This window comes from Saccopteryx bilineata, chromosome 2 (genome assembly GCF_036850765.1).
Source record: "Saccopteryx bilineata isolate mSacBil1 chromosome 2, mSacBil1_pri_phased_curated, whole genome shotgun sequence".
Lineage (NCBI taxonomy): Eukaryota > Metazoa > Chordata > Mammalia > Chiroptera > Emballonuridae > Saccopteryx > Saccopteryx bilineata.
The window spans coordinates 300818581-300962759 of record NC_089491.1 but is presented as its reverse complement, the minus strand read 5'-3'; the positions used below and the strand labels follow the sequence as shown (position 1 = coordinate 300962759).

General features: G+C 38.7%; 2 protein-coding genes across 2 annotated transcripts in view; both read left to right on the top strand.

Moving 5' to 3' along the window:
• Nucleotides 1-26402, top strand: part of LOC136326085 (uncharacterized) — a 1428423-nt gene extending 1402021 nt beyond the window's left edge. The window contains exons 10-16 of the mRNA XM_066261474.1: nt 14383-14565; nt 17349-17396; nt 18212-18259; nt 19073-19108; nt 23418-23456; nt 25370-25401; nt 26261-26402. Of these exons, the coding sequence (XP_066117571.1) occupies nt 14383-14565; nt 17349-17396; nt 18212-18259; nt 19073-19108; nt 23418-23456; nt 25370-25401; nt 26261-26278 (404 nt within the window). The 3' untranslated portion in view covers nt 26279-26402. The remainder of the gene's footprint in view (nt 1-14382; nt 14566-17348; nt 17397-18211; nt 18260-19072; nt 19109-23417; nt 23457-25369; nt 25402-26260) is intronic.
• Nucleotides 26403-66520: 40118 nt separating this feature from the next.
• On the top strand, nt 66521-125223 carry LOC136322540 (membrane cofactor protein-like). Its single transcript, XM_066254493.1, has 12 exons — nt 66521-66881; nt 77078-77266; nt 77899-78001; nt 87165-87250; nt 88833-89027; nt 103024-103206; nt 106410-106457; nt 107256-107303; nt 111746-111778; nt 113611-113646; nt 123894-123993; nt 124830-125223. Exons 2-12 carry the CDS (start codon nt 77110-77112, stop codon nt 125221-125223), a joined length of 1383 nt encoding a protein of 460 aa, XP_066110590.1. The 5' UTR covers nt 66521-66881; nt 77078-77109.
• The last annotated feature ends 18956 nt before the right edge of the window (nt 125224-144179 follow it).

Below are 144179 nucleotides of genomic sequence, written 5' to 3'. Positions count from 1 at the left end.
TAAATATGTATTTGCCTTGTATGTACCTGATCCATTCTGGTTTTGGCAATACCCTGGTGAGTAGTAACAAACCATTCCTATTTTGAGATCCTTATTTCACTATTTGTCTGCTTGCACCCACTCACACATGAACATAGACAGTGACTGTGTTTTGCTCACTCTTAGATCCCCAGTGCCAGCACACAGTAAGTAATCAATAAGGATTTGCTGAAATCTATTGGAACTAGAGACAGTAATCAAACCATAGTACTAATATGTTATAGGCTAAGACAGGTGCCTGGGGAGAAGGAGCATGATTCTCTGACAGTATTTCACAAATGACTGGTATAAGGGAATAATTTTGTGCTCATCATATAGGTTAAACTGCAACTTTGGGAATTTTGAACTTGCTGTCGCTCAGTCTGGGTACATTCTTCTCCTGCATCTTGTATAATTGGGCCTTTCTTCCAAACTAAGTTATGATGTTACCCCCTTCGGGACCGTTTCTGAGCAAACTATTTCAGGAAGACCTACACAATCCAGCTCATACTTCCCGGAACTTGCAGTCACTCTTCAATAACTATCACTTCTATTTTATCTCTATTAGAATGAAGACATTTTCTCTGTCTTCTCACATTTCTCTTTGCAAATGAACAATTTTGTACTTTGGTGTCAGTACTTATTTAAAACTATTAAGTGCCTTCCCCAAAAAAATAATAATAAATATATTAGTCAGTAAAAATTCTAATCAAACAGGAAAACTAAAGCTACCCTGAGAAAAATGAAAAGAAAAACAAACTTTACAAAATTTATGGGAGATACCAAAAGGAACTATAAGGCAATACTTTATAGGTATACAGGCCTTTATTAATAAGCAGAAATAATACCATATAAACAATATAATTTACATCCAAAGAACTAGAAAAAAGAGGAACAAACAAAACCCAAAGTAAGTAGAAGGAAGGAAATAAAGAAATAGAAAATATATTTTTTTTATAAAAAGGAAAGATCAGGGAAGCTAAGAGGTGGTTCTTTGAAAGAATAAATAACATTAACAGACTTCGATCACGAAACATAAAGTAAAAAGAGAGAAGACACAAAGAAAAAAATCATAAATGAAAAAAAAGATATTGCTACCGACAACACATAAATAGAAAGGATCATTAAAGAATATATGAACAGGCCCTGGCCAGTTGGCTCAGCTGTAGAGCATCAGCCCAGCATGTAGAAGTCTGGGTTTGATTCCTGGTCAGGACACACAGGAGAAGCAACCATCTGCTTCTCCATGCCTCCCCATTCTCGCTCATACTCTCTCTCTCTCTCTCTTCTTCCTGCAACAATGGCTCAAATAAACCAGTTGGCCCCCAGGGCTGAGGATGGCTCCTTGGCCTCACCTTAGGTACTAGAATAGCTGGGTGGGTAGCAATGAAGTAGGGTCCCAGGTGGGCAGAACATCAGCCCCAGAATAGGTTGCTGGGTAGATACCAGTTGGGGTGCATGTGGGAGTCTTTCTCTCCACCTCCCTGCCTCTCACTTGTTAAGAAAAATAAAGAAAGAAAGAGAGAAAGAAAAAGAAAGAGAGAAAGATAAAAAAAGAAAGAACAAAAAAAAAGAAAGGTGAGAGAGAATGAAAGAGAAAGAAAGAAAGAGGAAGGAAGGAAGGAAGGAAGGAAGGAAGGAAGGAAGGAAGGAAGGAAGGAAGGAAGGAAGGAGGGAAGGAAGGAGGGATGGAAGGAAGGAAGGAAGGAAGGAAGGAAGGAAGGAAGGAAGGAAGGAGGGAGGGAAGGAGGGACGGAAGGAAGGAAGGAAGGAAAGAAGGAAGGAAGGAAGGAAGGAAGGAAGGAAGGAAGGAAGGAAGGAAGGAAGGAGACTACAGGAACAACGATATCTCAAAAACTGGATAATCTACAAAAATGGATAAATTTCTAGAAGCATAGAAGCTTCCAAGTCTAAACTAGGAAAAAACAGAGAATCTGAACATACCAGTAACTAGCAACTAAACGCAAGCAATTTTTTTTTAATTAATAACAATATGAAGCCCAGGGCCAATAGCCTCACAGGTGAATTCTACCAAATATTTAAAGAATTAGTACCTACGTTTCTGAAACTATTTCTGAATATTAAAGAGGAAGGAATATTCCCAAACTTATTTTATGAGGCTAGCATTAGTCCAATACCAAAATAAAACAAAGACACTACCATAAAAAGAATTACAAGCCCTGGCAGGTTGGCTCAGCAGTAGAGCATCGGCCTGGTGTGCGGGGGACCCGGGTTCGATTCCTGGCCAGGGCACATAGGAGAAGCTCCCATTTGTTTCTCCACCCCCCCCCCATTCCTCTCTGTCTCTCTCTTCCCCTCCTGCAGCCAAGGCTCCATTGGAGCAAAGATGGCCCGGGCGCTAGGGATGGCTCCTTGGCCTCTGCCCCAGGCGCTAGAGTGGCTCTGGTCACGGCAGAGCGACGCCTCAGAGGAGCAGAGCATTGCCCCTGGTGGGCAGAGCGTCGCCCCTAGTGGGCGTGCCGGGTGGATCCCGGTCGGGCGCATGCGGGAGTCTGTCTGACTGTCTCTCCCCGTTTCCAGCTTCAGAAAAATACTAATTAATTAATTAATTAATTAGAATTACAGAACAATATCCCTGATGAAAATAGATATTATAATTCTCCACAAAATTCAACATCTGTTAAAGGGATTACAGGGTGGGACAAAAGTAGCTCACAGTTCATATAGAAAATAAAATAATACAATAATAATTAATAATACAAGAATAAACTCTAGTTTTGTGTACTTATAACTATGTACTTACTTGCCCCACCCTATATATATCATGATAAAATGGGATTTATACCAGGGATGCAGGGGTGGTTGAACATCCACAACAATCAATGTGATTCATTACATCATTAAAACCAATGATAAATATCATAATTATCTCAATAGATGCAGAAAAAGCAGTTTGCAGAATTTAACATCTATTTATGACAAAAACACTCAACGAAGTGGTGTAGAAGGAACTTACCTTAACTTTTTCAAGCCATATGTAACAAGCACACAACTAATATGTTCAAAAGTTTTCAGGAATAAGAAAAGGATGCCTACTCTCACCACTTTTATTCAAAATAGTATTAAAATTCTGAGCTACAGCAATCTAAAAAGAAAAAGAAATAAAAAGCATCCATATTGTAAAGAAAGAAGTAAAACTGTAGGCATTTTGTAATGACATGATACTATACATAGAAAATCCTAAAGAATCCACCAAAAAATTCATGGAATTAATAAAGGAATTCAGTAAAGTAGCAGGATACAAAATTAATGTACTAAAGGTACTGAAGCTGGTCAAGTTCCTAAACATGAATAAGAAAAAATAAGGAGGAGAAATAAATAAAACAATCTCATTTACAATTGCAAGGAAAAAATTTAAAAAACAGAATAAATTTTATCAAAGGGAATAAAGATATGTACTTAAAAACTATAGATATTGAATAAGACACACATAAATGGAAGGATATACTATGCTCATGTATTGGAAAGATTAATATTATGAAAATGACCATGGTACACAAAGTAATCTATAGCTCCAATACAATCCTTTTTAAAATATCAATGGCCTTTCTCTTTTCTAGATCTATATCCATTTTAGGATTACTACTTGTTATAGAACAAAATAATAATCCTAAAATTGATATAGAACCACAAAAGGCACCAAATAGCCAAAGCAACCTTGAGAAAGAAGAATAAAGATGGAGGTATCACACTCCCTGGTTTAAAACTGTACTACAAAGCAGTAATGATCATAACAGTATGGTACAGGTACAAAAACAAACTCAGAAATCAATGGAACAGAATAGAAAGCCCAGAATAAACCCTTGCTTATATTGTCAACTAAGCTACAAAAAAGAAGAAGAATATACAATGGAGAAATTAAAATCTCTTCAATAGTGTTGGGGAAAATGGACCACTCTCTTACACCACATACAAAAATAAACTTAAAATGGATTAAGGACATAAATGTAAGCCTGAAACCATAGATACCCTAGAAAAAACATAAGTAGTAAACTGTTTGACATATCTCTTAGCAATGATGTTTTGGATATGTCTCTTCAGACAAGAAGAACAAAAGTAAAAATAAGCAAATGGGACTTTATCAATCAAAAATGTACTACATGGCAAAGGATATCATCAAAAAATGAAAAGACAACTTACAGTATAGAAGAATACACTTCCATGTATATATATCAGATAAGAGATTGATAACCAAAAATATTGAAGAACTCATACAAATCAATAACAAAATTAATAGACAACCAATCAGAAAACAGGCAAAAGATATGAAAGGCATTTCTCCAAGAAGGCACACTTATGGCCAACAGACATACGAAAAGATGCTCAACATCACTAATCATCAGGAAAATGCAAATCAAAACAGCAGTGAGATACCACATCACACCAGTCAGGATGACTATATTTAAAAAGTCGGAAAATGATATACGGAGAAAATGGAGCCCTTGTGCACTGTTGGTGGCACTGCAGATTGGTGCAGTCACTATGGAGAGCTGTATGGATATTCCTTAATAAAATAAAAACAGATCTACAGTACAACCCAGCAACTCCAATTCTGGGTAATCTAACAGGTGTATGCACATATTTGTTCCTTGCAGCATTACTTACAATAAGATATGAAAACAAAGTAGGTGTTCATCAGTAGAAAAATAAATAAAAAATTGTGATATATATACAGAAAGTGGAATATTGTACTGTAATAAGAAAGACAATAAATCTTGTCATTTGCAGCAACATGGATGGACTTAGAGGGTGTTCTGCTAAATTAAGAAAGATAGAGAAAGACAAATATGATATGATTTCACTTATTGTAGAATCGGAAAAAGGAAAACAATCTGACCTGTGGTGGCACAGTGGGTAAGCATCGACTGCAATGCTGAGGTCACCAACTTGCCTGGTCCTAGGACATATGAGAAGCAACTACAGGTTGATGCTTGCCCTTCTTTCCCATCCCTTTTTCTCTGTCTCTCTTTCCTCTACCCAACTCAATCAAAAAAAACGAAAAATAAATAAATAAAAACTCATAGAAACAGTGAATAAAGAAGTGGTTGCCAGAAAGAGGCAGATGAAAAAGTGTAGAGAAATATAGTCAATAATATTGTGATAAGTTTTTACAGTGACAGATGATTCCTGGAATTAGTGGGATGATCTCATTGTAAGGAATAAAACTGTCTAATTACTATATTGTATACCTGAAAATAATATAATCAATGGAATATTATGATATATACTATTATACTTAAATTTAAAAACATAAATTTGGAAAACCTAAATAGAGTAATCACTAGAAAAGAAATTGAAGCAGTAATTAAAATCTGCGCCTTAAACAAAAGTACAGGCCCAGGTGGCTTTACTGGTCAATTCTGCCAAGCATTCAAAAGAATATAATACCAATTCATGTCAAGCTCTTTCAAAAAATAGAAGAGGAGGCAATACTTACAAACTCATTTTATGAGGCCAACTTTATCCTAATAACAAAACCAGGCAAGGACAACACACAAAAAAATTTATAGGCCAATATCTCTGATGAACATCAATGGAAAAATCCTAAACAAAATACTAGCAAATCTAATACAGCTATTCATGAAAAGGATCATATATAACATGATCAAGTGGGATTCATTCCAGGATGGACAGATGATTCTACATTCATAAATTAATCAATGTGATGTACCACATTAACAAAATAAAAGATAAAAACCATATGATCATTACCAGATGAAGAAAACGTATTTGACAAGATAAAACATCTATTTATAACAAAAACACAACAAAGAAACAAAGTATCTTAACATGATAAAAATATTATATGACAACTGTTCAGCTAATGTTACACTCACTGGTGAAATACTGAAAGCTTTCACTCTCAGATCAAGACAAGACAAGGCAGCCCACTCTCACCACTGTTATTCAACATAGTACTAAAGTCCTCACCAGAAAAATTAGACAAGCAACTGAACTAAATGGCATCTAAATTGGGATTGAAGGAGTTAAGCTGTCATTATTTCCATATATCAAAATTCTGTATATAGAAAACCTTAAAGACTCCTTCAAAAGACTATTAGGAGTTTGACCACGCAGTGGTGCAGTTGATAGAACATCATCAGCCTAGGACACAGAGGACCCAGGTTAGAAACCCGGAGATCACTGGCTTGAGTGTGGGCTCACCAGCTTGAGCACAGGGTCGCTGGCTGGATCATGGAATCACAGACATGAACCAATGGCCGCTGGCTTGAGCCCAAAGGTTTCTGTCTTGAAGCCCAAGGTCACTGGTTTGAGCCCAAGGTGGCTGGTTTGAGCAAGGGTTTGCAGGCTCAGCTGGAGACCCCCACTCAAGGCACATATGAGAAAGCAATCAATGAACAACTAAGGTGTTGCAACAAAAAAGTGATGTTTCTCATCTCTCCCCTTCCTGTCTGTCTGTCCCTATCCATTCCTCTGTCTCTGTCTCTATAGCTAAGAAAAACAACAACAGATGATTAGATAAAGAACGGTGGAGCATGTATGCTATGGAATTCTACGCGGTCATAAAAAAATTAAATATTACTATGTTCAAAGAAGTGAATAGACATTGAGAGGATTGTTTTAATTAAGTCAGCTCAAAAAGGACAAAAACTATATGATTTCACTCATATATTGGATATTAAAAAAAGCAACAAATGAACAAACAAAACAAAAAGTAAAAACATCACAGTTACTGACAACAGAATGGTGGTTACCATAATGGAAGTGTTGTGAGGGAAGGATGACAAGGTTTAAGGGAGGTGGGGGAAGGAGACTAAATTTCACCGTAGAGTGCACCGATGTCCTATTACAATGGTGTACACCTGAAATTTATATAATGTTATTAACCAATGTTATTCCAATTAATTTAATTTTAAGAGTAACATGATTTTTGCTATTTCATAGAAGTGTATATATATGCTACCATATATATACTTATAAATATATAAATATATATATAAAAGCTTAACATCAATCTGATATAAAAGCAATCTGGAGAGTAAGAAAAGAGTTTCTCAGGGGTCAAAATAGATCCATCTCCTTTCCCCTTAGGACCTTACCCTTCTAGGTGAAGCCTCTGCATTCTTCTAGCCCTTTAGGACTTCACTTTATGTGCATGCACCACATTATTTTATCGAATTAGTTAGATTTTCAAGCCCACAGATAATTTAAAGAAAGAGAATTGCTGAAGTAGATGCCGTGGACCAGCGTGGCTCCAAATACCGGTGCGAAATTAAGGAAACACACTTGTCAAAACAAAAACGGTGGGACTAGGAGAACTCTTCAAACTGCCTGGCAGTCTCCCAGTGCATCATAGGCCCAGATCGCTTTATTATATAGACATATTCAAATCAAGGACCTTGATACAAAGTTGCACATCCAAGGCTAAGACAGGAACTCTCCCAAGGAAAAAACAGGATACATTAGTGAAATCTATCAACATCTGAAACAAACAAAAAGTCAGAGGAAGGGCATGTATATTGCTTCCAGCAGCCCAAGAAAGCAAGCGGAGTGGGTGCAAATACTCAGCATTAAAGCCAAATATGGAGATGGAGGGGGGCAAACTTAGCCTTTTGCTAAGCCTCGAATCTATAATGGCTTTTTGCCATTTAGGGTCAACAACAAGTAGAAAAGACACTATTCTGGATAGAAAAAAAACACCCCACAAAATCCAGAAATAAAAAATTCTGGTAGCATAGAAATGTAGCAGTACAGCCGAAATAGCTACCTCAGGAAAATTTTGAGGCCAAGCATTATTCACTAATTCATGAAGAAAGAATTTATTATATTTAAAATACTGTCAAAGTTACAAAATTTATACTTATTTAGAATCTATTCACTTATAAAATGCTCTGTTCACTGATATGAAACATGGCATGAATCTTGTGTTTTGAAATAGTCTAGTTTATATTTATTTTGCTCTATGAAATCCACAATGCTTATTTAATAGTTACACTTACCATAGCATATCTTGAGCACCCAGTGGGTGGAGAGTGTACTCAGAAAAGAAGACACAGGTTCCCTGACCTCCAGGTCTTGCCTTCCAAACAAAGACTGAGACTGAAGTAACAAGGCAACATCAGCGTCGTCATCAGTTTGCATTTCAGACTGTGGGAGAGTAATCTGACCAAGGACTATATACTGTAGAAGTCTTCCTAGGGGAGAGGTAAGAGTGAAATAATTTTCACTCTTCTTCTTAGGGGAGAGGTAAGAGTGAAATGAATTTTAAAAAAATAAAGAAGGAAGCATACCTTTAAATATATTTTAAAGCCAAAAATATTGCAGCTGCATCTTCAATTTACGGTTTAACAAATATTTAAATTATTCCCCAAGAAATGAAAGCTGATAGAATGGATGAAAAACAAGCATGGCTCATTGTCCGGTAAAAGCATGGAACAATCAATTGAAATCTTCCCAAGGACCTTTGCATATATTCTGTACTACCTGCCCGCTGCCAGTCCACAATCCATGGCTGTTGAAAAGAGAAAATATTTTATTTTTATGTTCTTATTCTGTTCTGCCCAGATGCCTGTGATGATCCACCGAGATTCCAGTCTATGATGCTCAAAGGTCTTCCTCAAGCCATTTATCAACCTGGGGACAGAGTAGAATATGAGTGTCACCTAGGATACAAGCCGATCATCCCTACTCGCTCCACTACTGCTGATTGTCAGGCTGATAACACGTGGACACCCCTCCATGAGGCCTGTACAAGTAAGCACACAAAACTTCTTACTGTTATTGCTCTAGAGATTTTCTCACATTTAGGATGCATATTCCACTAATGCAATGGTATTTTCATTTATTTACCTCTCATTTGTAAATACTAAACAAACTTTTACCAACTTGTGAATACTTTGGCCAACCAATAAAATAAAAAAAACCAGCCGTATGTGCTTGTTTCCCTATTAAATTTTTTTCTACTTAATTGTTTATGTGTCACACAGAATCAAAATTAATTCTAGTTGTAGTTTCCCACTCTTCACCACACATGTTTTTGGCATTCCTGTTTATACATTTTTAATTACTATGTATATGCATGAATTAAAATTTTTGGCTTGAAAACATCAAAAACACACACTTGGCTTTAAAAAGTTTCATCTTACAATACAAGAAGTATGACAGTTCTGGCAAGAGGAAATGGTGGATTACAGATAAAAGACTAACCGTCTCACCAATAAGATTGATAAATTTTGGACAAAACATACAGTCTTATCTTGTTTAATTGTGCCTTCCTTTATTGCACTTCATACACATTGTATTTATTTGCCAATAGAGGCAATACCGTAACCAGCAAAACTGTTGTGACTTGCTTTACTTTCAAACTCACTTATTGCTATAGTCTGAAACAAACTTGAAATATGTCAGAGGTATGCCTATAGTTAAAAAACAATGTTTAAAGTATTTGAGGATGACCAAAAGCAGGGAGACACTGGAGGTTTCTTGATTCTTGAAAGAAAGAAACCACTGTAACATAGCAAAATATTTCCTCTTTTCAAGTGCATGGAACTAGTAACATTCTGGGTAGTAAAATTTTTAATTTTTTTTAATTTTAATAAAATTGAAATTATTTATAGTACAGTGTCATTTATTTATTTATTTTTATTCAGGGAGAGGAGGAAAGGCAGAGAAATAGACTCCCATATATACCTTGACTAAGATCCACCCAGCAACCCCCCTAGGGCCCATTTGGGACATTGCTCTATTGCTCAGAAACTGAGTTTTTCTTAGCTCTTGAGGTGGAGGTCATGGAGCCATACTCAGTGCCTGGGGCCACCTCACTCCAATCGAGTCTTGACAACAGAAGGAAAAGAGAAAAAGAGGGAGAAAAGCAAGAGTGGGAGGGGTGAAGAAGCAGATGGTTACTTCTTCTGTGTACCCTGACCGGGAATCAAACCCAGGATATCCACACGCCAGGCTCACGCTCTACCACTGAGGCAACCGGCCAGGTCCAGCACAGTATCTTTAAGTTAAAATAAATATAAATTCATTGATCATAAATTGCAAAACTCAATATAATAAAGATGTCAATTCTTTGTAACTGATCTATAAATTGAGTATAATCCCAACTAAAATTCCAGCAGATGTTTTATAGAAATTGAAAAAGTGATTCTAAAATTTATATGAAAAGATAATAGAATTAGAATAGTCTAAATCATTTTGAAAATATAATTAAGGGACTCATTCTACTGTCAAAACTTATTATAAAACATACCAAAATGCGTATAATAAAGACTGTGTGTTATTGGTAAAAAGATTATCATAGAAAACAATGGAACAGAATAAAGAGTCTATAATATACCCTTTCAAATATGTCTATTTGATTTTATTACAGATGTACAAACAGGTTAGTGGGAAAATAGCAAAAGGACAAGCACAACTGAACATACATATACCATAAAAGAGGACCACAAGTATGTTAGCACCGTGTGCGAACATTTACTAAAAAGAGATCTTAGACTTTCCTAAATACAAAATTATAATAGTTTAACTTGAAAACAGAATGTATTTATGACTTGGCATAGATTTCTTAAATTCAAAAGCATGATTTCTATATAAAAAATCAATAAATTTGAAATCTTAAAAACTCAAAGCTTTTGTTTTCAAAAGACTATGTTATAAGAATTTTTTAAATGAACCAAAGACTGGAAGATCATATTTCCAATATACTTATCTGATAATGGACTTTATATAAAAAAATTCTCAAAACACAAAAAGAGGCTCTGGCCCGTTGGCTCAGTGGTAGAGCGTTAGCCTGGAGTGCAGGAGTCCCGGGTTCGCTTCCCAGCCAGGGCACACAGAGGAGGCGCCCATCTGCTTCTCTACCCCTCCCCCTCGCCTTCCTCTCTGTCTCTCTCTTCCCCTCCCGCAGCCAAAGCTCCATTGGAGCAAGGTTAGCCCGGGCGCTGGGGATAGCTCTGTGGCCTCTGCCTCAGGAGCTAGAATGGTTCTGGGTGCTACAGAGCAATGCACCAGATGGGCAGAGCATCGCCTCCTGGTGGGCATGCCGTGTGGATCCTAGTTGGGCACATGCGGGAGTCTGTCTGACTGCCTCCCCGTTTTCAGTTACAGAAAAATCAAAAAACAAAAAAACACACACAGGAAAAGAAAAAAGGCACAATTTTTAAAATGATTAAAAGTTTTTAATAGGCCAATTACATCAAAGTAGATATATGGATAGCAAAAAGTACATGAAAAGTAGCTCAATATAATTAATAAATACAGAAATATAATTTAAAATTATAATGAGATACTATTGAACAACCACTAGAATGGCTGGAAATAAAAACAAGAAAAAAAAACTAACAATACCATATACTTTCAAGAAAAGGGAGTAATTGGAACTCTGACACATTACCGTAAAGAATGCAAAGTGGGCCTGACCAGGCAGTGGTGCCGTAGATAAGAGTGTCAGCCTGGGATGCTAAGGACCCAGGTTCAAAACCTCAAGGTCACCGGTTTGCACACAGCTCATCTGGATGATCTTCAGTTTGAACATGGGATCATAGATATGACCCCATGGTCACTGACTAAGCCCAAAGGTCGCTGGCTTGAACCCAAGTTCACTGGTTTGAGTAAGGGGTCACTGTCTCAGCAAGGGCCCCCTGGGTAAAGTACATATGAGAAAGTAATCTATGAACACCTAAGATGCCAAAACAAGTTGATCCTTCTTATTTCTCTCCCTTCCTGTCAGGATGAAGGAGGGAAGGATGAAGGGATGGAGAAATGGAGGGAGGGAGGGATGGAGAGACAGAGGGAGGGAGGGAAGGAAGGAAGGGAGGGAGGGAGGGAGGGAGGGAGGAAGGGAAGGAAGGAAGGAAGGAAGGAAGGAAGGAAGGAAGGAAGGAAGGAAGGAAGGAAGGAAGGAAGGCCATTTCAGAACACCTTTTGGCAATTTTTTATAAAGTTAATCATACACTTTCCAAACAACTCAGCAATCCAAGTAAATTAAAACATGTGCCCATAGAAACCTATATAAAAATATTTATAGCAGCCTTTTATAATCACCCCACATTAGAAACAATAGACATATTTTCCTGGTGGTGAATGGCTGAACAAGATCTATCAATGGAATAACATTCATCAACAAGAAGAAATCAGCTTCTAATTTAAACAACAACACAAATGAATATCCAATGTATTGTGCTAAGTGAAATAAGCCACACTCAGAGGCTGTGTTCCCATTCTGACACTCTAAAAAAAACATTATAGAGCTACAAAACAGATCAATGGTTGGCTATTTAGGGAAGGTGGCTGGAGGTGATTTTGTGAGGGGGTTGATTACAAAGTGTTGTGAAGAAATGTTGAAGAGTAATGGAACTTTTCTATGTCTATTATGCTGGGAATTATATGACTAGTGTTTGAAATTTTTAAATTCCTTACAACTTGTCCATTTAAAAGGGTATAATTTACTGAATGTGAATTATATCCAGTAAACCTAATTTAAATCAGTACTGTGATTAACAGCAGTTTAGCACAGCATAGAAAAAGATCAGTGAACCTTAATTCTATTCTTGAATAGAATTTCAATATGTTTGAAAGAAAAAAAAATTAAGATAGAGGGAAAGACAGCCTGGGGAAGAGTAGCAAGCAGGTCAAATATGCCTGTTAATGGAGTTTCATAAAGAGAGTAGAAAAAACAGTATAGAACTATTTGAATAAATAATGTCCAAAAATTACCCACATTTTATCCAAACAACAACCTGTAGTCCAAAAAATTCAGTGGCCCTAGCAGGAAAAGTAAATGTTTAAAATTTACTATGAAATCCTCACTATCTAAACACATTAGGTTAAATTTCTGAAAACAAAAGATAAAAAGAAAAACAGCCAGTGAGACATCAGAAGCATATAACTTTCCCCACTTCTTTAAAGAATGACAGCTGACTTGTTTTAGGGAACTGTGGAGACAGTAAAACAATAATATCTGATAATGTGATGAAAAAATAGATAATAAATGTCTGTCAAGGAAAAAATCTTTTAAAGCTGAAGATGAAATTTAAAAAAATAAAAATAAAAAGAAACCATTTTGCTTGACTAGTGATGGCACAGTGGATAGAGCATCTAACCAGGATGTTGAGGTCCCCGGTTCAAACCCTCACCATCTAGACTAGAGCATGATCTTGCCAACCTGAGGGTGAAATCATCAACATGATCCCAAGGACAATAGCTTGAGTCCAAAGGTCACTGGCTTGGCTTGAGCCCCTGGTCAATTATGAAAAGAAATCAATAAACAACTACAGTGAAGCAATTATGGGTTGATGCTTCTTATCTCTCTCCACCCATGCTCTCTCCCTCCATGTCTGTCTGTCTGTCTGTCTCACTCTCTCTCTCAAAAACAAAAACAAAATAAGCATTCTGAAATAAAAGCTAACAGCATTGTCACTGCCCTACCTGAACTACAAGAATTGCTTAAAGTTCTTCAGGCTGAAGGGAAATGATGCCTGATGGAAATTCAGATCCCCACGCAGGGAGGAAGGGCACTCTCCTGGCTTAAAACACTGTGCATTGTGGGCCCTTGTCTGTTGCTCAGATTTAATCTAAATCCCAGCCAGTGTTTTGCTGTGTTTTGTTTAGTCTGTGATTTTCCCCAAATTCTGGCACCCATTGTGGATCCTGAAATCAATCTGGAGGGTCATGCCCAGCATTTTACTTCCTAAGATGTAGAGCAGAACAGGAGATACCAGAGTATATGGGTGCGAAGGCTAAATATTAAGTTTTAACTTTATCCCAGGTTATGAGATTACAATTTACAATGTGATTTTTGATCTCTGAGTTCCAGTACAAAATGTTTGGAAACGACAGCCCTACTTCCACTGGCCTTTCTTTTTCTTGAACATCCCAGTCCTGCATGCTGTTGAGACCTGATGAATTAATTCTCTTTGCATATCTTTGCATGGCTAGCTTCTCTCCAACTTTTACACTTGAGCTCAAGTATTACCTTATTAGAAGACTCTTTCCTGCCTTCAGAAAGGTCAGGGTACTAAATCAGTGTCAACATGGATTTTTATTTAGAAACAAATCCTAGAAGTAAACAGCATCAAAAGTTATATTTGAGCTAACCTGAAAATTGTCCGTGGTAGTCAGACCTTTCTCAAAACTTGTCAGTAATGGAAAAATATAGAAAACCAATAATCTATAACGACAGTCCTTTCTATGGGAGAAAAGATTATATCTCTTTATCTGGAATTAAAATACACAAATAAAATCTTTTCATAAAAGGTTAACATCCCGCCTTCGGGTCCTCGTCTCTGTGTTTCAGGGGAAATTACTATTTTGTACTTGATTTCTTTCCTCTGTGTTAAAGCAGCTTTGCATTAATTCTGGAATTTCTCTGCTTTTCAGTGGTCAAATGTCCGTATCCAGTAGTCAAGAATGGAAATACTGGGTCAGTAACTCGAACAAAATATTCCTACAAAATGAGGGTTACATTTCAATGCCTGAGGGGATTTCTCCTTGAAGGCAGCAGAACTGTTGTGTGTGGAGCTAACAGTACTTGGGAGCCTGGGCTGCCAAAGTGTACTAAAGGTACAAAGAATCTTTTTTTCTTTTTCCTTTAGATCTTATTTCTTTGACAGTCAATATCAATGACATGGGATTTCCATAAAGTAGCAGTGTTTGTAATTATCTCTCTCATATTAATTTTCATGACAAATGTATGACATAATTTATTTTATAGAGTCTTAGCACATTATGTACATCACAATGGTGTCTAAATTGCTGTTGTTTGGTGTTTCTCATGTGTAACAATGGATCATAATCATTTATCAGAGTAAATTGAAGCACTGGAATTTATACCTAAAAGTCAAAAATCTAAAGGCAAGATTTATATAAATTTTCAAAAGTAATAATTGCCAAGTAGTTCATCCTGTTTTCATCACTTTTTTTGCATGTCAACACCTCCCAGTGCAAAACCTACAATTTTCAGTGTCTCAGGTTTAGTAACTGTCTGCTCATATTTTTTAAAATTTATAAATGGCTCCTGATTTTTTATATTCTTTAAATATCTGATGATTTGCACCCATTCGTCACATTTAGTAACAAAGGTAAAAGAACATATAGCCATTCTAGTCGTTACACTTTGTGGTTCTAAAACTTTTCGGTGGTCTGCAGACATTAGAACAAACTTGGACAAGTAATATAAACATCTAAGGTGTTTACTTACTTATAAAATGATGTAAGTCCTTCATCATTGCTTAATAGTAAAGTTAAAATGAAGTGTATTTCGAGCACTTAGCACAGCACCTGACCTATAGGAAGCTAGGAAGCTCATATCTAATTTATAGCTCACTGCAGTTAATATTAGTGAAAAGGACTGGCCATGCCTAATGATTATTAACACATATGTTTTCTACGTCACCAACATTGCTATTTTATTATTTTTAAAATGATCTGTTGACACCTTTACAAGTTATCTTTGTGATCCAGGATGATGTTTTATTTCCTGGACCGCAATCGGTTTTATTCTTTCTATGTAGTACCTTTTAAACTGGGAAATCTGTGCTGTCCTAGAACAAGACCCCACCTCTCCCTTCCACATGTAATTTGCCTTTTTCTCTTTACTAAACTTTCTTTTTGGCAATAGAAAGTAAATTTCACATCAACAGAAAGACAGGAAAAGTCCTTATTTATTGAAATGAAATGGAGGACTTCATGGATGGACTACTCATCAGCTGCTCTGCTTTGGAGGTGATTTTGACATGGTGGATGGAATTATTTTTCTGTATTCCAATCTCTGGCTTCTCTTTGATTTCAGCAGGAACAAGGGGCAAGAGCTATACAGCAGTCACCACTTATCTGCAGTTTACCTTTCTGTAGTTTCAATTGTCTGCAAGTCTGGTGTGGAAATATTTAATGCAAATAACAGGAAAGAGTAATTCATAAGTATAAGTTACTTGCCATTCTGAGTGGCATGATGACTTCTCACACTGTCCCACTATTTCCCACCTAAGACGAGAATCATCCCTTGGCTCAGTGTATTCACCTCACTTCGCATCATGTGGGCACCGTATCATCTCACATCATCACTAGGAGGAGGGAGCGTGCAATGCAATATGATATTCTGAGAAGAATATCACATATTTTTATTATAGGAGATTATTATAATTATTCCATTTTATTAGTAGTTGTTTATCGCTTATCTTCCCAAATTTATGAATTAAACTTTATTATAAATGTGTATATACAATAAAACATCATATATAATATGATTCAGTATTATCCAGTTTCCCGGGCAGGGATGAGTATCTTGTTCCATGTGGACAAGAGGGGACTGTATTGGGAAGAGCTTAGCCTGAGCAGTCCTCACACAAGATCTTAGTTTGGCTCTCCTTATTATAGTAACATCATTTCTTTGGACTTAGTTTCCTGTTAAACATAAGGGTATTGATCTCAAATTTAAATGACTAGCTCTTGTTTGTTTGTATATTTTCTGTTGTCCTAATATTTTAAAGGAATAAGGGGAGTTACCATCTAATTAACATGGTAATTACAACACCTTTATATAATTCCTCTATACCTGGAAACCGGTAGCTTCCTTGAGTACTTTAGTTGCATGTTATAAGGTTTTAGAGGGAAACTAATGCTTTTTTGGTGGATTGATACATTAAGACTCTTGTGACATTTAAATTCATTGACTCACCTGTGTTTACTCACATGGTCCTAGTGAGCATATGCACTGTGGAATACTGGGTTTATTAATATGCTCTTTCAAAAGAGGTAACAGTAAGTATTTCATAAAGGATGTATAAAAGAACAGATATATCTAGTGTTTCAAAGAAGAGAGGATTGTGAGGATATGTATATAAGGAGCATAAACTACAGGGTTCTTTTCTTAAAATCAAAAATAAAAATTCCTCATTAGACTGTCAATCATATTTTATCATCATTTAGGAAAGACTATGAAAAAAGGATCCATAGTAACATAGAATGATGACAAGATAGATATCATTTTTTTAATATGAAAAACTGTGAAGTATTAAACAGAAAATAAAATAATAAAAAGTATGTAGTGTGATAGAAATTAGACAGTTAGTTTCTTAGAGATACATATGTTTATTTTGAATACATTAATTTTAAGATTTTTATTACTTAATTTCTGGATTTCCATTCTAGAATAAAAACATTCTTATGTAAAATTCATATGTACTTGTATAGATATATATTTAGCTAACTTCCCAGAAGAGAAATTGTAAAGATAAGAAAATAAATGTGTTTTCCATTTAGAAAAATAATCTTTTTTTAAAAAGATAAATCAAATTAAATCTCTAATTTTGTATTGTTATTAAATGTAATCAATTCCATGTTTTCAGGAGTTACGCCTACTGTTCCAGACACAACTCCAGTTTCAAGCAAACCAGGTCCAGTAACTCTTTATTCTATTCATATTGTTAATAATGTCATAAGGTGATGGGTAAAAATGAATGTTTTGTGGGGAAACAGATGGCTTTTGGTGGACAGATACATTAAGATTGCATGTGAAGTTTACATTCATCGACCCACCCGTGTTTACTCACATGGTCCTCATGAGCATATGCACTGTGGGATACCGGGTTTGTTGATCTGCTCTTTTAAATGAGTTAACCATAACTGTATCATAAAGGATTTATAAAACACTGATACTTCTAGTGTTTCAACGAAGAGAGAATTGTGAGGAAATGTTTATAAAAACAATAAACTACAGGGATCTTTTCTTAATTATCAAAAATTAAAATTCCTCACGTGGCTGTCAAATATCTTTTATCGGTTAGAGAAAACTAAACAAAACAAATCCGTACTACCATTTAATGATGATAAGGTAGATATAATTGTTCTAGTGTGGAAAACAGTGAAATACTAAGCAGAAAAACAAAGGATTAAAAATATGTATTGTAGTATGATATAAATTGGACAGTTAGTTTCTTAGAGATACATATGTTTATTTTGAATACATTAATTTTAAGATTTTTATTACTTAATTTCTGAATTTCCATTCTAGAATCCAAAGCATTCTTAGGTAAAATTCATATGTACTTGTACAGATATATATTTAGCTAACTTCCAAGAAGGGAAATTGTAAAGATAAGAAAATAAATGTGTTTTCCATTTAGAGAAATAATCTTTTTTAAAAAAGATAAATCAAATTAAATCTCTAATTTTGTATTGTTATTAAATGTAATAAATTCCATGTTTCCAGGAGTTACGCCTGCTGTTCCAAAAACAACTCCAGTTTCAAGCAAACCAGGTCCAGTAACTCTTTATTCTATTCATATTGTTAATAATGTCATAAGGTATTGGGTAAAAATGAATGTTTTGTGGGGAAACAGGTGGCTTTTGGTGGACAGATACATTAAGATTGCATGTGAAGTTTACATTCATTGACCCACCCGTGTTTACTCACATGGTCCTCATGAGCATATGCACTGTGGGATACCGTGTTTGTTGACATGCTCTTTTAAATGAGTTAACCATAACTGTATCTTAAAGGATTTATAAAACACTGATACTTCCTTCTAGTGTTTCAAAGAAGAGAGAATTGTGAGGAAATGTTTATAAAAACGATAAACTACAAGGATCTTTTCTTAATTATCAAATATTAAAATTCCTCACGTGACTGTAAAATATCTTTTATCGGTTAGAGAAAATTAAACAAAACGAATCCGTAGTACCATTTAATGATGATAAGGTAGATATAATTGTTCTAGTGTGGAAAACAGTGAAATACTAAGCAGAAAACAAAAGGATAAAAACTATGTAGCATGATACAAATTGGACAGTTAATTTCTTAGAAATACATATGTTCATTTTGAAATCATTATTTTTATGATTTTTATTACTTAATTTCTGGATTTCCTTTCTAGAATACAAAACAGTCTTATGCAAATTCCATATGTACTTGTATAGATATATATTTAGCTAACTTATCAGAAAAGAAATTGTAAAGATAAGAAAATAAATGTGTTTTCCATTTAGAGAAATAATCTTTTTTTAAAAGATAAATCAAATTAAATCTCTAATTTTGTATTGTTGGTAAATGGAATCAATTTCATGTTTCCAGGTGTCAAGCCTACTGTTCCAAAAACAACTAAACCAGGTCCAGTAACTCTTTATCCTATTCATATTGTTAATAACTTCATAAGGTGATGAAAATAATTTTATGTGTAAAGTAGCACTTATTTAAGTATAAATGAAGTTAAACTTGTTTTGGCCCACTTTTATTTATTCTTGTTCTTCACTCATTTTTTAATTACGTTTCTAAAATGTTTTTTCATTGATTTGACAGAATTCATTAAGATTTCAAAACTTTTTAACATGAAGTGAACATTGTAACTAGTTTTCATTGCCTTATTTTTTAGTGAGTATATTTTTAAGAGTTTATATGTTTGGATATAGTTTATATAATTTTTAATTATGCAAATAGTGCACAAATATAAATTCATAAAAATTAAAATATTACAAAAATTTACAGAACTAAATATTGTCTTCTCTTTCTCTAATTCATTATCTGAGTTAATCTCTTAATAGTAGCTCTGGCTGGTAGGCTCAGTGGATAGAGTGTTGGCCTGGCATATGGATGTCCAAGGTTCAATTCCCTGTTAGGGTACACAAGAGAAGAAACTATGCCCTTCTCTTCTCCTCCCTCTCCCTCTCTTCACCTCTCCCTCTTCCTCTTCTTTTTTTTTTCTTCCTCTTCTTATCCTGCAACCAGTGGCTCACTTGGTTCAAGCATGGACCCTCAGTGCTGAGGATAGCTGGTTAGTTCCAGCATTGGCCTTAGGTGCTGAAAATAGCTCAGTAATGGATCATCAGCCCCAGGCAAGAATTGATGAGTGGATCCCAGTAGGAGTGTATATGAGAGTTCGTCACACAATTTCCCCTCCTCGCACTTAAAAAATATCACTTAATAGTTTAGGTGTCTTTTTATCTGCTTCTGTACATTAATATTCCTCTATGCATATACATACACATATTTCAGTGTTCTTTTTTGTTGTTGTTGGTAACCAAAAATTGAATCATGCTGTTCATATTTTTCTAAACTTACATATTTTACATTTAATATCTTATATTGGGATTATATTTACATTTATTCCCACATTTTTTTTTTGGATTCCTCCAAAGTTGGAAACGAGGAGGCAGCCGGACAGACTCCCGCAAGCACCCAACCGGAATCAACCAGGCATGCCCACCAGGGGGGCGAAGCTCTGCCCATCTAGGGCGTCGCTCTGTTGAAACCAGAGCCACTCTAACACCCAACACAGAGGCCACAGAGCCATCCTCAGCACCTGAGCCATCTCTATTCCAATAGAGCGTTGGTTGCAGGAGGGCAAGAGCAAGACAGAGATGAAGGACAGGGGGAGGGCTGGAGAAGTAGACGGGCACCTCCCCTGTGTGCCCTGGCTGGAAGCGAACCCAGGACTCCCGCACACCAGGCCGACAATCCACCACTGAGCCAACCGGCCAGGGCCTATTACCACATTTTTAATGATGGCTTCAATATATACCATATTTATTTAACATTTTCTATCCGTAATATTTATATGTGCTGAAATTTTTCATTAATAGGTAGTTGGATGTATCAGTTTCTCTTTCTAGTGGCTACGTGTATTCAGTCTTTTTTGTAAAAACTGGAGTTCATCCCCATGCTGAAATCATATAAAAATTTCAACCACATGTTTTTATTGCATTCTTTGCACTTAAATCATTGTTACATCTGACGTTGGTATGTACACTTTCTATCTTCTCTCCAAATGTTTGAAGTGCCAGTTTTTATCATACATTAAATTCATACGTGTTCTTCTCGTCTCTCTTCCCTTGAACTCTGCCTACACTACATCTTTTATGCTTTCTTGTACTGCTATGATATGTTTTAATATCTGTCAGAGCACTGCTTTTTCAGAAATGTTCAAGCCACTTTCTATGCTAATTATTACAGATCTACTTTTATTTTATTTTTACCACTTAACCAATTTCATGGGTACATGTCAGGGGCATTAGGTACATTCCCACTGTTGTGCAGCCATCACTTCTGTACATCCAAAACTAAAATTGAAACATTATACACATTAAACAACAATTTTCCAGCCGCCCGGGCCCCTGCCCAACCTGACAATTGCTATTTAATTTTCTGGGAATTGACTACCTTAAGAACTTCACAGAACTGCAATCACTTCTGGCTTATTTCACTTAGTGTAAGGCTTTCAAGGTTCATCTACCCTGTAGCATGTATCAGAACTCTATTCCTTTTTATGATTGAGTAATATTCCATTGTTTGTATATACCACATTTTTTTATCCATTCACTGATGATAGACACGTGGATTGTTTAAACTTTTGGCTATTCTGAATATGCTTCTCTGAATATTGGCATTTTAGGACCTGTTTGAGGCCTGTTTTCAATTTGGGGTACACACCCAGGAGTAGAGCTGCAGGGTTATGTGGGTATTCTCTGTTTACTTTTTGAGGAACAGCCACATGGTCTCCATAGCAACTGCATCATTTGACATTTCCATCAGTGATGCAGGAAGTTCCAATTTCCCCACCTCTTTACCAATACATGTTATTTCCTGTTTTTGATACTAGTCATTCTAATGTATCTCGCTGTGATTTTTATTTGCATTGTGGTTTTTATTGATTAGTGGTCATATTTCCTGTGCTTCTTGGTGTTTTGTATATCTCCTTTGGGAAAATATCTATTCATGTCCTTTGCATATTTTTATTTGGGGTTTTTTCCATTATTAAGTTTTAGGAGTTCATTATGCATTTTGGATATTAATTCCTTCTCAGATGTATTCTTTGCCGGTGTTTTCTTTTATTCTATGGATTGCCTTTTCACTCTATTGATTATTGTTTATAAATTTGGTGAAGTCCAATTTATCTATGTTTTTCTCTGTCACTTGGGCATTTGGTGTCACACCCAAGAAATCATTGTCAGACTTATCATCATGAAGCTTGTCCATTATGTGTTTTTCTAAGAGTGTTATACTTTTAGCTCTTATTTAGTTCTTTGACCCATTTTGAATTCATTTCTGTATATGATGTAAGAATAAGGATCAAACTTCATGAATTGTATGTACATATCCAGTTTTCTAAGAACCATTTGTTGAAAGATTGGCCTTTCCTAATGTAATGTTCTTTGCACCCTTTCATTCAATCATTTGACCATATATGTGAAGCTTTATTGGTGGGCTCTGTATTCTATTCCATTGGTGTGTCCGTATTTATGCCTATACCACTGTGTTTTGATTATTGTAGCTTTTGAGTACATTTAAAATCAGGTAATGTGAGTTTTTTCAACTCTGCTCTTCCATTTTAAGATTGTCTTGTATATTTCTGATCCCTGAGATCTCATCTGAAGTACATATAGATTTTCCTATTTTTTGCAAAATGTATATTCAAGATGTTGATGTGGGTTGTGTATAATCTGTAGATTGCTTTGTGTAGTTTAACATCTTTACTATATAAAGTCTTCAAATGTATGAACAAAGGATGTCTTTATATTTATTTATATTATCTTCTGTTTCTTTCAGCAATGTTTTATAGTTTCCAGTGTAGAAGTCTTTCAGCAACATAGTTAAGTTTTCTTCCTAAGTAGTTTACTCTTTTTGAATCCTATTGTAACTAAACTGTGTTTTTTCTTTTACACTTTTATTTGATTTCCTCATTGTTACTGTATAGAAATGCATCTGATTTTTACTTGTCAATTCTGTGGACTGTAACTTTAATAAAATGTATTTATTAGTTGCAACAGGTGAATGATGTGAGTGCCTGCATATGAGTATAATCTTTACAGTTTTATACTTCAAAAAATCATGTCATGTAGAACAGAGATAATTTATTTCTTCTTTCCTAATTTGGATGCTTTTTTTTCTTGCCTGATTCTCTAATTGTAACTTTCACTATTATATTGAATAGAAGTGGCAAACATGGTTATCCTGTCTTGTCCTGATCTTAAGGGGAAAACTTTCAGTCTTTCACTTTTAAGCATGATGTTAGCTATGGATTTTTCATAAATGGGCCTGATTATGTTGAAATTTCACTGTATTACAGAGTAACCTCTACATAATTTATTAAGCCTAACTGTATCTTTTAATAGTAAGTAGAATTTCTTTTACACCATAGACTATTATTAACGATACACTAATGTTAAATTTGCATGCTGTACCACAGAATATTGTCACAGGAAATCTTACTGGAGAAGAAGACTTATGACATTAAATATAAATTTATAATATTTTATGATAATACTTTAAATGAGAAACATTAACATAATTTATGTAAAGAAAATAAAATTATGTGAGATTCTGTACAAAGGCAAAGATCAAAACTTATTAATTTAGAATTCTATAAGCTTTACTATTTTTTACTTCTTTTTAACATTATTTGTATTTTTTTTCTTCTTTTTAGCACATTACAAATCAGCAGCTGAACGATTTGAGTATTTAGGTAAAGATATAGAAATTATTTTGGTTTTTATACCCCTCCCTGATAAGACCTTAGACTTCTAAGTGGAAATATCATATTTCAATTATCCGTACTTAGATAAACAACCTGTCACAAATGTGATAATGGCATGTATGCTTATTTTATGAGTAGAGATAACGTGACAAATATAAGCAGAAGTAGGACTGCACACATGTAGATAATACAGTTTTTAAGGGTGCCTCAAATGAGAATTCCTAATAGGATGAAGTGGCTTTCTCAATTGCTGTGTTTATATGGAGGTTATAATACATAAAACTGCTTTGCAGGTGACAGTGTTCTTTTGTGTTGGCAACTTGTAAATCAAGTTTTTCTATTCATACATTATATACACATAAATTGGATTAGTTTTTGTCTTAAAAAGGCTGGTGGAGCACACTTTATGTAGGCTCACAAGGCTCACACAATATATACTAAAGGAAATGATAGAGTATAGTTGTGATAGTTGAATGAAATACAAGGATGTTTGATGAATAAATGAAGAAAAATATGTACTACTTTTATTTACATTAGACTACTTTAGTAAGGTTAACCTTTTTATAAAATGCACCGTAGGCCTCTTATATTTTCTCTCTGAACACTGTGGTTAAACTGTCATTGTGCCTGTAAATCTGAAGTCATGTTGAGACAATAAACATCTAATAATTTTTGTGTAAAAGAAAAAAGTCAGAAGGAATCATAACATTGTATGTTTTGACTTGTAGAAATATAATAAAAATTATGGCAGCTTAGAAGCAGAGATAATACTAACTGACATTTCTAAGAATTAAGATTACGTGGTATTATTTATTGCTCTCTGGATAGTCAGAAATGCATGTTTAAGTTTCTATGTGTAATTTATCCATGTATCCTGGTGTTTCATTTGCATTCTTAGAATGTTCTTGGTATTGGAAATTAAGACCGTGTCTTAATTTGGGGGTGGGATGCATGAAGAATGATTGATGATGAGATAACATATTGTTTCTGACATTGCAAAATGTGTCTATGTAACCAATTAACAGAACTTCATTTACAACTTAGTCCACAGACTCACTTTAAGGGAACAATATAAATGAAATTGCTAACAAATCATAAAAATGAAAGACTGAATACTAAATGAACTACAATAAGATAACACATTTTTTTTTCTTTTTTTCTTTTTCTTTTTTTTTTGTATATTTCTGAAGCTGGAAACGGGGAGAGACGGTCAGACAGCCCCCCTGATGCGCCCGACCGGGATCCACCCGGCATGCCCACCAGGGGCGACGTTCTGCCCACCAGGGTGTGATGCTCTGCCCCTGAAGGGCGTCGCTCTGCAGCGACCAGAGCCACTCTAGCGCCTGGGGCAGAGGCCAAGGAGCCATCCTCAGCGCCCGGGCCATCTTTGCTCCAATGGAGCCTTGGCTGCGGGAGGGGAAGAGAGAGACAGAGAGGAAGGAAGGGGGGGGTGGAGAAGCAAAAGGGCGCTTCTCCTATGTGCCCTGGACGGGAATCGAACCCGGGTCCCCCTCACGCCAGGCCGATGCTCTACCGCTGAGCCAACTGGCCAGGGCCAGATAACACATTCTTAAAATGATTTTCCTCTAATATAATGAATTCTAATTTTTACAATAATTTTTTATTTTTAAAATAATTTTAAATTTTATACTCTGATGTGATGACTGAGCACAAAATCTTGACAAGTGAGGCTCCTATTAAGAATTTCACAAGTTAGACTCTAAGCCTGGAATCAGATGAGAAGGGTCCTGGGATCAAAATGAGCTGGAATCACTAGCAGTCACACAAAACTAGATTGATAAACTTATCCTTTGCTGTAGTTTATAGATGAAAATTAAAGTGAATCTTCTCTCTGTAGATACACATGTGCTCAATTACTGAAACTGATTTTTTTTCCTCAGGTGTCCGGCTCACAACTTTGACTGTTCTTATGGTACGTAGTGTCCCCAACATGGATGATACTTAAATCAAAGTATTAATGTGAAGAAGTACATTTTTAATGAGTTGATTAGTTTCTATATTTTTTATAGCTTGAAATTAAGTAAACTAGTCTAGAAATATCAGACCTTTGTATGATATTCAACCTTGTGTTGGTGATTATGTATTTATTTGTATTCTATATGTCCACTTAGTAACAAATCCTAAATAACATTTTTTTTTCAAGGTGATTGGTGATATGAGTTTGCATCCCAAATATGTTTTGAGTAATATTCTAAGTTAAGCAAGAACTCTTCTCTGGCTTATTGAAGATTCTTTTTTTTTTTTTTTTTTTTTACACAGACAGAGAGAGATTCAGACAGTGGGATAGATTAAGGACAAACAGACAGGAATGGAGAGACATGAGAAGCATCACTATCAGGTTTCTGTTGTGACACCTTAGCTGTTCATTGATTGCTGTCTCGAATGTGCCTTGACCATACATCAGCAGACTGAGTAACCCCTTGCTCGAGCAGCGACCTGGGGTCCAAGCTAGTGAGCTTTTGTGCTCAAGCTAGATGAGCCCACACTCAAGCTGGCGACCTTGGGGTCTCAAACCTGTGTTCCCCGCATCCCAGCCCGGTGCTCTATCCACTGCGCCACCGCCTGATCAGGCCTGAAGGTTCTTTAAGTGATTCCAGGGAATGGCACTTAGACAGTGAAATATCCAGATGGAATATAAATGTATATGTGTTTAAATAAAATAGCATTCCTGGACACTGAAATGTAATCAATATTAGTTTCTTCTGCTAGATTTTGAAACTAGGTAATTATATTTTAGAGTAGTATGTCATTTGTTTTCTGCTTTCTTGTAGTTCCTGGCATTGCAGTAGTTGGAACCTGTGTGTACAAATGTCTTCATGTCATGAAGAATGTATTAATTAAACATGTTTCTTGAACATATTGGTGGTTTTCCTTCTTGACATACTTTCATGCAGATTTTGTTAGCATTCTATATCGTGTTGTTAAAAACTGTGCCTGTGTGAGTGTGCTGTCAGAATTGCATTTCCTTACTAAAAATATTTTCACCTACTTTTACTATCAATATAACAAGAGCAATCTGTGCAGAGTTGCTTTAGCTACTACGACTGTAAGAAAACTTTCTGTGGGGTCTGAGGTTAAGCTTTTCAGTATATTATAGATCATTCTGGGGCCTTTCTCACCCCAGGTATATCCTATTTTTACAGCGCATTGGTGTCCGGGACTAAATTTTAAATTGTTCACTGTGGAGACTTTGACAACTCTATTCACTGTCATTTTTAGGAAAAAGCCATGTTTGGATAACTCAATAGCTGCAAGATACTATATAGGTGTCTTGCTCAAATACCCAATTTCATTTTTTTTTTATTTAGAGTTGTTATTTATACATGTCATACTGGAGAATTAAGAGCAGCACTATTTGACTTGCTTCTTATGTTCTATTAATTTACTGTGTAAAACTTAAAGTTGCTGCAATGGGCCAATTACCAAGGCACTTCATTAAATTCATCTGCTTTGTTAATCTATAAAAAAGGAAAAGGGAGGAATTTAGGGTAGAAAAATGTACAAAGATATATCTCCTAAGGAGAATAAGATTTGTAAACATCACACTTAAATTTTAATAAAATAATTTACAATGTAATAAAAGATTTAAAATAAATCTGGAGCATAGACCAAAATTAAAATATTGGATTGCCAGCAATTTCTTTTTGCTTGTCCTTTTGGAGATAGCTTCAAAATAAAATTAATATTTTTAAGAGGTTTTATATTTTGGGGTTTATAATATATTATTCTTTTATATTAATTTTTGGGTATCGGCTATGTAATAAAGGTACACTCTTCCCTCATAAAAGCTCAAAATTTTTTAACTGATGACATCAGATCATTTACAATAACATGGATGGACCTTGATAACATTATACGGTGTGAAATAAGTAAATCAGAAAAACCTAAGAACTATATGGATCCATGCATAGATGGGACATAAAAATGAGACTCAGAGACATGGACAAGAATGTGATGGTAACGAAGGGGGGTGTTGGGGGGATTGGGAGAGAAAAGAGAGAGGGGGGGATGGGAGGGGCACAAAGAAAACCAGATAGAAGGTGATGGAAGACAATTTGACTTCGGGTGAGGGGTATGCAGCAAAATCAAATGTCAAAATAATCAGGAGAGGCCCTGGCCAGTTGGCTCAGCGGTAGAGCGTCGGCCTGGCGTGCGGGAGACCCGGGTTCGGTTCCTGGCCAGGGCACATAGGAGAAGCGCCCATTTGCTTCTCCACCACCCCCCCCCCTTCCTTCCTCTGTCTCTGTCCTTCCCTCCCGCAGCCAAGGCTCCATTGGAGCAAAGATGGCCGGGCGCTGGGAATGGCTCCTCGGCCTCTACCCTAGGTACTAGAGTGGCTCTGGTTGCGGCAGAGCGACGCCCCAGAGGGGCAGAACATCGCGCCCTGGTGGGCAGAGCGTCGCCCCTGGAGGGCGTGCCGGGTGGATCCAGGTCGGGCGCATGCGGGAGTCTGTCTCACTGTCTCTCCCCTTTCCAGCTTCAGAAAAAAAAAAAAAAAATCAGGAGGTATTTTCCCTCAACATATGTATCTGATTTATCAATGTCACTGTATTAAATTTAATAATAATAAAATCAAACTTTTTGTATATTATCTTTTAAATATTCACAATTCCTTCACTTGAATTTTAAATCTTATATTTTAGAATACACAATATACATATAACTCTATTTGTAGTACAATATATTTTTAAAATAACATGTACACAGCTGTCTGAATAGGAAATTATATTGGTGGATTATTTTTACAATTCCTAAAGGTTCAGGAAAAAGTAACTTCTAAAGAAAGAAAAACAAAATAACTTTGTGTTTCTCACTTTCTTTGCTTAAAACATCAGTGTGTATACAGATGAGCCCAGGCTCACCAACTTGAGCATAGGGTCACTGACTTGAGCGTGGGATCATAGGCATGATCACATGATCTCTTGCTTGTGCCCAAAGGTCATTGGCTGGAAGCACAAGGTGCAACCTTGAGCCCAAGATTCAGGCTTCAACAAGAGATCACCAGCTTGGCTGGAGCCCCCTGGTCAAGGCACATATGAGAAAGCAGTCAATGAACAATGAAAGCACTGCAACTAATAGTTGATGCTTCTAATCTCCCTTCCCCTTCCTCTGCTTCTCTGTTTCTTTATCTCTCTCACACACACACACAAAAACACACATGCAAAAACAATTAGTGCATCAAAATATATGTTTTTAATACACGTTTAAATCACTCTAGCTATGCTGAAACTCTTGCTATCAATTTAATGAATGCTGAAGTTAATGGAAAGTAACTGTGATTAGAAATTCAGTTTTTGGCCTGGCCAGAGAGATTGGTTGTTTAGGGTATCATCCCGAAGCACAGAAGTTGCTGGTTCAATCCCCAGTCAGGGCACATCCAGGGACAATATTCCTGTTTCTCTCTCACTCTCTAAATTCCTCTCTCTAAAATCAATAAAATAAAACATTAAAAAAAAGAAATTCAATTTTATATCATCATTTTCTTGAAATACAATCATTGTTTTATAAAATAAATGTTTCTTTAAATTTGTATTAATGCTTACTTATCTCCTTTGTTGATTGCATTTCTATATAAAAATATATCTGAAGAAAAAGATTGTACTACTACAGGAAATAAAATAAATGGACTTCAAAACACAGGAAAATATAAGAGTGTTGGAGATTTCAGGGATAGGCGTAATTATTACGTCAGGCCCACAGTAGTCCTCAGGCAGTTGCTCTAGTACAAGTGCAGTCCTTGCCAGTGGTGGTTCACAGTGCTGCCCCCAAGTGATGGGATTCAAGTAATTTAACAAGCAGCTCTCTGCCCTAATACCAAGCATCATCGACTGTGCGATTTATCCTGAACCATCTTTTCACTGTAGAAGGGAATTAAAATGTGTATTCCATTAAAGGTATAATGAGTGTCATGAAATGAATTAATAAGTATTACAAGCATAGTTCTATCAGATTTTCCACCTGTGAACAGAATGAACATTACTAGGGCTGCTTAGAATATACTGTTGTGCAGATGAAAGTTAAAAAAGAGTAAGGAGTGTGAATTTCTGATTTCCACATTAGGCAGCTGAGGTCCACATCTAAGAACCCTGATTACAAGTGCTATTTTAACCGGTTAACTGAACTCAACAAATTTTAGGTATCAGTTCTGCCAAACCCGTGAGAAGTGGCCGAATACCAAAACTGCTGACCCTCACCCCCATAAAAAGAACTATTCAAATATCCAAATGTAACACATAGTTCTGACACTGGGTGGGCATCCCAGAAGTATTTGCTATGACAAGCACAATGGCCATCACTATTAGTTTTAGTCTGTCTGTTACAGCCAGTTAACAGAGCAATTTTGACTTCCTAAACTAAAAATATTATTGAAAAATTGTTTTACAGTAAATAGGGTAAAAATGCTTTTTAAAAATATCTTTCTCCTGGCCTGTTGGCTCAGTGGTAGAGCGTCGGCCTGGTGTGAGTGAGTCTCCGGTTCAATTCCCGGCCAAGGCACACAGGAGAAGCACCCATCTGCTTCTCCACCCCTCTCCCTCTCTTTCCTCTCTGTCTCTCTCTTCCCCTCCCGCAGCCAAGGCTCCATTGGAGCAAAGATAGCCCGGGCACTGAGGATGGATCTGTGGCCTCTGCCTCAGGCGCTAGAATAGCTCTGGATGCAACAGAGCAATGCCCCAGAGCGGCAGAGCATAGCCCTTTGGTGGGCATGCGGGGTGGATCCTGGTCAGGCGCATGCAGGAGTCTGTCTGACTGCCTCCCCATTTCCAGCTTCAGAAAAATGCAAATAAAAAAATTCTTTTTTCGGGGAGCTGAAGATGGCAATGGAGTAGGCGGACACACAGACACCCAGCTCTCACGACCAAACTGGAATACAAATCAATTTAGGAAAAGTCAGCGTGAAAAAACAACTCTGGACTACAAAAACAGCTCTCAAAAACCAAGGAGCAAAGAAGAAGGCACAGCAAACCTGGTAGGGACTTCCTGAATCTCCCTTGCTTACAAGAACAGAGGAGAGGGGGTGAGGCTGAGAGCCCAGAGGGGATCTCACTTCAGGGAAAAGAGCAGAAAATACTGGTGACAGCATCTTGCCTTGCAACCAGGGAGCAAGGTGTGTTGAAAATACCAGCTTATCTCCCAAGTGGGAAGGAGAGACAGAGGGACAGACTGTGAGGGGCTAAGGAATGCAGGAGATGACCTAAAAAACTGACTAATTCATGCTGGAGGCGGCCATAGCTGGGGGAGGAATGATCCTTCCACAAAACAGTACTGAATTGCTTCTAGATCATAGATCTCTAGACATCTCTCTGACTCCAATCAGCACAACAAGACACAGGTGAAGCCTGACCTGTGGTGGTGCAGTGGATAAAGCGTCAACCTGGAATGCTGAGGTCACCGGTTCAAAACCCTGGGCTTGCCTGGTCAAGGCACATATGGGAGTTGATGCTTCCTGCTCCTCCCTCCTTCTTCTCTTTATCTCTCTCTCTCTCTTGCTCTCTCTGTCTCTCTCTTCTCTATAAAAAGTAATAAAAAGGTTAAAAAAAACACAGCTGGAAACAAGAAGTGGGGAGGAGGGGCAGTAACTCAGTTCTCCATGGAGATCTGCGGTACACCTCTCTCTACTGAAGCTGAGAAAACGCCGTGCCCCCACAGAGATTAGTTGGTGGAAGAGGCCTTCAGAGTCTCAGGTTACAACCACCGCATTCCTGGATACAGTTGCAAGGAAGCCCCCTACTGAGATCAGTAAACAAGACTATCGCCTGTTAAGAAACAAACAAATCAAGACTTCAAAGCTGCCCATATCCAAAAGTGGATTACAAATAATAGCTGATACCAACCCAAGAAGAACTAGAAATAACACAATTGAAAACTGGAGGCAGACAACACCAAGCCTAGACTCAAACAATTCTACATAAAAACACCCAAACACAGATAATGAGAAGACAAAGAAATGCAATCCAAATGAAACCACAAGAGAAACCTTCAGGAGATGAACTGAGTGATATGGAAATAATCAAAGTTCCAGATGCAGAGTTCAAAATAATGATTGTAAAGATGCTTAGGGATCTTAGAACAACAATGGATGGTCATTATGTACACCTAAATAAAGAAATAGCAAGTATAAAAAATTGATATTGAAATATTAAAAAAGAATCAGTTGGAGATGACAAATACAATATCAGAAATAAAGACCACAATGGAAGGAATTAAAACAGGATGGATAGAGCTGAGGATCGAATCAGCGAGTTGGAGGACAACTTGAATGAAGGCAAGAAAGCAGAGAAGAAAAAAGAAAAGAGACTCAAAAAATCTGAGGAAACTCTTAGAGAGCCCTGTGACAACATGAAGAGAAATAACATCTGCATCATAGGAGTTCCTGAAGAAGAAGAAAAAGAACAAGGGGTAGAGACTTCGTTCAATCATATCATAGCTGAAAACTTCCCTAAATTAATGCAGGAGAAACTCTCACAAGTTCAAGAAGCACAGAGGACTCCATTAGAGAGAAACCCAAAGAAACGTACACCAAAACACATCGTAACTAAAATACCAAATCTAAGTGATAAAGAGAAAATATTAAAAGCTGCAAGAGAAAAAAAAAGCTATCATCTACAAAGGAGCCTCCATAAGGATGACATTCAACTTCTCAACAGAAACACTTGAGCCTGAGGTAATGGCAAGAAATATTCAAAGTAATGCAGCACAATAACCTACAACCAAGACTACTTTATCCAGCAAGGCTATCATTTAAAATCGAAGAAGAAATAAAAAGCTTCCCACAGAAAAAAAACTCAAAAAATTCATTACAACCAAACCAATGCTGCAGGAAATGTAAGGGGCCTATGTAAAGAGATCAAAGTGGGAAAAGAATATAGCAAAAAAGGAATACAGCTTTAAAGAATAAAATGGCAATAAACAACTACATATCAATAATAACCATAAATGTAAATGGATTAAAATGATCCAATCAAAACATATAGGGTACCTGCATGGATAAGAAAAAAGGACCTGTACATATGCTCTCTACAACAGACAAACCTAAGAATAAAAGATACACATAGATTAAAGATAAAAGGGTGGGGAAAAAAACATTTCATGCAAAAGGAAATGAAAAAAAAGCTGGGGTAGCAATACTTATATCAGACAAATTGGACTTTAAAACAAAGGATATAGTAAGAGATAAAGAAGGCCATACATAATGATAAAGGGAGTAATCCAACAGGAAGATATAACTATTATAAATATCTATGCACCTAATATAGGAGCACCTACATATATATAGCAGACTTTGATGGATATAAAGGGCGAGATCAATAGCAATATTATAATAGTAGGGGATTTCAATACCCCACTAACATCACTAGATAGATCCTCAAAAAAGAAAATTAACAAAGAAACAGCAGACTTATTGGACACACTAGATCAACTCGATTTAATTAATATCTTCAGAACCTTTCACACTAAGCAGCAGAATATGCATTCTTTTCAAGTGCTCATGGTATATTCTCTAGGATACACCACATGTTAGGGCACAAAAGTGGTCTCAACAAATTTAAGAAGATTGAAATCATATCAAGCACTTTCTCCGATCACAATGGCATGAAACTAGAAATGAAACCCAACAGAAAAGCTCAAAAAATCTCAAACACAAGGAAATTAAATAGCAGGTTGTTAAATAACGAATGGATTAAGAATGAGATGAACAAGAAATAAAAAAATTCCTAGAAATGAATGACAATGAGCATAGAACAACTCAAAATTTATGGGACACAGCAAAAGCAGTACTGAGAGGGAAGTTCATAGCACTACAGGCACACTTTAAGAAACTAGAAAAAGCTCAAATAAACAACTTAACCCTGCATCTAAAAGAACTAGGAAAAGAACAGCAAGTAAAGCCCAAATGTAGTAGAAGGAAGGAAATAATAAAGTTCAGAGCAGAAATAAATAACATAGTGACTAGAGAAACAATACAGAGGATCAATGAAACTAGGAGCTGGTTCTTTGAAAAGGTAAACAAGATCGATGAACCTTTAACTAGACTCACCAAGAAAAAGAGAGAGAGGACTCAAATAAATAAAATTAGAAATGAGAGTGGTGAAATAACAACTGACACAACAGAAATACAAAATATTGTAAGATAGTACTATGAAGAACTGTATGCCAAAAAACTAGACAACCTAGATAAAATGGACAAATTCCTTGAAACATACAATTTTCCAAAAATCAATCTGGAAGAATCAGAAAACCTGAACAGACCGATTATACCAAATGAGATTGAAACAGTTATCAAAAAACACCCAACAAAGAAAAGGCCAGGGCCTGATGACTTCACAAGTGAATTCTACCAAATATTCAAAGAAGAACTAACTCCGATCCTTCTCAAATTATTTTTAAAAATTCAGAGGAAGGAAGACTTCCAAGCTCATTTTATGAGGCGAGCATAATTCTGATTCCAAAACCAGGCAAAGACAACACAAAGAAAGAAAATTACAGACCAATATCTCTGATGAATATAGATGCTAAAATCCTCAACAAAATATTAGCAAACCAGACCCAACAATATATGGAAAAAATCATATACCATGATCAAGTGGAATTTATTCTGGGGAGGCAAGTCTGGTGCAATATTCGTAAATCAATCAATGTGATTCATCACATAAAAAAAAGAAGAGAAACCACATGATAATTTCAGTAGATGCAGAAAAACATTTGATAAAATCCAGCACCCATTCATGATCAAAACTCTCAGCAAAGTGGAAATACAGGGAACATACCTCAACATGATAAAAGCCATCTATGAGAAAGCCACAGCCAACATCATAGTTAATAGGCAAAAATTAAAAGCAATACCTTTAAGATCAGGAACAAGGCATGGGTGCCCCCTTTCACCACACTTATTTAACATAGTCCTGGAAGTCCTAACCACAGCAATCAGACAAGAAGAAGAAATAAAAGGCATTCAAGTTGAAAAAGAAGAAGTAAAACTATCATTATTTGCAGATGATATGATATTGTATATTGAAAACCCTAAAGTCTCAGTCAAAAAAACTACTGGACCTGATAAATGAATTCAGCAAAGTGGCAGGATATAAAATCAATACTCAGAAAACAGAGGCATTTTTATACGCCAACAATGAACAGTCAGAAAGAGAAATTGAAGAAACAATCCCCTTCACTATTTTTTTTAAATAATTTTATTTTTGTAATGAGGGGAGATCAATAAATCAGGATACATATATTCAAAGATAACAAGTCCAGGTTATCTTGTCTTTCAATTATGTTGCATACCCATCACCCAAAGTCAGATTGTCCTCTGTCACCTTCTATCTAGTTTTCTTTGTGCCCCTCCCCCTACCCCTTCCCTCTCCCTTTTCTCCCTCCCCCCGTAACCACCACACTCTTATCAATGAATAAAGTACCTAGGAGTAAACTTAACCAAGGAGACTAAAGACTTGTACTTGCAAAATTACAAAGCATTGATAAAAGAAATCAAGGAAGATACAAACAAGTGGAAGCATATACCGTGCTCATGGTTAGGAAGATTAAACATCATTAAAATGTCTATATTACCAAAAGCAATCTATAAATTCAATGCAATACCAATTAAAATACCAATGACATACTTCAAAGATATAGATCACATATTCCAAAAATTTATATGGAACCAAAAAAGAACACAAATAGCCTCAGCAATCTTAAAAAAGACGAATAAAGTGGGAGGTATCACACTTCCTGATATCAATTATACTACAAGGCCATTGTACTCAAAACAGCCTGGTACTGGTATAAGAACAGCATATAGATCAAGGGAACATAACTGAGAACCCAGAAATAAACCCACAGTTCTATGGACAAATGATATTTGAAAAAGAGGTAAGGAAATACAATGGAGTAAAGACAGCCTCTTTTAACAAATGGTTTTGGGGAAATTGGACAGCTACCTGCAAAAAAATGAAACTAGACCACCAACTTACACCAGTCACAAAAGTAAACTCAAAATGGATAAAAGACTTAACTGTAAGTCGTGAAACGATAAGCATCTTAGAAGAAAACATAGGCAGTAAGCTCTCCAACATCTCTCAGAGCAATATATTTGCTGATTTATCTCCACGGGGAAGTGAAATAAAAGACAGGATAAACAAATGGGACTATATCAAACTAAAAAGCTTTTGCACTGCTAAAGACAATAAGAACAGAATAAAAAGACAAACTACACAATGGGAGAACATATTTGACAATACATCTGATAAGGGGTTAATAACCATTATTTATAAAGAACTTGTAAATCTCAACACCAGGAAGACAAACAATCCAATCAAAAAATGGGAAAAAGAAATGAATAGACACTTCTCAAAAGAGGACATACAGATAGTCAATAGACATATGAAAAAATGCTCAACATCACTAATCTTTAGAGAAATGCAAATTAAATCCACAATGAGATATCACCTCACACCAGCCAGAATGGCGCTCATCAACAAAACAACACAGAATAAGTGCTGGCGAGGATGTGGAGAAAAGGGAACCCTCCTGCACTGCTGGTGGGAATGCAGACTGGTGCAGCCACTGTGGAAAACAGTACAGAGATTCCTCAAATGATTGAAAATCGAACTGCCTTTTGACCCAGCTATCCCACTTTTAGGAATATACCCCAAGAACACCATAGAACGGCTCCAAAAGAGAAATGCACCCCCATGTTTGTGGCAGCATTGCTCACAATAGCGAAGATCTGGAAACAGCGCAAGTATCAGCCAGAGGATGAGTGGATTAAAAAGCTTTGCTACATATATACTATTGAATACTACTCAGCCATAAGAAATGATGACATCAGATCATTTACAATAACATGGATGGACCTTGATAACATTATATGGAGTGAAATAAGTAACTCAGAAAAAAATAAGAACTATATGAATCCATACAAAAATGGGACATAAAAATGAGACTCAGAGACATGAACAAGAATGTGATGGCAACGAGGTTGGGGCGGGTGGTGGGTGGGGATGGGGTGAAAAAGGAGAGAGGGGTGGGGGATGGGAGGGGCACAAAGAAAACCAGATAGAAGGTGACAGAAGACAATTTGACTTTGGGTGAGGGGTATACAGCATAATCAAATGTCAAAATAATCAGGACATGTTTTCTCTCAACATATGTACCCTGATTTATCAATGTCACTGCATTAAATTTAATTTTAAAAAATGGAAAAATAATGTTAAAAAAAAACACCTAAGGGGGAAAATACATTATAGGTACAAGTTATTTTAATCAAGAAAATTATAATTAATAAAGACCATAGTATCTGCTGTGCTTCAGACATAGATAACAATAAATGTTACTAATTCAGAGATCCTGGAAAAAATATTTTTCAATTTTTTGGCAACTTATTTTATTTATTCATTTTAGACAGGACAGAGAGAGAGAGAGAAAGGGGGGAGGAGCAGGAATCATTAACTCCAATATGTGCCTTGACCAGACAAGTGCAGGGTTTCGAACCGGTGAGATCAGCATTCCAGGTTGACGTGTTCTCCACTGAGCCACCACAGGTCAGGTCAATTTTTTGGCAATTTAAAGATGCCATACAATTAATGTATGGCATTTGTTTACTTATTCTAATGTCAACAAACAAAAACGTCTAAAAAATCAATGAAAATTTAGATCAGTTGCATACTTCTACAATGTGTCTGTAAAGTCGTGGTGTACTTTTGACCGCTCACAGGAAAGCAACAAAAGACAAAAGAAATGTGAAATCTGCACCAAATATAAGGAAAATACTCTCAGTTTTTGTAGGATGATATGGCAGCATGTGCGCATGAGCAGATGATGACATAACACCATGTATACAGCAGAGCAGCCCACGGCCATGCCAGTCAAGATGTGGACAGTACAGAGGAAACTTCAGTGTGTTCTGTAGCTCGCTAAACTCGAATTTGTGACCAAAGTGCAACATTAATATCGGCGCATTCATAACGAAGCGCCACCACATAGGAATAACATTACTCAGTGGGATAAGTAGTTGAAGGAAATGAGCAGATTGGTGGAGAAACCCTGTCCTGGTAGGCCATCAGTCAGTGACGAGGCTGTAGAGGCTATACGGGATAGCTACCTGAGGAGCCCTAAAAAATCTGTGCGTGAGCCCACATCAAACTGCATTGAATAGGTATGAAACTAGAATAGTTTTCCTTTTATTTGGTGCAGATTTCACATTTCTATTGTCTTTTGTTGCTTTCCTGTGACGGGTCAAAAGTGCACCATGGTTATACAGACACACTGTATAAAATATTAGAAGGGTCTAACACTCAAAAACAGCAAATGCTAGCTTGGTACACCGTGAACAGTGTGACCTTCAACATTTCTTAGGGACACAGGACACACTCTAATTTCTGGCGTTGGCGGTTTTCTCTCCCTCCTTGAATAAAAAGCTATCTCATTTACACATGGCACCTAACAGTAGGCAGCATTGTAAGGAGTAGTCTAAGATAACGTCAAGTTTTATCTGAATTAATCTGTGTGTGCATCTCCCCTCACTTGCTAAAGGCAGAGTAATCATTAAGCCATGTATTTCAGAAAAGGAAACTTAACTTAGTGTGGGAGTTGTTGGTGTTAGAAAAGGAAACGACAACACCTAGCTCAGGTAGCACTCTCCGCTCAGTTGGAATAGGTCCTTCCTTTATCCGAGGCCACACATCAGGCAAAATTTTCTTCAAATGCCAGTAGGCAAAGAGCAGGGACTGCCACTCGTAATGCAATTGCATTTTTACAAGTTTTGTTTTACAAGTGTATAAAATTTAGTACCACGGCCCTGGCCGGTTGGCTCAGCGGTAGAGCGTTGGCCTGGCGTGCGGGGGACCCGGGTTCGATTACAGGCCAGAGCACATAGGAGAAGCGCCCATTTGCTTCTCCACTTCCCCCCCCCCACTCCTTCCTCTCTGTCTCTCTCTTCCCCTCCCGCAGCGAAGGCTCCATTGCAGCAAAGATGGCCCGGGCGCTGGGGATGGCTCCTTGGCCTCTGCCCAAGGCGCTAGAGTGGCTCTGGTCATGGCAGAGCGACGCCCTGGAGGGGCAGAGCATCGTCCCCTAGTGGGCAGAGCGTCGCCCCTGGTGGGCGTGCAGGGTGGATCCTGGTCGGGCGCATGCGGGAGTCTAACTGTCTCTCCCAGTTTCCAGCTTCAGAAAAATACAAAGAAAAAAAAATTTAGTAGCACAATTGGGGCCAAAGCAACTTGTCTTTGAGAAGGAAATTAAGCGGGAATCAGAGTGGACCAAAGTAAATACTGTTTTACGCTATAAAGACCTTTTAATAGACCTTAAGTGCTCCTTTCCTTTCTAATCTCTGGTAAAAAAAAATTTAGAAAGATGAATTTGAGAAGAAATAATCAAGAATTAAATACAGCAGATAAGTTTACAGCCCCATACTGCTCACAAAAATTAGGGATATTTTATTGCTTCATATTTATTTTGAAATATCTCCTAATTTTGTGAGCAGTATATTTTTACTGACTAATTTTCAAGAATGTAGTGATGCTTAGCAGCGGGGATGACTGTACTATTTATTTTTTAAAGACTAATTGAAGTATTTTTCAACCAAAGACTATTATTCTTATCAATATAAATTGACTTTTACAAAAGGTTCTAATTCAAATTTGTATTTCTCACTTCAATATATATATGTGTGATATTGATACATATGTGTAAATATAACTTATATTCTGTTGTCAAATAGCTTGTCAACTCCTGAAATCTATAAGGAAAATAGTTTTGTGTAGGGAATATTTTTTAAATGACACAAAAACAAGCATTTTTGAATTAAAGGTTTTTTTTTTTTTGCTTAAAATAATTATTTTACAATGGGGATTATTGACTGCTTTGATGATAAGATACACAAACATCTCAACTAGTACACAATTCTTAACATATGTACCAAAAACGTAGTCATGTAGTTAATGACTTCTTTCTAAACCGTTATTCTAGTGACTTTCCAGTTTAAAATTTGGAGGCTAATTGTTTCTAATAGAGTATCAAGATCTTCAAATATTGATACCTTTTATATCAAAGTTCTACTCAGATATTAATATCATATATACTACATGAGCAAATTCAACCTTTCACAGCACATTCACAAAGTTACTAGGAAAACTGTACTACCACACCAAAGATGTTACAGAGTGCACAAAATTCTGATAGGCGGAGCCAAGGTCACGGAGTGGTTTTCTTTAGGAAACAATTCTACCAAAAACATAGGAATAGAAGTAATATTAAATGTTCAAGACATATTAAATGCATGACTAGCTCCAAATTGCCAGTTAGTATGCTGCGTTTTATGGGATACTAAAACTGTTCCCATCTATGGAATACTAAGCTGATACCCAAGACAATAAAAGCTTCCTGTATTCATATCCCGCTATTTTCTGGTTGTACCAAAAGATAAACAAACAGCAAGTGATATACCTCTTTAAAGAAAGTATTTATATTTTAAAAATGGGATGAAGTGAAATTACCCTCCTTCTTAGAAATGCTTCTAGAGATAATAAAAAATCTTACATTTACAAAATAGTTGATAATAATATTCCTGGAGAAGGATCCAAGATGGCAGCAGAGTAGATGGATGTCACACTCGCCTCCTCCAGGACCAAACTAGAGTCACAACTAAATTTAAGAACAACCATCCTGAAAACCCAGTTCAGGACTTAAAGAAGAAGGGTCTTATAACCAAGGATTCACAGTAGAAGCCACATTAAAACAAGTAGAAAGGGCAGAGACGTGAAAAGGGCTGGCCCTGCTCGCATGAGCAGCAGCTAAGGTTCTGGGGGGCTATTGCAGCTGCAAGAGAGTAACACTGAGAAGTGTGGGGCTGAAAACCCAAGCTGGAATCCCCCGCCTAGAGCATCAGGACTGTGAAGAGGTGCCCACATAGCATTTGACTGAAGAGCTGTGAGGTTTCTGTCTGCCAGAAAGAGACAGGAATTCACAGAGACATGGGATCCCTCATAATGGGCAAATGTATAGAGTCTTGGTAACAGCCACTTATCCTGGGCTTCTGTGAAAAGAAGGATGAGTTGACTAGAGAGGTATGAGAAGAATCTGAAGTCTGCGGCTCTGGTGAGAGACACAGTGGGGGACAGCCACCATGACTTTGATGAATTATTGTCCAATACTGAAGCTATCATCTTTCACGGGTGGAGCACTCTCATCTGTGTGGCATCAACTTGAGGGAAAATAACAGCCACACACCTTCAGGAATCCCTCTTGCCCACCCTAAAAAGATTAGGCCCTACTGTGGAATTGGTGGCCTTGACCAGGAAATAGAGTTCTGGACAGATTATGGGACTGACTATGACTCATTTGTTTTTCTTTGAGGTAGGAGCTATTCGCTGACTCTCCCGAGAATCTTACTCGTGCTTCCCTTTAACAGGAGATGCAGTAGAACTGCCCTGCTGGCTGGCAGAACAACTCTCCAGAGGCTCCTTCAGTGGATGAGACTAACAAGGAGCTGGCAGATCTCAGGGTGCCTTCAGTCTTTTGCTGACCGGCCCCAAGTCAAGTTGACCTTGATGTACAGCTTGGTCCTTACACACACACCTAAGTCCAGCAGAGGCAGCCACAAACTGTGGATTGCTCATAGCTCCATGCAGGTTGCTGAGAGCCAGTCACAGGCAGCATCTTACACTGGTCGGCACAGGTTGCTCCTAAGAAGCCCAGAACCAATGCACCTAATGGCCAATTTCAGACATCAGAGTAGAATCCAATTAGCTGTACAGGCAACATATTCAAAGGAGAGCTCGCCAGGCACCATACACAGCTGAAGTGGATTCTGCTGCCCATAGTCAGCACCTGCACAGCAACTTGCATGCTTTGGTTAAGGTAGAGCCTCACAGACAGACAGCCTGAGGGTCAGTCCCATGCACAGTGGGCCAAATAGTAATCAAGACTGAATTACAATTGGAAATGAATAAAAATTTGGGGTAGCAATATTTATATCTGACAACATAGACTTTAAAATAAAGGCTATCAGCCTGACCTGTGGTGGCGCAGTGGATAAAGCGTCGACCTGGAAATGCTGAGGTCACCGGTTCGAAACCCTGGGCTTGCCTGGTCAAGGCACATATGGGAGTTGATGCTTCCTGCTCCTCCCCCTTCTCTCTCTCTGTTTCTCTCTCTCTCCCTCTCTCTCTCCTTTCTAAAATGAATAAATAAAAATAAATATTTAAAAAAAAATAAAGGCTATCATAAGAGGTAAAGCAAAACACAACATAATGATAAAGAGAGAAATCCAAGAGGATATAACCCTGTGAACATTTATGCACCCAATGTAGGAACACCTAAATATGTAAAGCAAAATTTTTTTTTTACAGGAACAGAGAGAGAGTCAGAGAGAGGGATAGATAGGGACAGAGAGACAGGAACAGAGAGAGATGAGAAGCATCAATCATCAGTTTTTTGTTGCGACACCTTAGTTGTTCATTGATTGCTTTCCCATATGTGCCTTGACTGCGGGTCTTCAGTAGACTGAGTAACCCCTTGCTCGAGCCAGCGACCTTGGGTCCAAGCTGGTGAGCTTTTTGCTCAAACCAGATGAGTCTGCGCTCAAGCTGCTGACCTCGAGGTCTTGAACCTGGGTCTTCTGCATCCCAGTCTGACACTCTATCCACTGTGCCACCACCTGGTCAGGCTGTAAAACATATCTTGATAGACATAAAGGCAGATATTGATAGCACTATAGGCATAGTGGGGGATTTAACACCACTTTGACATCAATGAATATAATTTCCAGACAAAAAATCAAAAATGAAAGTGCTGCTTTAAATGGCATATTATATCTACTGAATTTAATTAATAGCATCAGAGCATTTCAACCCAAACAGCATAATAAAGATTATTTTTTATTCTTTTTATTTATTTATTTCTATTTTTCTGAAGTGAGAAGTAGCGTGGCAGAGACACACACTCCCTCATGCACCCAACCAGGATCTACGTAGCAAGTCCTAGGGGACAATGCTCTGCCTATCTGTGGATAAATAACATGTTATCAACTAGTGAGATCAAGAAAGAAATCAAAAGATACTTTGAAACAAATAAAATTAAGAACTCAATAACCCTAAATTTATGGGACAGCTGTGAAAGCAGCCCTAAGAAGGAAATTTATAGCAATACAGGCCTAACTCAAGAAAAGAGAAAAATCTCAAATGAACCATCTAACCTTACACTTAAAGGAACTTGAAAAAGAACGAGAAGCTAAGTGAGTAGAAGGATGGAAATAATAAAGATCAGAGCAGAAATAAATAAAATAGAGACTATATATATAGTTATAATATATATATAGTTATAAATAGAGATATAAATGTATATACAAAAGATCAAAGAAACCAAGAACTAGTTCTTTAAAAAGATAAACAAGATTGACTAACCTTTAGCCAGATTCATCAAGGAATAAAAAGAGGACCCCAAAAAATAAAAATCAGAGATGAAAGAGAAAACATAACGACAGACAACAAAGAATTACACACCATTGTAAGAAAATATTATTAACAATAATATGCCAACAAACTGGACAATCTGGATAAAATAAATAAATTTCTAGAAACATACAATCTTCCAAAACTGAATCAGGAAGAATCAGAGAATCTAAATAGACAGAATACAGCCAGTGAAATTGAAGCAGAAATCAAAATCTCCCAACAAACAAAATTCCTGGACTGGGTGACTTCACAGGTGAATGCCATCCAACATTCAAAGAATTAACACCTGTCCTTCTCAAAGGATTCTCAAATTTTAACAAGAGGGAAGACCCCCAACTTTATATTATGAGGCCATCATTATCCTAATTCCAAAACCAGATAATGACACTAAAAAAAATTATAAGTTTGTATCCTGATGTACCTAGATGCTAAAACAATCAGCAAAATATTAGCAAACTAGATCCTGCATACATTAAGAAGGCCATAAAACACAATTACGTGGGATTTTTTTCATGGGATGTTCAGTTGGTACAACATCTACAAATCAATAAACACAAAACACCACATAAACAAAATGAAAAATAAAAATCACATCATCATATCAATAAAGGCAGAAATAGCATTTGATAAAATCCCCCACATATTTATGAAAATAACTCTCAGTACTGTGGGAATAGAGGGGAAAACCTCAATCTAATAAAGGCCATTATGACACCCCATAGCCAACATCATATTCAAGGGGCAAAAACTACAAGTGTTTCCCTTAAGATCAGGAACAAGACAGGAATGTATGCTACCACCACTCTTATTCTGTGTACTACTGGAAGTCCTAGCCATAAAAATAAGACAAGAAGAAGATATAAAAGGCATCCAAATTGAAATGAAAGAAGTGAAACAGTTACTTTTTGGAGATGACGTGATATAATATAAAAAGAAGATTACACACACATATACGCACACACACACACACACAACACAAGAATAGATAAATGAATTAAGCAAAGTATCAGAATACAAAATAAATATCCAGAAATCAGTTGCATTTTATTATTATTATTATTATTATTATTTGTATTTTTCTGAAGTTAGAAGCCAAGAGGAAAACAGATTCCTGCATACGCCCCACGGGAATCCACCCAGCATGCCCAACAGGGGGCGATGCTCTCCCCATCTGGGGCATTGCTTGCTGCAGCCTGAGCCATACTAACACCTGAGGCAGAAGCCATTGAACCATCCTCAGTGCTCGAGCCAACTTTGCTCCAATGGAGCCTTGATTGCAGGAGGGGAAGAGAGAGACAGAGAGGAAGGAGAGGGGGAGTGGTGGAGAAGCAGATGGGAGCTTCTCCTGTGTGTGCTGGGTGGGAATTGAACCTGGGTTTCCACATGCCGGACCGACGCTCTACTTCTAAGCCAACCAGCCAGAGCCAGTTGCATTTTTATATACCAATAATGACCTATTAGGAAGGGAAACCAAGAAAACAATACCATTCACAATTGCTTCAAAATTAATAAAATACCTAGGAATAAATATAACCAAGTATATAAAAGTCTCGTACCCAGAAAACTATAGGATGTTGAAGAAAGAAATTAAAGAAGATACAAACAAGTGAAACATATATCATGTTCATGCATTAAAAGAATTAACATTATTTAAATGTCCATATTACCCAGAGTTTTCCCACATAATTGATCCACAATGTGTCCTGGGCAGAGTGACTTTTTTAAGCTTTCCAAGTGCTTCTAATACACAGGTAAGGTTGAGAACCTCTTCATTAGAGGCTCTTCACTCCCACAGTCCGTTTCGACATGGAAACTTAAAAAGATAAAAGCAAAAGGATTATATTTACTTAAGAAATGTGAGGTTTCAGTAAATCAGCCTATTAAAGATATCCAAAATTGCCTAAGACTTCAGTCAAGGGCTTGTTGCCTGGCTAACAAATAAGATGATCTGTGGTTCAAAAGCACAGAAGCAATTTTTCTAATACCAACACTGGAGGAAAATTAGTTTGACTATAAGTAATAATTTTAAGAAATTTTATTTGGGTTTAACTTGGGTTACTTTTTATACTTGTATATTGCTATAATATATACAGGGAGAACATTCAAGATAACTAAGGATACGTTTTCGGCGAGAATGCTGAAGAGTCCTGGAACAGGAGGAATTGGAGTTTGCATTGTTAAAGCAAAGTCTAAGTTTAAGGAACATAGACAACTCTCATTATAGAATATATAATGTAGTAATCCATGCCTGACAGCGAATAGTGTAACTCAGAATAAACTATTTTACATATTTTAAGACTTTGCAAATTTCTATTCAAGAACAGGGCCCTGGTGGGTTGGCTCAGCGGTAGAGCGTCGGCCTGGCGTGCGGGAGACCCGGGTTCGATTCCCGGCCACGGCACACAGGAGAAGCGCCCATTTGCTTCTCCACCCCCATCCCCTCCTTCCTCTCTGTCTCCCTCTTCCCCTCCCGCAGCCAAGGCTCCTTTGGAGCAAAGATGGCCTGAGCACTGGGGATGGCTCCTTGGCCTCTGCCACAGGCGCTAGAGTGGCTCTGGTCGCGGCAGAGCAACCCCCTGGAGGGGCAGAGCATCGCCCCCTGGTGGGCAGAGCGTCGCCCCTGGTGGGCGAACCAGGTGGATCCTGGCCGGGCGCATGCGGGAGTCTGCCTGACTGTCTCTCCACGTTTCCAGCTTCAGAAAAATACAAAAAACAAACAACAGGAGTGACGTCACGGAAATGGCGCCTTGAGAAGCGCGTCCGACAGCTCTCCCCTAAATCACAACAAATTTATCAACTAGAAACAGAAAAATTTATCCTCGGAGCATTCCGGAGTTCCACACAAACTGAAAGCAAAAGGACTGTTATCACTTGAATCTGAGAGACGAGGGTGTGGAGGAAGCTACCGCAGCGACGTTCATTCAAGCCGCCAGGGAGTGCGCCTGCGGTGAGTCAGCCCATATACTTGGGAACCGCAAGCCGCTGCGAGCGGCCGCGAACCCCCGCGAACCGCCACCGCGAGCTGCCGCGAGCCCCCGCGAACCGCCACCGCAAGCGGCTGCCACGAGCCGCCGCGCGCGCGCCCGGTCCGCTTGAGCACTGCTGACGTTCCCAGCAGCCCGCACACTGCGAGTGGGGGTCGCCGGCCACCGGTGCCCTGAGCGCCCCATTCGCGCGCATGCCTTGGGCATTCCACGCGCCCAGGGCGCCCTACTGGCCCGCACACCCAGGGGGCTCCATTATCCTGCACCTGGGGTAGTCCAGCCGCCAGCGGCGGGCGATCGGGAGATGATTGGGAGATTCTCTCCGTGGGCGGGGCACCTCACCCAGCCATTCAAGCTAACAATCAAGCGTTGGGGGAGGGGGGTGCGCGCAGGCAGCCTAAAATACCATCGGAAACACAGCTGCGACCCAATCACTGAAATTAGCTTAACCCATAAAATCTGCGCACCCTCGGTTCTAATTGATAAGATCTCTCTCAGTTCAGCGATCCAAGACAAGAGGCGTGATATTTTTTAGTGCCTCTTGCTAAAGGGGCGGGGGCAACTTCTGATTGATAGAGCCTCCATATTCAGGGATAAACGCTAACAAGAAGGACTTGGCAGATAATAAGGTCTATACTACACTAGTCGTAAGCAGAGACTAGTGCCTCTTCTTCCCTGAAAAAACAGGCTACAAAGTGTGGAAAGCCTGGGTTGAGAGGTCTAACTAAATGATAGGCACTGAACAGTCACCTTGACAACAATTGACTCCCACCCCCGCCTGATTACACTGGAGGCCCTGACTCTCAGAGCCTTTCCCAAAGCCTTGCACTGAGTGGGGATAGAGTGGGGATTTCCCAGCTCTTTGAGCCTCTTACTCCCCAGGCAGAAGCAGTTGCAGCCTTATAGCTGGATCACCAGGCTGCTAACTCAGAAAGGGGGGACTAGGAGAGAGAATCCAGGAAAGCAAACTCTCTCATCGTTGGACCCTGCAAACGCCAACAAGCCTTTACTTCCAGCAAGACTAAAGCCAATTATATGACATTGCCATAGAATCCCATCAACTGCAAATCCCTAACTAAGAGTGACACAGGGGCAGAGCCTGGGGTACAGAGTCACCGACTAGGAAGAGGGAGAGAAAAGAAAAAGGAAGAAGTTAACCTCTCAAAATCAAGAAAAACCCACAGACTTTACAACTTGATCCACTAATTTTTTGTTGTTGTTGTTGTTGTTGCTTGTTTCTTCTATCTTTTTGCCTTTATTTCCTCCACCTCAGTCCTTCTATTCTCTGCCCATCTCATGCTTCCCCTTTCTTGAACTACACTACCCATGAGTGTTGCATTTTATTTTTCTTCTTCATCCTCACCCTCCTTTAAGGTTATACTCCAAAACACTTAACTCTCACTCTCTCCTCTTTTGTTTTTTTTTTTGTCTTGCTTTATTTTGTTTTTTTCTCCTCCTATTTTATTTCTTCCTTCGTTTTTCTTTTTTTCTTATTTTTTCCTTTCTATTCGTTTTTTCTTTTCTCATTTTACTTTCCTCCCATATAATCCTCAATCACGAACAAATTAGTTAATTTGGGACTCAAGGCTTTTTTTTGGCTTTATTTCTCTTTTTTGCTTTTGTTTTTATTTTATTTTTCTCTTGTTTGTTTATTTTTGTGGCATTTTGGGTCCTCCCAACCCAAGGTCTCCATTGTATTTAGTCTTCGCTCCACTTAATACAACAGATTTTTACTTATTATTTTTATTTTTTCTTCTTTATTATTCTTTTTTGGTCCTTTTTTCTGATTCCCTCTTATCCCTCTCATTATATCTCTTAGTTGACCATCACTTACAAGCAAATCATCTTATGCTTGTCTAAGATTTTCTTCCTTTTTTTTTTGTTTTTGCATTTACTAGGTCCCTACTCCCTTTTTTTTGCCCCTTGAACTATTCACCCCAAATCAGGCCCTCCATTATAGGCATGATATTTCCCTGAGGAGGGGAGAGGAGAGAAAGAGAAGAGAGAAAAAAAGGGGGAAATAATAAATTATTACTGTTTTTTTTTGTGGGGTGTTTTACCCTTTTTTTTTTCTTTTTACTCTTTATTAATTCTAATTAGTGCTATCAATAAGACCACCCTCAGATGCCGATAAGAAAGAGGAAATCGAATATTATGGATACAAAAGAAAGAGAGGTAACACAAATAGATGTGGAAAAATCTATGGAGAAAAGACTTAACATATTGGAAGCCTTGGAGCTAAATGACAGAGAATTTAAAATAGAAATCTTAAAAATACTCAGAGATATACAAGAAAACACAGAAAGGCAATATAGGGAGATCAGAAAACAACTCAATGAACACAAAGAATATATTACCAAGGAAATTGAAACTATAAAAACAAATCAAACAGAAATGAAAAACTCAATTCACGAGCTGAATAACGAGGTAACAAGCTTAGCTAACAGAACAGCCCAGATTGAAGATAGGATTAGTGAAATAGAAGACAAACAACTTGAGGCACAACAGAGAGAAGAAGAAAGAGACTCAAAAATAATAAAAAATGAGAAAGCCCTACAGGAATTGTCTGACTCCATCAGAAAGAATAACATAAGAATAATAGGTATATCAGAGGGAGAAGAGAAAGAAAATGGAATGGAGAATATACTCAAACAAATAATAGACGAGAACTTCCCAAGCCTGTGGAAGGAACTAAAGCCTCAAATTCAAGAAGCAAACAGAACACCAAGTTTTCTTAACCGCAACAAACCCACTCCAAGGCACATCATAATAAAGATGACACAAACCAATGACAAAGAAAAAATTCTCAAGGCAGCCAGGGAAAAGAAGAGTACAACATATAAAGGAAGGCCTATTAGATTATCATCAGATTTCTCAGCAGAAACTCTACAAGCTAGAAGAGAGTGGACCCCAATATTTAAAGCCCTGAAAGAGAGGAACTTTCAGCCAAGAATACTATACCCATCAAAGCTATCCTTCAAGTATGAAGGAGATATAAAAACATTCACAAATACAGAAAAGATGAGAGAATTTATCAACAGAAAGCCCCCACTCCAGGAAATACTAAGGGGGGTTTTCCAACCAGATTCAAAGAACAAAAGAAAACAACACCACAAGTAACAGCTCCACCAAGAACACAATAAAACCAAACTTAAACTGTGACAACAAAGGAAAAAAAGGGGGGAGAGGATGGAGATTAACAGTAGCAAAGGATGATGAAGTGCAGAAATACTTATAAGATAGGGTACTACAATGAATATGGTAGGTACCCTTTTCATTACTTAATGGTAACCACCTTTTAAAAAACCACCACAAAAACACTTGACTTAAAAAAGGTAGCAACAGAGGAAAGAAGTATGGAACACAAACAAACAAAAACAAATGATAGAAAAACAAAAGAGAAGAATCAAACTAGATACAAAACTAACAGAAAGCAATTTATAAAATGGCAGTAGGGAACCCACAAGTGTCAATAATTACACTAAATGTAAATGGATTAAACTTACCAATAAAAAGACACAGAGTAGCAGAATGGATTAAAAAAGAAAATCCAACTATATGCTGCCTACAAGAAACACATCTAAGCAACAAGGATAAAAACAAATTCAACGTGAAAGGCTGGAAAACAATACTCCAAGCAAACAACACCCAAAAAAAAGCAGGCGTAGCAATACTCATATCTAATAATGCTGACTACAAGACAGAAAAAGTACTCACAGACAAAAATGGTCATTTCATAATGATTAAGGGGAAGTTGAATCAAGAAGACATAACAATCCTTAATATATATGCACCAAACCAAGGAGCACCAAAATATATAAGACAGCTACTTATTGACCTTAAAACAAAAACTAACAAAAATACAATCATACTTGGAGACCTCAATACACCGCTGACGGCTCTAGATCGGTCATCCAAACAGAGAATCAATAAAGATATAGTGGCCTTAAACGAAATACTAGAACACCTGGATATGATAGACATCTACAGGACACTTCATCCCAAAGCGACAGAGTATACATTTTTCTCTAGTGTACATGGAACATTCTCAAGAATTGACCATATGTTGGGCCACAAAGACAATATCAGCAAATTTAGAAAAATTGAAATTGTACCAAGCATATTTTCTGATCATAAAGCCTTGAAACTAGAATTCAACTGCAAAAAAGAGGGGGAAAACCCCACAAAAATGTGGAAACTAAACAACATACTTCTAAAAAATGAATGGGTCAAAGAAGAAATAAGCGCAGAAATCAAAAGATATATACAGACAAATGAAAATGAAAATACAACATATCAGAATCTCTGGGATGCAGCAAAAGCAGTATTAAGAGGAAAGTTCATATCACTTCAGGCCTATAGGAACAAACAAGAGAGAGCCGAAGTAAACAACTTAACTAAACACCTTAAGGAACTAGAAAAAGAAGAACAAAGACAACCCAAAACCAGCCGAAGAAAGGAGATAATAAAAATCAGAGCAGAAATAAATGAAATAGAGAACAGAAAAACTATAGAAAAAATCAATAAAACAAGGAGCTGGTTCTTTGAAAAGATCAACAAAATTGACAAACCCTTGGCAAGACTCACCAAGGAAAAAAGGCACAGGACTCAAATAAATAAAATCCAAAATGAAAGAGGAGAGATCACCACAGACATCATAGATATACAAAGAATTATTGTAGAATACTATGAAAAATTATATGCCACCAAATACAACAATCTAGAAGAAATGGATAAATTCCTAGAACAACACAACCTTCCTAGACTGAGTCATGAAGAAGCAGAAAGCCTAAACAGACCAATCAGCAGGGAGGAAATAGAAAAAACTATTAAAAACCTCCCCAAAAATAAAAGTCCAGGCCCAGACGGTTATACTAGTGAATTCTATCAAACATTCAAAGAAGATTTGGTTCCTATTCTACTCAAAGTCTTCCAAAAAATTGAAGAAGAAGCAATACTTCCAAACACATTTTATGAGGCCAACATAACCCTCATACCAAAACCTGGCAAGGATGGCACAAAGAAAGAAAACTACAGACCAATATCTCTAATGAATACAGATGCTAAAATACTAAACAAAATACTGGCAAACCGAATACAACAACATATTAAAAAAATAATACATCATGATCAAGTGGGATTCATCCCAGAATCTCAAGGATGGTTCAACATACGCAAAACGGTTAATGTAATACACCATATCAACAAAACAAAGAACAAAAACCACATGATCTTATCAATAGATGCAGAAAAGGCTTTTGATAAAATACAACAAAATTTTATGTTTAAGACTCTCAACAAAATGGGTATAGAAGGAAAATATCTCAACATGATAAAGGCCATATATGATAAACCATCAGCCAACATCCTATTAAACGGCATAAAACTGAGGACTTTCTACCTTAAATCAGGAACAAGACAGGGTTGTCCACTCTCTCCACTCTTATTTAACGTGGTGCTAGAAGTTCTGGCTAGAGCAATCAGACAAGACAAAGAAATAAAAGGCATCCATATCGGAAAAGAAGAAGTAAAGCTATCACTTTTTGCTGATGATATGATCTTATACATCGAAAACCCGAAGGACTCCACAAAAAGATTATTAGAAACAATAAACCAATACAGTAAGGTCGCAGGATACAAAATTAACATACAAAAGTCCATAGCCTTTCTATATGCCAACAATGAAATATTAGAAAACGAACTCAAAAAAATAATCCCCTTCACGATTGCAACAAAAAAAATAAAATACCTAGGAATAAACATAACAAAGAATGTAAAGGACCTATATAATGAAAATTACAAAGCATTGTTAAGGGAAATCGAAAAAGATACAATGAGATGGAAAAATATTCCTTGTTCTTGTATAGAAAGAATAAATATAATCAAAATGGCCATATTACCCAAAGCAATATACAAATTTAATGCAATTCCCATCAAAATCCCTATGAGATTTTTTAAAGAAATGGAACAAAAAATCATCAGATTTATATGGAACTATAAAAAACCCCGAATAGCCAAAACAATCCTAAGGAAAAAGAATGAAGCTGGGGGCATTACAATACCTGACTTTAAACTATATTATAGGGCCACGATAATCAAAACAGCATGGTATTGGCAAAAAAATAGACACTCAGACCAATGGAACAGAATAGAAAGCCCAGAAATAAAACCACATATATATGGTCAAATAATCTTTGATAAAGGGGCCAACAACACACAATGGAGAAAAGAAAGCCTCTTCAACAAATGGTGTTGGGAAAACTGGAAAGCCACATGCAAAAGAATGAAACTCGACTACAGCCTGTCCCCGTGTACTAAAATTAATTCAAAATGGATCAAAGACCTAAATATAAGACCTGAAACAATAAAGTACATAGAAGAAGACATAGGTACTAAAATCATGGACCTGGGTTTTAAAGAACATTTTATGAACTTGACTCCAATGGCAAGAGAAGTGACGGCAAAGATAAATGAATGGGACTACATCAGAATTAAAAGTTTTTGCTCAGCAAGAGAAACTGATATAAAAATACACAGACAGCCAACTATATGGGAACTGATATTTTCAGACGACAGCTCAGATAAGGGCCTAATATCCAAAATTTACAAAGAACTCATAAAACTCAACAACAAACAAACAAACAATCCAATAAAAAAATGGGAAGAGGACATGAACAGACACTTCTCCCAGGAAGAGATACAAATGGCCAACAGATATATGAAAAGATGCTCAGCTTCATTAGTTATTAGAGAAATGCAAATCAAAACTACAATGAGATACCACCTCACTCCTGTTAGATTAGCTATTATCAACAAGACGGGTAATAGCAAATGTTGGAGAGGCTGTGGAGAAAAAGGAACCCTCATTCACTGTTGGTGGGAATGTAAAGTAGTACAACCATTATGGAGGAAAGTATGGTCATTCCTCAAAAAACTGCAAATAGAACTACCTTATGACCCAGCAATCCCTCTACTGGTTATATATCCCAAAACCTCAGAAACATTAATACGTGAAGACACATGTAGCCCCATGTTCATTGCAGCACTGTTCACAGTGGCCAAGACATGGAAACAACCAAAAAGCCCTTCAATAGAAGACTGGATAAAGAAGATGTGGCACATATACACTATGGAATACTACTCAGCCATAAGAAATGATGACATCAGATCATTTACAGCAAAATGGTGGGATCTTGATAACATTATAAGGAGTGAAATAAGCAAATCAGAAAAAAACAAGAACTACATGATTCCATACATTGGTGGTACATAAAAATGAGACTAAGAGACATGGACAAGAGTGTGGTGGTTACCAAGGGTGGGGGGGGAGGGAGGACATGGGAGGGAGGGAGGGAGGGAGAGAGTTAGGGGGAGGGGGAGGGGCACAGAGAACTAGATAAAGGGTGACGGAGGACAATCTGACTTTGGGCGAGGGGTTTGCAACATAATTTGATGACAAAATAACCTAGACATGTTTTCTTTGAATATATGTACCCTGATTTATTAATGTCATCCCATTACCATTAATAAAAATTTATTAAAAAAAAAGAAAAATAAAATAAAATAAAAATTTAAAAAAAGGAAATTATTCCCCCCCTCCTTTTTTCCTTTCCTCTCCTCTCCCCTCTTTCTTGAGAAAATCTTGTGGCGAACTGTTAATTATATTGTATTTAATAGAACAAACAATGCCTGTAATGGAGGGCCTGAATTGGGGAAAAGTAATAAAGGGGCAAGAAAAAAAATAAAATAAAAAATAAAAAGGGGGGGTATGAACCCACAAAAAGCAAATAAAGAAAATATTTGGATCAAGAATAAAATGATTTGCATTTAGGTGTTGGTTGACTAAGAGTTATGATGAGAGGAGTAAGAGGGAAACAGGAAAATGGGGGGACAAATTAAAAAATTACTATTGTATTTAGTGGAACAAGAGCTTGATAAAATGGAGAGCCAGGGATGGGAGCACTGCTAGTGAGTTTAAAAGGTGAAGTAAAAAAACCCCAAATGCCACAAACATAAGTTTGAGTCCCAGATAAAATAATTTGTTCGTTATTGAGGTTTGAATGAGAGGAGACGTAAAGGAGAAAGCAAGAAACTAATATAAAGGGAGAAAAGAAAGAGAGAGAGAGAGAAAAAAGAGGGAACCACTAAAAGAAGAAAAAGCAAAAAGAGGAGAGAGAGAGAGATTTAAGGGTTTTGGAGTGCAACCCTCATAGAGAGAAAGGAAGAGGAAAGAAAAGATAATGGCAGATGTAACACTTATGAGTAGTGTAGTTCAAGGAGAGGAGAGAGTAAGTCAGGTAGAGAGTTAAACGACCAAATTGGAGGAGGAAAAAAAAAATCAAGGATGAAGATAAGAGAAACAAACGAACAAATATAATAAAATGGGATAGGTTATAAAGTCTGCAGATTATTCTTGATTTTGAGAGGTTATCTTCTTGCTTTTTCTTTTCTCTCCCTCTTCCTCGTCGGTGACTCTGTACCCTGGGTTCTGCCCCTTTGGCACGCTCAGGTAGAGGTTTGCAGTTGATAAGTCTCTATGGCGATGTCATGTATTGTGCTTCAGTCTTGTTGGCAGTCGAGGCTCATTAGCATTTATAGGCTCCGACAGTGAGAGAGTCCGTGTTCCTGGAGCCTCTCTCCTAGTCTTTCCTTCCTCAATTAGTAGCCTGAGAATCCAGCTATGGGGTTGCTGCTGCCTCTGCCTGGATAGTAAGAGGCTCAAAGAGCTGGCAACTCCCCACTCTATTCCCACTCAGCACAGGGCTCTGGGTAAGGCTCAGTCAGTCAGAGCTGCTAGCATAATCAGCCGGGGCTTCCGCCCACTCAAAGATCTCTGGCTCTGCCACTCTGTCCGGTAACACAGGTGGGCACCCACTCCCAGGGCGCTTGGAGGAAACTCTCATTCACTATCTGCGCGCGTAGACCAGGATGTTAGACCGGAAGTCTCACCCTCTGAGTGAAACCCCCCTCCCGCACTGAAAAGTTCAAGCGTTGGAATTGGCTCTCGCTCCGTCCCCGTGTGCGGCTTTTTCAAGGTGCTGGGGCAGCCTGAGACTCTGCCCTCGGCCCACACAAAGGCCCCTGACTCTGCCCCTCCGTGGGACAACACGGGCTCCCACTCCCGTGGTGCTGGGAGGAGTCTCCTGCCCACTCTCCATGTGCGCAGACCAGGATGTGAGGCTGGAGTCTTGCCCTCTGAGTGAAACCTCCCGCCCGCACTGAAAAGTTCCAGTGTTGGAATTAGCTCTCGCTCCCTCCCTGTGTGTGGCTCTCCCAGGGCGCTGGGGCGGTCCGGAGGCTTTCGGCCCACACAAAGGCCTCTGACTCTGCCTCTCTGTGGGGTAACATGGGTGCACCCTCCCGGGGCTTTGGAAGAAATCTCTCACCCACTATCTGCGCGCGGCGACCAGGAGATCGGGTAAAATGGCTGCCCCGCTTGTCTTTCTTTGTCTGGGTTTGGCGCGAGTGTTAGCTGTATTGCCTGGGTTGTCACAGGAACAGTTTTTCCTTGGCTTGGATCTCCGTGCCACAGCCTGGTTCGGCCGTTTGTGCTGCAGCCTGGATCTATTCACCCCCTTTGCCCGCCTTAGTTTCTATATTCTCAGTTTCCAGTGAAAACCGCCCTGTTTAGGTTAGTGAGGAAGGCGGAGCATTCCTTACTCCCTATTTCCTTCGGGGTTTGGTTATATATTTAGCCAATTTTTCGCTCGATCATACCTTTGAGTGTATTGCGAAACATCTGGAGGCTCCAAGGATAGGTTTTTCTGTATCTGGTTGAAGATCTTGTTGAGTTTTGGGGGAGATTTATCGGTATCGCTTCCTACCCCGCCATTACTCTATATTTATTCATTTTAGAGAGGACAGAGAGAGGGGGAGAGAGAGAGAGAGAGAGAGAGAGAGAGAGAGAGAGAGAGGGAAAGGGGTAGGTGCAGGAAATATCAACTCTAATATGGGCCTTGACCAGACAAGTGCAGGGTTTCGAACCGGTGAGATCAGCATTCCAGGTTGATGCTTTATCCACTGAGCCACCACAGGTCAGGTCAATTTTGGGGCAATTTAAAGAAGCCATACAATTAATGTATGGCATTTGTTGTTTACTTATTCTAATATCAACAAACAAAAACGTCTAAAAAATCAATAAAAATTTAGATCAGTTGGGTACTTCTACAGTGTGTCCGTAAAGTCATGGTGTACTTTTGACCGGTCACAGGAAAGCAAGAAAAGACGATAGAAATGTGAAATCTGCACCAAAGAAAAGGATAACCCTTCCAGTTTCTGTAGGATGATGTGGCAGCATGTGCGCATATGCAGATGATGACATAACACCATGTATACAGCGGAGCAGCCCACGGCCATGCCAGTCGCAATATGGACAGTACAAAGGAAAGTTCAGTGTGTTCTGTGGCTCGCTAAATTCGAATGCATGACCAAAGTGCAATGTGAATATCGGCGCATTTTAACAAAGCGACACCCCATAGGAATAACATAACTCTGTGGGATAAGCAGTTGAAGGAAATCCACAGTTTGGTGGGGAAACCCTGTTCTGGTAGGCCATCAGTCAGTGATAAGTCTGTAGAGGCTATACGGGGTAGTTACCTAAGGAGCCCTAAAAAATCTGTGCATGAGCCCACATCGAACCGCACTGAATAGGTATGAAACTGGGAGAGTTTTCCTTTTATTTGGTGCAGATTTCACATTTCTATCGTCTTTTGTTGCTTTCCTGTGACGGGTCAAAAGTGCACCATGACTTTACAGACGCACTGTATAAAATGTTAGAAAGGTCTAACACTCAAAAACAGCAAATGCTAGCTTGGTACAACGTGAACAGTGTGACCTTGAACATTTCTTAGGGACACAGGACACACTCTAATTTCTGGCTCGGGCGGTTTTCTCTCCCTCCTTGAATAAAAAGCTACCTCATTTACACATGTCACCTAACAGTAGGCAGCATTTTAGGGAGTAGCCTCAGATAACCTCAAGTTATATCTGAATTAATCTGTGTGTGCACCTCCCCTCACTTGCTAAAGGCAGAGTAACCATTAAGCCACGTATTTCAGAAAAGGACACTCAATTTAGTGTGTGGGTTGTTGGTGTTAGAAAAGGAAACGACCACACCTAGCTCAGGTAGCACTCTCCACTCAGTTGGAATAGGTCCCTCCTTTTTCTGAGGCCTCACATCAGGCAGGGTTTTCTTCAAATGAGCCAGTGGGCAAAGAGGAGGGACTGCTACTCGTAATGCAATTGCATTTTTACAAGTTTTGTTTTACAAGTGTATAAAATTTAGTAGCACAATTTGGGCCAAAGCAACTTGTCTTTGAGAAGGAAATTAAGAGGGAATCAGAGCAGACCAAAGTAAATACTGTTTTACGCTATAAAGACCTTTTAATAGACCTTAAGTGCTCCTTTCCTTTCTAATCTCTGGTTAGAAACATTTAGGAAGATGAATTTGAGAAGAAATAATCAAGAATTAAATACATCAGATAAGTTTACTGCACCCATACTGCTAACAAAAATTAGGGGATATTTTATTGCTTCATATTCATTTTGAAATATCTCCTAATTTTGTGAGCAGAATATTTTTACTGACTAATTTTCAAGAATATAGTGATGCTTAGCAGCAGGGATGACTGTACTATTTATTTTTTAAAGACTAATTGAAGTATTTTTCAACCAAAGACAATTATTCTTATCAACATAAGTTGACTTTTATAAAAAGTTCTAATTCAATATATTTCTCATTTCAATATATATGTGTGATATTGATATATATGTGTAAATATAACTTACATTCTGTTGTCAAATAGCTTGTCAATTACTGAAATCTATAAGGAAAATAGTTTTGTGTAGGGAATATTTTTAAGTGACACAAAAACAAGCATTTTTAAATTAAAATGTTTTATTGTTTTGCTTAAAATAATTATTTTACAATGGGGATTATTGACTGCTTTGACGATAAGTTACACAAACATCTCAACTACTACACAATTCTTAACATATGTACCAAAAACGTAGTCATGTAGTTAATCACTTCTTTCTAAACCGTTATTCCAGTGACTTTCCAGTTCAAAATTTGGAGGCTAAATGTTTGTAATAGAGTATCAATATCTTCAAATATTGATACCTTTTATATCAAAGTTCTACTCAGATATTAATATCATTATGCTACATAAGCAAATTCAGCACATTCACAAAGTTACTAGGAAAACTGGACTACCACACCAAAGATGTTACAGAGTACACAAAATTCTGATAGGCGGAGCCAAGGTCACGGAGTGGTTTTTTTTGGGAAACAATTCTACCAAAAACATAGGAATAGAAGTAATATTAAATGCTCAAGACATATTAAATGCATGGCAAGCTCCAAATTGCAAGTTAGTATGCTGCTTTTTATGGGATATTAAAACTGTTCCCATCTATGGAATACTAAGCTGATACCCAAGAAAATAAAAGCCTCCTATATTCATATCCCGCTATTTTCTGGTTGTACCAAAAGATAAACAAACAGCAAGTAATTTACCTCTTTAAAGAAAGTATTTATATTTTAAAAATGGGATGAAGTGTGATTCCCTCCTTCTTAGAAATGCTTGTAGAGATGCTAAAAAAATTACATTTACATAATAGTTGATAATAATATTCCTGGAGAAGGATCCAAGATGGCAGCAGAGTAGGTGGATGTCACACTCGCCTCCTCCAGGATCAAACTAGAGTCACAACTAAATTTAAGGACAACCATCCTACAAACCCAGTTCAGGACTAAACGAAGAAGGGTCTTATAACCAAGGATTCACAGAAGAAGCCACATTGAAACAAGTATAAAGGGCAGAGACTTGAAAAGGGCTGGCCCTGCTCGCATGAGCAGCAGCTAAGGTTCTGGGGGGCTATTGCAGCTGCAAGAGAGTAACACTGAGAAGTGTGGGGCTGAAAACCCAAGCGAAATTCCCCGCCTAGAGCATCAGGACTGTGAAGAGGTGCCCACATAGCATTTGACTGAAGAGCTGTGAGGTTTCTGTCTGCCAGAAAGAGACAGGAATTCACAGAGACATGGGATCCCTCATAATGGGCAAATGTATAGAGTCTTGGTAACAGCCACTTATCCTGAGCTTCTGTGAAAAGAAGGATGAGTTGACTAGAGATGTATGAGGAGAGTCTGAAGTTTGCGACTCTGGTGAGAGACACAGTGGGGGACAGCCACCATGACTTCTTTGATGAATTATTGTCCAATACTGAAGCTATCATCTTTCATGGGTGGAGCACTCCCATCTGTGTGGCATCAACTTGAGGGAAAATAACAGTCACACACCTTCAGGAATCCCTCTTGCCCACCCTAAAAAGATTAGGCCCTACAGTGGAATTGGTGGCCTTTGCCAGGAAATAGAGTTCTGGACAGATTAAGGGACTGACTATGACTCATTTGTTTTTCTTTGACGGAGGAGCTATTCGCTGACTTTCCCAAGAATCTTACTGCTGCTTCCCTTTAACAGGAGATGCAGTAGAACTGCCCTGCTGGCTGGTGGCAGAACAACTGTCCAGAGGCTCCTTCAATGGATGAGACTAACAAGGAGCTGGCAGATCTCAGGGTGCCTTCAGTCTTTTGCTGACCAGCCCCAAGTCAAGTTGACCTTGATGTACAGCTTGGTCCTTACACACACACCTAAGTCCAGCAGAGGCAGCCACAAACTGTGGATTGCTCATAGATCCATGCAGGTTGCTGAGAGCCAGTCACAGGCAGCATCTTACATTGGTCGGCACTGGTTCTCTCCTAAGAAGCCCAGAACCAATACACCTAAGGGCCAATTTCAGACATCAGAGTAGTATCCAATTAGCTGTACAGGCAACATATTCAAAGGAGAGCTCGCCAGGCACCATACGCAGCTGAAGTGGATTCTGCTGCCCATGGTCAGCACCTGCACAGCAACTTGCATGCTTTGGTTAAGGTAGAGCCTCACAGACAGACAGCCTGAGGGTCAGTTTCATGCACAGTGGGCCAAATAGCAATCAAGACGGAATTACAATTGGAAATGAATAAAAATTTGGGGTAGCAATATTTATATCTGACAACATAGACTTTAAAATAAAGGCTAACATAAGAGATAAAGAAAAACATTACATAATGATAAAGAGAGAAATCCAAGAGGATATAACCCTTGTGAACATTTATGCACCCAATGTAGGAACACCTAAATATGTAAAGCAAATATTTTTTTAAAAGGAACAGAGAGAGAGTCAGAGAGAGGGATAGATAGGGACAGACAGACAGGAATGGAGAGAGATGATAAGCATCAAGCATCAGTTTTTTGTTGCAACACCTTAGTTGTTCATTGATTGCTTTCCCATATGCGCCTTGACCATGGGTCTTCAGCAGACTGAGTAACCCCTTGCTTGAGCCAGCGACTTTGGGTACAAGCTGGTGAGCTTTTTGCTCAAGCCAGATTAGTCTGCGCTCAAGCTGGCTACCTCAAAATCTTGAACCTGGGTCTTCTGCATCCCAGTCCAACGCTCTATCCACTGCGCCACTGCCTGGTCAGGCTGTAAAACAAATCTTGATAGACATAAAGGCAGATATTGATAGCACTATAGGCATAGCAGGGGATTTTAACACTGCATTGACATCAATGAATAGATCTTCCAGACAGAAAATCAACAAGAAAAGTGCTGCCTTAAATGGCATATTATATCTACTGGATTTAATTAATACCATCAGAGCATTTCATCCCAAACAGCATAATAAAGATTATTTTTTATTCTTTTTATTTATTTATTTATTTTTTTTCTGAAGTGAGAAGGAGGGTGGCAGAGACACACACTCCCTCATGCGCCCGACCAGGATCTACCTGGCAAGTCCTAGGGGACAATGCTCTGCCCATCTGGGTATAAATAACATGTTACCAACTAGTGAGATCAAGGAAGAAATCAAAAGATACTTTGAAACAAATGAAATTAAGAACACAATAACCCTAAATTTATGGACAGCTGTGAAAGCAGCCCTAAGAAAGAAATTTATAGCAATACAGGCCTAATTGAAGAAAAGAGAAAAATCTCAAATGAACCATCTAACCTTACACTTAAAGGATCTTGAAAAAGAACAAGCTAAGTGAGTAGAAGGAAGGAAATAATAAAGATCAGAGCAGAAATAAATAAAATAGAGACAATATATATATAGTTATGATATATATATACAGTTATAGATAGATATAGATATATATATACAAAAGATCAATGAAACCAAGATATAGTTCCTTGAAAAGATAAACAAGATTGACTAACATTTAACCAGATTCATCAAGAAAAAAAAGAGGACCCAAAAATAAAAATCAGAGATGAAAGAGAAAATATAACAGACAACACAGAATTACCCACCATTCTAAGAAAATATTATGAACAATAATATGCCAACAAATTGGACAATCTAGATAAAATAAATAAATTTCTAGGAACATACAATCTTCCAAAACTGAATCAGGAAGAATCAGAGAATCTGAATAGACAGAATACAGCCAGTGAAATTGAAGCAGAAATCAAAAACTCCCAACAAACAAAAGTCCTGGACTGCGTGACTTCACAGGTGAATTCCATCCAACATTCAAAGAATTAACACCTGTCCTTCTCAAAGGATTCTCATTTTTTTTTTTTTGTATTTTTCTGAAGCTAGAAACGGGGAGAGACAGACAGACTCCCGCATGCGCCCAACCAGGATCCACCCAGCATGCCCACCAGGGGGCGACGCTCTGTCCATCATGGGGCGATGCTCTGCCCCTCCGAGGCATCGCTCTGTTGCGACCAGAGCCACTCTAGCGCCTGAGGCAGAGGCCAAGGAGCCATCCCCAGCGCCCGGGCCATCTTAGCTCCAATGGAGCCTTGGCTGCGGGAGGGGAAGAGAGAGACAGAGAGGAAAGAGATGGGGAGGGGTGGAGAAGCAGATGGGCGCTTCCCCTGTGTGCCCTGGCTGGGAATCGAACCCGGGACATCTGCACACCAGCCGACGCTCTACCACTGAGCCAACCGGCCAGTGCCAATTCTCAAATTTTAACAAGAGGAAAGACTCCCAACCTCATTTTATGAGGCCATCATTATCCGAATTCCAAAACCAGATAAAGACACTAAAAAAAAATTATAAGCTTATATCTCTGATGTACCTAGATGCTAAAATCCTCAAGAAAATATTAGCAAACTAGATCCAGCATACATTAAGAAGGCCATAAACCACAATTACGTGGGATTTTTTTCAGGGGATGTTCAGTTGGTATAACATCTACAAATAAATAAACACAATATACCATATAAACAAAATGAAGAATAAAAATCACATCATCATATGAATAAAGGCAGAAATAACATTTGATAAAATTCACCACATATTTATGAAAATAACTCAGTAATGTGGGAATAAAGGGGAAAACCTTAATCTAATAAAGGCCATATATGACACCCCATAGCCAACATCATATCCAATGGGCAAAAACTACAAGTGTTTCCCTTAAGATCAGGAACAAGACAGGAATGTACGCTATCACCACTCTTATTCAGTGTACTACTGGAAGTCCTAGCCATAAAAATAAAACAAGAAGAAGATATAAAAGGCATCCAAATTGAAATGGAAGAGGTAAAACAGTTACTTTTTTGGAGATAACATGATATATCAATAATATACAGAGAAGATTACACACGCACACACACATACACACAACACTAAAACAGACAAATGAATTCAGCAAAATATCAGAATACAAAATAAATATCCAGAAATCAGTTGCATCTTTATTATTATTATTATTATTATTATTACTTATATTTTTCTGAAGTTAGAAGCCCGGAGGCAAACAGATTCCTGCATGCGCCCCACGGGGATCCACCCAGCATGCCCACCAGGGGGCGATGCTCTGCCCATCTGGGGCATTGCTTGTTGCAGCCAGAGCCATTCTAGTGCCTGAGGCGGAGGCCATAGAACCATTTTCAGCGCCGTGGCCAACATTGCTCCAATGGAGCCTTGGCTGCGGGAGGGGAAGAGAGAGACAGAGAGGAAGGAGAGGGGGAGTGGTGGAGAAGCAGATGGGCGCTTCTCCTGTGTGTGCTGGGTGGGAATTGAACCTGGGTTTCCACACACTGGGCAGACGCTCTACTGCTGAGCCAACCAGCCAGAGCCAGTTGCATTTTTATATACCAATAATGACCTATTAGGAAGGGAAACCAAAAAAACAATACCATTCACAATTGCTTCAAAATGAATAAAATACCTAGGAATGAATTTAACCAAGTATATAAAAGACTCGTACCCAGAAAACTATAGGATACTGAAGAAAGAAATTAAAGAAGATACAAACAAGTGAAACATATATCATGTTCATGCATTAAAAGAATTAACATCATTTAAATGTCCATATTAGCCAGAGTTTTCCCACATAATTGATCCGCAATGTGTCCTGGGCAGAGAGACGTTTTTAAGCTTGCCAAGTGCTTCTAATACACAGGTAAGGTTGAGAACCTCTTCATTAGAGACTCTTCACTCCCACAGTCCGTTTCTACATGGAAACTTAAAAAGATAAAAGCAAAAGGATTATATTTACTTAAGAAATGTGAGGTTTCAGTAAATCAGCCTATCAAAGATATCCAAAATTGCATACGCCTTTAGTCAAGGGCTTGTTGCCTGGCTAACAAACAAGATGATCTGTGGTTTAAAAGCACAGAAGCAATTTTTCTAATACCAACACTGGAGGAAAATTAGCTTGACTATAAGTAATAATTTTAACAAATTTTATTTGGGTTTAACTTGGGTTATTTTTTATACTTGTATAATGCTATAATATATGCAGGGAGAACATTCAAGATAACTAATGATACGTTTTCTGTGAGAATGCTGAAGAGACCTGGAACAGGAGGAATTTGAGTTTGCATTGTTAAAGCAAAGTCTAAGTTTAAGGAACATAGGCAACTCTGCTATTCTATAATGTACTAATCCATGCTGGACAGCAAATAGTGTAACTCAGAATAAACTATTTTACATATTTTAAGACTTTGCAAATTTCTATTCAAGAACAGAATTTAACATACTATACTGACTTCCAAAAACCATGCAAAATAGAGTGACTACACTCATTTTTCTTTCTTTTTTTCCCCCCTTAATCTGCAATGTTTTTATCATTTCCAGGCTCATCTATGAAAGGTTACACTGAAATGAATTCTTTGTAAATTGTAACCCTGCTGCCCTCCTGTGGACTGTGAGGGCATTTAACAAGCCCTTTCTTAGCCCTTCAAATTGTCTTTATTCAGAGGTTTATCATTTATTCCCTAAGGTCATTTATAAATTTTTATCTGGCATCAACTGGTTCTTTTTGATTTCCTTTTGTGAAATTAACATTTTTAGATGACTAAACTCTGCCCCTTATTGCTTAATATGGAGACGTATAACATTGGAGTCTGAGGTCAAACATTTTTCCTTCCCTCTCATTTGCATACCAGCAGAAAGTGAACAATTACCCTATGTATAATTCACGTACAAAAAGTTACTAACCCAGCTATTTTACTTGCTAGCCCAAAAAAACCTACACAAAGGTGGTAACTTCGATGTTTGCAGGAGGAGCCACAGATAATTTATGCAGCTATTAAAAACACTCTATTACTGTATGTTACAGAGAGAAGCCTAGTACCGAATATCAGAAACAAACAACAGCTCTGCTATCCTGGGACATAGGTTGCAGCTTGTGGCTTCAAGTCTGTAATCTACTGACATTCGGATAAGATGAGTAGTTTTTCCAGCTTTGAGATATAATTGATATATCACATTGTGTAGAATGACTGCAGAGAAAAATATATTCTGTTGTCACAGTAAGTGCCAACATTGAGCCACAGACATTTCTGCTATGTCACTTTTATAAAAGTAAGAATGAAGAGAAATGATAACTCCCCTCACTGAGTCCCATTCACTGTCTCCTTAATTGTACCTTCTATATTTGTCATATGAAGTGCCTGGGTTTCATAATCAAAGATACTGTGGTGTTATTTTGTTGACAGAGATAATCATGGCCAATTCAATGCCAACAGAATTCCCCAGTTTGAGGTGCAGTAAGGGGAAAGAATTTATTCAGTGAAAACTACTCAATCCTGAAACAGCACGGCTGTGGAACAGCACAGGTGTGAGATAGTTCAATCGTGAAATAGCAGGACTACATAACAGCTCAACTGCTGCACAGCAGGACTGTGGGACATCAGGACTGGGAGATGGCCCACAATGCGACCCTGGCAACCTCGATCCAAGTGCTTTAGCTCCAGCAGGAAAAAGGAAGTCTTCAGTGAAAACGAAAATGTCCTTCCCCCTAATAGATGTGAAGCCGGCTCATGTAGGAGGACGTCTCTCCCTGACTGGGATTGCTATGTTCCCAAGAAAATGAGGGCTCCAAATCCATAGTTTGATTGGTTGAAAACACACTGTCTTGATTAGTCAGAATTTAGCCACTCTGATTGATCAGGAAATGCAAATGAGGATAAACCTGCACAGATCCAATTAGACTGGGAAAGTCTCAGTTCTACTGAACCTCTCTTACAAGGGTCAGGATGGCAGGATCACTGTGCAGGAGGCTTGGCAGCCCAGTCTCTGGGTTTTTCCTGTAATGCCGAGGGCATGAGGGGCCTCTGTAAACATAGCTTACTAGACAGTGGTTATGAATCTTGCTCATTTTTAATGTTCTAGAATTGAGATTGCTTCACCACAAAGTCTCTCTCCTATTAATTCTTCCTTCTCATCCAACCAATCATGGCATTAATTACATCCACTAATTTGACACTTAAACACACTTGGGCCCTATTAGGGTACACTTGATCAGTTGATTCCCAGTCAGGGCACATACAAGAATCAACCAATGACGGCATTAATAAGTGGAACAATAAAGCCGTTGTTTCTCTCTTTTTCCTTATCTCTCTCTCCCCCTTCCTCTCTCTCTAAAAATCAATAAAACAAAGTGTTTTAATTTAAAACATCTTTGTACTTATCTTTTTCAAGCATATGTATTGTGTCTTCAATAAAACATTTAGTTCCGAAATGGCAAGGGCTGCATAGATTGAGGCCCAGCATACTTAATGGCATAGTATTTAGTAAATCAGCAACACGGGGTCCTCTATAGGGAACAAGGGGCAGTCATTTAATTTGGGATAAAGGGTGCAATGGACAAACCATTCTATGTTTTGAAACCTAGCAGGCCTTGAGAAGGAGAATTCAGAAGCAGACAAGATACCACGGAAATCTCAAGAATTGTCTCTATTTATGTCTGATTAATGCCAAATTACAGCAGGGGCCCTGGCACTATTGACAGTCTGGAGATCCAGAGGCAGGTTAAATGGTGTGCACACAGGACGTGAGCCCTGGGCCCCGACTTCTGAAATGCCTGGCAAAATCCCAACTTTACACTTCTTTCTAATGTAAGGGACCCGATATTTTCTTCTGCCCCCGGACCTGAACAGACCTTAATCTGCCTCTTTGGAGACCCCAGGACAAAAGTGGAACCTTAGGGTGCTGACCCCTAGATGACTCACTGTCTAGAGTTTAGGTTTCTATTTTTAGAACCATGCGCTTTATTTTGCCATCCAGGGTTCCGCAACGATGACTTACTTGGCCAGCTCTTGTTTCCTTTCCACCGTTCCTGAGTGGGGTGGTAACTGCCCGTTTAGGGACAAGGCGGTGAACCACCAATTCCCGCAATCCGCGGCAATGCTTCTGGGTAGCTGTGAAGAAGGATCAGCCCCGCGAGTGCGGGCGGAGCCTGAGCTGTCAGAGGGTGGGGGTGCTGACCACGGCCAGGCCACGCCCCGCTCCCACGGGGCGAACGCCCCGCCCATTCTGAGGCTCCTCAAGGAAGCCTGCCATTGGTCCGCCCGTCCCTTCCGTCATGGCCCGCATCGCGCCCACCAGCGGTACCTCACTTGACACATTGTGAGACTGGGGATTGTTGCATCTCCCACCCGCCACAATCAAAAAGGTAAATGCTCGCTCACTGTCCCTCAGGTTTCCCCCTGATGTCGGGAAAAACGACGATGTCTTCCAAGCCGCGCAGGGCACCTTCCTACCACCTCGAGAGTCTCTTTTCTTCTTGGCGCTTCGCTGGGATCCATTTGGTGACCCTAGTGCTCCTGCTACCCTCAGGCTCCGGTAGGGGACCGGAAAGGTTGTGATCTCTGGAGACGAACTGGAGCGGGTTGGGAGCTGGCCTCCCTGAGCCCAGGGCGGAGGGAACTTTGCCTGGTGGGTGGGGTCGGAGGCACAGGGCTTGGTCGACCGGGTTGGTGCAGAGTTGGGGTGAAAGGCTCAGCCGCGGATCCTCAGGGTTGTGCTGTGGCGGATCCGGGACGTGGGGACCTGGTAGTGCCCGCAATGAGGGCTAGTTGGTGATAGTCAATTAGCCTCGCGGGGTGCTAGACACAGCCATTTTTGCCCGGGACCAAGCTGTGTCCCTAGCACAAGCTTGCAGATGTTTGGGGACTGAGTCAATGGGGATGGTAAGCCCTCACCTGTGCTTAAAGTGAGGGCTTTCTCTGGAGTTCCCTGGTGTGTGGGATGTTGCTAGGAGCCTTGCTGTTCGGGTGGGGCGTTTTGCGATGTGTTTCCTGGGCGGGGTGCCCCACTGGGTTAGGCTGGAGGATCCCAGGCCAGGCAGTATTATTATTGGGTGTGTGGTTTATGGAAGTGCCCAGGCCAGCGGTGTGGGGTGTGGGGTAAGAAAGATCACTACTTGCCTTGTATGGGAGTTGGGGAGGTCTTCTGCATGGAGCCCTTGAGTGAGAGCTGGCTATGGGTCTTGGGTTTTAGAGAGATTAAGAAGGGAGCGCTCAGTTATTGTTGTCCATAAGGTAACAGGCTGCTTGTTGCCCCACAAACTGTATTTGTAATTGGTTTGCAGGCACTTTCCTTTCCTTTTTTTTTTCCTTTTAACCACGGAGTCACATTCATATTCACATCCAATATAGATAATATCTTATTCTGTCCCCAAATGTCTTTTGGACAATATTTTTCTCTTTTTCATCAGGTTGGGTCCCATTTGAGGGAGATTCGAAGAAATCTAAAAACATACTGGTAGCCAAATCTAGTTAGAAACAAAAGTCCTAAGAAATGAATGATAAATAATATCAATAGGGTTTTACCCAAAGTTTATAAACTGAAGCTGAAGGCCACCCACTAACTTGGATTCATGTTTCGTATATTTGTGTACACACACACACATGCTTATTGTATAAAAAGTATACAATCTAAAAACATACCCTAATTATTTTTAGGACCCTATTACATATACAGTTTGTAGGCTGCATTCTGTCCTTAGCAGAATTCACTCAATAAATATGTATTTGCCTTGTATGTGCCTGATCCATTCTGGTTTTGGCAATACCCTGGTGAGTATTAACAAACCATTCCTATTTTGAGATCCTTATTTCACTATTTGTCTGCTTGCACCCACTCACACATGAACATAGACAGTGACTGTGTTTTGCTCACTCTTAGACCCCCAGTTCCAGCACACAGTAAGCAATCAATAAGTATTTGCTGAAATCTGTTGGAACTGGAGACAGTAATCAAACCATAGTACTAATATGTTATAGCCCAAGACAGGTGCCTGGGGGAAAGGAGCATGATTCTCTGACAGTATTTCACAAATGACTGGTGTAAGGGAATAAATTTGTGCTCATTAAATAGGTTAAACTGTAACTTTGGGGCTTCTGTACTTGCTGTCACTCGGTTTGGGAACATTCTCCTCCTGCATCTTGTATAATTGGGTCCTTTCCTTCTAACTGAGTTATGATGTTACCCCCTTCGGGACCATTTCTGAGCAAACTATTTCAGGAAGACCTACACGCTCCAGCTCATACTCCCAGTAACCTGTAGTCACTCTTCCGAAACTATCACTTCTATTTTATCTCTATTTGAATGAAGATATTTTCTCTGTCTCCTCACACTTCTCTTTGCAAATGACCAATTTTGTGCCTTGGTATCAGCACTCATTTAAAACTATTAAGTGCCTCCCCCCCAAAAAATAAAAAATAAATATAGTAGTCAGAAAATTCTAATCAAATAGAACAACTAAAGCTACCCTGAGAAAAATGAAAAGAAAAACAAACTTTACAAAATTTATGGGAGACAGCAAAAGGAGTTATAAGAGAAAAGTTTATAGGTATACAGGCCTGTATTAATAAGCAGAAATGATACCATATAAACAATATAATTTACATCTAAAGGAACTAGAAAAAGGGAAAAAACAAAACCCGAAGTAAGCAGAAGGAAGAAAATAAAGAAATAGAAAATAACTTTTTTAAAAAAAGAAAAGATCAGTGAAGCTAAGAGGTGGTTCTTTGAAAGGATAAATAACATTGACAAAATTCTAGCATGAAACATAAAGTAAAAAGAGAGAAGACACAAATAAAAGAAAATCAAAAAAAAAAAAAGATATTGCCACCGACAACACTTAAATACAAAACATCATTAAAAAATATATGAACAGGCCCTGGCCAGTTGGCTCAGCTGTAGAGCATCAGCCCAGCATGTAGAAGTCCGGGTGTGATTCCTGGTCAGGACACACAGGAGAAGCAACCATCTGCTTATCCACGCCTCCTCTCTCTCTCTCTCTCTCTCTCTCTCTCTCTCTCTCTCTTTCTCTCTCTTCCCTTCCTGCAACTATGGCTCAAAAAAACAAGTTGGCCCCCTGGGGCTGAGGATTGCTCCTTGGCCTCACCTCAGGTACTAGAATAGCTGGGTTGAGGAGCAATGGAGTAGGGTCCCAGATGGGCAGAACATCAGCCCCAGAAGGGGTTGCCAGGTAGATACCAGCCAGGTTGCATGTGGGAGTCTGTCTCTCCACCTCCCTGCCTGAAAGAAAGAGAGAGAGGGAGAGAGAAAAGAAAAGAAAGAAAGAAAGAAAGAAAGAAAGAAAGAAAGAAAGAAAGAAAGAAAAAGAAAGAAAGAAAGAAAGAAAGAAAGACTATAGGAACAATGATATGTCAGCAAACTGGATAATCCAGAAAAATGAATAAATTTCTAGAAGCATATAAGCTTCGAAGGCTAAACTAGGAAAAAACAGAGAATCTGAACATACCAGTAACTAGCAATGAAACTCAAGTAATTTTTTTTTAATTAACAACAAAATGAAGCCCAGGGCCAATAGCCTCACAGGTGAACTCTACCAAATATTTAAAGAATTAGTACCTACTTTTTGGAAACTATTTCTGAACATTAAAGAGGAAGGAATATTTCCAAACTTATTTTATGAGGCTAGCATTAGTCTAATACCTAAACAAAACAAAGACACTACCATAAAAAGAATTACAGAACAATATCCCTGATGAAAATAGATACTATAATTCTCCACAAAATTCAACAAACCAAATTCAACATCTGTTAAAGGGATTACATGTGGGTGGGACAAAAGTAGCTCGCAGTTGTTCATATGGAAATAAAATAATACATTAATAATAATATAAGAATAAACTCTAGTTTTGTGTACTTATAATTGTGTACTTACTTGCCCCACCCTATATATATCATGATAAAATGGGATTTATACCAGGGATGCAAGGATGGTTCAACACCCACAGAACAATTAGTGTGATTTATTACATCAATAAAACCAATAATAAAAATCATAATTATCTCAATAGATGTAGAAAAAGCATTTGACAGAATTTAACATCTATTTATGACAAAAACACTCAACGAAATGGTATAGTAGGAACTTACCTTAACTTTATCAAGCCATATATAACAAGCACACAGCTAATATGTTCAAAAAACGTTTTCAAGAATAAGAAAAGAGCCCTGGCCGGTTGGCTCAGCGGTAGAGCGTCGGCCTAGCGTGCGGAGGACCCGGGTTCGATTCCGGCCAGGGCACACAGGAGAAGCGCCCATTTGCTTCTCCACCCCTCCGCCGCGCTTTCCTCTCTGTCTCTCTCCTCCCCTCCCGCAGCCGAGGCTCCATTGGAGCAAAGATGGCCCGGGCGCTGGGGATGGCTCTGTGGCCTCTGCCTCAGGCACTGGAGTGGCTCTGGTCGCAACATGGCGACGCCCAGGATGGGCAGAGCATCACCCCCTGGTGGGCAGAGTGTCGCCCCTGGTGGGCGTGCTGGGTGGATCCCGGTCGGGCGCATGCGGGAGTCTGTCTGACTGTCTCTCCCTGTTTCCAGCTTCAGAAAAATGAAAATAAAATAAAATAAAATAAAATAAAAAAAGAATAAGAAAAGAATGCCTACTCTCACCACTTTTATTCAAAATAGTATCAAAATTCTGAGCTACAGCAATCAAAGAAGAAAAAGAAATAAAAAGCATCCAAATTGTAAAGAAAAAAGTAAAACTGTAGGCATTTTGTAATGAAATGATACTATATATAGAAAATCCTAAAGAATCCACCAAAAATTTTATGGAATTAATGAAGAAATTCAGTAAAGTAGCAGGATACAAAATTAATGTACTAAAGGTACTGAAGCTGATCAAGTTCCTATACATGAATAAGAACAAATAAGGAGGAGAAATAAATAAAACAATCTCATTTACAATTGCAAGGAAAAAATTTTAAAAAACAGAATAAATTTAATCAAAGGGAATAAATACATGTACTTTAAAACTATAGATATTGAATAAGACACACATAAATGGAAGGATATACTATGCTCATGTATTGGAAAGATTAATATTATGAAAACGACCATGCTACACAAAGCAATCTACATCTGCAATATAATTCTTTTTAAAATATCAATGGCCTTTCTCTTTTGTAGGTCTATATCAATTTTAGGATTATTATTTTGTTCCATAACAAAATAATAATCCTAAAATTGATATAGACCCACAAAAGACACCAAATAGCCAAAGCAACATTGAGAAAGAAGAATAAAGATGGAGGTATCACACTCCCTGGTTTAAAACTGTACTACAAAGCAGTAATCATCATAACAGTATGGTATAGGCACAAAAACAGACCCAGAAATCAATGAAACAGAATAGAAAACCCAGAATAAACCCTTGCTTATATGGTCAACTAAGCTACAAAAAAAGAGGCAAGAATATACAATGCAGAAATGACAATCTCTTCAATAGTGTTGGGGAAAATGGACCACTCTCTTACACCACATACGAAAATAAACTCAAAATGGATTAAAGATATAAATGTAAGGCCTGAAACCTTAGAAATCCTAGAAAAAACATAAGTAGTAAAGTGTTTGACATATCTCTTAGTAATGATGTTTTGGATATGTCTCCTCAGACAAGAAGAACAAAAGCAAAAATAAGCAAATGGGTCTTTATCAATTGAAAATGTACTATGTGGCAAAGGACATCGTCAAAAAATGAAAAGACAACCTACAGTATGGAAGAATATACTTCCATATATATACAGTGTGTCCTTAAAGTCATGGTGCACTTTTGACCGGTCACAGGAAAGCAAGAAAAGACAATAGAAATGTGAAATCTGCACCAAATAAAAGGAAAACCCTCCCAGTTTCTGTAGGATGATATGGCAGCATGTGCGAATGTGCGGATGATGACGTAACACCGTGTATACAGCGGAGCAGCCCATGGCCATGCCAGTCGAGATGTGGATGGTACAGAGGAAAGTTCACTGTGTTCTGTGGCTCGCTAAATTCGAATCCGTGACCAATGTGCAACGTGAATATCGTGAATATCGGCGCATTTATAATGATGCACCACCATATAGGAATAACATAACTCGGTGGGATAAGCAGTTGAAGGAAACTAGCAGTTTGGGGTGGTGAAACCCCGTTCTGGTAGGCCATCAGTCAGTGACGAGTCTGTAGAGGCTATATGGGATAGCTACCTAAGGAGCCCTAAAAAATCTGTGTGTGAGCCCACATCAAACTGCACTGAATAGGTATGAAACTGGGAGAGTCTTCCTTTTATTTGGTGCAGATTTCACATTTCTATCGTCTTTTGTTGCTTTCCTGTGACCGGTCAAAGTGCACCATGACCTTACGGACACACTGTGTATCAGATAAGGGATTGATAACCAAAAATATATGAGAAACTCATACATATAAATAACAAAATTAATAAACAACCAATCAGAAAATAGGCAGAAAATATGAAAGGCATTTCTCCAAGAAGGCACACTTATGGCCAACAGACATAGGAAAAGATGCTCAGCATCACTAATCATCAGGAAAATGCAAATCAAAACAGCAGTGAGATACCACATCACACCAGTCAGGATGACTATATTTAAAAAGTCGGAAAATGATATACGGAGAAAATGGAGCCCTTATGCACTGTTGGTGGCACTGCAGATTGGTGCAGTCACTATAGAGAGCTGTATGGATATTCCTTAATAAAATAAAAACAGATCTACAGTACAACCCAGCAACTCCAATTCTGGGTAATCTAAAAGGTATATGCACATATTTGTTCCTTGCAGCATTACTTATAATAAGATATGAAAACAAAGTAGGTCTCAATCAGTAGAAAAATAAATAAAAAATTGTGATATATATACAGAAAGTGGAATATTGTACTGTAATAAGAAAAACATTAAATCTTGTCATTTGCAGCAACATGGATGGACTTGAGTGTTCTGCTAAATTAAGTAAGATAGAGAAAGAAAAATATGATATGATTTCACTTATTGTGGAACCGAGAAAAGCAAAACAGCCTGACCTGTGGTGGCACAGTGGGTAAGCATCGACTGGAATGCTGAGGTCACCAACTTGCCTGGTCCTGGGATATATGAGAAGCAACTACTACAGGTTGATGCTTGCCATTCTTTCCAACCCCTTTTTCTCTGTCTCTCTCTCCTCTACCCAACTCAATCAATAAAAAAATTAAAAATAAATAAAAAATACCTAATAGAAACAGTGAATAAAGAAGTGGTTGCCAGAAAGAGGCAGATGAAAAAGTGAAGAGAAATATAGTCAATAATATTGTGATAAGTTTTCACAGTGACAGATGATTCCTGGAATTAGTGGGATGATCTCATTGTAAGGAATAAAACTGTCTAATTACTATATTGTATACCTGAAAATCATATAATCAATGGAATATTATATACTATTATACTTAAATTGAAAAACATGAAATTGGAAAACCTAGGTAGAGTAGTCACTAGAAAGGAAATTGAAGCAGTAATTAAAATCTGCGCCTTAAACAAAAGTACAGGCCCAGATGGCTTTACTGGTCAATTCTGCCAAGCACACAAAGGAATATAATACCAATTCATGTCAAGCTCTTTCAAAAAATAGAAGAGGAAGCAATACTTACAAACTCATTTTATGAAGCCAACTTTATCCTAATAACAAAACCAGGCAAGGACAACACACCAAAAAATTTACAGGCCAATATCTCTGATAACATCATTGGAAAAATCCTAAACAAAATACTAACAAATCTAATACAGCTATTCATGAAAAGGATCATATATATCATGATCAAGTGGGGTTCATTCCAAGATGGACAGATGGTTCTATGTTCATAAATTAATCAATGTGATGTACCACATTAACAAAATAAAAGATAAAAACTATATGATCATTACCAGATGAAGGTATTTGACAAGATAAAACATCTATTTATGACGAAAGCACAACAGAGAAGCAAAGTATCTTAACATGATAAAGACACTATATGACAACTGTTCAGCTAATGTTATACTCACTGGTGAAAAACTGAAAGCCTTCATTCTCAGATCAAGACAAGACAAGGAAGCCCACTCTCGCCACTGTTATTCAACATAGTACTAAAGTCCTCACCAGAAAAATTAGACAAGCAACTGAACTAAATGGCATCCAAATTGGGATTGAAGGAGTTAAGCTGTCATTATTTCCATATATCAAAATTCTGTATATAGAAAACCTTAAAGACTCCATCAAAAGACTATTAGGAGCCTGACCAGGCAGTGGTGCAGTGGATAGAACATCATCAGCCTGGGACACAGAGGATCCAGGTTAGAAACCCTGAGGTCACTGGCTTGAGTGTGGGCTCACCAGCTTGAGCACAGGGTCGCTGGCTGGATCATGGAATCACAGACATGAACCCATGGTCGCTGGCTTGAGCCCAAAGATTTCTGGCTTGAAGCCCAAGGTCACTGGCTTGAGCCCAAGGTGGCTGGTTTGAGCAAGGGTTTACAGGCTCAGCTGGAGCCCTCAAGTCAAGGCACATATGAGAACACAATCAATAAACAGCTAAGGTGCTGCAACAAAGAACTGATGCTTCTCATCTCTCCCCTTCCTGTCTGTCTGTCCCTATCCATTCCTCTCTCTCTCTCGCTAAGAAAAAACAACAGATAATTGGATAAATAAGAGGTGGTGCATGTATGCTATGGAATTCTAGGTGGTCATAAAAAGATTAAATATTACTATATTCAAAGAAGTGAATAGACATTGAGAGGATTGTTTTAAGTAAGTCAGCTCAAAAAGGATAAAAACTATGATTTCACTCATATGTTGGATATTTTAAAAAAGCAACAAATGAACAAATAAATAAAAACATCACAGTTACAGACAACAAAATGGTGGTTACCATAATGGAAATGTTGTGGGGGAAGGATGACGAGGTTTAATCGAGGTGGGGGAAGGAGACTAAATTTCACCGTAGAGTGCACAGATGTTCTATTACAATGGTGTACACCTGAAATTTATATAATGTTATTAACTAATGTTATTCCAATAAATTTAATTTTAAGAGTCACATGATTTTTGCTATTTCATAGATATATATATATGCTTAACATCAATCTGATATAAAAGCAATCCAGAGAGTAAAAAAAGAAAGGTTTCTCAGGGGTCAAAATAGATCCATCTCCTTTCTCCTTAGGACCTTACCCTTCTAGGTGAGGCCTCTGCATTCTTCTAGCCCTTTAGGACTTAACTTTATCAAATTAGTTAGATTTTCAAGCCCACAGATAATTTAAAGGAAGAGAATTGCTGAAGTAGAAAAGACACTATTCTGGATAGAAAAAAAATACCCCGAAAAATCCCGAAATAAAAAATTCTAGGCCCTCGCCGGTCGGCTCAGCGGTAGAGCGTCGGCCTGGCGTGCGGGGGACCCGGGTTCGATTCCCAGCCAGGGCACATAGGAGAAGCGCCCATTTGCTTCTCCATCCCTCCCTCCTTCCTCTCTGTCTCTCTCTTCCCCTCCCGCAGCCAAGGCTCCATTGGAGCAAAGATCGACCGGGTGCTGGGGATGGCTCCTTGCCCTCTGCCCCAGGGGTTAGAGTGGCTCTGGTCCCTGCAGAGCGACACCCCGGAGGGGCAGAGCATAGCCCCCTGGTGGGCAGAGCATCGCCACTGGTGGGCATGCCGGGTGGATGCCGGTCGGGCGCATGCGGGAGTCTCTCTGACTGTCTCTCCCCGTTTCCAGCTTCAGAAAAATACAAAAAAAAAAAAAAATTTAAATTCTGGTAGCATAGCAATGTAGCAGTACAGCCCAAATAGCTACCTCAGGGAAATTTTGAGGCCAAGCATTATTCGCTGATTCATGAAGAAAGAATTAATTATATTTAAAATAACATCAAAGTTACAAAATTTTATACTTATTTAGCATCTACTCACTTATAAAATGCTCTGTTCACTGATATGAAATATGGCATGAAGTCTTGTGTTTTGAAATAGTCTAGTTTATATTTATTTTCCTCTACGAAATCCACAATGCTTATTTAATAGTTACACTTACCGCAGCATTTCTTGAGCACCCACTGGGTAGAGAGTGTACTCGGAAAAGAAGACACAGGATCCCTGACCTCCAGGTCTTGCCTTCCAAACAAAGACTGAGCCTGAAGTAACAAGGCAACATCAGCGTCGTCATCAGTTTGCATTTCAGACTGTGGGAGAGTAATCTGACCAAGGACTATATACTGTAGAAGTCTTCCTAGGGAAGAGGTAAGAGTGAAATGAATTTTTAAAAAAATAGAGAAGGAAGCATACCTTTAAATATATTTTAAAGCCAAAAATATTGCAGCTGCATCTTCAATTTATGGTTTAACAAATATTCAAATTGTTCCCCAAGAAATGAAAGCTGATAGAATGGATGAAAAACAAGCATGGCTCATTGTCCGGTAAAAGCATGGAACAATCAATTAAAATCTTCCCAAGGACCTTTGCATATATTCTGTACTACCTGCCCGCTGTCAGTCCACAATCCATGGCTGTTGAAAAGAGAAAATATTTTATTTTTATGTTCTTACTCTGTTCTGCCCAGATACCTGTGATGATCCACCGAGATTCCAGTCTATGATGCTCAAAGGTCCTCCTCAAACCGTTTATCAACCTGGGGACAGAGTAGAATATGAATGTCGCCTAGGATACAAGCCTATCGTCCCTCCTCTCTCCACCACTACTGTTTGTCAGGCTGATAACACGTGGACACCCCTCCAGGAGGCCTGTACAAGTAAGCACACAAAACTTCTTACTGTTATTGCTCTAGAGATTTTCTCACATTTAGGATGCATATTCCACTATTGCAATGGTGGTTTTCTTGTGTGACTCTAGATTTTAGTTAGCAATGTATTGTTTTAGACTTTGAAAAAGTCCAGGAAATTTATTATTTAGCGATTAATCTCTGGGGACATGTGACTCTTAAGTTAAGCCATTTGCAACAACATGGTTAGATCTTGAGAATATCTTGCTAAGCAAAATAAGTCAGTCAGGAAAAGCTAACAACCATATGATTCCACTCATATGTGGGACATAAAACTGAAACTCATAGACTCAGACACAGTAGGGTGGTTACCAGAGGGAAGAGGGGGTGGGGAGGGCAGTAAAGTGTACCCTATAGTGATAGAAAATGATATGACTTTGGGTGGTAGGCACATAATACAATATACAGATCATGTATCATAGAAATGTACACTTGAAACCTATTAACCTTATTAACCAATGTTATCTTTAAAAAATTTAATAAAAATAAGTAAGAAGGAAAATATTTCCATGAATTTAATATGTCAATGTAAAATTTTGATTTTGATTTAAGTCTGTTGTGACATTGGTATAAAACAACAAATTTGGAATTTTTATTTTAAGGAAAGCGATGTCCCCAGCTAGGAGATCCCGTGAATGGTCAAGTAGTCTATGTAAATGGAAATTTTGAGTTTGGTTCAGAGGCTCACTATGAATGTAATAAAGGGTAAGTAGTTGCTCCTTAGAGAAATAGGTAAACATTACTAATTCCATATATGGTTTGCTTCTCTTCTTCAGTGTTCCCATAGTGTTGTTTTCATCTTGCTTTCTGGGTGACCATTGTACTCATAGCCAAGCAACTCTTGGGATTTTTTATGAAGACTGAAAAAATGTGTAATGAAAAGAAAGAAATTTCAATTGAAGGAAAACAAAATTGTATAGTACTTATCATAAATAATAATAAGTCTATACTAGGCATTAAAAATGTATTAATTGTGTAGTATTCCTAAATTAAATTATAGCAGGCCAGAAGGTGGGAAGAAGGGGCAGAAGTTAATCAGTTAACAGAGTGAAGTCTTAGTGGAAAACTGTCCCCTTTCCTGAGCGTATGTGAAAAATGTGAATCAACTTCCAGAGCTATTTCAGAAGAGTGTTAGTATAAGAGCTAGTACAGCTTTATTCAAAAAGGGACAGCTGGCCACCAGGTTTCAGTGTATCCTGCTTACACATGACCCTCTCAGACTGTTACCAGCAAACCATCAGAAAACAGCAAACACTTCTTCCTGCATATTAGGAACCTCTCCCCAAACTAGCCCCATGTATTCTTCTCCATCCCCATTTATAGACAGTGAAAATTCCTCCAAATAACTTACATTTTTCTCTGCAAAAATATAATAGAACCCCATCAAATCCCGGATGTCAGAAATATTTGCCTTCTCCGTCTATCCCTGCGGCTGATGTTTCGACTGCATGTCCCAGGACCTGCTTCTTTTTCTGGCTAACATATGGCTAGTCAATAAACCTGTTCTTACAGGAAAGCTTCTGGCTGAGAAGGGTTTTACTTAACAACTTTATCCTATTGTGGTCAGATAACAGACTTTGCATGATAGCTATCTTTTTAAAACCTATTGATTAGTTAATATTAATTTGTGTTTTAAGGTATGCTCTTTCCTGGAAAATGACCCATGTGCACATGAGGTGAACATGTATTCTGTTATATGGTGCTCAACTATGTCTGTGAGGTCTAGTTGATTGTGTTGTTGAAGTCCTCCTTTCCCTTACTTATTTTCAGTCTAGTTGTGCTATCCATTATTGTCGGTGAAATATTGAAACCTCCAAGTACTTTCAGAGAAATGCCTATTATGTAGAAATGTGTATTTCTCCCTTCAGTTCTGTCAGCTTTTGCTTCATGTATTTGGAAAGTCTGTCATATGTTTATATTTTGAAGGTCTTCGAATAATTCTTTATAATTATTATATCTTTTTGTAGTATTTAAAACTTATTAAAATATAATGTGCTCCTTGTCTCATAACCTTTTTGATTCAAAACCTATTTTGTCTGAATTAATATGGCCACCCTGCCCTCCTTAGGTCACAGTTTGCACAGAACATCTTTCTCATCCTCCCACTTTCAACTCACGCATATCTCTGACTCTCAAGTGAGCCTCTTGTAGACGGCATCAGATCATTTGTCTTTATCTATTCTGCTCATCTCTGCCTTTGCTTGTAGAATTCAATCCATTTGAATTTACAGTAATTTCTGACAATGAGGAAGCTGTTTGTTTTCTTCCTGCCTAAGAGCTTATATGCTCTTCTTTTCCTGCATTCCTGTTTTCTTCTGTGTTACTTGATTTTTATAATGAAATGTTGGGTTTCCTTTCTCATTTCCTTTTGTGTATATCCTGTAGTGATTTTGCCTGTGGTTACCATGGGGATTACATTTAACATCCTAGAGGTATAACACTACAATTTGAATTTATACCAGCTTAATTTCATTAAATTACAATAATGGGTTCTTATTCATTCCATCCCTACCCCTTTGGGTTGTTCATGTCATACTTTCCTCTACAATAATAATTGTAATGCTGGCTTCTATACTAATTATTTTTATTGTAAGATTAGTTTCTTAAGTCACATAGAAAATAAAAATGTACTTATAAACCATTGTTACAACAATACTAGCTTTAATAACTGCCCATGTTTGTACCTTCAGTGAGCTGTTGATCATACGGCATGAGATATTCTGTAGTGTCCTTTCATTCACCTGTTAGGAACCCTTGAACATTTTTGCAGATGAGGTTTAGTGGTAACAAATTCTCTTAACTTTTATTTCTGGGAAAGTATTACCATTTCTTTCCCTTTTAAAGCACTGTTTTTGCTGTTTACAGGATTTGAGGGTGACCATATTTTTCCTATCACTTTGAGTGTATTGGTTCAATGTCCTCTGGCTCCCGAGTTTCTGATGAGAAATGTACTGATCATCATACTTCAGATCCCTGTACATGATGATTCTCTTCTCTCTTGCACCTTTCAGAATTCTCTCTTCATCACTGGCTTTTGAAAGTTTGATCATTATGGGCCTTTCTGTGGGTCTTTTTTAGTTCATGTTGAGCTTTTTAAATATGTATATTCATGTCTTTTATCAAATTTCAGAAGTTTTCAGCCATCATTTTTTCAAAGACTCGGCTCCTTCTCTTGATGTTTTCCTTCTGGGATTCTCACAGTGCATATATTTGTCTGCTTATTGGTATCCTAGAGACCCACAGGTCCCTTAGGTTTTATTTACTTCAATCTTTTTTATTTCTCTTCCTCAAGCTAAGAGATTTCCATTGGCAACTTCAAGTTTACTGATTTTTTCATCTTCCTGCTCATAACTCCTTTAATTCCTCTAATGTATTTTTCATTTTATTTGTACTCCTGAATTTGGGGAGGGGGTATTTTTATCGTTTCTACCTCCTAATTCATATTTCCTTTTTGTTCACACATTGTTTTCTTTACTTTCTACATTTTTTTCCTTTAGGTCTTTGAGCATCTTTAACACAGTTACTTCTTTTTTGCAAGGTTTATTTTTTATTTTTTTGTTTTCATTGAGTTATTGGGATGATACTGGTTAACAAAATTATATAGGTTTCAGGTGCATAATTGTCCACCTCATGTATACACTATATTTTGTGTTTACCACCCCAAGTCAAGTCTTTGTCCATCACCCTTTAGCACCCCTAAAACCTCCATCACCCCACTCACCTGGCAATCACTAAATATTATTGAGGTCACAGGGCTATGGAGCTCTGACAGGAGCTTCTGTGCATACAATGGTGTAAGCTGTGGAAAAAACTCTTTTTAACTTCTTCTCAGTCAGAAATTGTTAGTATGATCGCACTTCTTCTGCTGTCATTGACATCAGAGAGGTACAGGTAAGCATAGCTCTTGATAACACAGAAGGTCCAGACCTGGAAAATGGATCTGGTATTATTGTGGAATCCCAAAGAAACCACAAAGAGAACCAGATAGAAGCAGACATAACCTTTATTACTTACATACAGGGTGGGTTGCTGTTTAAATAACTCAGCTCTGGGTGGCTACTCCAACAAAACTTTTTATTTATGTGTGTGCAAGCACATAAGCAGGGCATAGGGAGATAGGTATGCACCTTTTGTTTTGTCCCTCCTTGATACATATCTGGTGATTCAGTTCCACTGTTCTCAAAAAAACCTTAGTTGCATTTTTACTACACTTGACCTTGTGGCCCTAGGTAAGATCCATGTCCACTGCACCATGTGTCTGGGGAGGGGAGAAGAGCTATTTCCAGCAGTATCCCTATTACTTTTAGTATTTCATCTGGTGGAGGTGTGTTGCTGGGGACTGGCAGAGAAAAAGCTCACTGATGCCACCCACAGGTGAGGCTCCAAGTGCAGGGTGGACTATTTCTGGATAGTTTAGTCTGACAGAATGTGACAGTCCTCCAGAGTTTGCACACAAACGTCAAATGCTGTTGGTCAGGAGGGGTGCACTCCTTGTCTTGGATTTTGCCTTCATCTTCTCAATAGTATCACTGGGCTCAACCTTGAGAGTGATGGTCTTGTTTATCAGGGTACTCACAAATACCTGCATCTCTGCAATAGCCACTCAGCTGCCTCATGAAGAGAAAGAGGGTTGTGGAACCTAAAACTGTAGATTTGTCACCAAGAGGGCCTGCAAAAGATGTGCATGCAGTTTCACTGCCTATTTTAAAGACTTTGTCTAGTACGTGTCTCCTCAGGTTTTACTCAGTGTGGGTCAAATAAGTTTGCAAATATGATATATATGTTTGTTCGCTTATAGTTTGCATTGGGTGTGGGGGACAGGCTGTAAGCAGGCAGAGTCCTTATAACCTAAGGCAGGCATGGCCAACAGTTTTTGCCCCCGGGCCAGATTAGAAAGAAAACTTTTTCACGGGCAGAATGAAATATTAAAATTAAAAAATGTTAAATACAAAAACAATTTGTTTAAGTAAACAAAATTTTATTATGTAATTTGTTTATGAATAAATGTGAGTGAAAAAAATTTTAATATACAATATTATTTTAATAAAAATATAATTACATACCATATAAATATCCAAACTGTATCACAATCAATCAAAACAATATTTAATTAATAGAATGAGCTTGAAGAGGTTATGTCGCAAATAAAACAATTATTTCATTTTACAAACAGCCTGGACACGTTTTCAGTTACCAACTGCAGCTGTTGTCTATGCTACAATGCCACTTGATTCAACACACTTGACCACAAAGATAACAAATTGTTTGACCTTGGGTAAGCATTGGTAAACTCTGCCTAAAAGGTTTCACATTGCTGCTAAACATCAAACAGTTCATATCGAGTACAGATGAGTACAGAAATTGTAAATCTTTATAATGGAATCTTTTTAAAAAATATAGAAGTATCACGAATCCATTCGACCAATTATTGGAAGTTAACCCTAGATTAGTCACACATGGAATTCTTTTCCGTGTATCACTATCTTCTTAAATATCTCAATTTCCAATAATCAAAGACGCTTCTGCTTCTGAGTAGCTGAGATTTTAAGGCAGCAGAGAATATTAAAAATTTAATTGTGGGACGCATAAACTCATTACACAGGCTGGATCTGGCCTGTGGGCTGTATGTTGGCCATGCCTGGCCTAAGGCTTAGTTATAAGACTAAGCCTTTCCCACCCTTTTAATACCAAGATCTTCTCATCACTAAGCTTCTCCCCACACCCTTGACTGTTGCATGATGTGGGGTGGTGCACTCTTATGAGGAATCCCATTTATGCCTCAGATAAGTGGCTTTATATCAGAGACTTCCTTATTTGTATATTGGCTTAAAGGTTTAGATTTCTACACTATAAAATGGGGCAGACCGGGGGCTTGCTCTCTCTTCGGTTCCTGAAATTAGCATGGCATAGGAAAGGCAGCCAAGATGGTGTAGTGCTGAAGGAGAAGCCAGTTTGTGCAGTTTGTGCAGAGGGAAGGAGATGGAGAACAGAGGTGAATAAGGCTGGTGAGGTAGAAACCTTTGATTCTAGAAAACTCAGATGAGTCAATGGCTTTGGGAGCCCTGAATGGAAAGGGAAGTGTTTTCCCACTGTGTGTAATTCTCGCCCTCTGGGTGCGAACTAAGATTAAAGGTAATGGCCCACCAGTTCTTGGTTCCGTTGTTTCATTATCATCTGTCCGAATCAAATGCAAACCTGCATGGGCCAGGCAGCTGTGATGGTGGCCAAGGCTACTGGCTTTCCACTCAGGAATACTTTTTGTTGATTTATTTTTTCCTCTGAATGGTCATACTTTCCTATTTCTTTGTATGTCTTGTAATTTTGTGTTGAACTGGACATTTGAGTCTAATAATGGGGTAACTCTAGGCATCAGATTCTCACAGTTATCTAGAGTTTGTTGTTTTATGTTTTTGTTTTTTGATTGTTGAAAAGCATCTCTGTGCTGAGGATCAGCCTGACATTTAAACTGAGCATTGTTCTGGGTATGCACAATCACTCTAATTGTCCCCATATATGTAGTTGTATTTAAAATGTCCCAGTTTTGTTATTTTTAAGATTTTAAAAAATTTTATTTATTGATAGATTTGAGAGAGTGTGTGTGTGAGAGAGAGAGAAACATCAATTTGTGCATTCATTGGTTGATTCTTGTATATGCCCTGACCAGGATTGAAACTGCCACCTTGATATATGGGGATGATGCTGTTTTCTCTAACCCAATGAACAACTTGGCCAGGGCCTAAATGTGCCAATTTTTCATGTCTGCCTCCTGAAAGGGGAGAAAGTAAAAAATGAAGAAGGAAGCAATGGTCACTGGATCTGAAAATCCCCTGGAAGAATAGCCTGGCAACTTTGGGGGAGGTGTGACATGATGGCTTCCTCCCTCTCTGTCTGCTTCTCTGTGATCAGAAACAGCACTGAATTATAAGAGCACAGATCCCCAGAGACGTGGTGTTTTCAGTCCCGCTGAATCCCTCAGGCTGCTTATAAGCTGCACCAGGAACAGATGCACAACTTCCCGCTGTGGAATTGGGATGGGGAGTTGCCACTGTGCTAAGAGCTGAAATTGACCAATTTTACTGCAATTTACCTTTCCAAATCTTTTGTTGGAATTGAAAGCCTCGGATAGACTCCAGAGATTCAAAACAGTTCCATCAGGCAGATTCAAGCAGTGAAATTCTTGTCTAGTTTGGGAGACAAATTCTTAGTGCTTCCTACCCTGCCATCATCCCAGAATTCTTTGCTAATACATTACAATTTATCAACAGAATCAATGAGTGGGCCTTGGGGGACAATTCAGCTGGAAGCACTTACAGGCGATTTCATGGACTATTTTTGAATTTGACCAAGGGAGGGTATCCCGTCAATAGTTATATAGAGAAAGCCTGCTAGGCATCTTGTGAAGTCCCACAAGGTTAAGACATAGAACAGCAATTTTAAACCAGTGTGCCACCAGAATTTTAAAACATACAGTACCTGACCACTACTTACTTAGGAGCACTGATCTTTTTCCTTAGATTGTCAAATTAAAAACTGACAGCAACCAACAGAACAATAGCTGTTCAGTGTGAATGAATCAAAATTATATCTATTGTTTTTGTCAGATCGGCAAAATATATATTTTTTGGTGTGCCACAAAATTTTAGTAATTAGTTCATGTGTCCCATGTGAGGAAAAAGGTTGAAAATTGCTGACATAGACTCAGAGGCAGAGTAAGGTTATTTGAGGCCCCAGGCACAGAAGAAAATATTGGGCCCCTTAAAAAAAAGAGAGCCTGGGCCCTGGCCGGTTGGCTCAGCGGTAGAGCGTCGGCCTGGCGTGCGGGGGACCCGGGTTCGATTCCCAACCAGGGCACATAGGAGAGGCGCCCATTTGCTTCTCCACCCGCCCCCTCCTTCCTCTCTGTCTCTCTCTTCCTCTCCCGCAGCGAAGGCTCCATTGGAGCAAAGATGGCCCGGGTCCTGGGGATGGCTCCTTGGCCTCTGCCCCAGGCGCTAGAGTGGCTCTGGTCTCGGCAGAGCGATGCCCCAGAGGGGCAGAGCATCGCCCCTGGTGGGCATGCCGGGTGGATCCCGGTGGGGCGCATGCAGGAGTCTGTCTGACTGTCTCTCCCCGTTTCCAGCTTCAAGAAAAAAAAAAAAAGAGAGAGAGAGAGCCTGACCAGATGGTGGCGCAGTAGATATAGCGTCGAACTGGGATGCGGAAGGACCCAGGTTCAAGACCCCGAGGTCACCAGCTTGAGTGCGGGCTCATCTGATTTGAGCAAGGCTCACCAGCTTGAGCCCAAGGTCTCTGGCTCGAGCAAGGGGTCACTCGGTCTGCTGTAGCCCTGGTGGTCAAGACACATATGAGAAATCAATCAATAAACAACTAAGGAACCGAAATGAAGAATTGTTGTTTCTCATCTCTCTCCCTTCCTATCTGTCTGTCCCTATCTGTCCCTCTCTCTGTCTCTGCCAAAAAATAAAAAATAAAATAAAATAAATTTTAAAAAAAGAGAGAGAGAGAAACAGAGAAAATAAAAATACATGTTAACTGGCCTTGGCCAGTTGGCTCAGTGGTAGAGCGTCAGCCTGGCGTGCAGGAGTCCCAGGTTCGATTCCCGGCCAGGGCACACAGGAGAAGCGCCCATCTGCTTCTCCACTCCTCCCCCTCTCCTTCCTCTCTGTCTCTCTCTTCCCCTCCTGTAGCCAAGGCTCCATTGGAGCAAAAGTTTGCCCGGGCGCTGAGGATAGCTCTGTGGCTTCTGCCTTAGGTGCTAGAATGGCTCTGATTGTGGCAGAGCAACGCCCCAGAGGGGTAGAGCATCGCCCCCTGGTGGGCATGCCGGGTGGATCCCGGTCGGGCGCATGCGGGAGCCTGTCTGAATGCCTCCCCATTTCCAACTTCAGAAAAATACCAAAAAACAACAACAAAAAAGTACATGTTAACTATATTTTTAAATAAATAAAAATATTATGTACTATTAATGTTAAAATTGCATGTATAAAACCAAACTTGGTGTCATTAGAAAAAAGTGTAAAGTTGGGGTTTTGTGGGGCCCTTCAGAAGTTGGGGCCCAGAGTGCACACTTGGTGCACCGACCCTTAAATCTGCCTCTGCATAGACTTTTCTCGATGAAATTTTAGCCTTATTGAGAATCACAATATATACAGAGAGGTATCCAAGGAAAATAGTAAATGAGAAGTACCACAGAAATAGACTTATTCGTGATCATTATAAGGAGAGTCCTGAAGGACGGGAGAGTTCTGGGAATTCCAATCATCAGAGATTTCATTGAGTAGCTATACCTTCCTGAGCTATACCTATGAAGACACTCTAATCTGAAGAATATTCATAACACCAAAACCTTGGCTCACACTCACTGTGTTCCAGATGCTAATTCACCTACTACTCAAAACAACCCACAACATGTACTATCATATCCTTTCCACAAGCAGGAATTTAAGAAAGACAAACACTAAAGGACTTGCTCAAGCTCAAAAAACCAGTCAATTTTGGAACTGGGACTCAAATCCGGTCAGGTAAGCTGTTGGGCCAGGTCTCCCTACTCAGTAGTGTCCTGACTGAGCAGCAATGGCCTGAGCAAGGACATGAAGTGCATGTGTAGTGAGACTCGGAGGTGGCGATCACCAGACTACCAGGCATGACAGATTTATTTAGATAATTTGCTCTAGTCCAATGTGTGTTCATGTAAAGAATATCTTTATTTCATCAAATAGCAGGTTTTGTTAGCACGCTCAATACATGTCACTTAAGAAACTTCTCCCTGAAGCTATTATAGTGCGGAAAAAGAACTGTATAAAAATGCCTTTATTGTTATGTAGTCATATTAACTGATAAAAAAAATCAATAATCTTTTTTCATTTAGTTATTACTTACTTGGAAGAGATATCTTATATTGTGAACTTTCTGGAAGTGGTGTGGAATGGAGTGATTTTCCCCCACAGTGTGAAAGTAAGTGTATTCTCTCTTGAGAAAGTAGAGCAGCAGTTCTCAAATTTTTTGGCCTGCGGACCCCTTTAATGCTTTAAACAGAACAGAGACCCACAGGGCTTTTCTGCGGGTAGGTTACTGATATTGATATGCTTTACAGTGGTCCCTCATCTGTTGCAGGGGTTAGGTTCCAGAACCCCCCACAATAGGCGAAAATCCATGAAGTGTAGTGACCTTATATTTACTTTATCATTTATATATAATTTAACGCTTTGTAAACCCTCCCACACTATTATAAACTTTTCCTGTATTGTTTTTAACCTTTCCCACACTTATTTTGCTTATTTTACCACAAAATAATTAAAGTAATAAATATATTAAAATCCCTATATACTACAAAATCTCATGATATAGCAAAACATCTGCGATATAAAATTAGATATATACAATTTAAAAATTTGCAATACAGTGAGACCACAAATAGTGAACTGTGATATGGTGAGGGACAACTGTATATTGAAGTCAAAACAGATAATCCCTGGCCAGTTGACTCAGTGGAAGAGCATCGCTCCAACATATAGATGTTTCAGGTAAGATTCCCAGTAAGGGCACACAAGAGAAACAACAATCTGCTTCTCCCTCCCTCCCCTTCCACTCTCTCTGTCAGTCTCTCTTACTCTCCTGCCACCATGGCTCTATTGGTTCAAGCACATCAACCCGGGCACTGAGGATGGCTCCCTCTAGCCTCCGCCTCAGGTGCTAAAAGTAATTTGGTTATGAGCATGGCCCCAGATGGGCAGAGCACCAGCCCCAGGTGGGGTTGACTGCGGGAATCTATCTCTCTATTTCCCCTTCTCTCACTTGGAAAAGAAGAAAATAAATAAATAAATAAATAATATAAATTAAAACAGAGAACTTTTAAAATAATTACTTATTAATTAATTTGTAAGAAAAGCGAGCTCAATATATAGTAACAAATGCAACATAGTTATTTATAAAATCAAAAATTTCCAAAAAGTGAGAATAGTATTATTGCTTTATATTGTTTTCTAATCTCTTCAGTATCTGGCTTAAAGGAAGGCTTCTGATTCATTGCGTTGCTTTATCAAGCAATCTGGAAAATTTCACTGTATGCTCTTAAGGATGACAGTGAAAAATGACAATAAATCTTGATATACCTGTGAACCATTGACTTAAAAATAGATATATTTATAATCTATAAAACATTTCTCAACTAGCACTGAGTTTTCCTTAATCATAAGTATATTTCTTCATTAAATTTTCACCCCATGTTATGATTAGAACAAAACTTAAAATGGCCTTGCCAATAAATACAGATATTTTATATGGATATCTCTTATAGGTATTTAAGAAAATGAGTATATTCTAAAACTTCATTTTTCTATTAATGTTTTGAATTGGGATAATATGTTTTCTCAAAGAAACTTTCTTCTTACTGGATATTGGATTCACAACTAGACTATGAAGTCATATGTTAATAAATTGATTGAAGTCAGTTCACAGAACTTTACTAACATAGTCTTAAGGTTTCACCTTTTTTTTTTTTTTTGCCTTTTCTGTCCTCTCCTTTTTTGTTTTTAAGAAATTTTATGTAAACCACCTGGAAAAATTCCAAATGGCTATACCAATAACCAAAAGGATACATATGAATATAATGAAGTAGTAACTTATCATTGCAATCCTTCAAATGGACCAGATGAATATTCACTTGTTGGAGAGAGAACATTGATTTGTTCTGGGCAGGACAAATGGAGCAGTGACCCTCCTAAGTGTAAAGGTAATAAAATTTCAATTTATTTCCTTCTTTTTTGTAAATAGATTACAACATTACAAACTTTTACCAACTTTTGAATACTTTGGCCAACCAGTTAAAAAGAAAACAGTCATATGTGCTTGTTTCTCCTATTAAATTGTTTTCTATTTTAATTGTTTATGTGCCACACAGAATCAAAAATAATTCTAGTTGTAGTTTCCCACTCTTCACCCCACATGTTCTTGACATTTTTGTTTATACATTATTAATTACTATGTATATGTATGAATTAAAATTTTTGACTTGAGCCCTGGCCGTTTGGCTCAGTGGTAGAGTATCAGTGTGGAAATCCTAGGTTTGATTCCCAGCCAGGGCACACAGGAGAATTAACTACCTGCTTCTCCACCCCTCCCCCTTCCCTTTCTCTCTTTCTTTTTCTCTCTCTCTCTCTTCCCCTCCCACAGCCATGCCTCAAATGGTTCCAGCAATTTGGCTCCAGGCACTGAGTATGGCTCCATGGCCTCACCTCAGGCATTAAAATAGCTCCATTCAGAGCAAAGGATCAGCAGTCCCAAATGGGCAGAGCATCGCCCCCTAGTGGGCCTGCCAAGTTGGATCCCAATCAGGCATATGCGGGAGTTATCTCTCTGCCTCCGTGCTTCTCACTTTTAAAAAATACAAAAAAAAACAAAAAACAAAAAACCACACCACGATTTTTAAATTAAAAATTAATAAATTTGGGATGTTAAAAACTTAAAGCTTCTGCTATCAAAAGATATTGCTGCCTGACCAGGTGGTGGCGCATTGGATAGAGCATCAACCTGGGATGCTGAGGACTCAGGTTTGAAACCCTGAGGTCGCCAGCTTGATTGCAGGCTCACTAGCTTGAGGGCAGGTCTTCAGCTTCAGCACGGGATCATAGAAGTGACCCCATGGTTACTGACTGGAGCCCCAAGGTCACTGGCTTGAGCCCAAGGTTGCTGACTTTATCAAGAAATCACTGGCTCAGCCTGACCAAGTGGTGGCGCAGTGGATGGAGCATTGGACTGGGATGCAGAGGACCCAGGTTTAAGACCCCAAGGTCGCCAGCTTGATCACAGGCCCATCTGGTTTGAGCAAAGCTCACCACCTTGGACCCAAGGTCGCTGGCTCAAGCAAGGGGTTACTCGGTCTGCTGTAGCCCCACGGTCAAGGCACATATGAGAGAGCAATCAATGAACAACTAAGATGTCGCAACGAAAAACTGATGATTGATACTTCTCATCTCTCTCCATTCCTGTCTGTCTGTCCCTATCTATCCCTCTCTCTGACTCTCTTTCTGTCTCTGTAAAAAAGAAAAAAAGAAATCACTGGCCCAGCAGAAATCCCTCAGTCAAGGCACATATGAGAAAGCAATCAATGAACAACTAAAGTGCTTCAACAAGTTGATATTTCTCATCTCTCTCCCTTCCTGTCTGTCTGTCCTTGCCTTTCTTTCTCTAAAAAAAAAGCAATATATCAATATATACATATATAAAATAATATATATAAGTATATATATTTTTTTTATATATACAATTTTTTTCAGTGAGCCAAAGACTGGAAAAACATATTTCCAAAGCACATATCTGATAATGGACTTTATCTAAGATATATAAAGAAATCTCAAAACACAATAAGAAAAAAAAATTTTTTTAATGAGCAAAAGATTTGAATAGACCTATTTTATCAAAGTTGATATATGGATGGCAAAAAAGTACATGAAAAGTTGTTCAATATGATAAATAAGTACAGAAATATAATTTAAAACCACAATGAGGCACCATTATACACCTACTAGAAAGGCTGGAAATAAAAACAAGAACAAAAAACCTAACAATACCATATACTAGCAAGGATAGGAAGCAGTGTGAACTCTAATACATTGCTGTTAAGAATGCAAAGTGGAGTGACGTCACGGAAATGGCGCCGTGAGCAGCGCGTCTGACAGATCTCCCCTAAATCACAACAAATTTATCAACTAGAAACAGAAAAATTTATCTTCGGAGCATTCCGGAGTTCCACACAAACTGAAAGCGAAAGGACTGTTATCACTTGAATCTGAGAGACGAGGGTGTGGAGGAAGCTACCGCAGCGACATTCATTCAAGCAGCGAGGGAGTGCGCCTGTGGTGAGTCAGCCCACACTCGGGAGCCGCGAGCAGCCGCAGGCGCGTGCCCGGTACGGTTGCAGAGCGAGCACCGCTAACGTTCCCAGTGGCCCGTGCACTGCGAGTGAGAGTCGCCAGCCACCGGTGCCCGGAGCACCCCATTCGCGCGCGTGCCCTGGGCATTCCACACGCCCAGAGCGCCCTACTGGCCCGCACACCCAGGGTGCCCCATTATCCTGCGCCTGGTGCGATCCAGCCGCCAGCGGCAGGGCGAGCGGGAGAGGCACCAGGGTGGTCTTCTACTTGGGAGATTCTCTCCGTGGGCGGGGCACCTCACCCAGCCATTCAAGCTAACAATCAAGCGTTGGGGGAGGGGCGAGCGCAGGCAGCCTAAAATACCTTCGGGAGCACAGCTGCGACCCAATCACTGAAATTAGCTTAACCCATGAAATCTGCGCACCCTCGGTTCTAATTGATAAGATCTCTCTCAGTTCAGCGACCCAAGACAAGAGGCGTGATATTTTTTAGTGCCTCTCGCTAAAGGGGTGGGGGCAACTTCTGATTGATAGAGCCTCCATATTCAGGGATAAACGCTAACAAGAGGGACTTGGCAGATAATAAGATCTATACTACACTAGTCGCAAGCAGAGACTAGTGCCTCTTCTACCCAGCCAAAACAGGCTACAAAGTGTGGAAAGCCTGGGTTGAGAGGTCCAACTGAATGCTAGGTGCTGAACAGTCACCTTGACAACAATTGACTCCCACCCCCGCCTGATTACACTGGAGGCCCTGACTGGCAGAGCCTTTCCCAAAGCCTTGCACTGAGTGGGGATAGAGTGGGGATTTCCCAGCTCTTTGAGCCTCTTACTCCCCAGGCAGAAGCAGTTGCAGCCTTATAGCTGGATCACCAGGCTGCTAATTCAGGAAGGGGGGACTAGGAGAGAGAATCCAGGAAAGCAAACTCTCTCATCATTGGACCCTGCAAACGCCAACAAGCCTTGACTACCAGCAAGACTAAAGCCAATTATATGACATTGCCATAGAATCCCATCAACTGCAAATCCCTACCTAAGTGTGACACAAGGGCAGAGCCTGGGGTACAGAGTCACTGACCAGGAAGAGGGAGAGAAAAGAAAAAGGAAGAAGTTAACCTCTCAAAATCAAGAAAAATCCACAGACTTTACAACTTGTTCCACTAATTTTTTTGTTGTTGTTGTTTGTTTCTTCTATCTTATTGCCTTTATTTCCTCCACCTCGGTCCTTCTATTCTCTGCCCATCTTATGCTTCCCTTTTCTTGAACTACACTACCCATAAGTGTTACATTTTATTTCTCTTCTTCATCCTCACCCTCCTTTAAGGTTATACTCCAAAACACTTAACTCTCACTCTCTCCTCTTTTGTTTTTTTTTTGATTTGCTTTATTTTGTTTTTTTTCTCTTCCTTTTTTATTTCTTCCTTCGTTTTTCTCTTTTTCTTATTTTTTCCTTTCTATTCGTTTTTTCTTTTCTCGTTTTACTTTCGTCACATTTAATCCTCAATCACGAACAAATTAGTTAATTTGGGACTCAAGGCTTTTTTTGGCTTTATTTTTCTTTTTTGCTTTTGTTTTTGTTTTTTTCTTGTTTGTTTATTTTTGTGGCATTTTGGGTCCTCCCAACCCAAGGTCTCCATTGTATTTAGTCTTCGCTCCACTTAATACAACAGATTTTCACTTATTATTTTTATTTTTTTCTTCTTTATTATTCTTTTTTTGGTCCTTTTTTCTGGTTTCCTCTTATCCCTCTCATTATATCTCTTAGTTGACCATCACTTACAAGCAAATCATCTTATGCTTGTCTAAAATTTTCTTCCTTTTTTTTTTTTTTTGCATTTACTAGGTCCCTACTCCCTTTTTTTGCCCCTTGAACTCTTCACCTCAAATCAGGCCCTCCATTATAGGCATGATATTTCCCTGAGAAGGGGAGAGGAGGGAAAGAGAAGAAAGAAAAAAAGGGGGAAATAATAAATTATTACTGTTTTTTTTTTGAAGGGTGTTTTACCCTTTTTTTTTTTTTTACTTTTTACTCTTTATTAATTCTAATTAGTGCTATCAACAAGACCACCCTCAGATGCCAATAAGAAAGAGGAAATCGAATATTATGGATACAAAAGAAAGAGAGGTAACACAAATAGATGTGGAAAAATCTATGGAGAAAAGACTTAACATATTGGAAGCCTTGGAGCTAAATGACAGAGAATTTAAAATAGAAATCTTAAAAATACTCAGAGATATACAAGAAAACACAGAAAGGCAATATAGGGAGATCAGAAAACAACTCAATGAACACAAAGAATATATTACCAAGGAAATTGAAACTATTAAAACAAATCAAACAGAAATGAAAAACTCAATTCACGAGCTGAAAAACGAGGTAACAAGCTTAGCTAACAGAACAGCCCAGATTGAGGATAGGATTAGTGAAATAGAAGACAAACAACTTGAGGCACAACAGAGAGAAGAGGAAAGGGACTCAAAAATAATAAAAAACGAGAAAGCCCTACAGGAATTGTCTGACTCCATCAGAAAGAATAACATAAGAATAATAGGTATATCAGAGGGAGAAGAGAAAGAAAATGGAATGGAGAATATACTCAAACAAATAATAGACGAGAACTTCCCAAGCCTGTGGAAGGAACTAAAGCCTCAAATTCAAGAAGCAAACAGAACACCAAGTTTTCTTAACCCCAAAAAACCCACTCCAAGGCACATCATAATAAAGATGACACAAACCAATGACAAAGAAAAAATTCTCAAGGTAGCCAGGGAAAAGAAGAGTACAACATATAAAGGAAGGCCTATTAGATTATCATCAGATTTCTCAGCAGAAACTCTACAAGCTAGAAGAGAGTGGACCCCAATATTTAAAGCCCTGAAAGAGAGGAACTTTCAGCCAAGAATACTATACCCATCAAAGCTATCCTTCAAGTATGAAGGAGATATAAAAACATTCACAAATACAGAAAAGATGAGAGAATTTATCAACAGAAAGCCCCCACTCCAGGAAATACTAAAGGGGGTTTTCCAACCAGATTCAAAGAACAAAAGAAAACAACACCACAAGTAACAGCTCCACCAAGAACACAATAAAACCAAACTTAAACTTTGACAACAAAGGAAAAAAAGGGGGGAGAGGATGGAGATTAACAGTAGCAAAGGACAATGAAGTGCAGAAATACTTATAAGATAGGGTACTACAATGAATATGGTAGGTACCCTTTTCATTACTTAATGGTAACCACCTTTGAAAAAACCACCACAAAAACACTTGACTTAAAAAAGGTAGCAACAGAGGAAAGAAGTATGGAACACAAACAAACAAAAACAAATGATAGAAAAACGAAAGAAAAGAATCAAACTAGATACAAAACTAACAGAAAGCAATTTATAAAATGGCAGTAGGGAACCCACAAGTGTCAATAATTACACTAAATGTAAATGGATTAAACTTACCAATAAAAAGACACAGAGTAGCAGAATGGATTAAAAAAGAAAATCCAACTATATGCTGCCTACAAGAAACACATCTAAGCAACAAGGATAAAAACAAATTCAAAGTGAAAGGCTGGAAAACAATACTCCAAGCAAACAACACCCAAAAAAAAGCAGGCGTAGCAATACTCATATCTAATAATGCTGACTACAAGACAGAAAAAGTACTCAGAGACAAAAATGGTCATTTCATAATGATTAAGGGGAAGTTGAATCAAGAAGACATAACAATCCTTAATATATATGCACCAAACCAAGGAGCACCAAAATATATAAGACAGCTACTTATTGACCTTAAAACAAAAACTAACAAAAACACAATCATACTTGGAGACCTCAATACACCGCTGACGGCTCTAGATCGGTCATCCAAACAGAGAATCAATAAAGATATAGTGGCCTTAAACGAAATACTAGAACACCTGGATATGATAGACATCTACAGGACACTTCATCCCAAAGCGACAGAGTATACATTTTTCTCTAGTGTACATGGAACATTCTCAAGAATTGACCATATGTTGGGCCACAAAGACAATATCAGCAAATTTAGAAAAATTGAAATTGTACCAAGCATATTTTCTGATCATAAAGCCTTGAAACTAGAATTCAACTGCAAAAAAGAGGGGGAAAACCCCACAAAAATGTGGAAACTAAACAACATACTTCTAAAAAATGAATGGGTCAAAGAAGAAATAAGCGCAGAGATCAAAAGATATATACAGACAAATGAAAATGAAAATACGACATATCAGAATCTCTGGGATGCAGCAAAAGCAGTAATAAGAGGAAAGTTCATATCACTTCAGGCATATATGAACAAACAAGAGAGAGCCGAAGTAAACCACTTAACTTCACACCTTAAGGAACTAGAAAAAGAAGAACAAAGACAACCCAAAACCAGCCAAAGAAAGGAGATAATAAAAATCAGAGCAGAAATAAATGAAATAGAGAACAGAAAAACTATAGAAAAAATCAGTAAAACAAGGAGCTGGTTCTTTGAAAAGATCAACAAAATTGACAAACCCTTGGCAAGACTCACCAAGGAAAAAAGGCACAGGACTCAAATAAATAAAATCCAAAATGAAAGAGGAGAGATCACCACAGACATCATAGATATACAAAGAATTATTGTAGAATACTATGAAAAATTATATGCCACCAAATACAACAATCTAGAAGAAATGGATAAATTCCTAGAACAATACAACCTTCCTAGACTGAGTCATGAAGAAGCAGAAAGCCTAAACAGACCAATCAGCAGGGAGGAAATAGAAAAAACTATTAAAAACCTCCCCAAAAATAAAAGTCCAGGCCCAGACGGTTATACTAGTGAATTCTATCAAACATTCAAAGAAGACTTGGTTCCTATTCTACTCAAAGTCTTCCAAAAAATTGAAGAAGAAGCAATACTTCCAAACACATTTTATGAGGCCAACATAACCCTCATACCAAAACCTGGCAAGGATGGCACAAAGAAAGAAAACTACAGACCAATATCTCTAATGAATACAGATGCTAAAATACTAAACAAAATACTGGCAAACCGAATACAACAACATATTAAAAAAAATAATACATCATGATCAAGTGGGATTCATCCCAGAATCTCAAGGATGGTTCAACATACGCAAAACGGTTAACGTAATACACCATATCAACAAAACAAAGAACAAAAACCACATGATCTTATCAATAGATGCAGAAAAGGCTTTTGATAAAATACAACAAAATTTTATGTTTAAGACTCTCAACAAAATGGGTATAGAAGGAAAATATCTCAACATGATAAAGGCCATATATGATAAACCATCAGCTAACATCATATTAAACGGCATAAAACTGAGGACTTTCTACCTTAAATCAGGAACAAGACAGGGTTGTCCACTCTCTCCACTCTTATTTAACGTGGTGCTAGAAGTTCTGGCCAGAGCAATCAGACAAGACAAAGAAATAAAAGGCATCCATATCGGAAAAGAAGAAGTAAAGCTATCACTTTTTGCTGATGATATGATCCTATACATCGAAAACCCGAAGGACTCCACAAAAAGATTATTAGAAACAATAAACCAATACAGTAAGGTCGCAGGATACAAAATTAACATACAAAAGTCCATAGCCTTTCTATATGCCAACAATGAAATATTAGAAAACGAACTCAAAAAAATAATTCCCTTCACAATTGCAACAAAAAAAATAAAATACCTAGGAATAAACATAACAAAGAATGTAAAGGACCTATATAATGAAAATTACAAAGCATTGTTAAGGGAAATCGAAAAAGATACAATGAGATGGAAAAATATTCCTTGTTCTTGGTTAGGAAGAATAAATATAATCAAAATGGCCATATTACCCAAAGCAATATACAAATTTAATACAATTCCCATCAAAATCCCTATGAGATTTTTTAAAGAAATGGAACAAAAAAATCATCAGATTTATATGGAACTATAAAAAACCCCGAATAGCCAAAACAATCCTAAGGAAAAAGAATGAAGCTGGGGGCATTACAATACCTGACTTTAAACTATATTATAGGGCCACGATAATCAAAACAGCATGGTATTGGCAGAAAAATAGACACTCAGACCAATGGAACAGAATAGAAAGCCCAGAAATAAAACCACATATATATGGTCAAATAATCTTTGATAAAGGGGCCAACAACACACAATGGAGAAAAGAAAGCCTCTTCAACAAATGGTGTTGGGAAAACTGGAAAGCCACATGCAAAAGAATGAAACTCGACTACAGCCTGTCCCCGTGTACTAAAATTAATTCAAAATGGATCAAAGACCTAAATATAAGACCTGAAACAATAAAGTACATAGAAGAAGACATAGGTACTAAAATCATGGACCTGGGTTTTAAAGAACATTTTATGAACTTGACTCCAATGGCAAGAGAAGTGAAGGCAAAGATAAATGAATGGGACTACATCAGAATAAAAAGTTTTTGCTCAGCAAGAGAAACTGATATAAAAATAAACAGACAGCCAACTAAATGGGAAATGATATTTTCAAACAACAGCTCAGATAAGGGCCTAATATCCAAAATTTACAAAGAACTCATAAAACTCAACAACAAACAAACAAACAATCCAATAAAAAAATGGGAAGAGGACATGAACAGACACTTCTCCCAGGAAGAGATACAAATGGCCAACAGATATATGAAAAGATGCTCAGCTTCATTAGTTATTAGAGAAATGCAAATCAAAACAACAATGAGATACCACCTCACTCCTGTTAGATTAGCTATTATCAACAAGACGGGTAATAGCAAATGTTGGAGAGGCTGTGGAGAAAAAGGAACCCTCATTCACTGTTGGTGGGACTGTAAAGTAGTACAACCATTATGGAGGAAAGTATGGTGGTTCCTCAAAAAACTGCAAATAGAACTACCTTATGACCCAGCAATCCCTCTACTGGGTATATACCCCAAAACCTCAGAAACATTGATACGTGAAGACACATGTAGCCCCATGTTCATTGCAGCACTGTTCACAGTGGCCAAGACATGGAAACAACCAAAAAGCCCTTCAATAGAAGACTGGATAAAGAAGATGTGGCACATATACACTATGGAATACTACTCAGCCATAAGAAATGATGACATCAGATCATTTACAGCAAAATGGTGGGATCTTGATAACATTATAAGGAGTGAAATAAGTAAATCAGAAAAAAACAAGAACTACATGATTCCATACATTGGTGGAACATAAAAATGAGACTAAGAGACATGGACAAGAGTGTGGTGGTTACCAGGGGTGGGGGGAGGGAGGACATGGGAGGGAGGGAGGGAGAGAGTTAGGGGGAGGGGGAGGGGCACAGAGAACTAGATAGAGGGTGGCGGAGGACAATCTGACTTTGGGCGAGGGGTACGCAACATAATTTAATGACAAAATAACCTAGACATGTTTTCTTTGAATATATGTACCCTGATTTATTAATGTCATCCCATTACCATTAATAAAAATTTATTAAAAAAAAAAAGAATGCAAAGTGGTATGTCCGTATTGGAATACCTTTTGGCAACTTCATTTTTATTTAAATTTTTTCTTAGGTGAGAGGCAGGGAGGCAGAGAAACAGACTCTTGCATGCACCCTGACTGGGATCCACCCAGCGATTCCCCTATGGGGCAATGCTCTGCCCATCTGAGGCCATTGCTCTGTTGCTCAGCACCCAAGCTATTTTAGCACCTGAGGTGAGGTCATGGAGCCATCCTCAGCACCCAGGGTCCACTTGCTTAAATGAGCCATGGCTGCGGGAAGCAGAAAAGGCAAGAGAGAGAGAATGGGGGGAAGAAGCAGATGGTCACTTCTCCTGTGTGCCCTGACTGGGAATCAAACCCAGGACATCCACACGCCAGGCCGACACTTTACCACTGAGCCAACCGGGCAGGGCCAGCAATATCTTAAAAAGTTAAATGTAGGCCCTGGCCGGTTGGCTCAGTGGTAGAGCGTCAGCCTGGCGTGTAGAGGTCCCTGGTTCGATTCCCGGCCAGGGCACACAGGAGAAGCGCCCATTTGCTTCTCCACCCCCACCCCCTCCTTCCTCTCTGTCTCTCTTCCCCTCCCGCACCCGAGGCTCCATTGGAGCAAAGATGGCCCGGGCACTGGGGATGGCTCCTTGGCCTCTGCCCCAGGCGCTAGAGTGGCTCTGGTCGCGGCAGAGCGATGCCCCGGAGGGGCAGAGCATTGCCCCATGGTGGGCAGAGTGTCGCCCCTTGGTGGGCGTGCTGGGTAGATCCCGGTCGGGCGCATGCGGGAGTCTGTCTGACTGTCTCTCCCCATTTCTAGCTTCAGAAAAATACAAAAAAAAAAAAGTTAAATGTATACTTTCCAGATAACTCAGCAATCCAAGTAAATTATATAAAATATGTTCACATAGAAACTTAAACGAGAATATTCATAGCAACCTTACTTATAATCATTCCACATTGGAAACATCCACATATTTTTCTGATGGTGAATGGCTGAACAAGCATAGTACATCCATATAATGGAATAACACTCCTCAAGAAGAAGAAATAAGCTTCTAATCCACACAACGGAAATAAATATCAAATGCATTATGCTAAGTGAAATAAGCCATACTCAGAGGCTGTGATCCCATTCTGACACTCTGGAGAAAAATACTTAGAAATACAAAACAGATCAATGGTTGGCTGTTTGGGGAAGGTGGCTGGAGATGACTGTGGGGAGGATTGATTACAAAGTGTCAAGAAGAAATGTTGGAGGATAATGAAACACTTCTATGTCTACTGTGATGGTAATTAAATGATTAGTGTTTGCATTTATTAAACCTCATATAAGTTGTACACTTAAAAATAGTGTGTTTTACTGAATGTAAATATTATCCAGTAAACTTAATTTAAAATCATTACTGTATTAACCGCTGTTTAGCACACATAGAAAAGAATCAGTGAACCTTAAGTCAGGATATTAAAAATCCAACATGATTTTTAAAAAATATTTTTTAAGAGAGAGAAAGACTTACAACCTGGGGAAGAGTTGCAAGCAGGTCAAATGTGCCTGTTAATGGAGTTTCAGAAAGAGAGCAGAAACAATAGTATAGATACTATAGAGCAATAGAGTAATTTGAATAAATAATGTCCAAAAATTACCTACAATTGATCCAAACAACCCACAGTCCAGGAAATTCAATGGCCCTAACAAGATAAATAAAATTTTTAAATTTACCCTGAAACCCCCACTAAACTAAACACATTATGGTTAAACTTCTGAAAACAAGAGAGAAAAGAAAAGCAACCAGTGAGACAAAGGAAACATATCACATTGCTCCACCCCTCTAGGTGACAGCTGACTTCTTTTAAGGAACTGTGGAGACAACAAGACAATAATATCTGACAATGTGTTGAAAGAAGAATAAAACAGGTAACAGAAATCTCTGTCAATGAAAAGTCTTTTAAAACTGAAGATGAAAATTTTTTAAAAAATTTGCCTGATAGGTAATGGAACACTGGATAAAACATCAACCAGGAAGCAGAGGTCACCAGCTAGAGCACCAGCTCCTTGGCTTGAGCGCAGGCTTGTCACCTTGAGTACAGGATCATTGACATGATCACAAGGTCGAAGGCTTGAACTTAAGATTGCTCGCTTGGCCCTGGCCGGTTGGCTCAGCGGTAGAGCATCAGCCTGGCGTGCTAGGGACCCAGGTTCGATTCCCAGCAAGGGCACATAGGAGAAGCGCCCATTTGCTTCTCCACCCCCCCCTTCCTCTCTGTCTCTCTCTTCCCCTCCCGCAGCCGGGCGCTGGGGATGGCTCCTTGGCCTCTGCCCCAGGCGCTAGAGTGGCTCTGGTCGCAACAGAGCGAGGCCCTGGAGGGGCAGAACATCGCCCCCTGGTGGGCAGAGCGTGGCCCCTGGTGGGCGTGCTGGGTGGATCCCGGTCGGGCGCATGCGGGAGTCTGCCTGACTGTCTCTCCCCATTTCCAGCTTCAGAAAAATACAAAAAAAAAAAAAAGATTGCTCGCTTGAGCAAGCCTTCACTGTCTGGCCTTGATGGGGCCCACCCACGCATCCCTCCATCCCCCCTACCCCCCCACCTGTGAAGCCATGTATGAGAAGCAATTAATAAACAACTAAAGTGAAGCAACTATGAGTTGATGCTTCTCCTCTCTCTCCTCCTCATCCTCTTTCTCCCTTCCTCTCTCTCTCTCTCTCTCAAAAATCAAAACAAAACAAACAAACGAAAAAACATTGAAGATAAAGACTTAAAGAATTGTCACTGCCATACCTGAAGTACAAGAATTACAAATCGAAGTACTTAAGGCCAAAGTAAAACCATACCTGATAGAAAGTGAGATCCACACACAGGAAGGAAGAGCGTTCTCCTAGTTTAAAACACTGTACATTGTGGGCCATTGTTTGTTGCTCAATTTTAATCTCATAAGATGTTCTCTCATACTTACCACCCAGCCCAGTGTTTTATTGTGTTTGTTCTGTTTGTGATTTTTTTTCTTCCAAACTCTGCCAAGCCCATTGTGGATCCTGAAATCAATCTGGAGGGTCGTACACCAGCATTTCACTTCCTAAGATGTACAGCAGAACAGGAAACACTGGAGTACATGGGTGCAAAGGTTAAATATTGTTTCAACTTTATCCCAGACTGTAAGATTAAAATTTGAAATGTGCTTCTTGATCTCTGAGTTCCAGTCCAAAATATTTGGAAAACACAGCCCTACCTCTACTGGCCCTTCTTTCTTTTTTTTTTTTTTTTCTTTTTTTGTTTTTGTTTTTTAAGAATTTATTTATTCCTTCTTTTAGGGAAGACCAGAGAGAGAGAGAGAGAGACAAAGAGAGAGAATGGGGAGGAGCAGGAAGCATCAACTCCCATATGCGCCCTGACCAGGCAAGCTCAGGGTTTCAAACAGATAACCTCAGCATTCCAGTTAGACGCCTATCCACTGTGCCACCACAGGTCAGGCGCCTTTCTCTTTCTTGAACATCCCATATCTTATATGTTGTTAGTACCTGTGAACTTTCTCTGCGTATCTTTCCATGGCTAGCTTCTTTCTAACTTGTACATTTGAGCTCTAGTATTACCTTATTAGAATAGACTTTCCTGCTTTTCTAAAAGGTCAGGATCTGCCTGAACAAGTGGTGGAACAGTGGATAGAGCATCGGACTGGGATGCAGAGGACCCAGGTTCAAAACCCCAAGGTAGCCAGCTTGAGCATGCACTCAACCAGCTTGGGGGATCATACACATGACCCCATGGTCTCTGGCTTGAAGTACAAGGTCGCTAGCTTGAGCCCAAAGGTCACTGGCTTGAGCAAGGGGTCACTCACTCTGCTGTAAACCCCGGGTCAAGGCACATATGAGAAAACAATTAATGAACAACTAAGGAGATGCAACAAAGAACTGATGCTTCTCATCTCTCTCCCACCCTGTCTGTCCCTATCTGTCACTCTCTCTGTCTCTGTCACAATAAATAAATAAATAAATAAATAAATAAATAAATAAATAAATGGTCAGGGTCTAAATCAGTCTCAACAAGAAATCTTTAACAAACCTTAGAGCTAAAGAGCATCAAAAGTTCCTTTTAAACTTACCTAAAAATTGTATGTGGTAGTCATACCTTTTCAAAACTTGTCAGTAATGGGAAAACAATCATCTCTAATGATAGTTTGTTCTGGGTGAAAAAACATTATTAGATTTCTCTATATCTATTTACTTGGCATTAAAATACACAAAATCTTTTTTTTAAATTGCCATCCCACCTTCCGATCCTTGTCTCTTTGTTCCAGGTTAAATTACTATTTTGCATTTGATTTTTTTTCAGTGTTAAAACAGCTTTCCATTAATTCTGGAATTTCTCTGCTTTTCAGTGGTCAAATGTCCGTATCCAGTAGTCAAGAATGGAAGAACTGTGTCAGGAATTGGAACAAAATTTTCCTATAAAGCGAAGGTTACGTTTGAATGCCTTCAGGGATTTCTCCTTGAAGGCAGCAGCACTGTTATGTGTGGAGCTAGCAGTACTTGGGAACCTGAGATACCAAAATGTATTAAAGGTACAGATGTTGTCTTTTTTTCTTTTTTCTTTAGATTTTATTTCTTTGACATTAAATATCAATGATATGAAATAATTGAAAAGAAGCAGTTTTTGTAATTATCTCTGTCTCATATTCATCTTCATGACAAATGTATGACATAGTTTATTATAGGGCCTTAGAACATTATGTAAGTCACACAGGTATCTAAATTTCTGTTGTTTGGCGTTTCTTATGTGTAACAATGTATGGCAGTCATTTTTCAGAGTAAATTGAAGCATGGGAATCTTTACCTAAAATAGTCAAAATGTAAAGGCAAAATTTAAATAAATGAAAAATAAAGCAATAATTACCTAGTGGTTGATCCCAACTTAGTCATTATTTTCCGTGTCAGCACCTCCCTATACAGAACTTACAATTTTCAGTGTCTCAGGTTTAGTAACTATTTGCTTATATTTTTCAAAATTCTGTAAATGGCTGGTGATTTTTCTTTTAAGTGAAAGGAGGGAATATAGTGAAACAGGCTCCCACATGTGCCCCACAGGGATCCACTCAGCAACCCCTATCTAAGGCCGGTGCTCAAATCAACTGTATTACTTTTAGTGCCTGAGGCTGTCCCTCAGACCAACCAAATTATTCTCAGTGCCTAGGGCAACACTGGAGCCAATCAAGCCCCTGGCTGTGGGAAGGGAAAAGGGAGAGACGAGAGAGAGAAAGGGGAAGAAAAGCAGATGGTTGCTTTTCTTGTGTGCCCTGAACAAAAATTAAACTGTGCTGTCCATACACAGGGCTGACGCTCTATCCACTTAGCCAGCCAGCCTGGGCCTGGTGATTTGTTAAAAATTCTTTAAATATCTGGTTATTTACACTCTTTCATTGCTTTTTAATAACAAAGAAAGAAGAACATATTTATAACCATTCTAGTTGTTATACTTTGTGGTTCTAAAACTACTTGCCATGGTATGCAGACATTAGAACAAACTTGGACAAGTGATATAAACCTTTAAGGTGTTCACTTACTTATAAAATGATGTAATTCCTTCATCACTGGTTAATAGTAAAGTTAAAATGGGGTGTATTTCAAGCACTTAGCACAGCACCTGACCTATAGGAAGCTAGGAAGCTCATATCTAATTTACAGCATCACTGCAGTTAATATTAGTGAAGATGACTGGCCATGGCTAATGTTTTTTAACACGTTTTCTATGTCACCAACATTGCTATCTTATTATTTTTAAAATGATCTGTTGACACCTTTACAGGTTATCTTTGTGACCCAGGATGATGTTTTATTTCCTGGACCGCAACCGGTTTTATTCTTTCTATGTAGTACCTTTTAAACTGAGAAATCTCTGCTGTCCTAGAACAAGACTCCCACCTCTCTCTGCCTCATGTAATTAGTCTTTTTCTCTTTATTGAGCATTTTTATTTGGCAATAGAAAGTAGATTTCACGTCAACTGAAAGGCAGGAAAAGCTTATTTATTGAAATGAAATGGAGGACTTCTTGCATGGACTACTCATCAGCTGCTCTTTGGAGATTATTGTGTGCTGTGACCTCTGACTTCTCTTTGGATTCAGCAGAAACAAGGGACAAAGCAATTCAGGAGTCATACAGTTATTCAGAGTTTCAGTTTCTGTGCTTTCAGACCCACAACCATTGTGTGAAACTGTTAAATGGAAATAACAGGAAAGAGTAATTCATAAGTTTTAAGTTACTTGCTATTCTGAGTGGCATGATGACATCTCACACATCCCACTATTTCCCACCCAAGATGGGAATCATCCCTTGGCTCAGTGTATTCACCTCACTTCGCATCATGTGGGCACCGTATCATCTCACATCATCCCTAGGAGGAGGGAGCGTGCAGTGCAATATGATATTCTGAGAGGGAGAGATATTCGCATTATTTTTATTATAGAATATTATTATAATTATTCCATTTTATTAGTAGTTGTTATCTCTTACATTCCCTAATTTATAAATTAAACTTTATTATAAATATATATACAATAAAAACATTATATATATGTTTATGTGTGGATAGATAGATTATAGATGATAGATAGATGATTAGATAGATAGATAGATAGATGATAGATAGATAGATAGATAGATAGATAGATAGATAGATAGATAGATGATAGATAAATGGGCTAGTACTATCCAATTTTCCAAGCAGGGATTGGGTCTTAGAATATATCCCACGTGGACAAGAGGGGACAACGGTTTTGGTAAGAGCTTAGCCTGGGCAGACCTCACACAAGGTGTTAGTTTGGCTCTGCCTCTTCCTTTCTTTGGGCTTAGTTTCCTATTAAACATGAGGGTGTTGAACTCAAATTTCAATTACTGGCTCCTAATTTGTTTGTATATTTCCTGTTGTCCTAAGGGGGAATTATGCATGTTAATATGGTAATTAGAACACCCTTATATTTATTTTATACCTAAAAAGTAGAAGCTTCCTTCAGTTCTTTGTTAAGTGTTATAAGGTTTGGGGGAGAAAAGGATGGTTTTTGGTGGACTGAAACATTAAGATTACATGTGAAGTTTATATTCATCAACCCATTCATGTTTACACATAATCCTCATGAGTGTGAGCATTGTGGGATACTAGGTTTATTAAAATACTCTTTCAAAGAATTGACCATAATTATTTCATAAAGAATTTATAAAACATTGATACTTTTAGTGTTTCAAAGAGGAAAGGATTGTGAAGAAATGTTTATAAAAAGGTAAACTACTTAAATATCAGAAATCAGAATTTCTCATGTGACTGTCAATCATTTTTAATCATCAGTTAGAGAAAACTATATAGAAAGGGTCCTTAGTAAAATGTAATGAAGATAAGGTAGATATAATTGTTATGAAAAACTGTGAAATACTAAGCAGAAAACAAAAGAATAAGAATTATGTAGTTTGATACTAATTGGACAGTAAATTTTTTTAGAAATACATATGTTTATTTTGAATACATTGTTTTTATTAGTTAATGTTAAGCATTTCCATTCTAGGATACAAAGCTATAATGAACATCCTTATGTAAAATCCATATGTACTTGCATAGATATATATAGGTCACTTCCCAGAAGCAGATTTGGAAAGATGGAAAAGTATGTGTATTTTTTATTTAGAGAAATAATTAATTTTAAAAAAGTAAAAATTCAAATTAAATCCCAAATTTGTATAAACAAAGCTGGTGAATGTGATCAAATCTTATTTTTTCAGGTATCCCTCCTATTTCTTCATCCCAACCTGGAACTTCAGTGCCACAAGGTTCAGTAACTCTTTACCCTATTTATATTGTTAACTTCGGAAGGTATTCGGTAAAAACTATTGTTTTGGGGGTCAAGAGATGGTTTTATGGTGACAGATACATTAAGATTGCATGTGAAGTTTATATTCATTGACCCACCCATGTTTACTCACATGGTCCTTGTGAGCATACGCACTGTGGGATACCGGGTTTGTTGATCTGCTCTTTAAAAGAGTTTACCATAAGCATTTTATAAAATTTATAAAACACTGATACTGTTTAGTGTTTCAAAACAAAGGATTGTGAAAAAACATTTATAAAGAAGAAAAACTACAGAGATCTTTTCTTAAATACCAGAAATCAAAATTCCTCATGTGACTGTCAAACATTTTTGATCATCACAGAAAACGATTCAAAAGAAATATGCAGTAACATATAATGATGATGAGGTAGATATAATTGTTCTAGTGTGAAAAACTGTGAAATACTAAGCAGAAAACAAAAGGACAAGAATTATGTAGTATGATACTAATGGGACAGTAAATTTCTTTAGAAATACATATGCTTTTTTAAATACATTATTTTTATTAGTTAATGTCAAGGATTTTCTTTCTAGAATACAAAGCTATAATGAATATTCTTATGTAAAATCCATATGTGCTTGTATAGATAGATATTTGGGTAACTTCCCAGAAGCAGAATTGAAAAGATAGGAAAATATGTGTATTTTTCATTTAGAGAAATAATCCTTTTTAAAAAATAAACTTAAACCCCTAATTTTGTATAGTTAGTGAATGTAGTCAAATTTATTTTTCCAGGTATCAAGCCTCCTGTGCCAACCACAACTCCAATTTCAAGTGAACCAGGTCCAGTAGCTCTTTATCCAATTTCTATTCTTAATTTCATAAGATGATGGGTAAAAAATAATGTTATGTATAAATTGGCTTTCCTTAACTATAAATGAAGCTGAGCTTTTTTTGGCCCACTTTTATTTATTCATGCTCTTTGCTCATTTTTCTATTGTTTCTAAAATACTTTTTTGTTGATTTTACAGAACCCATTATAATTTCAAGACCTTTTAACATGAAGTGAACTTTAACTAGATCTTTTTCTTTGCTTTAATTTTACTAATAAGTTTTTTTTAACATTTAATATGGTTGGCTATAGATTGCCTTTATAACTTTTAATTATAGAAATAGTATACAAATAAAAATTTTCAAGATATCAAATATTACAAAAGTATACAAAGTAAAATATTGTTTCCTTTGTCTGTAGTTCATTACCTAAATTAATCACTTAATATATACTATATTAAGTATAGTATTATATTATGTGTCTTTATATTATATTATAAGTGTCTTTTTATTTCTTTCTGTACATTAATATCTTTATTTGAATATATATACATATATTAGTATTCTGTTTTTCTTTTTGGTAACCAGAAGTGGAATTGTGCTGTTTATATTCTTCTAAAACTCTCACATTATACATTTACTGTCTTATATTGGAATTGTATTTAGATTTATTCTCACATTTTTAATAACTTTAACATATACCATATCTATTGAACTTTTTCCAATCAATGTCATTTATATGTGTACATTAATAGATAGTGGGATGTATTAATTTCTTTCTGTAGTGGTTATGTGTGCTCAGTCTTTTTTATAAAAGCTGTAGGTCTTCCCAATGCTGGAATTAGGTAAAAATTTCAACTATATGTTCTAATTTCATTTTTTATATTCAAATTATTGTTATATCTGACATTAGTATATACATTTATTGTCTTCTCTCCAACTGTTTAAAGTGCCAGTTTTTATCATACATTGAATTTTCTCCTCCCTTGAACTCTGCCAACATCAAATCTTCTATTCTTCACTGTACTACTATGATAAATCTATTCCAATATCTAGCAGAACGCTTCCTCTTCATAAATGTTCAAGCCACTCTCGATGCTAATTTTTACAGATCAACTTTTTTTTTTATAGCGACAGAGACAGAAAGGGATAGAGAGAGGGACAGACAGACAGGAAGGGAGAGATGCGAAGCATCAATTCTTCTTTGTGACACTTTATTTGTTCATTGATTTCTTTCTCATATGTGCCTTGATTGGGGGCTATAGCCAAGCCAGTGACCCCTTGCTCAAGACAGTGACCTTGGGCTTAAGCCAGCAACCTTTGGGCTCAAGCCAATGACTATGGGGTCATGTCTATGATCCCACTTTCAAGCCAGCGACCCCACCCTCAAGCTGGTGAGCCCGCGCCGAGCTGGAAGAGCCTGCACTCAAGCTGGTGAACTCGGTACTTTGAACCTGAGTCCTCTGCATCCCAGGTCAATGCTCTACCCACTGAGCCACCACTTGGTCAGGCCAGATCAACTTTTGTTTTATTTTATTTTTACCATTTAACCATTTCATGCATACATGTCAGGGGAATTAAGTACATTCACACTGTTGTGTAGCCATCAACATCCGAAACTAAAACTGAAACATTATCCACATTAAACAACAACTCTCCATTTCCCCCTCCTCTCAACCCTGAGAACTGCTATTCAATTTTCTGTGAATTGACTATTTTAGAAACCTCATAGAACTGCAATCACTTCTGGCTTATTTCACTTAGGAAAATGTGTTCTGGCTTCTTTCACTTAGTGTAATGTTTTCAAGGTTCATCTACCCTGTAGCATGTATCAAAACTTTATTCCTTTTTATGATTGAGTAATATTCCATTGATTGTATATACCACATTTTTTATCCATTCACTGATGATAGACACTTGGATTGTTTCAACTTTTCGCTATTCTGAATACGCTTCTCTGAATATTGTCATTTGAGGACCTGTATGAGGCCTGTTTTCAATTTGGGGTACACACCCAGGACTAGAGCTGCAGGGTCACCTGGGCATTCTGTGTTTACATTTTGAGGAACGGCCACACAGTCTTCCACAGCAGCTGCCTTATTTGACATTTCCACCAGTAATGCATGAAGTTCCAATTTCTCCACCTCTTTACCAACACGTATTATTTCCTATTTTGATACTAGCCATCCTAATATATATGAAGTAGTATCTTATTGCTGAGACCAGCTCAGCAATGGGTGTGCATGAGGGGAAGGTGCTGCAGGACTTAAGAAAAACACGCAAGACACAACATAAAGGAAAGATGGGTACAGGGGACTCCCAGCCTCTAGGACTGAGAGGCCAGATCTCTGCAGCCTCATCATATTTATTAATTTTTTTAATCATCAAGCCAATTAGCAGAGCATGGGTTAAATTAGCAGAACTGGGTTCAGGTGCAGAGAAGGATGATTAACTAAAACATTTCAGGTGTCCAGGAAATAGTGCTAGGGATCAGCTGCTTCCTTTAAACAATCTTATCAGTGCTTGCGGGGCAGTGTTCTGCCCCCGCAGGATTTAGCGTCCAAGTCCACACCAAAGATTTGTCTAAGGGCAGCATTCTAATCTCTGGCCATTTTTCTACATCGCATTGTGTTTTTTATTTGCATTTCCTAATGATTAGTGGTCATATTTCCTGTGCTTCTGGGTGTTTTGTATATCTTCTTTGGGGAAATGTCTCTTCCTGTCCTTTGCATATTTTTTTTCAGGTGTTTTTCTGTTAGTAAGTTTTAAGAGTTCATTATGCAGTTTGGATATTAATCCCTCATCAGATGTATTCTCCGCAGGTGTTTCCTCCCATTCCATGGATTGCCTTTTCACTCTATGGATAATTGTTTTTAAATTTGGTGAAGTCCAATTTATCTGTTTTTCTTTGTCGCTTGGGCTTTTGATGTCACACCCAAGAAATCATTGTCGGACTTATCATCATGAAGCTTGCCCTCTAAGTGTTTTTCTAAGAATGTTACAGTTTTAGCTGTTACATTTAGTTCTTTGACCCATTTTTAATTCATTTCTGTATATGATATAAGATAAGGATCAAACTTCATTTGTTTGTATGTACATATCTAGTTTCCCAAGAACCATTTTTTTAAAAGATCGGTCTTTCCCAATTTCTTGTTCTTAGCACCCTTGCATTCAATCATTTGACCACATATGCAAAGCTTTAATAATGGGCTCTGTATTCTATTCCATTGGTCTGTCTGTATCAATGCCTATACCACTGAGTTTTGATTATTGTAGTTTTTAAGTAGGGATTAAAATAAGAAAATGTGAGTGTTTTCACCTTTGCTTTTCTATTTCAAATTATCTTGGCTATCCCTAATCCATTGAGATCTCATATGATTTATATGTTAGATTTTTTATTTCTGCTGAATGCATATTCAAAATGGTGATGTGGGTTGTCTTTAACCTGTTGATTGCTTTGTGTAGTATTAACATCTTTACTATATCAGGTCTTCTAATATATGAACACAGGATGTCTTTTCATTTTTTTATATTGTCTTCTATTTCTTTCAGTAATGTTTTGTAGTTTCAGTTGAGTCTTTCAGCAACTTTATTAAAGTTTCCTTTTAAGTAGTTTACTCTTTTTGATGCTATTGTAACTAGAATTGTGTTTGTTTTTTTCATTTCCATTTGGTTTGCTCATTGTTAGTGTATAGAAATGCAACTGATTTTTACTTGTCGATTTTTTGGCCTGCAGCTTTGCCAAATTTATTTATTCATTGCAACAGGTGTATGTGTGTGTAGGTATGTGTGTAACCTTTATAGTTGCGTACTTTAAAAAGTCACGTCATCTCATACAGAGATAATTTTATTTCTTCCTTCCCAGTTTGGATGTCTTTTCTTTCCTATGTGTTGTAATTATATCTTTCAATATTCTGTTGAATAGAAATGACAAACATGGTCATCTTGTCTTGTTTCTGATCCTAAGGGAAAAACTTCTAGTCTTTCATCATTGAGCATGATGTTATCCATGGGCATTTTATCAATGGGTCTTATTGTGTTAAAATTTCTCTGTGTTTCAGGGTAACCTCTAAATCATTTATTATGCCCTGGTGTATATTTTCATTGTAAGCAGAATCACACTGAATCTATAGGCTAATATTGACAATACACTAATGATAAATTTGCATGCTCTACCACAGAATAATGTCATAGGAAATCCTACTGGAGAAGAATGCTGATGCCATAAAATATAAATTTATAATATTTTATGATAATGCTTTCAATGAGAAACATTAATATAATCTATGTAGGAAAAATGAAATTGTGAAGATTTTTGTGCAGAGGCAAAAAATCAAAACCTATGCATTTATGGGTCTAAATGTTTTTCTATTTTTCTATTTTTTTTACTTCTTTTTGAAATATTGCTATTTTTTTTCTTCTATGAAATTCCACCTCCATTGCAATATCATCAGCTGAAGACTTTGAGGATTTACATGAAGATATAGGTATTTTTTTTGTTATTATACCCCTGCATGATGAGACCTTAGAGTTCTATGTGGAAATATCATATTTCAATTATCTGTACTTAGAAAAGAAACAACCTGTCACAAGTGTATGATAATGGCATGGGTGCTTATTTTAAGAGCACAAATATCATGACAAATATAAGCATTAGTAGGACTGGACACATGTAGATAACACAGTTTGGTTTTTTTTAAATTTTCTTTATAATTAATTTATTTTTAGAGACAAGAAGGGAGAAAGAGAGGGCGAGGAGAGACATGAGCAGTGTCATCTCATGGTTGCTTTCCTTTAGTTGTTTATTTCTTGCTTCTCATAAGTGCCTTGACTAGGAGGAGTGGTGCTCAAGCTGAACCAATGACCCCTTGCTTAAGCCAGCAACCTTGAGCTCCAGCCAGCAACCTTGGGCTTCAAGTCAGCAAGCTTGGGCTCAAGCCAGCAACCATGGGACCATGTTGATGATCCCTTGCTCAAGCTGGCTAGTTAAGCAACCTCAGGGTTTCAAACCAGCACCCTCAGAGTACCTGGTGGATGCTCTATCCACTGTGCCCCCGCTGTTCAGGCCAGATAATTCATTTTTTAAGAGGTGCCTCAAATTAGAATTCCCATTAGGTGAGGTAACTTTCATAATTGCTGTGTTTATATATGGTTAAAATACATAAAACCTAATTTGCTTTCTATAGTTTTATTTTGTGTTGGCAATGTGTAAATAAAATTTTTCTATTCATACATTGTATAGGCAAGTCTTAAAGTAATATAAGTTGGGTTAGTTATTGTCTAAAACAGCACACTTTATGTAAGCTCACAAGGTTTACACAAGATACATTAAAGGAAATGATAGAGTATAGTTGTGACAGTTAAATGAAATATAAGGATAGTTTGATGAATAAATAAAGAAAAACATGTATTACTTTTATTACATTAAATGGTTTAGTAAGGTTAATCATTTTATAAAATGCACCTTAGGCCTGTTATGTTTTCCCCCTGAACACTGTGGTCAAACTCTCATTGTGCCAGTAAATCTGAAGTCGTTTTAAGATGATAAGTATTTGAAATTATTTATGAAATGAAAAGACGAGAGCTAAATATGACATTGTATGCTTTGAACTTAAAAAATTTAATAAATATAAAGGCAGTTTGGAAGCAAAGGTCCTACTGACCAACATTTCTAAGATTTAAGATTTGTAGTATTTCTGATTGCTCTCTGGATATCAAAACTGCATACTTAATTTCTATATGTAATTTATCCATTGGCCCTGGTATTTCATTTGCATTCTTAGACTGTTTTTGGTAATTCAGACTGCGTCTTAATTTGGGGGTGGCAGTAGATGAGGAAGGATTGATGATAAGATTACATTTTGTTTGTGAAGATTGCAAAATGCATCTATATAATCAATCAATAGAATTTCATTTATAACTTATTCCACAGACTCACTTTTGGGGAACAATATAAATTAAATTACCTAGAAAATCATAAGAATGACAGGCTGAATACTGAACTAAACCAACTATAATTGGATAATATGTTTTAAGATGATTTTCCACTAAGCTAGTGGATTCTAATTGTTTAATAACTTTTACTAAATAACCTGGTGTGATAGCTACAGCACCAAACAATGTTGGACTCTAAGCCTGAAATCAGATGAGGAGGGTTCTGTGATTGAAATGAGCTGGAATCACTAGCAGTCACACTACACTACATTGATAAACTTTTTCTTGGCTGTAGTTTATAGGTAATCTGATCAAAATTAAAATATATCTACTATCTGGGACCCACATATGTTCAATTATCTTCAAACTGATTTTTTTTTCTCAGGTGGAGGACTCATTGCTGTGATTGCTCTTACTGTAGGTCAGTGTCTCAAACTTATATGACCCCTAAACCAAAATATGCATGTGAGGAAGTGCATTTTTTTTTTTTTTTTTTTTTTTTTTGGTATTTTTCTGAAGCTGGAAACGGGGAGAGACAGACAGACTCCCGCATGCGCCCGACCAGGATCCACCCGGCACGCCCACCAGGGGCGATGCTCTGCCCACCAGGGGGCGATGCTCTGCCCCTCCGGGGCGTCGCTCTGCCGCGACCAGAGCCACTCTAGTGCCTGGGGCAGAGGCAAAGGAGCCATCCCCAGCGCCCGGGCCGTCTTTGCTCCAATGGAGCCTCGGCTGCGAGAGGGGAAGAGAGAGACAGAGAGGAAGGGGGGGTGGGGTGGAGAAGCAAATGGGCGCCTCTCCTATGTGCCCCAGCCGGGAATCGAACCCGGATCCCCCGCACGCCAGGCCGACGCTCTACCGCTGAGCCAACCGGCTAGGGCCAGAAAGTGCATTTTTAAATGATTTTTAGTGTCTATGGTTTTTATAGTTTGAAATTAACTGAACCAGTCTAGAAATATCTGGCTTTCATATGATATTCAATATTGTGTTGGTGATGGTATATTCTTTTATATTCTATATGTCCATTTAGTAATAAATCCTAATTAACACATTTTTTCAAGGTGACCAGTCATGTGAATTGGCATCTGAAATATTTTGAGTAATATTCTAAATTAAGCAAGGACTCTTCTCTGGCTTACTGCAGACTCTTTAAGAGATTCCAGGGAATGGCATTTAGACAGTGAAGTGTCCAGATGGAATATAAATGTATATGTGCTTAAATACAATAGCATTCCTGGACACTGAAATGTAATCCACATTAGTTTCTTCTGCTAGATTTTGAAACTTGGTAATTATACTTTAGAGTTGCATGTCATTTGTTTTCTGCTTTCTTGTAGTTCTTGGCATTGCAGTAGTTGGCACTTGTGTGTACAAATTTCTTCATGTCAACAGGAGATCATAAATTAAACATGTTTCTTAAATGTATTGGTGGATTTCGTTCTTGACATATTTTGGTGCAGCTTTTGTTCGCACTCTGTATTGCATGCTGCCTTGTTAAAAACTGTGCCTGTGTGAGTGTGCTGTCTGAATCGCATCTCCTTACTAAAAATATTTTCACCTATTCTTACTATCGTTGCAACAAGACAATCCATGCAGAGCTGCTTTAGCTATGATGTCTGTAAGAAAAATTTGTTTTGGGTTTGAGTTATAAGTTCTGCAGTACATTATGGATCATTACGGGCCCTTCCCTACCCCAGGTACACCTTATTTCTAAATGCATGGTGTCCAGGACTAAATTTAAATACTTCACTGTGGAGACTTTGGCAATTCTATTCACTATAATTTTTAGGACGAAAGCTCCCATTTGTCTGTTTAACTTAAGTAGCTTTAAGAAGTTATGTAGGTGTCTTATTCAAATACTCAATTTTGATTTTTTTTTTTTCATTTAGAGTTGTTATTTATATGAGTTGAACTGGGGAATAAAAAAGCAACACCATTTGACCATCCTCTTATGTTCTACTAATTTATGAAGTTGCAGTAAACTGGTGGGGGTTAAACATAAAGTTGCTGAAATAGGTAAATTACCAAGGTACCTCATTAACTTTATCTATAAAAATGGAAAAAGGAGGGAGAGATTTCATCAGAGTAATGTTAGTGTGAGAGATACCATTAATCTCTCCCCTTGAAATTTTAACAATCTAAACAGCTATACCTCAGCAAAGGAACCCCAGCTGGGCTTGCCTTAAATATCTGCACATTGAATCAACAAAAGGTAGGTACCCTGGGCAAAGCATAAGGACACAAACCTCACTGCCCGGGCACTCAGAGGTGTGGCTACAGGGAAGGGAGAAACCCCGTGTGTCTGGGTCTCTTTTGCCTGGAGGTTCAGAGAGATTTGGAGTGGGGCACTCTGAGGAGCACTAAAATAGAACAGCATCTGAGACTGGGGACAGGGCAGCAGTCAAAACTCTGGGACACTGCCAGTGCTCCCACGATCTTCCCACAGCCCACACTTGGGACAGAGAAAGAGAATTACAAAGTGTAACACCTTAACTTTTCAGATCTCACCTCCCTCCCTTCATGGGAAACAGAAAGTAATAATAGAATACCCTAGAACTAACTCTGTGTTGGGCAAAAGAGTTTATAAATTTTGTAATTTTTTAGTTTGCTCACTTTTATCGTTAAAAATGGTGCTGGGCAGTACCAGGCATGTGTCTGTGAAATTGCTAATTACCTTCCTGCTTGGGAAGGGCCAATGTTATGCTAATGTTTGCTGGAGGAGGGGTTTTGCACCAAAAAGTTTTGAAAAGAGCAGAGAAGGAGAAGGAGAAAGAAGGATTTTTGGAGAGTGAGAGCAGAGAGAAGGCAGAGTGCTAAAGGAGAAAGAAGCCAAGATGGCAGGGAAAGAGAGAGAAGCCACTTTTGCAGAGTAAGAAGCCATGTTGGCAGATGGGGAACCAGAAGTGAGGGGCAAGGGGCTTTTGTGAGCTCCACTGAGACTGGTGGGGACCTTTGATTCTAGGAAATACCAGAGAAGATTCTCCTGGTTGTGGAACCAGAGAATATGTGAGTGGCTTTGGGAGCCCTGTGTGTTTGTTTTCTCACTGGCCGATGTGAGTCTTAAATAAAGGAATGGCCCACCATTTTTTGGCTCTACTGTTTCTTTACTATCTGTCCAAATCAAACGAGAACCTGCATGTACATGGCCACGATAGCGGCAGCTACTGGCCATACACTCTGCAAAACCAATGTTTCCCCTGAAAAACAGGGGTATTCTCGGTGTGGTCCCTGGTCTGAGGGGACACAAGGAAGAACAGTAGAGGTCTGAGATCACCATTGCCAGGTGGAAGAAAAAAGAAGACAAAAAGGCCTGACAGGGAACCCCACCTCCTACATCAGAGCTGCAGCACTTCAGCCGGAGTCAGCTGGAAGATTTTACAGAGATAAAACTTATAATCCAGCAACACCTACTTGAAAATAATAGAAAAATGTTTTGCAAGTATAATACCACTCTCATGTCTTGTAGGCAGAGACAAGGTCCTTTCAATACCATGAACAACCAAGAAAGAGATGCAATTCAGAAATAAAATGAAAAATCTCCAGAAAACAGTCTCAATCACATGGAAACTTGGGAATTAAATGACAGAAAATTCAAGATTGAGGTTCTGAAAATACTCAATGAGATGTGAGATAGCACTGATAGCAATTTAATGCACTGAGAAAACAGATTAATAAACAAAATGAATACTTCACCAAATAGATTGAAACTTTACAAAAGGACCATATAGGCCTGACCTGTGGAGGTGCAATGGATAAAGCATCGACCTGGAATGCTGAGGTCACTGGTTCAAAACCCTGGGCTTGCCTGGTCAAGGCATATATGGGAGTTGATGCTTCCTGCTCCTCCCCCCCCCTTCTGTCTGTCTCTCTCTATATATATCTATCTATCTCTATCTCTATCTATCTCTATCTCTCTCCTCTCTAAAATGAATAAAGTCTTAAAAAATTTAAAGAATCAAATAGAAATTTTAGAGATCAAAAACTCAATAAGGGAATTGAAAACTGAACTAACAAGTTTAGCTCGTAGAACTGGTTAGAAAGAGGATAGAATCGGCCCTGGCCGGTTGGCTCAGCGGTAGAGCGTCGGCCTAGCGTGCGGAGGACCCGGGTTCCATTCCCGGCCAGGGCACATAGGAGAAGCGCCCATTTGCTTCTCCAGCAAAGATGGCCCGGGCGCTGGGGATGGCTCTGTGGCCTCTGCCTCAGGCGCTAGAGTAGCTCTGGTCGCAACATGGCGACGCCCAGGATGGGCAGAGTATCGCCCCCTGGTGGGCAGAGCGTTGCCCCTGGTGGGCGAGCCGGGTGGATCCCGGTCCGGCGCATGCGGGAGTCTGTCTGACTGTCTCTCCCTGTTTCCAGCTTCAGAAAAAAAAAAAAAATGCAAAAAAAAGAAAGAGGATAGAATCAATGACGTTGAAAACAGGCAACTAGAGCTGATAAGAGGGAGGAAGAGAGAGACTTGAGAATTTTTTAAAACAATAGAGCTCTATAAGAATTATCTGACTCCCTCAGAAAGAGCAATATAAGAATAATACATATACCAGAAGAAGAAGAAGAGAGGGAGAAGAGAATTGACAGCCTATTCAAACTAATAATTGATGAGCCCTTCCCATCGCCTACAGAAAGAGTTAGATCCTCAAATCTGAGAAGCAAACAGAACACTTAGTTATTTCAACCCAAAAAGGCTTACTCCAGGCACATTGTATTAAAACTGTCAAAAATCAATAACAGAGTCCTCAAGGCAGCTACAGAAAAGAAGAAAATAACATAAAGGAAGGCCCATCAGGTTATCATCAGACTTCTCAGCAGAAACCCTACAAACCAGAAGAGAGTGGGCCCAAACACTCAAAGTACTGAAAGAGAGGAATTAACCAGCCAACAATACTATATGCTTAAATAAGAAGTTATCTTTCAAATAAGAAGGAGAAATAAAAACTTTTTCAGACTTACAGAAGCTGAGAGAATTTAGCACCAGAAACCCCCACTGCAGAAAATACTCAAGGGAGTTATTCAACCAGGCACAAAGAACAAAACAAATCAAAACTAAAAGTGAAAGCTCCAACAAAGTTACAATATAAACAAGGATAATCTTTGACAACAAATAAATAAAAGAGGAAAGAATAAAGATCTGCAATAGGAAAGGAGGATGGAGGACAAAGGACTCATAAGACAAAGGACTCTTTATATATGTAAAACTTTTTCCTCAATAACATAATAGTAACCACACACACACACACACACACACACAACTGAAATACATAGCTTTGAAAAAGAGGAGACAGAGAAAAGTATGGAATACCAACAAACAAAAACAACTGACAGAAACACAAAGGAAAAGAAACACAGTTACAAGAAAACAAAATATAAGATGGCTCTAGGAAATACTCATACATCAATAGTTACCCTAAATGCAAATGGACTGAACTCACTGATAAAAAAGCACAGAGCCTGACTAGGTGGTGGCGCAGTGGATAGAGCGTTGGACTGGGATGTGGAAGACCCAGGTTCAAGACTCCGAGGTCGCCAACTTGAACGCGGGCTCATCTGGTTTGAGCAAAAAGCTCACCAGCTTGGACCCAAGGTCACTGGCTCGAGCAAGGGGTTGCTCAGTCTGCTGAAGGCCCGTGGTCAAGGCACATATGAGAGAGCAATCAATAAACAACTAAGGTGTCACAATGAAAAACTGATGATTGATGCTTCTCATCTCTCTTCGTTCCCATCTATCTGTCCCTGTCTATCCCTCTCTCTGTCTCTGTAAAAAAAAAAAAAAAAATTTAAAACATTAAAAAAGCACAGAGTAGCAGATTGGATCAAAAAGCAAAACCCAACCATTTGCTGCCTTCAAGAGACACATCTAAGATGGAAGGACAAAAGTAGACACAAAGTGAAAGGTTAGAAAGTGATTCTCCAAACAAATTTTTAAAATGTAGAATACATGTATACTGGGTTAAATAAAATTTAGTGAAATTAGTTTTTCCATTTCTTTTTGCTGTTATAATGTGGCTTCTAGAAAATTCATGTGACTCATTATATTTCTTGGACTGTGCTGGACTAGAATGATAGATTTTAGAAAGATGCCTGTTGTTACAATTAAAGGGCAATATAAACTTCAGGAGGATCTCTTAACCAGAATACATGGTTTCCTTGACAATAGGGATAAATGAGGCATAAACAAGCTTGAATACTATTGAAATTGGTACTTTAAAAGTTTAAAAGTTTTATCTTAGAGCCTGGTTTTAAATTGTGTTATTACAACCCTGGCCAGGTGGCTTAGTAAATAAAGCATTGTCCTGATGCACTAAGGTAACCGGTTCGATCCCCAGACTAACCTGCCCAGTCAGGGCACTTATGAGAAGCAATCAGTGAGTACACCACTAAATAGAACAACTAAGAGAACAATGAGTTGATGCTTTTCTTTTTTTCTCTCCCTTCCTTTATCTCTCTCAATCAATGAAAAAAATTATTTTTAATTTTCTTGCCCATTAGAACTAAATTAAAATAAGAAAATCTTACTAAGTACTTTATATGTAACAGTTCTGTTTCTTGGTTTTGAGGAAATAAAACATATAATGTAGAAATTGAAGAATAAGACTAATATTTGAAATTATTTTAAAAGAATCATTTCTTTTTAGTTCAGGGACTAAAGGGTTGTTTTGTTTTTTAATTTGTCCATTTATAAATGGGCTTCTGGCATTCACTTTATATACTTAACTATGTTTCTCTCTGATGCTATCTCCCTAGCTTGCCTTGTAGGGAAACAGAGGTTACTCTGCAATACAGCACTTAGCAGAATAAATCAACCACTCCAGCAGAGCAGACATGCTAAATGGTTCCCACAGTCCAGTGTATCGGTTTATCTTTTGATCTGTTGTGAATTGGTATAGCTAAAATAGTAAAAGTATGGAGGTTACTCATAAAATTAGAAATAGAACTACCATATGATCCAGTGATCCCACTTCTGGGAGTATATTCAAAGGAAATGAAATCACATGTGGAAAAGAGATAACTGCACCTCCCTGATTATTGCAGCATTATTTACAAAAATCAAGACATGGGACAGCCTGTGTTCATAGACATATGACTAGATAAAGAAAATATATGCCTGCCATTATAAACAGCATGGATGGATGTTGAGGGCATTATGTTAAGTGAAGTGAGTCATACAGAGAAAGACAAATACTATTGAACTCACACATAGGAATCTAAAACAAACTTGTAGAAAAAAGAGATCAGATTTGTACTTGTTAGACCGAGGGGTAAAAGAGATGAGGAAATTGGGTGAAGGTGGTCAAAAGGCACAAACTTCCATGGTGACTATAATTAGTAATACTTTATTGTATATTGGCAAGTTTCTAAGGGAATAGATGTTAAAAGTTCTAATGGCAAAGAAGAAACAAAAATTTTATAAATATGTGCGGGAATGAATGTTAAGTTTATTGTAGTTTTTCACAATTTAAATATTCTCAAATCATTATTTCTGTACACTTTAAATTTATACAATGATATATGGCAATTATATCTCAATAAAAATTGGGAGAGATAAAGATTTACGAAGGTAATCTCTAGTTTCCTTTACTATCATGAATGCAGCTGTTAAGACATAGTGCTAACATTCCAGTGTCGCTTGAATGTAGTCACCATCCTATGATGCTTCTTTTGAAATGGGTATGAATTTGGCTATGAGCATCTTGTCTGTTTTCTTTTTTAAAAAATTGCATTTATAGGGCAATACTATCACTGGTAGTATTAAGGTGGGTAAGTGAGTTTGTTATAAAACCTCCAAATTTAGAGAAACATGATACAAAATAAAATTACATTTATTTGTACAGAAAGTGACTTTAAAATCATTTTTGTTCAAAGAGTAATACCAACTCTTAAGGTCCGTCCTTTCAATATCTCTAAAATGTGTTTTATATATTGTTTATTATAAAAGTATTTACACATATGTGTATATCACTTCAGCCATCAAGCTAACAACAAAAACATGAAAATTGGGAATTTGAACAAATTCAACTTCCTTAACTAAGAATATTATTGGAAAATAATCTTACAGTTAATAGGGTAAAATTCTATTTTTAAAAAACTTTTGCAACTTCTTAGTGATTTAAAGAAGCTATAAAGTTAATATATGGCATTTGTTGTTCACCTGTTCTAACAATATAACAAACCAGTCTAAATCAATAAAAATTTAGATCAGTTGCATACTTCTGTAAAATGTTAGAAGGGTCTAACACTCAATAAAAACAATGCCAACTTGGTACAACGTGAACACTGTGGCCTTGCAGATTTCTTAGGGAGAATCCCACTCTTTGAGAGACATAGAATCCACCCTAATTTCTGGCATTGGTGGTTTTCTCTCCCTCCTTGAATAAAAAGCTATCTCACTTAAACATGTCACCTAACAGTAGGCAGCTTTGTAGGGAGTAGCCTCAGATAACCTCAAGTGGTATCAGAATTAATCTGTGTGTGCATCTCCCCTCACCTGCTAAAGACAGAGCAAATGTCAAGATACCTAGTTTATAAAAGGAAACTTAACTTTGTGTGTTGGTTGTTGAAAGGGAAGAAAAAACACCTAGCTCAGGTAGCACTCTATGCTCAGGTGGAATAGATTCCTCCTCTTCCAAGGCCTCACACCAGGCAGGGTTTTCTTCAAATAAGCCAGTGGGCAGAGTAGGGACTGCCACTCTCATTCATTCTTACAAGTTGTTTTTTACAGTTTTATTTTTAGTAGCACAAACTGGGCTGAAGAAACATTTCCATGAAGAGAATATGATAGGAAAATCAGAGTGGACATGGGCAAATACTATTTTACTCTATAAAGTGTTCCTCCCCTTTGTAATCTCTGGTGAGGGACAATAGGAAGATGAATTTGAACAGGAATAAACTGGAATTCTGAATTAAAAATAGAGTTGAAGTTACATTGCACTTATTTTTACATAACTATTTTCAAGAATGTAGTGCTTGCTGAGAACCAGGGGATGGCTTCTGTAGTCAAATAGTTTGTCAATTAGTAAGTATGTGGGAAAACCAGTTTTATCTAGAAAAGTTTGTTTAAATGATAGGTTGAGAAGAATATTTGATTTAAAAGTTTCTCAAAACAGCCTGACCAGGCAGTGGCACAATGGATGAAGCATCGGCATGGGATGCAGAGGACACAGGTTAGAAACTCTGTGGTCACTGGCTTGAGTGCAGGCTCATACGGCTTGAGCTCAGGCTTACCAGCTTGAGGATGGGGTCACTGGCCTGAGAGTGGGATCATAGACATGACCCTGTGGTCATGAAGCCCAGGGTCGCTGACTTGAGCCCAAGGTTGCTGGCTTGAAGCCCAGGGTCACTGGCTTGAGCCCAAGGTTGCTGGCTTGAGCAAGGGGTCACTCACTCTGCTGTAGCCCTTGGGTCAAAGCACATATGAGAAAACAATCAATGAACAACTAAGGAGCTGCAATGAAGAATTGATGCTTCTCATCTCTCCCTTCCTGTGTGTCTGTCCCTATCTCTGTCTTCTGTATTTGTCACACACAAAAAGTTTCTCAAAACAAACAAAAAAAAAAAGTGAAGTTTCATATATAGAAGTCTTTATCCATTTTTGAAGATTGGGTCTTCAAACCTGGTAAAAATAAAATGTAGGATTAGAGAAATGTCTTCTGTGATGATATATTTAAATCCCATGTGTTTTATCTCAGTTCAGAGTATGCTTCTAATCGGTCCGTCCCCTCTGACGGCTCCACCCCCACAGTCGGCACTCCTACCCCACATCTCCGAGCCTGAAGTGCATCCAGGCTTCTCCACTCTCAGCCCATCACGGGCCTCTCCTGCTCTCAGGTGTTCTATGCACCTGCACTCTGATGTGCCTAAAAAGAAAACTGTTGTCCTAAAATTGTACTAAGTAGATAATGCTCTCAAAAGAATTGAGTTTTGTTTTGTGTTGCTTTCAAATTTTGCCTAAAAATAAGATTTGTAAATTGCGTTCTCATTAGATTTTTCATCTCCTAAATGCATCATCTCTGGTTGTTTGAAGCTAAGAAAACATGTCTATATTTCCCTGAGACCATAACCAAGAGAAGGAGGAGACGGAACAGAATCTGTGTCTTTTATATGCCCTTTGCCGCCTGCTCCCCAACTGACATATCATCTCATTCTGTTCTTGAACTTGAAGATGAGCATGATGAGGTCAGGGAAGGGGGTTTTGAGACACTATTTCTACGTGGCAGTGGGATGTCCCTGACCACACAACATGCTGAGCTCGGGTGGAGACAGGAGCATGGCTGGTTGTGCAGGGGCCGGGTAGGTGGCAGCCTGCCTTGGTCTCCTGCACCTCTGGAGCCCCTGCATTGGCCCAGGGCACGGCTGCTGGAGTGGGGACTGCAGGAGATGAACCTCCCCATATTGCTGTCAGGACTCCCGAGTGATTCTGACACCAGCACCTGTATATGCAGCCATTGGATGAGAAAACAACTCTTTAGCCATATATAACCTTTATTGGAAAATGCAGTGTAGTCTTTTTAAAGCAAGTTGGTTCTAAGCTTGGAGGGTAAATTTCCTCAAAGTGCTCAATGCTCTGGAACAGTCAGAAGTATATAGGCTGTTCAGGATGTTGCACTCCAGTCTGAACTTAAAAACAAAGGTCAAACTCTATACTTTGTCCCAAATTCTGCTTCTTTCCCATAGGAAAATCCTGTAGAACTCCACCAGAACCCATGAAAGGCATGGTGCATATAAACACAGATGCCCACTTCGGATCAACAGTTAATTATTCTTGTAATGAAGGGTGAGTTGGGAACACTCTCTCTGGAATACAAGTTCCACAACAACAATCGCAATCAATCTCTGCCCCAGTCTTAGAAAGGCAAACTAGACTGCTGTCCCATGTATTTCAAAGAGTAAGCAATCAAACTGCTGGATAGAGATGGTAACTTGAACATAGGCATACAACCAAAGAAATCTAAAAATGGAGGAAGAATCTGTATCTGTGTAATAAACCAGGGAGCACGCCATGCTTCCATCAAAGTAGTACATGTGAAACCTGGTAAGATACGTAGTGGATAAAAATAACCAGCCAGCCAAATCAGTAAAAGGAAAAATGCTAGTCGAACCATGCAAACATGCTTAACAGACCAGTGAGTACTATGGCTAGGCTGGAGGACCGTAAAGAAGGGGTTGAGAGGGTAAATCTTACATAACAGCAGCTTTGGAAATGTGTAGACACTAAAATGCACACAGAGAGGGATCACTAATGGAGTGTTTGCTCTTGACTTTTCCTGAGGACAGTAACTGAGCTAGAAACCATTGCCCCAATTTAGGAGGAGCAATTAAAGAAAGTGTAGTAATTTTTAGTTGTCACAATATAGGGGGGTGGGAAAGGTGTCTATATATACTGCATCTTCCTGCAAATTGCCCTTGGTGATTGGCTCCATCCTACTCTATTTGAGGGATTGTACTGATGATCCAGCAAGTTTAAGAATTCACCCCTGCTCACTCTCTCTGCATCTGGGAGATTGTAACACCTTTCCATACACTCCCTTCACCAATCCCTTCTCACCTCCTGTAATGCAGAAGTTCGAGACCGGGTATGTCTGTCTCACAGATATGCTGAAAAAAACACAGGGAGCAACAGATGGAGCAGACATTGCCTTTATTACTTAAATACGAGAAGGTCCAATGGTGGCCAGTGCGGCTGTGGTTCCACGATCAGACATGGGCCGTTAGGCTTATAAAGCAGTTGGACAATAGCAGCACAAAGCTAAGGGCAGGAAGCAGTCATGTAGAGAGTCCGGGAACAGAAGCCTTCTTCAAGGTCTGTTTGTTTGTTCCTTGGCAGAACATGATACACATTCAAGAGCTGACGAACCTGGGTCCTGGGCCATCTGCCAGGAGGTGTGGAAAGACCGTGTCCAGCATTAACCCTATACCTCCCAATGTGAATAAGTCTAGAGCTCTTTCTTTCATGAGCAAAGCAAAGTATCATGAATGTAAGGGCAGATACAGCAACTGGAAATAAGAGACCAATCTGAGAAATCACATAACAAATCAGTGTACTCCAATAAACAAGGAAATAAATTCAAAAATAGGAGATTAGAAATCTGATATGTGTTTGTTAACATATAATCTATGAATCAATAAAAGGGGTCTGTAAGATTTAATGATCTGATGCAAGATTTAATGATCTGATAGCAGTAAAGTTTATATACAAAAAACACAGGAGTCTAAAAGAGCAACAATAATCAGGAGACAAAATCCTAAAAAAAAAAAAAAAAAAAGAAGAGAAGAGAAAGAAGAAGAAACCAAAGAGATCATGAAAAACCAGGATTAAATTCTCCAGAACTAACCTAGGATAAACTGGAAATTATGCACACATACTCACACACACATCTAGATGTGAGAAAAAAATAAAGCAGAAAGAGGTAAAGCATTAATTAGCACATAATGCAAGGTATTTTCCCAGACCCAAAGAAAAAAACTAGATTGTTCAAATCTTAAAGGCTTACTTAAAAAATGCAAGATTAATAAGAGGCCCTCACCCTACATGGAGAAAATTTATGAAATTCAGATAATAAAAAAATACAGTCACTACCAGAGATAAAGTAAACAGAAAAAGAAATCTATGGCATTAAAAGTCTCCATACACTAAATACCAGAAAGTATTGTTTTGAGAGAAAATATCATAAAATCTCTGTACTCAGTTAAACTGTCATTTATTTACAAGGCACAGAAGTATAGTCTTACATGAGCAAGAACCCAAACGTATACCAATTAGATATACTTATTGAAAAAGAAGTTTCCACAAACCTATAAGTAAATTTTTAAAAGAAGAAATCAAGGAAATATCAAGAGGCACAATACTAGTTAAATAGAATCACCAACATTGTTCTTAATATGGATCTGAAATTAATGTAATGACAAGACTAATTTTTGTAAGAGACCTCATGGAATATGAAGAAAAGAATATTAAACTTAGTATAAAATAAAAGATTTTATCAGTACAACTAGGAAGTTGGGGATGGAGTAAAGGAAAAAAAACTATGCTTAACTTACAGTACATGGAGGATAGCTAGATTATACATGTTCTTGACTTAATAGCAAAAAGAAAATGCTCTTCTATACTAGTATAAAAGTGAAATATATAACTTCAAAATTACAAGGACAATTAAAAGAGCAACCAGTTGGTCCATTAACAAAAGAAAAGTGAGACTAGGAAGAGCAAGGAAGCTTTCTGTCTCTTGCCGGAAACAGCATCAGCAGAGCAAGAATGAAGTTACTGTAGTCTCATACAGTGTTGAGTGCCCGCCCTTTTCCAGATTGTACATATCTCGCCATGTCCCCACATGGTGGAGGGTCCAGGAGGTTCTGCGGGGGCTGTTTTATAAGTGCACTAATCCCATTCATGAGGGCTCCATCCTCATGACCTATTACCTCCCTGCAAAGGCCTCATCTACTAATACCATCCCCTTTGGAAGTTAGGATGTCAATATGAAGGCAGTGGGGGGAGGATATAAACACCCAGTCTATTGAAGACACTATAAAGAAAGTGAAAAGACAACTCATTGAATGAGGAACACATTTGCAAATTATATATTTGACAAAGTGCAAATATATGCAGAATATATAGAGACACTTGCAATTCAACAATAGAAAAACAAATAACCCAATTTAAAAATGAGCAAAGGACCACCTGACTGGTGGTGGCACAATGGATAGAGTGTCGACCTGAGGTCACTGGCTTAAGTGAGGGCTTGCCAGCTTGAGATGGTTGACAAGATCTCAGTGTTGCTGGCTTGAGCCCAAGGTCACTGGCTCAGCTGGAGTACACACCCCACACACACCACGTCAAGGCACATATGAGAAGCAATCAATGAACAACTATAGTGATGCAACTATGAACTACAAGTTGATGCTTCTTATCTCTCTCCCTTCCTGTCTCTCTCTCTTTCTAAATAGAAAAAAAACATAAAACAACAGCAAAAGTAAAAATCAAAATGAGCAAAGGACTTAAACAGGTATAAAAGTTGATATAACATGGCCAATAAACATAAAAATATGCTAAACATTATTAGTAATCTGGGAAATACAAATCAAACCCACTTCACATGCCTAGGACGGCTTTAATAATTAAAAAAAAGTATTGGTGAGAATGTAGAGAATTGAAACTCTTGTACATTGCTGGTAGGAACGTAATATTGGGCAGCCACTGCAAAAATGGCACAATACCTACACTATAAACTATTTTCCAGCAATCAAAAGGACAATTAGATTCTATATTCAGTTACTGGGATGGATGTGATATTAACTCAGAAAACAAATTTCAGAAAAGCATGTAGTTTGCTCTCAATTGAAAAAATAATGACAAATTTGAAGGAGGTATTCTATATGCATATGTGTCTCTAAATGCACTTGGGAAAAAATGGAGTTACCTGAAATGGGGTGAAAGTTACAAGAAATGGATGGTAGTCTAAGTGAATGCATGTATTTTAAAATTATGTTGTTAAATTACTGAAAACAAATGAAATTAAATAAGTATGTAGTCATTGAGTGGATATTAACCTGGGCATTTGTTATTTTGAACAAAAGATGGTAAACTTTTTCTGTCAACAAACAGATAATAATGAACATAAGGGTATCTTACTCTTTAAATAAGTGCTTCCACATTTTTCAGGTAGAGATCCAGAAGAGGGATTGCTGGATCCTATCGTAACTCTATCCTTGATTTTCTGAGGATCCCCTATACTGTTTTGCATAGCGGCTGCACCGGTTCACATTCCCACGAGCACGGTCCAGGGCTCCCTTTTCTCCACCTCTTCTCCAGCATTTGGTATTTCTCATCTTATTAATAGGTCTCAGGTGGTGAGCACACAATAGCATATACAAGAAGTCCACCTTCTCTGTCTACCTAAGATTTATATAATGTTATTAACCAATGTTAATAAGTTAAAGAGAGAGAGATAGTAATTTTTTTAAGCTTTGTGGTTGTAATGCCTGTGGCCGAGACCAGGAAGGTTCCCATTGAATTCGGACAGACAGCAGAGGAACTGCGGGGCCAGAAAGCATTGGGCCATGCTTGTTTATTGGAGGCTGGCAAAGACAGGTGAGCGAATAAACAACAAAAGGAAAGGAGCTAATAAACAAAGGAAAATTTACTGTTCACAGTAAGGGTAAGGGAGCAAGGAAAGCCGCACCTCATGGTGGCAGGAGAGCGATCTGGGAGAATCGCTACCCAGGGAAAGCACTCACAGCCTTACACAGACCGCAAGCATGTGGCGCTGCCATGCACCCACGCACCAATCAGGCAAAGAGCTTGCAGCAGTTAACCCGCAAGCAAACCTAACAGCTGTTTTCCCCACATTCCACCCTGTTAGGGTTGCTCATTTCACAAAATACATGACAGGTTTATTCCATGATGGCCCTTGTGCGAGGAATGAGGTTCATTACAAAAACAAAAACAGTACAGACTACAGCAACAGAATTACAAATACAGCTATGGGGAAATGACAGAGTGATCAGTGGCACCAAGAGAGGCAAATCTTTCCCTTCTGGCAGAATACAGGCCAGAGTTTTGTCCACAGACAGCACAGTACCAGGTACCAGAGGCCGCCCCGAGCAGACATACCAAACCTTGTTGGCCAGTACACCAGCATCTGCTGGTTCTATGTGCAGCAAAATGGGAGAACTCATTATGGGCCATAAAGACATTACAAAGGTTTCCTTCATAATGCTGTCCCCTTGAGCACTCAAGGGATAATGTACTTCTACCTTAGGTGGCCAGGTACTGGTTGCCCAGGGAGTTAACTGGAGGTCCACCTCTAGCCCCCTAGCCCACGGTGCCAACAAGGTTACCCACCATAGGTGGGGGGCCTGTACTGTCCAGGGCCAAGTCCATTGAAGCCATTGGCCTTTAAGGAAGGCTGTTGGGGCAGGCAGGAGAATGTTTCTATGCAGTCCAAAGCCTGGCTTGAATAGAGTGTCCTTGGTGCATATCTGCAACTGAATGGTAGCAGCTGCCCGGTGCATCAGGACCTCCATCAGAGCTGGGCCCCCTGGCAAGGTGTCTCATTCAAAATCTGAGTACTGTCCACAAGCAGTGTGTCCATCCAGTCCCTGCTTTAAGAGTCCATTATACTGCTCAGTGATACCAGCAGCCTGTGGGTGATATGGGACATGGTACTTCCAGTCCACCCCTAGGTCTTAAGCCCATTGCCTCACCATAGAACCTATGAAATGGGTACCATTGTCACTTTCAAGGACCAGTGGCCACCCATATGCAGCACTCAGGTGGTGTAGAGCATATATGACTGCCCTTTGGTCTGGGTTACAGGCAGGGTAAGCAGCAAGGAGACTGGTGGCAGTATCTACACATTTGACTGCAAACTGGTACCCATATGACTTTGGTAAGGGTCCAATGATGTCTATTTGCCACGGTGTCAGTGGAACATGACCTCTCTGGATCTGTCCAGGTGATGCCAGTTGATCTTCGCAGGTGCTTCTTGGAACACACTGCACATTGCTCGCAAGCTGCAAGTACCTCTGCATAGGATACAGGCAAGTTCCATGCCTTAACTGTAGCCCACATAGTTTTCTGTTCCGCGTGGAGCAGACACCAGTGGAGCCACTGTGCCACATCAACTGCAGGTGCAGTCTCCAACCATCGCACCCTTGCCAAAGTGTCTACCTCATCATTCCCAGGATGGGCTAGAGGGACATACCCTGTGACATGGTATACTGTCACCTGCTTCTGGTGTCCTATTTCCCATAAGTCCTGCCACATGGCCTGACCCAATAGCGAATGGTGCATTACCATCCACTGGCTAATGTGCCAAGCAGCAATCCAAAGGGTCATTCTATGGTAGACAGCCCAGCTGTCAATGCAAATTAACAGAGGTGAAGATTCATTATGGGCAACTAGCCATACAGCTCTTAATTCCACCCATTGGCTGCTCTGGCCTGTACCTGTGTCCATCCAAATAGTCTCAGTGGCCGGATAAAAGGCTATGGCTGTCCACTTGACAGGTTGGCCCCTGCTAGAACCATCAGTATACCAGGCATCCTTGGAGATAAGCATTCACCCCTCCTGGTAAGGACTGACTTTAGGTTCTGCCTCCTGAGCCCCAGCTGCACCTGACTCTGAGGTCGAATAGGTGACTTGACCCAAGACTTCCTGCAGCTCTGCCCTCAACGGGCTGGTGCTAAGAGCACAGCATTGTTACAGGTAGGCACCTCACTTGGCCAGGGTGGACATTTGGGCCATACCACTATGTGGTTTGGTCACCCAGTCTCTTACCCATCCTGCAATAGGGTATGTGGTCTTGACTGTAACTGGAGTTGTGGTCGTAATACTCTCAGTGGCTAGAAGGGCAGTATACCCAGCTGCCAACTGTTTCTCCACTAATGAGTAATGGACTTCAGTGCCTTTCCACAAGTGGGACCAAAACTCAATAGGTTGTTGTAGGTGCTCTGTCCATTGCCACTAGCCCCATCCAAAACCCTCAGAGGTTACATGGACATCCAGCTCACAGGGCCTGGCAGGATCAAACACATTCAAGGTCTGTGCCACCTTGACAGCTCTCTTAGCTGCTGCAGATGCACCTTGTGCCTGCTCAGTCCAATCCTGGTGAACCCCCTTCCAAGTAAGGTAATATAAGGGATGCAGTAACTGAGCTAAGTGGGGTATGAATGTTCGCCAATACCTCAACAGACCTAGGAATTCCTGTAACTGCTTTACCGTAGTGGGCACAAGGTATGCTTGGATATTATCTATAACTGCGTCAAGGATGACCTTTGTCTTACCCGACCAGACAACTCCCAAGAATTTAACAGATAACCCAGGTCCTTGTAATTTGCCCTTGTTGACTGGCCAGCCACATGCTTTCAAATGGGATAGCAGGGTAGGGACTGCTTGCTCCAATTCTGGAAGAAAGTCCCTAGTTAGCATAATGTCATCAATATAATGATACATATGAACTGCCTCTGGTGGTTTCCATTTAGCCAGGTCAGCAGCCACCAGCTCATGATACAAGGTGGGGCTGTACAAATTGCCCTGTGATAATACTGTAAAGGCCCATTGCCGCTCTTCCCAAGTGAAGGCAAATTGGTCTTGACTCTCTGTAGCTATATCAACAGAGAAAATGATGTTAGCCAAATCTGCCACAAAGTGGTATGTCCCCAACTCATGGCCTAACTGATTCATCAGGTTAGCTATTGAGGGTACAGCAGCATGCAAAGGAGGAACAACTTTATTAAGTTCCCTGTAATCCATTGTTAATCGCCAGGTTCCATCTGTTTGTGCATGGGCCACACGGGGGGATTGTAAGGGCTGTGTTCTGGCTGGATTATTCCCACCTTTTCTGGTTCGAGGACTGTTGTAGTGATATCTTCTACTGGCAGGCAGTACTGATTTGTGCTAGTCACATGCCAGGGAACGGGTAATTGCAAGGGGGAATGTGCTGCATGTCCCCACAACACTGCCTTCACAACCCAGACTCACAGACGGAACTCCCCAGATGTAGTTTCCAACCACAGTCCTTGTAAGACATCTACCCCCAAAATATATTCAGAAATAGGAAATATATATACCTTATATGACTTAGGAGGCAGTCTTCCTATCCCCGGCGGAATAGTTACTGACTTCCCATGAACAATTTGGCTCCCATAACCATCAATGGCTACTGGGGTCCCAGCAAACCATTTTGTGTTCCCATAAAGAAGGGAACATTCTGCACCTGTATCCACCAAGGTCAATACTATTGTACATTAGAAGGGGACCAGTGGATAGCCAGTTCCATGTGTGGCCTTCGGTCTCTGCCCATACCTGTTAGACAGATCCCTTGGCGTTCCACCTATTCGAACTGGAACAGTGGGCCTTGGAATTCCTGTAACTATGGGAATTCCTCTCCTTCAGTGGTCTCTATCATATAATCTTGTAACCATGCCACCTATGCACCAACCGTTTTATTGGTAGCTGCTGGGCCATTCATCTCAGTGGCTGGAATCTCTGTCCTGGTTTCAGCTGCTCCAAAAACTCCAAAAGAACCTTGTTAGGCTTGCCATCCAATTTCTCCACATCTGTCCCAGGTGTAATCACATCTGTGTTCAGGTAACTTTCACAGGCCCATTCTTCTTGCTAGTTGGAGGGGCAGTATGCGCAGCAGCCCTCACAGCTTTGTGATTCCATGCTATCTTCAGCTCCCCTGAATCTGCTGCCATCTCTGTAACCACGTTGGTGGTCTGCCCCACATAGGAGCTCAAGATAGCCACTAGTGACCCAAAAAGGGCTGATGGGCACTGCAGAGGATAAGATAATTGCCCCCCAAACTCCATCAGCTCTGCCTGGGTGTAGGACAGGCCCACCGAGTGCTCCACTATCTGTGGAGGTGGCTGTGGTTGCCCCTGAAGGACTCTGCTACTGGGATTTTATCTTCTTGGCGATCACTGGCCGGGCTCTGAGTCTGTGGACAGCAGTTGCAGCCAAAGCCTTTTCCACAGAAGAGGGGGAGTCAGAAATGCCTGTTCCTGCTGACTCAGAGCCACTCCACTGGCAGGAATGCAGCTCCATCCTTCATGCCACTTTGACTCCTGTAGCTGCCGGCTCTCGGCCTGAAGCTGACTCCTAAGCTTCTGAACCTGCAGTTGTTTCTCCAACAGCTGTCTCTGCCAACGTTCAGCTTTCGAGAAAAACTGCAACTTGTGAACCCGCAATTTCTTCTCCAGAGACTGCTCCAGTTCAAGGAGGCGTTGGTGTTTAGCCTGCACCTCACACTGCAGCTCTCAAACCCAGTCGGCCTCCCTTTCCAGCATTCATTCCAGTTCACTGTTGCTGGTTCTCAGCCTGCAGTCTGACTTGCAGTTCTCAGATCTGCAGCTATATCTCCAGTGACCATTCCAGCTCGTGCTGTTGTTGCCGCTCCATCCTCAGCTCACCCTGGAGCTCTCGACCTTGGGCTGCCTCTTGCACAGAGCTCTCAGTTTCCTCTTACAGGGCTGTAAAAAACACACAGCCGAGATGACGTCAGAGTAATGGCGGAGTAGGAAGCGATACCGATAAATCTTCCCCAAAACTCAACAAGATCTTCAACCAGAAACAGAAAAACCTATACTTGGAGCCTCCAGATGCTTCACAATACACCCGAAGGTATGGTCGAGTGAAAAATTGGCTAAATATATAACCAAATCCTGAAGGAAATAGGGAGTAAGAAATGCTCTGCCTTCCTCACTAACCTAAACAGGGCGGCTTTCTCTGGTAACTGTGAATATAGAAACTGAGGCGGGCAAAGGGGGTGAATACATCCAGGCCGCGCACAAAAGGCCGAACCAGGCTGTGGCACGGAGATCCTAGCGGAGGAAAAACTGTTCCTGTGGCAAGCCGGGCAATACAAGCTAACACTCGCGCCAAACCCAAACAAAGAAAGACAAGCGGGGCAGCCATTTTACCCGTTCTCCTGGTTGGTGCGCAGTTAGTGGGCGAGAGATCTCTTCCTAAGCCCCAGAAGTGGGTGTCCGTGTTGCCCCACAGAGAGGCAGGGTCAGAGGCCTTTCTGTGGGCCGAAAGCAGAATCTCTGGGCAGCCCCAGCGCCCTGGGAAAGCCGCGCACGGGAGGGAACGAGAACGAATTCCAACGGTGGAAATTTTCCGTGCTGGTGAGGGTTTCACTCAGGGAAACGCGGCCGGCCTCATATCCTGGTGTGCACGCGCAGATAGGTAGTGAGCGATTCCTCCGAGTGCCTCGGCAGTGCGCGCCCGTGTTATCGCACAGAGGGGCAGAGTCAGGGGCCTTTGTGTGGGCAAAAGCGGAATCTCGGGCCGCCCCAGCGCCTTGCAAAAGCCGCGCACGGGGACGGAGCGAGAGCGAATTCCAGCGCTGCAAATTTCCATGCGGTTGGGGGTTTCACTCAGAGCGTGAGACTACTGGCCGGATATCCTGGTCTGCGCGCGCAGATAGTGAATGAGAGTTTCCTCCAAGCACCCCGGAAGTGGGTGTCCGCCTGTGTTACCAGACAGAGTGGCAGAGCCAGAGGTCTTTGAGTGGGCGGAAAGCCCGCCTGATTATGCTAGCAGCTCTGACTGACTGAGCCTTACCCAGAGCCCTGTGCTGAGTGGGAATAGAGTGGGGAGTTGCCAGCTCTTTGAACCTCTTACTATCCAGGCAGAGGCAGCAACAACCCCATAGCTGGATTATCAGGCTACTAATTGAGGAAGGAAAGACTAGGAGAAAGGCTCCAGGAACACGGACTCTCTCACTGTCGGAGCCTATGAATGCTAATGAGCCTTGACTCCCAACGAGACTAAAGCACAATACACGACATTGCCATAGAGACTTATCAACTGCAAACCTCTACCTGAGCGTGCCAAAGGGGCAGAACCTGGGGTACAGAGTCACCGACGAGGAAGAGGGAGAGAAAAGAAAAAACAAGAAGATAACCTCTCAAAATCAAGAATAATCTGCAGACTTTATAACCTATCCCATTTTATTATATTTGTTCATTTGTTTCTCTTATCTTCATTCTTGATACTTTTTTTCCTCCTCCAATTTGGCCGATTAACTCTCTGCCGGTCTTACTCTCTCCTCTCCTTGAACTACACTACCCATAAGTGTTACATCTCCCATTATCTTTTTTCTCCTCTTCCTTTCTCTCTATGAGGGTTGCACTCCAAAACCCTTAACTCTCTCTCTCTCCTTTCTTTTTTCTTCTTTTACTGGTTCCCTCTTTTTTTCTCTCTCTCTCTTTCTTTTCTCCCTCTATATTAGTTTCTTCCTTTCTCCTTTACATCTCCTCTCATTCAAACATCAATAACAAACAAATTATCTTATCTGGGACTCAAACTTATGTTTGTGGCATTTTGGGGGTTTTTACTTCACCTTTTTAACTCACTAGCAGTGCTCCCATCCCTGGCTCTAGATTTTATCTAGTTCTTGTTCCACTAAATACAATAGTATTTTTTTAATTTGTCCTCCCATTTTTCTGTTCTCCTCTTATTCCTCTCATCATAACTCTTAGACAACCAACACCTAAAAGCAAATCATTCTATTCTTGACCCAAATTTTTTCCTTATTTGCTTTTTGTGGGTCCATACCGCCCCCCTTTTTCTTTCTTTTTTTTTCTTTTTTTTTTTGCCCCTTTATTACTTTTCCCCAATTCAGGACCTCCATCACAGGCATTATTTGTTATAATTCACAGTTCACCACAAGATTTTCTCAAGAAAAAGGGGAGAGGAGAGGAAAAAAGGAGGGGGGGAATAATTTCCTTTTTTTAAAAATTATTATTTTATTTTTCTTTATTTCATTATTAATTTTTTTTAAAAAAAACAACTCTTTTTGATTTTTTATTTTTTTAACTTTTTATTCTTTATTAAATCTCATTAATACTATCAACAAAACCACCCTCAGATGCCATTAAGGAAGAGAAAATCGAATATCATGGATACAAAAGAAAGAGAGGTAACACAGCTAGATGAGGAAAAATCTATGGAGAAAAAATTTAATATATTGGAAACCTTGGAGCTAAATGACAGAGAATTCAAGATAGAAATCCTAAAAATCCTCCGAGATATACAAGAAAACACAGAAAGGCAATTTAGGGAGCTCAGAAAACAACTCAATGAACACAAAGAATATATGTCCAAAGAAATTGAAACTATAAAAACAAATCAAACAGAGATGAAAAACTCAATTCACGAGCTGAAAAACGAAGTAACAAGCTTAGCTAATAGAACAGGTCAGATAGAAGAGAGGATTAGTGAAATAGAAGACAAGCAACTTGAGGCACAACAGAGAGAAGAAGAAAGAGACTCAAAAATTAAAAAAAAATGAGATAGCCCTACAAGAATTATCTGACTCCATCAAAAAGAATAACATAAGAATAATAGGTATATCAGAGGGAGAAGAGAGAGAAAATGGAATGGAGAACATACTCAAACAAATAATAGATGAGAACTTCCCAAACCTGTGGAAAGAACTAAAGCCTCAAATTCAAGAAGCAAACAGAACACCGAGTTTTCTTAACCCCAACAAACCTACTCCAAGGCATATCATAATGAAATTGACACAAACCAACAGCAAAGAAAAAATTCTCAAGGCAGCCAGGGAAAAGAAGAATACAACATATAAAGGAAGGCCCATTAGATTATCATCAGATTTCTCAGCAGAAACTCTACAAGCTAGAAGAGAGTGGACCCCAATATTTAAAGTCCTGAAAGAGAGAAACTTTCAGCCACGAATACTATACCCATCAAAGCTATCCTTCAAATATGAAGGAGAAATAAAAACATTCACAGATACAGAAAAGATGAGGGAATTTATCATCAGAAAACCCCCACTCCAGGAATTACTAAAGGGGGTTCTCCAATCAGATACAAAGAACAAAAAAAAAACAGAGCCACAAGTAAAAGCTCCAAGAAGAACACAATAAAACCAAATTTAAACTGTGACAACAACAAAAAGAAAGAGGGGGAGAAGATGGAGATTAACAGTAGCAAAGGACGATGGAGTGCAAAAGTACTCACAAAATAGTTTGCTACAATGAACAGGGTAGGGACCCTTTTCATTACTCAAAGGTAAACACCATTGAAAAAACCACCACAGAAGCACATGAGATAAAAAAGATAGCAACAGAGGAAAGATGTATGGAATACAACCAAATAAAAACAAAAGATAGAAAAACGAAAGAGAAGGATCAAACAAGACACAAAACTAACAGAAAGCAAGATATAAAATGGCAATAGGGAACTCACAAGTATCAATAATTACACTAAATGTAAACGGATTAAACTCACCAATAAAAAGGCACAGAGTAGCAGAATGGATTAAAAAAGAAAATCCAACTATATGCTGCCTACAGGAAACTCATCTAAGTAACAAGGATAAAAACAAATTCAAAGTGAAAGGCTGGAAAACAATACTCCAAGCAAATAACATCCAAAAAAAAGCAGGTGTAGCAATACTCATATCGGATAATGCTGACTACAAGACAGGAAAAGTACTCAGAGATAAAAATGGCCATTTCATAATGTCTAAGGGGACACTGAATCAAGAAGACATAACAATTCTTAATATATATGCACCAAACCAAGGAGCACCAAAATATATAAGACAGCTACTTCTTGATCTTAAAACAAAAACTGACAAAAATACAATCATACTTGGAGACCTCAATACACCGCTGACGGCTCTAGATCGGTCATCCAAACAGAGAATCAACAAAGACATAGTGGCCTTAAACAAAACACTAGAGCACCTGGATATGATAGACATCTACAGGACATTTCATCCCAAAGTGACTGAGTATACATTTTTCTCCAGTGTACATGGATCATTCTCAAGAATTGACCATATGTTGGACCACAAAAACAACATCAGCAAATTCAGAAAAATTGAAGTTGTACCAAGCATATTTTCTGATCATAAAGCCTTGAAACTAGAATTCAACTGCAAAAAAGAGGAAAAAAATCCCACAAAAATGTGGAAACTAAACAACAAACTTTTAAAAAATGAATGGGTCAAAGAAGAAATAAGTGCAGAGATCAAAAGATTTATACAGACTAATGAAAATGACAATACGACATATCAGAATCTATGGGATGCAGCAAAAGCAGTGATAAGAGGGAAGTTCATATCACTTCAGGCATATATGAACAAACAAGAGAGAGCCCAAGTGAACCACTTAACTTCCCACCTTAAGGAACTAGAAAAAGAAGAACAAAGACAACCCAAAAGCAGCCGAAGAAAGGAGATAATAAAAATCAGAGCAGAAATAAATGAATTAGAGAACAGAAAAACTATAGAAAAAATTAATAGAACAAGGAGCTGGTTCTTTGAAAAGATCAATAAAATTGACAAACCCTTGACAAGACTTACCAAGGAAAAAAGAGAAAGAACTCATATAAACAAAATCCAAAATGAAAGAGGAGAAATCACCACGGACACCGTAGATATACAAAGAATTATTGTAGAATACTATGAAAAACTTTATGCCACTAAATTCAACAACCTAGAAGAAATGGATAAATTCCTAGAAAAATACAACCTTCCTAGACTGAGTCAAGAAGAAGCAGAAAGCCTAAACAGACCTATCAGTAGAGAAGAAATAGAAAAAAACCATTAAAAACCTCTCCAAAAATAAAAGTCCAGGCCCTGACGGCTATACCAGCGAATTTTATCAAACATTCAAAGAAGACTTGGTTCCTATTCTACTCAAAGTCTTCCAAAAAATTGAAGAAGAAGCAATACTTCCAAACACATTTTATGAGGCCAACATAACCCTCATACCAAAACCAGGCAAGGATGGCACAAAAAAAGAAAACTACAGACCAATATCTCTAATGAATACAGATGCTAAAATACTAAACAAAATACTAGCAAATCGAATACAACAACATATTAAAAAAATAATACATCATGATCAAGTGGGATTCATCCCAGAATCTCAAGGATGGTTCAACATACGAACATACGTAAAACGGTTAATGTAATACACCATATCAACAAAACAAAGAACAAAAACCACATGATCTTATCAATAGATGCAGAAAAGGCTTTCGATAAAATACAACACAATTTTATGTTTAAGACTCTCAACAAAATGGGTATAGAAGGAAAATATCTCAACATGATAAAGGCCATATATGATAAACCATCAGCTAACATCATGTTAAATGGCACTAAACTGAAGGCTTTCCCCCTTAAATCAGGAACAAGACAGGGTTGTCCACTCTCTCCACTCTTATTTAATGTGGTACTAGAGGTTCTCGCCACAGCAATCAGACAAGACAAAGAAATAAAAGGCATCCATATCGGAAAAGAAGAAGTAAAGGTATCACTTTTTGCAGATGATATGATCCTATACATCGAAAACCCCAAAGAATCCACAAAAAGACTACTAGAAATAATAAGCCAATACAGTAAGGTCGCAGGATACAAAATTAACATACAGAAGTCAATAGCCTTTCTATATGCCAACAATGAAACAACTGAGAAGGAACTCAAAAGAATAATCCCCTTCACGATTGCAACAAAAAAAATAAAATACTTAGGAATAAACATAACAAAGAATGTAAAGGACTTATATAATGAAAACTATAAACCATTGTTAAGGGAAATTGAAAAAGATATAATGAGATGGAAGAATATACCTTGTTCTTGGCTAGGAAGAATAAATATAATCAAGATGGCTATATTACCCAAAGCAATATACAAATTCAATGCAATTCCCATCAAACTTCCAATGACGTTTTTGAAAGAAATAGAGCAAAAAATCATCAGATTTATATGGAACTATAAAAAACCCCGAATAGCCAAAGCAATCCTAAAGAAAAAGAATGAAGCTGGGGGCATTACAATACCTGACTTCAAACTCTATTATAGGGCCACGACAATCAAAACAGCATGGTATTGGCAGAAAAATAGACACTCAGACCAATGGAACAGAATAGAAAGTCCAGAAATAAAACCACATATATATAGTCAAATAATTTTTGATAAAGGGGCCAAGAACACACAATGGAGAAAAGAAAGCCTCTTCAATAAATGGTGCTGGGAAAACTGGAAAGCCACATGCAAAAGAATGAAACTGGACTACAGTCTCTCCCCCTGTACAAAAATTAACTCAAAATGGATCAAAGATCTAAACATAAGACCTGAAACAATTAAGTACATAGAAGAAGACATAGGTACTCAACTCATGGACCTGGGTTTTAAAGAGCATTTTATGAATTTGACTCCAATGGCAAGAGAAGTGAAGGCAAAAATTAATGAATGGGACTACATCAGACTAAGAAGTTTTTGCTCAGCAAGAGAAACTGATAACAAAATAAACAGAAAGCCAACTAAATGGGAAATGATATTTTCAAACAACAGCTCAGATAAGGGCCTAATATCCAAAATATACAAAGAACTCATAAAACTCAACAACAAACAAACAAACAATCCAATAAAAAAATGGGAAGAGGATATGAACAGACACTTCTCCCAGGAAGAAATACAAATGGCCAACAGATATATGAAAAGATGCTCATCTTCTTTAGCTATTAGAGAAATGCAAATCAAAACAACAATGAGATACCACCTCACACCTGTTCGATTAGCTATTATTAGCAAGACAGGTAATAGCAAATGTTGGAGAGGCTGTGGAGAAAAAGGAACCCTCATACACTGTTGGTGGGAATGTAAAGTAGTACAACCATTATGGAAGAAAGTATGGTGGTTCCTCAAAAAACTGAAAATAGAACTACCTTATGACCCAGCAATCCCTCTACTGGGTATATACCCCCAAAACTCAGAAACATTGATACGTAAAGACACATGCAGCCCCATGTTTATTGCAGCATTGTTCACAGTGGCCAGGACATGGAAACAACCAAAAAGCCCGTCAATAGATGACTGGATAAAGAAGATGTGGCACATATACACTATGGAATACTACTCAGCCATAAGAAATGATGACATCGGAACATTTACAGCAAAATGGTGGGATCTTGATAACATGATACGAAGTGAAATAAGTAAATCAGAAAAAACCAGGAACTGCATTATTCCATACGTAGGTGGGACATAAAAGTGAAACTAAGAGACATTGATAAGAGTGTGGTGGTTACAGGGGGGGAGGGGGGAATGGGGGAGGGAAAGGGGGAGGGGGAGGGGCACAAAGAAAACAAGATAGAAGGTGACAGAGGACAATCTGACTTTGGGTGACGGGTATGCATCATAATTGAACGACAAGATACCCTGGACTTGTTATCTTTGAATATATGTATCCTGATTTATTGATGTCACCCCATTAAAAAAATAAAATTATTTAAAAAAAAAAAACACACACACAGCCTATGGCCCCCAAAAGGACAGCCACAGAGAACTATACACTGGAGAATAACAACCACTCCTCTACCCCACCCTTTAAGGGTGTCAGTGGCTCCATACAGATCTGCTCTGAATCCTGCCCACTATGCCAGATGTGGTGGCCATGACCAGGCAGGTTCCCATTGAATTTGGGCAGACAGCAGAGGAACTGCTGAGCCAGAAAGCATTGGGCAATACCCCTTTCTTTATTGGAGGCTCACAAAGACAGGTGAACGAATAAATAACAAAAAGGGAAAGAGCCAATAAACAAAGAAAAATCTGCTATTTGCAGTAAGAGCAAGGGAGCAAGGAAAACTGCACCTCATGGTGGTACGAAAGCAACTTGGGAGACCCCGGGGAAAGCACCTGCAGCTTTATGTAGACCCCACACAGGTGGTGCTGCCATGCACACATGCACCAATCAGGTAAAGAGCTTGCAGCCAGTAAACGCACGCAAGCCTAACAGCCACTTTCCCCAAAGTGGGCCATACAATCTGTGCTGTAACGACTCAGCTCAGTAGTTGCAAGGGGAAAGTAGCATCAGACAACAGATAAATAAATGTGTGACTGTGCTTTAATACAACTTTATTTACAAATAAAGGCTGCAGAATTCATTAATCCTGAAGACTTAGTTTGCCAATCCCTGGTTAGAATAAAGAATTTTTCAAGATCAGAGAAGTTTAAAAAGAAATAAAAGGATAAACTGGTAAAATAATAATAGTTGAAAACTTCATATTGGGCAAGTAAATATACAAAATAGAAGCCCTGGCTGGATAGCTCAGTTGGTTAGATCGTCTTCCAGATATGATGTCTAGTTAGGACATATGCAGCATTAGACCCGTGAATACTGGAGAGGTGGAGCAGCAGATCCATGTTTCTCTCTCCACCTCTTATTCTCTCTCTAAAATTGATTTAAAAATTTTTTAAAGATACAAAAAATAAGATGTTGAGAGATAAGGTTGCTTTGGTACATGTGTGCTGAACTTTGTACATTACAAAAAGTATAAACTTTCTCTAGGACCATGATGGCGAACCTTTTTATAAAAACCGCCCACTTTTGCAGAGCTGGTCAACCTGGTCCTTCCTGCCCCATAGTGGGCGTTCCAGCTTTCATGGTGGGCCAATTGCGGTGCTGTTTGGTTGCTCCGCTACCAGGCCCACCTTGAAAGCTGGAACACCCACTAGTGGGCGGGAGGGACCAGGTTGACCAGCACTGCAAAAGTGGGCGGTTTTTATAAAAAGGTTCGCCATCTCTGCTCTAGGAGCAATTTATGAAAGTTGATATCATATCACTCCCCAGTGTGTAGCTCAACACAGATAAACAGGAGAAATCAAAACCTCTATAAACTGTAATTACACTACAATAACACTAGAAATTAATCACTGAAGAACAAATCAAAAACTCAAGTGAAGAATAAAACTTGTATTTAAAAGAGAATTTAATGTTATGGAGATATTAATTATCTATGAATTAGTATGCAAATTTAATGCAATTCTAATTAGAGGTCCAATGGCATTCTTTTTTCAGTTTAACAAGATAATTGAAATGTCATGAGACTGACCAACAGAATTCTCTGAAATACTAACAAGAGGGATATTTGATATCCAAATACATTATAAAATAGAAGTTCTGTTAAAATGTATTTAAGAGTAAAATAATGACATAATGGAGGAATAGAGACCTAGAGTCACAGAACAAAACACAGAGCCTGGCTCTGGCCAGTTAGCTCAGTCAGTTAAGAGCGTCATCCTGAAAGGACAAGGTTGCAGGTTCCAGCCCCGGTCAGGACACACACAGGAAGCAACCAATGAGTGCATGACTGAGTGGAACAACAAATGAATGCTTCCCTACCCCCTTCCCTCTCTCTCTCCTCCTCTTTCTGTCTCTCTAAGAATCAATCAATCAGTTAAAAAAATTTTAGCCCTGGCCGGATAGCTCAGTTAGTTGGAGTGGACTCTCAGATTGCCGATTTGATTCCCTAGTCAGGGCACATACAAAAGCAGCTTGATGTTCCTGTATCTCTCTCTCTCTTTGCCTCTCTCAAACAAACAACAAACCAACAACAACAACAAAAAAAACCCTCACAGAGCCCAAGAAATAGCCTTTGGCAGTAGTAAACATGACATTTCAAAACATGGAAAACCAGAATTATTTAATATTAAGGCAACTATCTGAAAAGGGAAGTTAAATCCCTGCCTCACATTCATATGGATTAAAGAAGAAATATTAAAAATAAAACTGAAAGAACTAGGTGAATACATAGACAAACATATTTCTGATTTGAGTCTCTAGAGGCATATATTAAGGGAAAATAGCTACTATATACAAAAATAATTTAAAGATAAACAACAAATGGAAAAAATATAAAAGCCACTCTATCAAAAACTGAACATCAAAGTTGAAAAATGGTAGTGTTACTCTTAAATAATGTATTAAAAAATTAAAATAGCCTGACTAGGCGGTGCCGCAGTGGATAGAGCGTTGGACTGGGATGTGGAAGGACCCAGGTTCAAAACCCCAAGGTCGCCAGCTTGAGCGCAGGCTCATCTGGCTTGAGCAAAAGCTCACCAGCTTGGACCCAGGGTCGCTGGCTCCAGCAAGGGGTTACTCAGTCTGCTGAAGGCCCGCAGTCAAGGCACATATGAGAAAGCAATCAATGAACAACTAAGAAGTTGCAACGCGCAATGAAAAACTAATCATTGATGCTTCTCATCTGTCTCCATTCCTGTCTGTCTGTCCCTGTCTATCCCTCTGACTCCTTCTCTGTCTCTGTAAAAAAATTAATTAATTAAAAAAATTAAAATAGTAAAAAAAAAAAATTAAAATAGTAAAAAAATACATGGAAAAAAATTAGCTCCACTTGTAATATAAAAAGTACTCTTTAAAATAAAAAATGCAATGTCATATTTGCCTATTAGCTTAGTAAACGAATAAAACCTAGTAGCAATAGAGACTCTGGGAAAAAATGCTCTGTTATGACTTACTAATAATAGTCAAAGTTTTGCCCTGGCTGGGTAGCTTAGTTGGTTAGAACAGTAGTCCCCAACTTTTTTGGGCCACGGACCGGTTTAATGTCAGAAAATATTTTCACGGACTGGCCTTTAGGGTGGGACGGATAAATGCTCAAAATAAAATTATGTG

Excerpts from the sequence above, each read along its gene's own strand:
- LOC136322540 (XM_066254493.1), top strand. The coding sequence starts at position 77,110 with ATGATGCTCAAAGGTCCTCCTCAAACCGTTTATCAACCTGGGGACAGA. Across the intron at positions 78,002-87,164 it reads CACTATGAATGTAATAAAGG|TTATTACTTACTTGGAAGAG; the intron begins GTAAGTAGTTGC and ends TTTTTCATTTAG. Across the intron at positions 111,779-113,610 it reads GGATTTACATGAAGATATAG|GTGGAGGACTCATTGCTGTG; the intron begins GTATTTTTTTTG and ends TTTTTTTCTCAG.